Source organism: Tenrec ecaudatus, chromosome X (assembly GCF_050624435.1).
Source record: "Tenrec ecaudatus isolate mTenEca1 chromosome X, mTenEca1.hap1, whole genome shotgun sequence".
NCBI classification, from domain to species: Eukaryota; Metazoa; Chordata; class Mammalia; order Afrosoricida; family Tenrecidae; genus Tenrec; species Tenrec ecaudatus.
The window spans coordinates 1,531,288-1,674,568 of record NC_134548.1 but is presented as its reverse complement, the minus strand read 5'-3'; the positions used below and the strand labels follow the sequence as shown (position 1 = coordinate 1,674,568).

The following is a 143,281-nucleotide window of genomic DNA, read 5'->3' as shown; positions in this document are numbered from 1 at the left end:
AATAATACAGTGCACTGGATACAAAACAAACAAGGATACTTGCAGTTTGGTTCTCTGCCCTGCCTCGAAACGAAGCGTTCTTGGTGGTGCTAATATGTAAAACACATTTGCCAGGTTAGCACTTTTCCCCTGTATAAATTAGTAACCTAGCTTACATTAACCACGCTGCAAAACCATCATCAGCATTTGTGGTCAATTTTTCCACCCACATAAACTAAAGAAAATAGCTGCCATGGGCCTCAATTGCTTCCAAAAAGTAACCATGGTTTTTTTGTTTGTGTTTGCTCCTTTACTTGGGTCAGGGCGGCACAGTGCAGAGGAGCCCTGGAGGGTTCGTCCATTTGTGTTGGGCTGCTCACTGCAACGTCAGCAGTTTGGAACCACCAGCTGCGCAGACAGAAAGAAGCATCTTTCAATTCCCTTAAAGCGTTACAATCTCAGAAACCCACAAGGGCATTCTACCTTGTCCTGTAGGGTCACTGGGAATGGAATTGACTTGCTGGCAGGAGCTCCTGCAGATTTTTTGTTGTTGTATAGTGCAAAGTCACAATGATGGAGTATCTGACAGCCCTATCCTTATAGGCCACAAGTCATAAGCAGACACTGAAGTACATAATAATTCCTGGACGTGGGGCTTCTATTTAAGGTGAGTCCTACTGGCAGCAGAAAGTAATGTCTATTAATTTTACAGCATTCACTGGGATGTGCCTGCTTCCTGTACCTGAATATAGCCTTCAAAGAACAAGAGGCCTTATCATGCTTAATTACTTGCATAAAGCAAACAAAACCCAGCCATTTGACAAGATCCTGCCAGGGTAGGTAGGCACCAAGGTTGCCCATCCCTCTCTTCCAGGGATTCTCTTTATCCAAATATGTCAGGTTTAAATGTTTACTCTCAGCCAGGCTGGGTCCACCACCATCTCTTGGTCTGTTTGTGTAACTAGTCTGGAACTGTGGTGTAGATCAGGGCGCCACATGTTAAGAAGAAAACATACAGGACAAACAAAAAGAGAACCTTCTATTTCTGAGAAAGGCTTCCAGTTGTCTGTAGGACTAATCTTCATTCAATCTACTGACTTAGGCATCTGAAAATCCTATTGCGCGTGAACTATGACACCAACAGGGTTCTTGCGATGTGTGTGCACGAAAACATTATAGATGTATGTTATATGTCTATGCACACAGATACATACACATATACATGTGCATTATCGTGAATAAAATTCCCTCAGCACATTCTTTTATTTTTTGTGGTCATGCAGGTTTTGAGTTTCTTAAGACTTCTTATATATATGTACATGTGTGTATGTTAGTAGCCACTGAGTCAGTTCTGGCCCATAGCGACCCCTCTGTACTACAGAATGAAACAATGCCTGGTCCTGCACCATTCTCACAGTCGTTCCTAGGCTCGAGCCCATTGTTGCAATCACTGCATCAATCTAGCTCCTTGAGGACCTTCCTCTTTTTTGCTGTCCTTTTGCTTGACCAAATGATGACGTCCTTCTCGAGGGATTAGTCTCTCCTGACAACATATCCAAATTAAGCATGACGTCTCACTATCTTTGCTTCTAAGGAGCACTCTGGCCAACTTCTCCCAAGACAGATTTTTGTCCTTTTAGCAGACCATGATACTTTTAATATTCTTCTCCAACAACACGGTGCAAACATATCAATTCTTCTTAAGTCTTCCTTATTCAGTGTCCAACTTTTACATGTATATGAGGCAATCAAAAATACCATGGGTGGAGTCAGGAGCACCTTATCCTAAAAGTAGCGTCCTTGATTTTCAATCCTCTAAAGAGGCCCTGAGCAAAGGATTTCCCACTTTTTAAAGCATTTTTGTACATGTATACTCACAACCACCTACTTCCTACCGCTGCCAACGTTGAGGGTCTAGTAGCAGTAAACACACCTAACACCCAGATCAGTGTAAATGTCATTCTCCAAAAAAATGAATCAGCGTTTCCTGAAGTAAAGTCCATTTTGAGAAGTCAGACTAAAAAAAAGACAAGACGGGCCTCGGGCACTGGCAGAAAGTACAATGGGGACATGAGAAATGAAATGAATCTACTTTAAGGACGCTCCTACTGACCACATTAAAAGCAATGGGAGTCAGAAAAGGAATACAAATTAGCGTAAACAGTTCTTTGTGGTGGACAGCCAACGAATTATACACGACCAGGAATTTCAGTTAAACCCTGTGAAGTTTATTACGTATTAGAATTGTCCCCTGCAGGAACTGAAGCCCTGCACCCTCTGTTCACTGGCAATGAGGTAGATCCTCCACCTCCCAACTGCTTGCTTTCACTGTAAGGAGCAGGCTGCAGACAGAGAGCCAGTAACATCACTCAGGGAGATACGCAGTGCAGGGTTTATGCCCCCATATTTGTTCTCCCCCTCACGTGGTCGCCCCATAGCAGGAGTTCAACAGTCTCATACGCCTTGACACTGTAGGACCAGGTGAGTGGGTGGTGGAGTGGGGGACGAGCGGTGAGAAAGACTACATGTGTGACAACACGGATGAACACTTTGCGATATGCACCAAAAACATGATCACTGTTGTTGTAGTACCACGTTAGAGATGATTTAGTCTCTCTGGAAGTCTTACTTTTAATGCATCCGAAGGGTACACTACACACATTACCCACGGTCATCACTTCAATTCCAAATCACAGTGAACACACAGGATGAACTTTTGGTCCTCGGGATTCCTGAAACCTTGCTCTGTAAAAGCAGGTGGCTTCGTGTATCTTCTGCAGAGTGGCTGGTGGGTTTGAATCAGCAACCTCAGGGTTTGTAGTTTAACCCACAGCACTTCCAGGGCTCCTTCTGTCTACTAAGACAATCATGTGACTAACTGACATCAGGTTAAGAACCACACATAACTTTTCTGACTGACATATAAATTCAACCAAGAGATTTAAGAATGGGGCACATTTGTCATCTGGGATGGTTATAAACATTTCAATATATAAATAAAGGGGTAACAAGTTGAGGGGTGGTGGGAAAACCTAAGCCTTGCAAATTTCAAATCAATGAATCCAGAAGGAATGATCAGAACAGGGAGGGGAAAAAACCCCATTTTTCAAAAAGCACAATCATAGTGAGTAATCACGAGAGAAAGCTGAATTAGTTGGCCTACGTTTGACGAAAAACAAGATAAGTTGCACATTGCCAAAGTACTGACCTGTGAAAGTGTTTGCAAATGAAAACGGTAAAATACAATGGGATTGAATGGAAGGTAATGTGTCACAAGGTGGAAACAAAACTCTGAGAGCCACTAAAAGATGATCGCATTTAATTGCACGCAAATGACATCCACAGAAACACATTTCCCCAAGCCTGCTCCCTGTAGTTTTCTTTGCATTAGCCATGAAATTAAGAAATGTAAAGTGTAACTTGGAATGAGAAATGAATAAACTCTGAAGAGGAAAACCTGCCTTTACAACGAAACTGTCATTTCTTCCAAAAGGGCAAAGACCCACTCCAAACTCATTGTCATTGGGTTGATTGTGACTCATAGTGATCCCATAGGACAGAGTAGAACTGCCCCTCTGGGATTCCCAGACTGTAGTTTGTTTGTTTTTTGTTTTTAGCCCCCTCACTCTCCCACCGACTGTAGCTCTTTATAGGAGTGGACAGCCTCGTCTTTCTCTCAAGGTGCAGCTTGTGGTTTCAAACTGATGATCCTATGGTTACCAGCCCAATGCATTATCATTACGCCAACAGGGCAAGGTGGATATAAAAACTCCTCTTTTGAGTTAGTCTTGGTTTCTTACTCACTGAGAAATGCTGTTATTTGATGGCAGACTTTGGAAAACTCGCTGTGTGGAATTATAGCATTAAGGATGGAATGTTCCATTTCTGACATCTGTCCACTAAGAATTCTTCCACTATTGGCAACCTCACCACTCTGTGTTTTTGTATGTTCAGGATGACCTGAGGAGCACTTACAGGCTCTGTCACATTCCTCACATTCATTAAGCCTTCCCCACTATGAATGATTTTTCTGGTTGGTTTCGGAATGAGGAACAGCAGAAAGATTGAGCACATTTCTTACACTCATAGGGTGTCTCTCCAGTGCGAGATCTTAAATGTCGACCGAAGACTGAGTTATCACTAAAGATTTTCCCACACCACTGACATTCATAAGGCTTTTCTCTATTGTGAGTTCGCATATGTGTGTGAGGGAGAAGGAACTGCTGAAAGCTTTCCCACACTCCTTACATTCATAAGATTTCTGCCTTCTGTGAGTTTGCCTGTGTCTAATGAGGTGGGAGGAACATCGAAATGTTTTCCCACATTCTTTACACTTAAAGGGCCTCTCGCCGCTATGAATTCTTTTGTGTTTAGTGACATCTGAGGCTTGCCGAAAGACTTTCCCACACTCTTCACATTCATAGGGTTTCTCCCCGCTGTGAGTTCGCATGTGCGTGGTGAGGGAGAAGGACCGACTAAAGGTTTTCCCACATTCCTTACATTCATGGGGCCTCTCTCCACTGTGAATCTGCATGTGCCTCGTGAGGTGGGAGGAGCACCTAAAGCTCTTTTCACATTCCTTACATTCGTAAGGCCTCTCCCCACTGTGGATTCTTCTATGCGTAATGAGGTCTGACGCTTGCCTAAAAACTTTCCCACATTCCTTACATTCATATGGCATCTCCCCACTGTGAATTCTTAGATGGTTAATTAGGAATGAGGAACAGCGGAAAGTTTTCCCACACTCCTTACATTCGTAAGGTTTCTCTCCAGTATGCGTTCTCGCGTGTTTCGTGAGGGCTGAGGCGTGACTGAAGGCTTTCCCACACGCTTTACATTCGTACGGTTTTTCTCCACTGTGAGTCCGCATATGTGTTTTGAGGGAGAAGGACCGGTTAAAGGCCTTCCCACATTCCTTACACTGGTACGGTTTCTCTCCACTGTGAGTTCTTTTATGTTGATTGAGGGATGAGGCCTCACTAAAAGCCTTTTCACATTCCTTACATTCATAGGGCCTCTCTCCACTGTGAATTCTTCTGTGTGTCGTGAGGGACGACAAACAGCTGAAGGTTTTCTCACATATCTTACATTCGTAAGGCTTATCTCTGTTACGGATTTTTTTATGTGAAAGGAAGGATGGGGGACGATTCGGGGATTTACAATAGTCCTGACATCCGTACTTATAACCTCTCCCATGGGTCCATACCGGTGAGAAATTACAGAATTCTTTCCCACACTTGTTACACGCACAGGATTTCTCACCAGTGAGAGTGGTCGCAGGATGACGAAGGGCCGAGACACACAGGAAGTCCTGCCCACATCCCTCACACCTGTGAGCCTGTTTCCCATTCACGGTTCTCACTGGAGTGGTGGGTTGAGAGGAGCAATTCCAGGCTTCTCCGCATTCATTACACTGGCAGATACTGCATCCAGCGTGAGGTCCAATCTGCTGGTTCTCTAGCGCGTGATCCATGAAGATGTTTCCGTACTCACAGCATTCAAACAGATTGACTTCTAGAGGATTTCTTTGTAGAACTGTAAGGCTTGGAATCTCACTGAAGGTTTTCCCACAGTGGCCGCCTTCATTCACTTCACACATGTTCTCTATCGCATGATTCCTATTAAAGACAGGCAGCATGCTGTTGGAAAATAAACATGTTTACACATGGCCATCACAAAACACAATGAATCTTCATGGGCTTTCCCCTGACTCGTGAAAACCCCTAAACAGCAATGTATGGACAGACTAGTACCAGTGAGAGCTCTTCCAAAAGTTCACAGAGCATCAAGGAAGGAATTGGAACAAACTTACGAACCTTGGCTCCGGGAACAATAGGCTAACTGCAATAGGGAAGGGCAGACACACAGGTGAACCTGAAGTCGACAAATAAGTTAGAGGAAGAATAAAACTCCTGTGTGTGTAAAAAGACTTCACCAAGAGCGTAACCAGGGAGCCCACTGACTGGGAGAGGATTTTTAGCAATGACACAACATACGAAGGGCTTATTACTAAAATCTACAACGCCCTCCTGGTCTGCAGAAAGAAAACAGCACTGTGAGGAAGTGGGAAAAAGACCTCAACAGAAGTTTCACTGGGGAGGAGACCCCAATGGCCAATAAACATGAGAAAATGCCCCCGATCATTAGTCATCAGAAAAATGCAGATTAAAACAAGCATGAGCTACTGCTTAACACGCTTGAGGCTAGCCTAAATCAGAAAATCACAGAGCAACAAATGTTGGAGGGATCTGTTGAGATAGAAACTGTCCTCCACTGCTGGGGGTCATGTAGATATTTACAGCCTCTGTGGAAAGTGACATGGCAATATTTAAGGCGAATGTAAATTAAGCTACCTTAGGACTCAGGTATCCCTCTACTGAGCATATACCCAGAAAAGGTAAGAAATAGACCACAACCAGTCATCCGTGCTCCAAAGCTCATTGTGGTGCAATTCACAATAGCAAAGAATTGGAAACAACCTCAATTCCCACCAATAGACGAGTGGATTAGAAAACTCTGGCACATACACACAATGGAGTACTACGCATGGCTAAAAAGCACTGATGATCACAGGAAGCGAGTCCTCTCATGGGAAGAGTTGGAGGAAATTATGTTAAGCGAAGCTAGCCAGTCACAAAACGACAAGTACAACCCGAGTCCCCTGAGGTAGTACAATCAGCCCAATAAAGTAAAGAAGAAATGCCACTATCTCACACTACATGGGTTGAGGAACGGGCAGTCGGGGAGGGGACAGACCACACCCAAGGTTGTACATGTTATTCCAACAAAAAGAAGGGGAAAAGAGAAGGGGGAGGAAGAAAAAGCAGGGCGGAATAAAGAGGGAGATGATGGCATTGGGGGGAGCAGGGCACTAACCCACCCAGGGGGGGAGTATTAGTTATGTCTCCAAAGAATTGGGAATGTGCCTGCAGACCCCACCATGGCACAACAAACCTTAAGGGCAACGTAACTACACGGAGCAACGCATGAATGGAGTAGGCTCCAGGGCCAGCCCCCATCAGAGCCAAGCTGCCCCCCTCCCTGGGAGCATGTGCTACAGAAGACAACACTAAACCTACAGATTGGGGAGAGGGGCCGCATGCCATGGCCACATGGGAATAAACCAAGAAGGAAAGACAGCGAGAGCCTAGATCCCCATATTGACACAGCAAGACCTGGGAATGGCAGTCCGGAATGGAGCTGCTAAGACACAGGGGGGACTGGAGGGTCGACAACAGCTCGAGACACCATGTCCACTCGCTGAAGCATACCGTGACAGAGGATAATACTGGGGACACATGGCAGGGAGTGAGTCCGGTCTAAACCCCTCCCCCCAGTGGGGTGAAACAAGAAGAGAATCTAACAGATCAGCAATGAGGGCAAAGCAAAGCCACAAAGCCCCCAAGGAGTCCTAAAAATAGACTTCAGACTAGGAGGAGCAGTTCCCAGAATCCCCCAGGACCAATAGGTCAGTGTTGTGACCTAGATTTATGTATGCTTTGGGGGTATTTTTTTTAAACAATTTATTAGGGGCTTATACAACTCTTATCACAGTCCATACATATACATACATCAATTGTATAAAGCTCATCTGTACATTCTTTGCCCTAATCATTTTCTTTTTTTCTCCTCTTTTCTTTTTTTTACATTTTATTAGGGGCTCACACAACTCTTACCACAATCCATACATATACATACATCAATTGTATAAAGCTCATCCATACATTCCCTGTCCCAATCATTCTCAAAGCATTTGCTCTCCACTTAAGCCCTTTGCATCAGGTCCTCTTTTTTTTTCCCTTCCCTCCCCGCTCCCCACTCCCTCATGTGCCCTTTGTAATTTATACCTCGTTATTTTGTCATATCGCTTTGGGGGTATTTTTTGCTAGGTTTTTTTTCCTTCTCTTTTTTTAAAAATCATTTTATTGGGGGCTCGTACAGCTCTTATCACAATCCATACATACATCACTTGTGTCAAGCACATTTGTATATTTGTTGCCATCATCATTCTCAAAACATTTGCTTTCTACTTGAGTCCTTGGTATCAGCTCCTTTCCCCCCTCCCACCCTCATTCTCCCTCCCCTCATAAACCCTTGATAATTTATAAATTATTATTTTTCATGTCTTACGCTGACCAATGTCTCCTTTCACTCACTTTTCTGTTGTTCATCTCCCAGGTAGGTGGTTATATCTAGATCATTGTGAGCGGTTCCCCTTTCTCTCCAAACCTTTCCCTAACCCTCCTGGTATTGCTACTCTCATTATTGGTCCTGAGGGGCTTATCTGTCCTGGATTCCCTGTGTTTCCAGCTCTTATCTGTACCAGTGTACATGCTCTGGTCTAGCCGGATTTGTAAAGGAGAATTGGGGTCATGATAGTGGGGGGGGGGGGGAGATAAGCATTAAAGAACTAGAGGAAACTTGTATGTTGCAATGGTGCTAGACTGCACCCTAACTGGCTTGGCTCCTCCCTGAGACCCTCCTGTAAGGGATGTCCATTGCCTACAGATAGGCTTTGGATCTCCACTCCGCACTTCCCCTCATTCACAGTGATATGATCTTTTTGTTCTGTGATGTCTGATACCTGATCCCAATGCCACTGTATGATCACAGAGGCTGGTGTGCTTCTTCCATGTAGGCTTGTTGCTTCTCAGCTAGATAGGTACTTGTTTATCTTCAAGCCTTTAAAACCCCAGACACTATATCTTTTGATAGCCGGGCACCATCAGCTTTCTTCACCACATTTGCTTATGCACCCATTTTCTTCTCTTTTTATTTCCTTTTTGGTTTTTGTCCATTATTGTTGGTTTGTCTGTCTGTGTAAGATAGGCATGGGAAGCAAGCAAAGGACAAAGCAACAGGGCTGACAGTTCCAGAGGGACTTGGAGGGAAGGGGAGGCGGGGAAAGGAGCGGTGAGCGAACAATGCCATAGACAGGGGAACAACTAGGGAATTAAAAGCAACAATGAGGAGGATGTAGAGATCCCGGTGGTGTTGGAGCAACAGCAGTCTGAGAGGAATTGCTAAGCGGCAGAAGAAGGGCACACATGGTGGGACAGGAGGAGTCTAAAAGGAAAAGAGAAAGATCTAGGAAGCAAAGCTATGGAAAGAGGTATGAACATAGATGTGCACTTATGCAAATATATTAATTCATGAAAATAGAAGTTTTGGCTTATAAACACATATTTATATGACACTTTGTTCTAACAACCTGGCATTCTATGATGCTTACCGTCCCAACAAGATCACTGAAGACAAAATGGGTGCACAAGCAAATATGGTGAAGAAAGCTGATGGTGTCCAGGTACAAAAGATATAGCTTCTGGGGTCTTAAAGGCTTAAAATTAACAAGCACCATCTAGCAGAGAAGCAACAAGTCCATATAGAAGAAGCACACCAGCCTGTGTGATCATGAGGTATTGATGACATTGGGCAACAGACATCCAAAGACCAAAAACAAACAAACAAAACATATTGTTGAGAATGGGGGTTGGAGCAGAGACCCAAAACCCATCTGTAGAAAATAGGACAGCCCCTCACAGAAGGGTCACACAAAGGGATGAGTGTATCAAGATACAGTACTGCACCAATGAAACACAATATTCCTCATCCCCCATTATCATGACTGTAGTCCTGCCTTTCACTGTGGACTAGACCGGAGCATGTACACCGGTACAGATAAGAGCTCAGGACACACAGAATCCAGGGCAGATAATCCCTCAGGAACAGGAATGGGAGTAGAGATACCAGAAGAGTAGGGAGAAGAGGGGAGGAAGGGGGAACCGATCGCAATGATCAACACACACACACACACACACCAGAGGGACTATCAACAGGAACCATGGGGAAGGGAGACAGCAGCCAGTGTAAGATATGAAAACAATAATAATTTACAATTTATCCAGGGGTCGTGAGGGTGGAAGAGGGAAAAAGGAAAGCCAACACCAAGGGCTCAAATAGAAAGTAAATGTTTAGAAAATAATGATGACAACCTACCAATAAATATGCTGGATACAATTGATGTAAACATTGTTATAAGAACTGTAAAAAGCCCCCAATAAAATGATCTTTTAAAAAAGAAAAAGTTCATGGGAAAATGGAATAAAGATATCATGAAATTTTTCCACAAATGTCTTGAAATTCTCTCATATGTCAGTTATATGAAGGCTTTGAAACAGTTTGTACAAGTCTAGCAATTGCCAAGATGGGACCAGTCAGAAAAAAAAATCAGTATTCCACTACAGTGAATGAGCGTCACTTCAAAGTCCGGCCAAGAGTTCAACTTCCCATGTGGATCCTAAAACTTTCAGTATCCTGATGCAGGAGACTGGATGATTAGCAAGACTGTGAAGAGCAATACTCATTCACAATGGATTAAAAATGTAATGATAAATAAATACAAAGAAGTAAGTAAGTAAACAGAAACAAAGTGGCCCAGTGAGTTGGATGTCTTTGAGTGGAGCAGGTAACTGTTTCCAATATAAAATCACTCAGGTAACAGATCTGGCTGTTCTGTGCCTCCCATCCTTTCTTAGTTTACCATGACAATAGGTTTGAGGTCCTGGCACACACACATGTAAATCAACATACACACATGTGTTTTATAGTCAGGACATCTCAAGACTCACCTCCAATGTGTCTCCTGGGTTCGATGGGGATCTTTATCGCCATGTGCTTCAGAGATGTCTCGTACCACGGGGGACAAGGTGTTGTTCTTCATGAACTGCACCATGATATGCTCACTGGATAATTCGTCTCCATCAGTGGGGTTTCCAGAGTCTGACCCAGAAGTTCAAGTTGAGGTTCATAAGGTGAAACACAAACATCGGCGTTATAAAGACAAAGAGGCTTCAGTGAACCAAGAAGCACTCTGATATCTTTTGCCGTGTCCCTGCTTCGCGGCGTTGGTCAGAAACCATTTACTAGGTACAGATAAGAGCTCAGGACACACAGAATCCAGGGCAGATAATCCCTCAGGAACAGGAATGGGAGTAGAGATACCAGAAGGGTAGGGAGAAGAGGGGAGGAAGGGGGAACTGATCGCAATGATCAAACCACACACACACACACACACCAGAGGGACTATCAACAGAAACCGTGAGGAAGGGAGACAGCAGCCAGTGTAAGATATGAAAACAATAATAATTTATAATTTATCCAGGGGTCGTGAGGGTGGAAGAGGGAAAAAGGAGAGCCAACACCAAGGGCTCAAATAGAAAGTAAACGTTTAGAAAATAATAATTGAGGATTGAGATCGACGGTGACAAAGATAGGCACGCTTAATAGAATTAAGTTTAAAAATACTTGATAGCTGTGGTTGAAGCGTCCAGTAAACCCCCTCTGGCCACAGACCAGGACTATGAAAAGCCGTGTTATCACACAGAATGCACTGGAAAATGGACTAATGCAGATGCAGGTGGGTTAAAGTTCAATGCCTTATCTTTGGGACTCCCTGTTGAGCCAAATCTGTTCCAGTTTTTAATATTTTATGCTTTCTTTTCTATTGAGATTTTTGTTTTACTTTTTATTGTACAGTTGTTTTTTTTGGGGGGGTTATTCTGTTTTGTATGTTCTTTCTGCCTATGAAATCCTGGAAAAGTGAATCTATACAGAAAGGAACTGGGTCAATAGTTTCTTACGGGGAATTGGGGGGACATGAGGTAACAAGTAAAAGACATAAGAAAATATTCTAAAACTGATCATGGTGTAAAATTAATCATGTAACTTCTTTTTAATACGAAAGAACTACTGCATTGTACATTATGTAAATTATATGCAAAAAAATAAAAAGGATACGGGGACAATACACATGTATTGAAAGAAAAAAGGAGGGCTTGTGAAACACAGAGGTGAGAGGTTCATAAAACCAGGGAAGGAAGCTCAGGCACCTGTGAAATTGCGTCCTCAACTCAAGAAGAGACTTTTTGCTAACTGACTGATTCAAATGTAACCCCCTGCACGAAATGCTGGTCTTGTGGGGAAAAAAAAAGTCTAGCTTTCCAGGTGCTGCTGTACACAGTGGCCCTGGATGAGCTCCATCTCCTGTGTGCCTGATGTTTACCGTGCTTCTCTGGGAAAACAAGCGACACAGCAGACATGGTGCTCAGAGAGAAGTAACACAAACTGAGGAAAACAGTAGAAAACCATACACATTTCCCTGGACGCTGGGTTAATACTTTGCTTTTATGGGGCTCCATAGATGAAGAGGTCTGAGTTTATGTCAGCAAAATAAATGGTCAAATTTGTGATCAACACTGAAACTCCCTACAGGGTCCAAAAAATTCTCAGGGCACCAAGGTGACTTCCGAAGCCACCGTGTATGCATTTACAACAACACAGAGCCAGTGAGCTTTTCACTGTGAGTTATGAAAGTTCGCTTTAATACAAAGAACTCTATTTTCGTGGGAAATTCAGGGATAGGAGTTCCACCTCTCAGCCCAAGGACAAGACTCAAAGTCAGTGAGCTGCTGTGTGGAAAATGAATTCGCTCTATAAACATCACAACAGAACGTGGCTTTATAACACATGCGATTCTTACCGACGGAGGCCACATTTTTCAAGGTCTCCATCATCACGTCCCTGTAGAGTTTCCGCTGAGCCAGATCCAGCAGAGCCCACTCCTCCCGGCTGAACACCACGGCCACGTCCTCAACATCCACGGAGTCCTGAAACAGTCCACACGTTCTGAATCAGCAAGGAGGCTGCTATGTAAAAGTACAAAGGGTGAGGAGGGTGGTCCTGGAAACCTGAGAAGTTGTGGGCGTTTGACATAAGGTCTGTGTTCTAGGGGGTCTAGTCTGGGGTACCGCCACCAGCCCCATCCTGTCCATGAGGACATACACTTTCTCAAGGAATATGCCCTGTCTCACAGACCAGACACATTGTAACAATCTCTCCACCGCTTAACAGACTTCTGACACATTGTAACAATCTCTCCACCACTTACTAGACTTCCAACACATAGTAACAATCTCTCCACCACTTGAGACTTCTGACACATTGTAACAACCTCTCCACCTCTTACTAGACTTCCAACACATTGTAACAACCTCTCCACCACTTAACAGACTTCTGACACATTGTAACAACCTCTCCACCACTTAACAGACTTCTGACACATTGTAACAACCTCTCCACCTCTTACTAGACTTCCAACACATTGAAACCATCTCTCCACCACTTAACAGACTTTGGACACACTCTAATAATCTCTCCACCGCTTGTAAGCGATAGCAGTCTTATTCTTCTCTCCTTAGGGACAAAGAGATGTAGAACATAAGCAGAAATGAGAGAGACATTTGCCTTCCAGCGATCACTGTGATTACTTGTGAACAGTGCACACCTCCTTCAGCACGATGCACCGGATCATTTAACAAAACACAAAGCAGAGGGTGAAGGCAAGGTTAACCACACGGGGAGGACAAGAAAGAATGCCAGTTTTTCCTTTGGCTCCAACCCCCAGGCCCTCTGCCATGGGAGAACCATGGGACTGTGCACACAAGCTGCCAACCCATGGCCCCCAGGGGTCAGATTTTCTTCAACTCTAGAATATCAAGAGAAGGGAGGCTCTACTAGCAGAAATGAAGAATTATAATTTTTTTACATGTCAGTCACTATTATAGATTTAATTGTGTCTCCTCAAAATGTGTGTCAATTTGGCTTGGCCTGGGCGCTTCCATTTTATGTAATTATCCCTAAGCCTTAAATCCTCATCTCTCTGATGTTAAAGAGGGAGAATCAGAGGCAGTTACGGCAGCAGGGTACAATCTACAAGATTAGGCTGTACCTTCAGCCAATCTCCTTTGTAACATAAAACATTAAGGGCACGAGCAAAGATTCAGAGAGATCTTGTCCCCACAAAGAAATATGAGCTGAGAGTGAAGCAGGTGCTTAGAAATTAGGGCCCCTGCCTTGAAAGGACTGCTAAGCCCAGGAAAAAGATTTATGACAAGGACCTTGAGAGCTGGCACCCTGAATTATGACTGTTAGCATCCTGAGGTGTGAAAAAATAATTTCTGTTTGCTAAAGCCATGCACTTGTGGTACTCTAAATAAAGTGTACTGCTAAAGAATGACGTCCATGGTGTCTTTAAAAATAAATTAAAACTCCGCTGCCCTGACATCCTCTCTGCCCCTTTCAGAGAGATAGGCAAAGATAACAGAAGTTGAAAGGCAGTCTGAGGGACTGGCCCCAATCCCAACTACGTGGATATCTCCCCCTTCCCACAGAAGAATTCACTCCAGAGGACAATAATGACACTGCAGCTCAGTGAGAGGGGCATGTCTGATCAAAGCACAAGGGAGCAAATGAAGGGGGAGGGAGAGAGAGTGGAGCACATCCTGGCCCACCAAGCCCTGAGGACGATATTCCCGCTCAGAGCACCCAATGCACAGAGAGGCCCAAAGGACCAGCCCCACGACACACGACGTCCCTCACTGACCCATAGCGCTACGGGGTACAGCACTAGAGACACAGTGAGGGGATTGCACCTGATCTGACCCCACCACACTGGGGCATAACACTAAGAGTGTGCAACAGCAAGGGGAACAGAGCAACAAATTCCCCAGGGAACACCAAAATTAGACTTTGGGGCCAGGGCATGGGACCCCATCAGACTCAACAGGAAAACAGTCCTAAAGGCCCACAAACAGACCTTGAACTATTTACAGGCTTTTCTTTCTTGGCGTTAGTTTTTTTGGGTTGTTGTTTTATTTCCTTTTGTTGCTTTGTTTTGCATTGTCTTGTTTTCTGTGCAAATTATTATCTCTGCAGGTCTATCTAGATAAGATAGACGGGCTACACAATCTGGAGGCAAAAACAACAGGACAGACCATTCTGGGGGGACATGAGAGAGGGGAAGGCGGGGAAAAGGAAGTGAGTGTTAACAAATCCAGAGACAAGGGAACAAGTGATCCAAATCGAAGGCAAGGAGGGTGTAGGAGACCTGGTATGGCTCGATCAAGGGCAATGTAATTGAGAGGAATTACTGAAACCCAAATGAAGGCTGAACATGACAGTAGGACAAGAGGAAAGTAAAAGGAAACAGAGGAAAAAACTAGGAGGCAAAGGGCATTTATAGACGTCTAAATACAGGCATGTACATGTAAAAATATTGATATATGATGATGGTGGAAAAGATCTATGTGCATATATTTATAGGTTTAGTATTAAGGTAGCGGATGGACAATAGAGCTCAAGTGCTCCGTCAATGGAAGAACACCTTGTTCTATTAAACTGCCATTCCATGATGCTCCCCTTCCCAACACGATCACTGAAAACAAAGCGGGTGCATAAGCAAATATGATAAAGAAAGTTGATGGTGCCTGGCTATCAAAAAATATAGTGTCTGGGGTCTTAAAGACTTGAAGATAAATAAGCGGCCATCTAGCTCAGAAGCAACAAAGCCCACATGGAAGAAGCACAACAGCCTCTGTGATCACGAGATGTGGACGGGATCAGGTATCAGGCATCAAAGAACAAAAAATCCCATCATTGTGAATGAGATGGTGTGTGGAGAGGAGACCCAAAGCCCACCTGTAGGCAACTGGACATCCCCTTACAGAAGGGCCTCGGGGAGGAGACGAGCCAGTCTGGGTGCATATAGCACCAATGAAATATATAACTTTCCTCTAGTTCTTTAATGCTTCCCATAACCCACCCCCACTATAATGATCCCAATTCTACCTTACACATCCGGCTAGACCAGAGCATGTACACTGTACAGATAAGAGCTGGAAACACAGGGAATCCAGGACAGATAAGCCCCTCATGACCAATAATGAATGTAGCAATACCAGGAGGGGAAGGGAAGGGTGGGGGAGAAAGGGGAAACCGATCACAAGGATCTACATATAACCCTCTCCCTGGGGGATGGACAACAGAAAAGTGGGTGAAGAGAGACATCGGACAGTGTAAGACGTTGACAAAATAATAATACCATATATACTCGAGTAGAAGCCGAGGTTCCTAACTTTACCACAAACATCTGGGGGGCTTTCTCAGCATAAAATGCTGAAAAAAATGTGACTGGTACTCAAGTATATATGGTAATTTATAAATTATCAAGGGTTCATGAGGAAAGAGGGTGAGGGAGGAAGGGGGAAAATGAGGAGCTGATACCAAGGGCTCAAGTAGAAAGAAAACGTTTTGAGAATGATGATGGCAACCAATGTACAAATGTGCTTGATACAATGGATGGATGGATGGTTTGTGATAAGGTATGTACGAGCCCCCAGTAAAATGATTTTAAAAAAGGAAAAAAGAAATGGGGAGCTAATAATAATGATTACAAGAAAGGATAAAGTGTTCTAAAATTGATGGCTGCACAACTCTTTAATATGTTAAACTACTGAACTGTACAATATGTGAATATGTAGATAGAGCTATTAAAATGTCAACAACAACAACAAAAGCAGTTGAAAAGAGCTAATTGAGACAGGAAACATGAGAATCCATAGCTTCTCCACATCAGCATTTCTAAGGCCCGGTGTATGCCCATTACGAGGGAATGCCCCTCAACAAAGCTAACGACAAGCACCCTCACACGAAGACAGTAACCGCGTGTAGTGGATGCAAACGTTAGGAAAAGCAACAAAATTATTATGACACAAGATACTAATTACACTGCGTTAGCCTGGGTGGACTAGAGAAACAAATTCATAGACACGCAGATGTGTCTAAGAAAGAGCTTTATAGACAAGAGCAACTGAATATTGAGAAAACATCCCAGCCCCGTCCAGATCAAGTCCATAAGTCCGATATTAGCCTGTACGTCTGATACCAATCTATAAAGTTCTCTTCAGACTCACGCAACACATGCAATAATGCCAAGTACAGGAAGGTCACAAGCTGGTGGGTGGAAATTCTTGTGGCTCCAGTGGTGGTAGAAGCATCTCAGTGCTGGCGTGGGTCTCCATGGCTCCAGCTCCAGGGCTCTAGTGTAACTCCATGTCTCTTCTCAACAGGAATATCTCGCAGGGCATGATCATGTGTACCGCCTCCAGGGAGCTTTTAAATGCCTTAGCACCTCCAAATGAGGTCATCAAGTTGTGACCTGAATGACAGGCTAAACTCCACCCCTTCACTCATTTCAAATTGACAACAGATTATGTAAGGACCACATACACCAAAGGGGCAGAATGCAGACTGTGGGTGATCGTGAAATCACAGGGGCCCTCAGCAGCATCCTACCTCCATGGCGCAGGTCTGTTTTCTTTACCCTTCACCCCATTCATCAACTATAAGGTTTCCTACGTCTGTCAGGAACACCCCATTTTAGAAGTGAAAAGAAACATGTACCATTTGTAAAATGGCACATACAAAGCACATGTCCCACATTCAAGCTCACTCCCACCGTCGAGTTGACTCTGACTCACAGTGACCCTACAGGACACGGAAGAACTGCCCGTGTGGGTTACTGAGACAGTAACTCGTAAGCAGAGTAGACGGCCTCATCTTTCACCTGCGCAGTGGCTAGCAGGTTTGAACTGCTGACATCAATCTAAGCAGCCCAGTGCGTAGCTCGCTGCACCTTAAGTGCCCCCATAAGTCCCAAGGCACAACATACGGAAGAATACACTTACCTAGGAAAAGCAGATAAAAAATAGTAACACCCTGTGGTCGTTACATGATCTGTTGTCAATGTGAGACTATTCAGAGTGAGGGGTGGAGTTTAGCCCGTCAATCAGATCACAGCTTGGTGACCTCATTTGGAGGTGAAGGGAGATAAATAGTTCCCTAGAGGCCAGACCCACACTCTCTGCTTTGTCTTCCTGCTGACAAGCCATGTGGAGTTTTGCTGATGACAGCCAGAGCCCTGGAGCTGGAGGAGCCACATGGAGACCCACACCAGCGCTGAGATGCTTCCACCGCCACTGGATCCACAAGACTTTCCACCCCCTGGCCTGTGATCCTCCTGCATTCGGCGTCATTGCACATGTTACATGAACCTGAAGAGGAATTTACAGATTGGTATTGGACATATGGGCTGATATCAGACGTACTGCCTTGATCTGGACTGGGCTGGGATGCTTTCTTAATCTACAATTACTCTTTGATATAACGTCCTCTATTACACACATATCAGTCTCCCTGCATTTGTTTCTCTAGTCTACCCGGACTCACACAATCTAGGAACACACAAAAAGGCCAGTGGGGATAAAACAATACTGGAAAAGGCTCTCACAATATAGAGAGTGGACGGAAGACACAGCAAGCACGGCCAGGCAGCGACAGAAGGCGCACACACACATCAATGCGTGGGGCAGTGATCATGGCATGGAATCTCTGAGTGGCACAAAAGGTTGAGCTCTCTGCTGCTAGCAGAAAGGTAGAGCCCACCTGTCAGCACCTAGGAAGAAAGGCCTGGAGGTCTACTTCCAAATAACTGGTCACTGCCAACCCCAGAGAGTGCATTCCGATTTGAAACACATTGGGTGGGCAGGTTGCCCTAACTCAGGATATGATCCGTGCAAGCCGTTTTAGGGAGTTTTCACATGGACCCAACTGAAATGATGAATCCATTCTGCTTGGTCCCGTACGTCAGAAATCAAGTCCAGGTAGATAAGTTTTATGCATGAAAGAGTAAAATCATCATTCCATAAGTTGAAAGCGAGTGAACTGTGACATCACACTAGAGAAAACAATGTTAAGGCACAAGACTGACCAATCCGACGATGTCACAAAGGGCTACCCTTTATCCCAGAGCAGAGTGGGATGAAGAGACCACATAGCTACACACCAGCTGAAACATTCCCCAGGTGTGTCAGAATGCACATCTTCCCAAAGTCATCTAAACCTAACCGTGAGAAAATAGGCAAAGGCTCACCAGGAGGCAAGTCGCGTAAGGTAACGACGGAATGTACTGGGAGAGCATTTCCCCCTCCTGATGACGGCAAAACTCCACACCAGGCGAGCAGTGAACAACGGAAGCCGCGTGCGCCATTGCGGGAGAAAACGTTGAAGGGCAAACACATCCGTATTCCCTAGATCTGAACGTAGGTTCCGTCGGTCACCCGGCCATTTCCCCGCACAGGGGAGTTGGGTGGGAGCAAGCACACAGAGCCCAGGTGAGCAGGTGAGGGGCAATACGCACAAGAGCAAAAAACACACTGCTGTTGTTAGGCTCCAACCCATACACGCCGGAATGAAGCACTAGTCCTTGTGTGATCCTCGCCATCATGGCTACACCTGAGCCCACGGATGCAGCCCACGTGTCCATCCGTCTTACCGGAGGACAATACAAACCCTGTAAGTTTCACGGACAACGGCTAGATGGAACATGGCCCATTTGTACCACGGGGGAGTAACAGCATCTAAATACAGACGGGTACGATCTCAAGGCAGGAGCCAAAGAGATCAGGGTGGGACACACAGGGTGTCTACGGAAACTCACTCCATGTATTACCAGAGACGCGGATGAGCATTCCAGCGATCGAAGAGAAGCTTATGATGCAGATGAGATGGTTGATCGTACATAATTTAAAACACTACGGCCATAGATGGGTCCAAACAGTATTTAAGACACATGAAAAGTATCAGGTATCAAATATACATATCGATTATATAGTCGCATGTTTGCTTTTTAATTTACGTACTTTTCTTCAGGCCTTTTATACCTACTCTGGTAACACTTGGACAGGAATAACTTATAGTTACTAAAACAAGTTTGTTTGTTTTTCAACGTCATGGCCACAACGAAAGCGTCCGTTCACGGTGACACAGTCAAAACCGACAACAACAGAAATAAACCTAACGCAAGCTCTATGTGGTCTTACACCATTTGGTAGGAATTTAGACCTACGCTCTCTATGTACTGTTATTAGACTTTTTTTTAAAGGAAAGGAAATGTGGGATATAAAAAGGCTTCTCCCCAACTTTGTCTTCCCCAAAGATATGCCAAACCCGAGAGTCTGTTTGCCAGCACTTGGTGGGAGGTCAGATGCTTAGAGATGTTCTCTCTGAAGGCATTCAGCCATCAGACTACTGTCTGGTCCACCGTGGGTGGGGCTCACATCCTACTGATAAGGACAGTGATTGTTCCCATGGGGAGACGAGAAGGGGTCAAACCTGCTCAGTGACATCCACAGTCAGGCTGCCATCCTGCATCTAGGATCCGCCCATCTTGTCGCATGTGCGCCCCCAATCCCTCCACTTCCTATTGTGTGTACATCCCTAGACCACCCCCCTCCCATTGCTGTTATTACCCACAGTACAACCCCTTCCTGTGACCTATGTCTGTCCCTGTAATCAGGGGGCTTACACGCCCCCCCCAAAGATATATAAACTTTGGTTAGAAATAAATCACTCTCCCCTGCCATTTCCACCTTTCTTCCACATCCCCAGGTGGACCACCATGCAGGACTGAGGTGAGCATGCTGCCGTGAAATGTGTCTGACTCCTTCCTTTTACTGTCTCTCTTCTCTCTCTCACTCTGTAAGACTTTACTGTAATCTTTACACATTATTGCTGTCCACTTGCGCCTGCCGGGCCTGTGACGAGTCGGTAGGGGCTGGCTCCCCTGACAAGGGACGACCACCAGGAGAATTCCTTCATTTGAAACTGAGAACCAAGCCAACCACCATCGAGTCTATTCTGACTCTCAGCCACCCTCTCCCGGGTTCCCAATGCTCTAAATCTTTATTCATGGGAGTTAACATCTTCATCTTTCCCGAGAAGCCATTGGTGGGTGTGAACTACCGAACCTATGATTAACCGTCCAACAATAACCTGAGAATGTAAGTTTCATACCATCAACTGGGGGAAATAATCATTTCTTCGTGCTATTCAATTGCTTCTACATCAACGCTGGCAAGAGGCCCCAGACGACAAAGGTGGTTATTTTAAAGGTAGCTGGGGAAACAGCGATGAGCTGGATTGAGGGCTAGTGTAGAAACACATCTTCATAAACTATTTTGAAAGCTTCTACTGAGTTTGAACTTCAAAGGTGCTACCTGCCGTGAAACGTTGATTTCGACAAACGATATGTTGCTTCTAAAAATGATAGTCAAAAAGATATTGTAGCTGTTACATGTCACTGCTTAACGGTACCTCCTTATGGGTGTGGCCTTCTCATAAGGAGGGCCCTGAGAACCTCCCCCTCTCTCACTACCTTCAACTTCCTGCTGGCAAGCCACGCTGGGACATGCCAGAGCCCTGTGGTGTGGACACCACCATCGGATCCACAAGATTTTGCATCCACCAGCCTGCGATCTGCCTGCCTCGTTGCATGTGGCTGCGTGAGTCTGAAGAGGTGCTGATGGGCTCGTATCAGACTTATGGACTTGATCTGGACTGGGCTGAGCTGGTTGCTGGATATAAAGCGCTTTCGTTTCTTTCTAAACCTCTTTCACTGTTTCTAAAGCTCAAACAGGAGTGTCACTGGATTTGTGTCTCTAGTCAACCCAGCCTGACACAGACACCCAAGGTTTTTAGGATGGATTCGTGTTTGCGTGAAACCATTGAACATTTAACCAGTTAGGGCCCAACTGTCAAAAGAGGAGGGACATAGACGAGCAGATCTCAGGTCCCACAGCCAAAGCTGCTGCACCCGCAGAGTTAGTAAGGGGGTCTGCCATGCAGCACAGAGCACCGAGGCCCCGGCTGGGGAATGTTCAGGCCCCACGGTGCCAGCTCTGAGGTGATCCCAGGCATCCAAACCTCCCAAAGGCAGATAACTAAAAAAAAAACCCTCACTGCTATTGAGTTGGTTCTGACTCATAGCAACCCTGCAGAGCAGGATAGAACTGCCCGTGGGGGTTACAAACCTGTCAATCATCATGGGAACAGAAAGCCTCGTTCGTCCTCCCTCAGAGTGCCTGGTGGTTTCGAACGGCTGCCCTTGCGGCTTGCAGCCCAGTGAGTTACCGCTACGTCCCCAGGGATCCTTCAAAGGCACATCCTCATAGGAGGAAGGACGCAGTGACAGCAGAGCAGGGAGTACGGGGCTTCGTCCTGCTCGGCCACCTTGTCTCTTCATGGAGAGAGCGGACCCAGCGGGGCCCCAGGCGTCACACCAGCCTCTCCCGCGATGGGTTAGAAGGACCCAGTTCTGCACAGAACTCACCATCTCCTGGCTCTGCCGTCTGAAGCGACTGTTGTCCCCGCGGCCAAGAAGCCACGTCAGGGTTGGCAGCAGAAGGGGGGCACGGGGCAGGCCGGAGGCAGGTGGGCACGCTTGGTCCGCACACCAGCCAGAGCGCTTGGAATCCTCCTGACGAACGGCGATGGCAATCCCGGAAGCTGGACTTGGCTTTCCAGAGGCCCGGGCTGGACGAGCCCCGCTGCACCACACGACACCTGAAATGGAAAGAGGGCGGGAGCAGACTGTGCAGCAAGCAGGCAGGGACGGGTGTTTGCCTTCCTCCAGGCCTCGGACCCGGGACCGGGACCCCGGGACCCGGCACCCGAGACTGGACCCGCCGCGGACACAGGGCGACCGGCACCCGAGAGAGCGCGGCGGCCGCTCGCGGACGCACAGCGCCGCTTCCGGTTTGGCTGGCGTTGGGTGCGTCGGGATAAGGCTTCCGGGCGGAAGCGCAGAGCGCACTGATTGGGACCGTGCGGCTCAGGGGTTCCGCCTCGGGTCCCGCAGCTGGTGCACCCGCGCAAGTTCCGACTCGCCGCGACCTCTAGCACGGAGGCAGGACACCGGCCGTGCAGACTCTGCGCTGAAGGGGAAATCGTGTTGGGATCGTTTTGCAATTAGCATCTTCAAGGGACCAGGCGCGGGCTGACCTGACCTCTGGGACCGAGAACTGGCTAGATTTCTGAAAGGCGTGCGTGAACGGAAACGCCCGTTTAAGCAGTTAATTAAGGCCCTTGGAGGTGGGGAGGGCAGAGAAAGATATTTGCTTTTTTTTTAAGTTGAAAAAAATCTGGATGATGCTCGTGAGCTTTAAGGTGGTGCCCATCCCGGGTTTGGCTTCAGGCTCTTGGATGCACATCAGATATGTCTCCCTGGGAACAAGGGACAGACTGCACTGTCCCAGGCTGCTTGCTCTCTGCAAGGCCTGGAGACGGAGCTAGTCCGTTAAGATTTAAACAAACCTTGCAGGGCTGGATAGGACAGAGGCTGTACACTGGTACATATGAGGGTTGGAGATACAGGGAATCCAGGGTGGATGATACCTCCAGGACCAAGGGCGTGAGGGACGATGCTGGGAGAGTGGAGGGTGAGTGGGTTGGAAAGGGGGAACTGATTACAAGGAGCCACATGTGACCTCTTCCCTGGGAGAGGGACAGCAGAGAAGGGGGGAAGGGAGACCCCGAATAGGGCAAGATATGACAAAATAACGAGGTATAAATTACCAAGGGCATATGAGGGAGGGGGGAAAAGGGAGGGAGGGGGGGAAAAAAAGGAGGACCTGATGCAAGGGGCTTAGGTGAAGAGCAAATGCCTTGAGAGTGATTGGCACAGGGAGTGTATGGGTGTGCTTTGTACAATTGATGTATGTATATGTATGGATTGTGGTAAGAGTTGTTGGAGTCCCTAATAAAATGTAAAAGAAGAAAAAAAAAAAAGATTTAAACAAATCGACTTAACAAAGAACGGGCTCACTCCTCCAACGGGGGCAGTGGACAACGAGCAGAGAGGATTAAAGAGGGCACCTGGAAGGATTAAAAATATATATTATTATTGATCATTTTATTGGGAGCTCTTACAGAGAGTATCACAATCCATAATTCAGTGAGACCCAGCATAATTGAACAGTTGCTGCCAGCATCAGTTTCAAAACATTTTCTTTCTTCTTGAACTCTTTGATATCAGCTCCTGGTTGTCCCCTCCCTCCCCCACTGGACTCCCAAGCAACCCTCTTATTATGTTATATATTGTTATTATTATTAATATTATCATTTTGCCGTATCTTACACCACTCCCTGTATCCACTCACCTACAATTCTGTTGTTTCCCTCCAGTGGGGTGATACAGTCATCATTGCTGTCAGCTCCCCCTTCCCTCCCCTTCCCACACCCTCATGGAATCATTACTCCCTTTACTGTTTCTGGAGGGTTATCTCTTCTAGGCTTGCAGGCATGTAATGAACTTAATTATATAAATGAACGTACACAGGTCTAACAAGATTAATGAGGTAAATCAAAGACCACGCTAGTAAGGTAAGGTGACCAGATTTTAATATTGATAAAGCGGGACACCATTGATAAAACTCATATCCTGGCAAAATAGCCACATGGCAGCCAAAAACCGTATACCCTAGCTTGTCATGCATTCTTTCCAAAAATTGGGACTTTTTTAAAAACGCCGTGGAACAGGGGAAATTGTTAAAAATCGGGACTGTCCTGTCAAAAGCGGGACATCTGATCACCTTATTTAAGGCAAAGAAATATTAAAGAACTAGAGGTTAGTTACGTGTTTCCTCACTGCTATACCACACCCTGGATATGTAATCTCTTCCTTATATTAACGTTTTTTTATATAAAAATAATTTTATTGGGGGCTTTTACATATCTTATCACAATCCATTAAATTCATCCAGTGTGTCAAGCACATTTGCACATATGCCACCATCATCATGTTCAAAGCATTCTCTTCCCACTTGAGTGAGCCCCTGACACCAGCTCCCCATTTCTTCCCCTTCCCTCCCTTTATATTAACATTCTTTCCCAAGGATATAATTCAAACGCGCCCGTTCTTCTGTCTTCCTTACTCACTGGCCAGGTTCCACAAGCTTTTGAGGTGACTGCAAAGACCGTGGTTGAGTGAGGTGCATCTTCGTCTCAACGTAGCATCTTTGTTTGTAACCATTTTAAAGGGTTCTTTCCAACATAACGTCATAGCAGGAACAGACAGTAGCACACACATGGTCACCACAGAACTATTCACACGAGCAAGACGCGGCCACAACCTCAATGTCCGTCCGGTGGGAGAAGAACTAAGTAAATAATGATGCCCACATGAGATAATGCGCATCGCTGAAGAACAAAGATGAAACTGAAACGCTTGGTGGCATGGATGGATCTGAAGGCCATCACGCTGAGGGAAGTGAGTGCATCTTGACAGGATATATTGCATGTGACAACTGCTCTAAATTAAATAAATTAGGATAAAGGTTTTTCATACCACAAGAAACCGACTTTGATTGTTGCCGGGAGCAGGAAGAGTGGAGACCAAAGAGATACAATAGACGAGAGAGCGGACAAATGTTAGCGAAGGGAAAGATAATATTCTACAAGAGGGAGAAGAAATTAAAATAAGTGATTTGGAGGTTTAATAACTTATTTAAATTGTTGCATACAAAAATGATGATCTGAGACGAGCCAGTCAGGGTGCAGTGTAGCATCAATGGAACATATAACTCTCCTCTAGTTCCTAAATGAGGAAAAATGAGCTGATGCCAAGGGCTTAAGTGGAGAGCAAATGTTTTGAGAATGATGAGGGCAACGAATGTTCAAATGTGCTTTACACAACTGATGTGTGGATGTGTTGTGATAAGAGTGGCATGAGCCCCCAATAAAATTATTTTTTTTAATCCCAAATCACACACACACCCAAAAAAATGATGATCTGCCTTCCAGATTCATTAGCCCTCAAACCCAAACAGTGGTGTCTGAGTGGCTTAAGGAAAAAAGGAGGAAAGTGAAACTGTAAAGGAACTGGAGTCTTGTGACAAACAAGTTCACTTCAAGCAATAACACACACACACACACACACAAATGATGATCAGTGTCAGGCATGAAAAAATAATAATTTATAAATTATCTTGGGTTCATGGGGATGGAAGAGTGGGGGACAAAGGGGGGGAAATGAGCTGATACCAAGGGCTCAAGTAGAAAGAAAATATTTTGAGAATGATGATGGCAACAGATGTACAAATGTGCTTGACACAATGTTTGGATGCGTGGATTGTGATGAGAGTTGTACGAGCCCCCAATAAAATTATTTTTTTAATAAAATTACTTTTTTAGCTTGGGCATGCACAGTTGTTCATTGCCATTCTTATAAATTTTGTTGTTAATAAAAGATATCAAATTTAAAAAGAAGAAAAATTATGATCTAAAATGTAAGCCCTACCCAATTCATCATACAAAGGTTTTTAAAGGAAAATATGATAGTCACTCAATATATCTAGAGAATCATTTGCAATGCACTAATTATAAATGATATATATGTCATTTGAACATTAAAAAGCGGTTTTTTGCTGTTAATTTGCTTACTGTGTGCGTCATTTTATTTACACTTACAGTATTTATTATCTACAGTTTTATTGATGTGTAATTCACAGACCATAAATTACTATGGTTTAAACACATAATCATGTTTTAAAACCACATTAACTAAATATGGTTTATACTTGAGTTTATAATTAAAGTTTAAACCATATTAAGAAGTTATTCAATCATCACTTCAATTTCTTTTTATTGGGGGGATTTTTAAAATCGTTTTATTGGGGTTCATACAACTCATCACAATCCATACATATATCAATTGTACGAAGCACATGTGTACATTCGTTACCCTCATCATTCTCAAAACATTTGCTCTCCACTTAAGACCCTGGCATCAGCTCCTCATATTTCCCCTCCCTCCATCCCTCCCCCCTCCCCCATGAACCCTTGAAAATTTATAAATTATTATTTTGCCATGTCTTACACTGTCTGACGTCTCCCTTTACCCACTTTTCTGTTGTCCATCCCCCAGGGAGGAGGTTATATGTAGATCCTTGTAATTGGTTCCCCCTTTCTACCCCACCTTCTCTCTACCCTCCTGGTATCGCCACTCTCACCACTGGTCCTGAGGGGTTCATCTGTCCTAGATTCGCTGTGTTTCCAGTTCCTATCTGTACCAGTGTCCATCCTCTGGTCTAGTCAGATTTTTAAGGTAGAATTGGGATCATGATTGTGGGGGGAGGAAGCATTTAGGAACTAGAGGAAAGTTGTATGTTTCATTGTTGCTACACTGCACCCTGACTGGCTCGTCTCCTCCCTAGAACACTTTCTTTATTTGACATTTTATTTTCTATTGTCTTGATGTATATGGATTAGGATCCAAGAAAAATAAAATCCCTAAAGACTTCAAGATTTTCTACATTTATTATTGACACACCTGTGAGAATTTTTGTTTTATGTCAGTGTGTAATCAGTATGAGCCAAAGGCAGTATTTGAACCACAGGCACAGAGATGGACGTTTCGTCACATGATTTGAGGGAATTCAATGCAGGATATGTGAATAAAATAACTTGTAGAAAGCGAAGGTTTTCGTGCTTCCAAGAGGCTGGAAGGATCGGGAAAGAGAAAGTGTTTGCTTAAAGGACTTATATTATTGGTATTAGAATTATTTCCAAAAGGCAAGTGAGAAGGTTGTACAACATGAATAATGTAATCATTGTCACTTCGTAGTTTAACTTCTGATGTTTCTGCGTTTTAATTATGTTTCGGTTCTATTTATTCTGGATGCCAGGGAACTTAGTGTTGCCCCTATTTTTTTTTTCTGTAATGTTTAAAGCTTTTTCTTTTATATTTAGTGTCGCAGTCACAGAATCTACAGTCAACTTGAGCGAAGGGGTGGACCTAGCCTGTCAATCAGGTCATAGTCAATGAGGCCTCTGTGTGGGCGTGGCCTTCTCTTGAGGATTCTGGAAACTCCCTGGAGGCGGGACACAGACTCTCTGCTTGATAGAGCCCTGGACCTGGAGGAGCCACGTGGAGACCCACACCAGTGCTGAGATGCTTCCACCACCACTGGATCCACAACTTTCCACCCACTGGACTGTGATCTTCCTGCATTTGGCGTCATTGCATATGTTGCGTGAGTCTGAAGAGGAATTTATAGACTGGTATCGGAGCTATGGGCTGATATTGAACTTGATCTGGACTGGGCTGGGATGTTTCCTTTGGGGGGGGATGTTTTCTTAATATACAATTACTCTTTTATATAAAGCTCTTTCTTATACACGCAAGTGTCTATGAATTTGTTTCTCTAGTCTGGGTAGTCCAGGTTGCCAGACAACTACATCAGTTTTGGAAATCTACAGCCAGAATGCTCCTCAGGTGCCTCGTGTAGTTTGTAGACTAGTCCTTGGAAAGGATAAAGTAGCGGGACACTGGGAAAGGAGAAAACTCTCCGAAAACTCTCTCCATTTCTCAGAGCAGCGGTTCTCAACCTGTGGGCCGCAACCCCACCCCCACAGGGGTTGAATGACCCTTTCACAGGGGTTGCCCAATTCATAACACTAGCCAAATGACAGTGATGAAGTAGCAACAAAAACAATTTTATGGTTGGGGGGGTCACCACACCCTGAGGAACTCTAGGAAGAAGAGTTGTGGCATCAGGAAGGTTGAGAAGCACTATCTTAGAAGCCTCATTCCAAGTCATAAAAAGGAAAGGGTTCGAACACTGGCAGAAATCACATTCAAATCGTAAGTGGGACCTGTCAAAAACTGGAGAAGCCTACTTCAGGAGGCCTTCTGATGGTAAAATCTAGGGCAATTTATGCAAAAAAAGACAAAATATATATGCATTACATAAAACAGATAGTCCCCAGACCACAATGTTCAACCCATAGTTATGAATTAACCCTCGTAAAGCTTCTTATGAACGATGCCCCTCTCTGGGTTAATGGAAACTCCAATCTACAGCTAAGTGAGTCTCCACTCCACTCAAAGGGTCCCCCCCTCAGTAACCCGACCCTTAAAAACCTCCGGGATGACCATCCCGGGGCAGCAAGTCCCTACAGTTGTCCGATTATCTTGTGGCGCTGTAACAAAAACACAACTTGGATCACTTTAGTACACAGACATTTATTATTTCACAATAAAGGAGAGTCTATCATTCTATATCCAGGGTTCCACCAATAGATTTCTCCCCCTGACCATGCAGGGGAATTGTCTTTGTCCCAGCATGTGTGGGGACTAGCATTTCTTGGAGATCTCCACGTGTCTTGGCAAAACTAGTTAAAATCCAAGTTCAAGAACTACTCAAGGTAGTGTTACAACGCGCTCCTCCTGGGTCTAGGAGGTTCTCCACTCAGTTCTCCTCAGTCCAATGTTCAGGCTCCACTCGGGCTCTTGTTTCTTTGTGGGGATGAGAGCCCCACCTCTGCCTGCTTCTCTCTCCTATAAATTCTTATACGATAAAGGGTGACTCAGGTAAAGGCATGACTTGAGTCTTACTCCTAGGAAAGAGGGGAGACAATACATAACACACCTTAATCCTGCCTAATTAACAAATGAACAACTCACTACTGTTAAGACAGGTATAATCTAAGATTTAAAGTACATCACCAATAGAAAGATAATTACATCAGATTTACACAGTAAAGGACAACCACATAATATGAGGTCTCACGTCACAGCCAAGTCAGCACATATTTTTGCGGGACACAAGTCAACCCACAAGGACGTACAGACAAATTTGACTTAAGAGAAACTCAGGAACAGAACTTGTTCTTATTCCGGGGACTGTCTGTAGTAGTCTAAAGCATTTAATAAATAAAGGGTACAGAAAGGAAAGTTACTTCTAGCATAATCACAATTAATACACAAAGAAGAAATGACAGGTGCAGGAACTGTCACTTGGTACGTAGCACAGTATTGTCATCATAGTTAACACATATCAATAGATACTAAAGCTATTAGGTCAGAGTACCACGGAAAGCAAAATATTTACAGGCTCATGTACTGCTTTCTGAGCAACTTACTAATTACAAAACAGAAAGTACGCTTACAATAAGAAGGAATAGAAGCAAGTGTTACATATGAAACCGCACAAAGCACTATTACAACAAATACAGGGTGTGTACTTAATTATAGGCACACAGCATTAACACAAACATTTAAACACACACGCACACAAATATTTTTTTTTGTTTTTTTCACGCAAATATTTTTAAGCGTATTCCTTGGCAGCTGTATTTCAGTCGCCAAAGCCTTCAGGAAAGCTGAAATGTTTCTTGCACTTGTAACGAACACTTCGGAGGACAGTCTCACAGCTGTGATGAAACTGCCTTTCTCCCAAAGGTCACAGAGTTCCTCTAATGACCCCTTCTCTTAGCGAATGATGCGTTCTTACTGTGTGGTTTCTCTCCCTTACAGAAAGACCTCTGAAAATGTGCTGCTTGAAATTCCAGCAGCAAGGATGACCTATTCCACTTTCCACCTGGTGCGTCTCAAACACCAGTTCTTACAGGTGAAATGAGGTGTGCAGCCTCAGCCTTCTACAGGCCTGACAGCCATAAGGCCTCTCCACTGTGAGTCTGCATCTGCAGTGAGGATGTGTACCCGACGAAAGCCTTTCCCACATTCCCAAGGCTTCCTAACACTGTCTCAGTCCTCTGTGCAGTAAAGATCGAAGGATGGCTAGAGCCTTTCCCACAACCCTTACACGTAGAAGGCCTCTGTTCACCCAGTTCTTACGTCCTGTGGTGCCGGGAAACAACAGAAGGCTGTTCCAGGCTCCTGACTGACACGGTTTCCCTGCACTTGAGCTCCGTGTGCATAAACTGAAGAGATGCGGATAAACGGAAGGATGTTCCATGCTGCTGAAATTGACAAGGGCGTACGCAGCTGTGAATTCTTGTGGGGCTAATTTCGAGATGAGGCACGACTGGAGGCTCACCCACATTCTGTACAATCAGGAGGCCTTTCTCCAACTGTGGGTCTGTGTGTGTCTGGTAAGGTTGAAGGAACATGGCATAAAGGTTGTCATAAGGCCTCGGCCCGATGAGTTACTGTATGTTTAGTGAGGGCCGAGGCAGGAGTAGAGATTATCCCACATTCGTTACATGCATAAAGCTTGGGTCTATCTTGAGTTATTTCATGTGTGATAAGGGCTGGTGAATAACGAAAAAAATTCCCACATTGCCGACACCCCGACTTTTTGTGTATTGTGTGTGGCAGGCCCGAAGGAAGGTAACAACAGGGCGTTCAGTCTTTCCGCTCGGAGCGCGTCTCTCCGTGGTGCGACCGCAGATGGGCAGTGAGGTGGGCGAGATGAACGAAGGCTTTCCCACACTGCCTACACATGTACGGCCTGGCTCTTCTGTGAGTGCGTTTGTGTCTCGTGAGGGAGGAGGAGCAGCTGAACACTTTCCCGCAGTCCTGACACTGGTACGGCCTCTCTCCGCTGTGTGTCCGCCGGTGGGTGTTGAGGTTGGAGGGCTGTCTGAAGGTTTTCCCACAGTCCTCACACTCAAACGGCCTCTCTCCGCTGTGAGTGCGCTTGTGTGTCGTGAGGTGCGCGGCCTGAATGAAGGTTTTCCCGCACTCCTGACACTCGTACGGCCTCTCCCCGCTGTGGGTGCGTATGTGTGTGGTGAAGGAGGAGGAGAAGCTGAACGCTTTCCCGCACACTTTACATTCGTAAGGCTTCTCTGAGGTGTGGGTCCTGTGGTGCGAACTGAGGGCTGAGAAGTAATTAAAGGTTTTCCCACACTCTCTACACTCGTACGGCTCGTTTCTCTTATGCATTTTCTTACGCAAAACGGACAAAGGGCTGCAGGCTTTAGAGTATCTCTTGAACGCACACTGACGATCGTTGATGTGCGTCCAGAAGGAGGAGAAAGTACAGAAATCCTGTCCGCACTTGTTACAGATGAAGCACTTCTCCTCGGTGAGCGCCGTCACGGGGTTCCTGAGGGCCGAGATGCAGAGGAAATCCTTCTCCCACACCTTACGCTTATGTGACTTCTTCCTTCTAAGAGTTCTCCCAGCAGTGGCTGGGTGAGACTGACAACAGCCTCCTTCTCCCCCTTCCTGGTCTGGGCAGCTGTGCCGTCCACTGTGGGGTCTCGTGGGATGACTGCGGGACGAGGGACCCCCAAAGTCTCTTCCAGACTCTCGGCCGTCAACATCGGCAGGATCTCGTGTTTCACTGAGATGCGGGATCCAGCTCGGGGTTTTCCAATCCTGATTCCCTTCGCTGTTTTCCAGGAGGCTCTCCACTGTGGGACTTCTGTTGAAAATAAGCGGCAGGCGGTTGGACATGCGTTTGTTCTCATTTCACCAGCACCAAACACCGTGACGGTGCATGATGGTTACCCTCCTTTCCATCCTGCTTCACGGGTGACAGCACCTCACAATCACAATCACACCTCCACTGCACCATCCCTCCTTTCCATCCTGTTCACAGTGACAGTATCATCTCACAATCATACCACCACTACACTATCACCCGGTTTCTGAAACACCAGGCTTTTGGGTCACTGTGTACAATTAAACTATGCATCAATACTATTTATCTGGCTTCCAGGTTTGAAAACGTTCTATAATAAATACATAAAATAGTGTTAAGAATGAACTTAAAACCATGATGGAAAAACTCTACCATCTTACAATCCATTGTTCAACTTTCTTTCTTTATTTATTTTATTTCTTTATTTTTTGCCTTTGAACCTTCTGCAGCTCCTTTGTATTGGGAAAATTTGCCCAACACCTAATCTCACAACTGTGGTCATAATGCAAGTGTAGAAGTAAACCTGTACGTGCGCATTCACATAGCAGCGTCTATCAGGTCTCTGAGCACATTGTTCATGCTCTGGCAACTGACAATGTAACTTGCAGCTTGAAGAGCGTCCCAATCCCAATCTGCTGTTGGATTTCGACCTGATTGGGGAGCAAACAACTACGCCCCACAGTTTATAATGTGTCCGTCGTCAGTCTTGCCAGTAAGCCCGTCCCCTGCCGGGGTCTCTGAGGTTTCAGGACCTGAACTGGAGGACTGGATTACCGGGAGGACTGTGAAGAGCGACACACATTCCAAGTGGCCCAGTCTGGATCCGTTGTTGGGCGAGACATCGCTTGGTGTGTCCGTTTGTCTGAGCAACATCCGACAGGTAACAAGACCCGGCTCCTACTCCCTGACTAGCCTACACTCATCTGAACCATCACTGACCCGCGCTGAACGTGCTCAACATCCCAGTAAATATGATTGTGGGGCCCAAAAGTTCATGGAAAAACGGAATGAAGAGATGATGTAACATCTTTCCCACAAACTTCCTCAAGCTCCCTCCTAAGTGCGGGGCGTGACAGCTGAGGCCTTTCTCTTTGGAATCATTTTTAAAATTTATTTTACATTTTCATTCATTCATTCACTCAGTCACGGATCCTCCTGTGACGGTCACTCACCCGAAATACCGCCCTTGGTTTTGGTTCTCATCTGGATTGTCACTTGACTCCGAGCTTCCCACCAACATGGAGAACCAGGCGTTGTTCCTGGTGAGCTGCCCCATTCTCTTGTCACCAGGTAACTTCTCCTCGTCACTAACGTTCTGAGAGACTGACCCGGTCATTCAGAGTGAGGTTGAGGGAAACAGAAAGGAAAGGGACTGTGAAGGCCACGGGCTGCGGCGAACACAGAAACCCTTCCCCACGGCACGCAGTACCGGCAACTTGGCTTACGGTGAAAAAGAAAGTCCCTGGGCAATCCTTCCATGGAAATGAATGAAAGGGCCGGTTCCATCGACAGGGGCCATCCCCACTGTCCACGTCCATCGAGTCAAAACCAACCCACAGGGACCTAATAGGGCAGAGAACTCTCCCTTCGGAGGTTCAAGGTAAAAAATCAGAGGTTCTCAAACTACCTGGCCTACTACCCTCTTTCCAGAAAAAAATAAAGGACATTATTCACTGCCACTGTGGCAGTTGAAAGCTTTGTACCCCAGCCCATAATGCAGGGATAAAGTGGGGGGGATCTGCCTCTGCTGCACCCTGGATTGTTTCCGTTTCCCCCAGGGGGCAGGGCAGCCCACTCTGGGGAGCACTAAGTATGGACAGATGGACACAGCCTCACCTCTGTGCTGCTGAGCAGCTGGTGGGTTTGAACTGCTGACCGTGCATTCAGCAGTCCAAGGCTTACCCAACAGAGCCCCAGGGGCTTCTTGAAGGGACAGTGCGGAGAGCTAAGTGGAAAGGTGCTGTACACCATATGTGCGTCACACAACTCCCTAGTGAGTGCTATCTCCGGACTCTTAAGGGTGGAGATGAAAAGAGACACAGGAAGAGGGTCCCCATGAAAGCAGCTGCTAGAAGATTATTAAAATCCTCTTGACAAAAACACGACCAGGTTCATCTGTGACGTGGTATCTTCAACACCAAAGTGATTTCCTGAACGTGGCTGATGCAAACCACTGTAACGCTTTCCCTCCAAGAATGCCCTGAAAACCGAACTGCTTTCCTGGTGCTTCTTGACACAAAGCGCATGAGGGGGTCCTTTCTCCAAGAGCCCAAAAGTCGGGGTGTCAGCAATGTGGGCTTCTCTGAGAAAACAAACGGGGACATCTGGCCCAGCGCTCGCGGAGAAATGTCCATCACACAGGGAAAACAGTAAAGAACAGGGAACTATTTCTTTGACATGGAACCTACACTTGGCTCTCCGGGGTGAAGATGGGCAAATGGGAGTTTACCTGCCACCAAATAACCATGAAAAACTCACCACAGGGAAACGTTCTACCAGGTCCCCAAACACAAGCTTCTTACTGCCCTACAGTGACGTGGAAGCCATTGCTTACACTTTCAACGTGTTAAAAACCTGTGTTTTATCAAAAGAGGTAGGAAAACTCCCAGGACTGCGTTTTCATGGAAAAACCAGGATGTGTGAGCGCCACATCTTTCTTATTAAAAATGTTTTCTCGTCTAGGAACTGAATAGAGTCCGGGTGCCTCCTGAAAGGGGAGTGGGGGGGAGTGGTTTCTTGAAGAGAATCTGAGGGTGAAAAACCAAAAAAAGAAATGACAGCTCATTCTGAACTCAATTATTTTTCAATGGAACATTCAAGAAGATGTGTGTGTCATGGATATTGACTTAAGATAACTTGTCACTGATCAGGTTGTATCTCAAAAAGGGACTCCCCCAATTATGTATTTTACATATTAAGGCAGCGCTCAAAGTAAAAATTACCAGACCTAATTATGAGTGATCAGGTCAAATTCATTGTGGAGAAGCTCAATAAAGATCCTTTTAGAAAGAGCTATAATTTAATCACATTTGACTCCCTGGAGCCAATGCAGCTATTACAAGTTCTCAATGATGTCCTGGCTGAGATTGACCCAAAGCAAGTTGTTGGTATCAGAGAGGAGATGCCAGAACAGACAGCCAAACGGATGTTGAGCCTTCTTGGTATCCTTAAATACAAGCCTCCAGGAAATGCTACAGACATGAGTACCTTCCGTCAGGGTGATTGGAAGTAAACCTGTCATCTACGCAGTGCTCCACTGGCTTCTTCAGAGGACTAATGAACTAAAGAAAAGAGCACATTTAGCCCGTTTTTTAATAAAACTTGAAGTACCAAGTGAGTTTCTTCAGGATGAAACTGTGGCTGATACCAATAAACAGTATGAAGAATTGATGGAAGCCTTTAAAATTTTGCATAAAGAATGTGAGCAACTTAAGACTTCTGGCTTTTCTACGGCAGAAATAAGAAAGGATATCGGTGCCATGGAGGAAGAAAAATATCAGCTCATTAAGAGAGTGGAACGCTTGAAGAAAAGGGTGGAGACAGTTCAGAATCACCAACGGATGCTTAAAATAGCCAGGGAACTTCGAGTTGAAAAATAGAGAGAGAAGAGTTCCTTGCACAGCAGAAGCAGGAACAAAAGAACCAGCTCTTTCATGCAGTGCAGCGATTGCAAAGAGTGCAAAACCAGCTCAAAAGCATGCGCCACGCAGCAGCAGATGCAAAGCCTGAAAGTTTAATGAAGAGGCTAGAGGAGGAGATAAAGTTTAATTCATACATTGTAACTGAAAAATTTCCCAAAGAACTAGAGAACAAGAAAAAAGAATTGCATTTTTTACAAAAAGTGGTTTCAGAGCCTGCTATGGGCCATTCTGATCTTCTTGAACTTGAATCTAAGATGAATGAAATAAACACAGAAATTAGCCAGCTGATTGAAAAGAAAATGATGAGGAATGAGCCAATTGAAGGCAAACTGTCCCTGTACAGGCAGCAGGCATCCATCATTTCTCGTAAAAAAGAGGCCAAAGCTGAAGAGCTTCAGGAGGCAAAGGAGAAGTTATCCATCCTCGAGAGAGGTGTCCTTGAAGACCAACCAGACCCGGGAGTTCGATGGCACTGAAGTCCTCAAGGGTGATGAGTTCAAGCGGTATGTCAGTAAACTTCGAAGCAAGAGTACAGTTTTCAAAAAGAAGCACCAGATAATAGCTGAATTCAAGGCAGAATTTGGCCTCTTACAGAGGACAGAAGAACTTCTTAAACAACAACATGAAAATATTCAACGTCAACTGCAAACGACTTAGGAGAAAAGGGGGATATCTGGATACAGTTACACCCAAGAAGAGCTAGAGAGAGTGTCTGCACTGAAGAGTGAAGTGGACGAGATGGAAGGACGGACACTGGACGACATGTCTGAAATGGTGAAAAAACTAAATTCACTGGTGGCTGAGAAGAAGTCTGCTCTAGCCCCAGTTATAAAAGAACTACGACAGTTGCGTCAGAAATGCCAAGAACTAACCCAGGAGTGCGATGGAAAGAAATCCCAGTATGATAGTTGTGCAGCAGGCCTGGAAAGCAACCGGTCCAAATTAGAACAGGAAGTCAGAGTACTCTGTGAGGAATGTCTTCAGGAAGAAAGTAAATGCCATTACACAAATGGTGTGATTAAGAACCTTGGAGTACAACTTCGCCGTGCTACTGACGAGATGAAGGCTTATGTCTCATCTGATCAACGAGAAAAGAAAGGCAATCAGGGAACAGTTTACCAAACACACTGCTGAACAGGAGAACCTTGGAAAGAAGCTCCGGGAAAAACAAAAAACTGTACGAGAAAGTCATGGTCCAAATAGGAAACAAGCAAAAATGTGGCGTGATTCTGAACAACTGATGGAATGTAAGAAACAGTGCTTTCTGAAACAGCAAAGCCAGACGTCCAGTGGTCAGGTAATTCAGGAGGGAGGCGAGGATCGACTGAAACTCTGAACGCCTGTGTCCCCTACATTGAGTTTTAATTAATGTCAGTAGTGATCAACACAACCCTATGATGCATTTCCCTGAAAGCAATTTATACCTTTTCCTTTCAGATTAGCCATCCCCTATTAAGTTTTCTTGGAACATAAAGTTACGGTAGATTTAAAGTTATAAAGTTTTTTAACATATAAATGCGACTTTTACTGCTCTGTTTAATTGAGACACCAGTGGTGTCTTCTCAGTTTCATGAGACAGGAAACTAAGTTTACTATCTATAAATGTAAACATATGTCCATTAAGAAGCATGTAGGTTTTAAAACACTAATAACTCAATGGCTTAATGTTTCTCTTAATCTTTTTTTTTTAACTTTAGAGGAATCTTTTAGGAACTAGTATCTCTTGTTTTGAAGAAACATTTATCTGAAGTTCAGCAATTCCTAGTTTCACTTCAGTTTCTTTTCCTTCTGTTAAATTCAAGAAAATTGCTTAAATATTCTAAGCAATGTGTTTGTACTATTCATGTAATTAAAAGGCAAATAAAACTTGTTGCATTAAAAAAAAGTTTTCTCATTCCACCATCCAAACACTTTTTTGGGGGGTGGGGGGTGGGTGTTGATGAGGAAAACTCTCTCCTTCCCTCCAGGATGACACTGTTTTAAAACATGCACATTCTTACCCACGGAGGCCAGGTTCCTCAAGGTCTCCATCATCACTTCCCGGTACAGCTTCTTCTGGGCAACGTCCAGCAGAGCCCACTCCTCCTGGGTAAAGACCACGGCCACGTCCTTGGCAAACAGTGAGTCCTAAAATATCACACACGTTCGAGATCAGCGAGGTCCCATGTCTCCCTCAGTCAACAAGAAGGAAGGCCAAGCAAATAAGCATAGGGAGCTGAGAGTCAGCAGGGACCTCACACGAGGGTCTGCGTTCTAGCCGGGTCCACTGCAGGGGACGCCATCCAGACACGTTCACCTCCCCACTGATGGAAGCCTGTCCCAGAGCCGCAGCCCCTGAACTCATCAGTCCCTGAGAACCACAACAGAAGAGGGCCGTGAGGCTTGCGCTCAGGAAGACTCCGACGCAGCATTAGAGAACCATCTCCTTGTGCTTCGCTCCACGACTGGGAAGGGAAAAGGAGCCGTTCTGGAAACTCCCAAGAAAGTTCGGCTCTCCCTCATAAGACCTGCCCTCGGAGACCCTATTTCACCAGAGTCGAGCTGACCAGCAAGGTGCTCTGGTGGGGTAGTGGGTGTGGTCGTTACATACTCTGGTGTCCATTTGAGGATTAAGAGTATACGGGTGGAGGCCATGCAGGAAATAGCCAATGAGGCGTCTGTGTGGGCATGGCCTAATCCTGAGGATTCTGGGAAATCCTGGTTTTCCTCCTTGGAGATGGGAGACACTCTCTGCTCACTCCCTGACAGATGCTCTACTGACAAGACACGTGGTGCTAAGATGATGGAGCCCGAGCCCTGGGAGCTGAAGGAACCACGTGGAGACCCACGCCAACGCTGAGATGCTTCCACCACCACTGGATCCACAAGACTTCCCACCCACTGGCCTGTGATCCTCCTGCATTCGACATCATTGCATGTGTGTCTTGAGTCTGGAGAGGACTTTATTGATTGGTATCAGACATATGGGCTAATATTGGACTTAGGTACTTGATCTGGACTGAACTGAGATGTTTTTTCAACATTCAATTTCTCTTGTATATAAAACTCTTTTTCATACACATGTGTGTGTCTCCCAGGATTTGTTTCTCTGGTCCACCGGGACTAATGCAGAGGGTAACGCAAAGGGCTGCTAACCAGAAGGTCGGCTATTCAAACCCACCAGCTGCTCTGCAGGCAGAAGAAGAGGCTGCGTGCTCCCATGAAGATACACGCCGTTGGACACCTGGGGGGGGTGGTTTTCTCTGCTTTACAGGGTCTCCAAGCACCAATCCACTCGACTGGCGTGGCTTTCCTTTCATGTGAACCGGCCTGGAGGGGTGGGACACCCACGCACAATCAGTCTGCTCTAGGGTTCAGTTCTCACCACAGTGAGTGAGGGGTGAGCTGGAGAAAGCCCCAGACACAGGCCCCCCAGACAACCGGGACGTCATCCTGTCCACTTCCCGGTTCCCCTCTGGTCCACACTGGACACATCCACGGGGCTCGCCCACGGGCACGGGGTGCCACAGAAAGACGGGCCGTCTCAGAGCTGATTCAACCCGTCCCCGGGAAGCAGACGAGGCTGCTGAGAAGGGAACTGAGAAGCGTCACCCACAACTAAAGGTGGAGAGGAAGCGTGACGCCACTCCCAGAAGGGGGCACACGGAATCCCACACGAGGCTTATGAAAGCCAGGACCGGAGGAAAAGACAGAAAGCTGGAAAGGAATCAACTGAACCCACGAGCCCCTCCTCAGGAGAAAGCCGGAGCAGTCGGTGTGCACACGCAACAGCCCTGGAAGCCGGCGGACACTGCGAACCGGAAGTGGTCCAACAGCTCAGAGATGACGACGCGAGTGAGAGCAAGCATCCAGCCCTGTGACCAGCCCGCGAGTGCTGCCGGGCTGTGTCACCATCGCCCTCCACGAGGGGAATGCACGATGCAGGACGAAAGGGCAGGAGATCCCAGGATCCCCGCGCGCAGGCACCTCTGTGAATGCTGAAGCAACGCTCTGAGCTATGACCTGGGCTAAAGGTCTGGTGGCTCCCTCACCAGGGTCGCCCAGAAAGGTCTCTCTCTCTTGGGAGCTCTTAGGAGCCAGAGGCCTGAGTGTGTCCTGAGGGCTGAGTCCTATGGGCGAAGCTTAATAAAACGCAAATGACTGTGCGTGGAAGAGGCCTGGGGAGGACGGGGGTAGAAATTCAACTCGGGGGTGCACATAAAATAGCATTTTCAGACAATGTAAGTTCCAGAACAAGGGATCTTATCACCGGATAGAGAGAAACATCACAAGATGAAAGCATCATATTGCTTCGACACAGAACCGCCTCCCAGGAGGGCGGACAGCAGCAAACTGGGTGAAGGGAGACAGCGGTCTGTTTAAGACGTAACAAATTTAATAAAAGGAAAATTAATAATGTATAAATCATCAAGGGACCGTGAGGGAGGGAGGGTGGGGGAAATGAGCGGATACCAAGGGCTCAAGTACAAAGAAAATGTTTTGAGAAGGATGATGGCAACCCATGGACAAACGTGCTGGACACGATGGACGTACGTATAGCTTGTGATAAGAGCTGTAAGAGCCCCCAACAAAATGATTTTAAAAGGGTCACATTGCTAAGATGACACATGCATGTGCCTAACAACAGACGGCCAAACGGTGAGGCAAACACCTGTACAGACGCAGAGAGTAAAATAAGGAAATCGACCGTGGTTGGAGACGTCGACACTTCTCAGTTAGGAACAGGCGGGAGACAAATCAACCCAATTGATAACAGGTCCTCGGCAGAGCCAACAGCATACTGAAGCACAGTCATCTTATGAGACTGCCCGTCCGGGAACCTTAAGGCTCCTTCTGAAGGAACGGGAACCAAGACAGTGAGGCACTGACCAAACCCAGACAAGCAAACAGAAGGGAAGCTTTCCTATCAGACCAGACAGAATCAACTGACCTTTGACTACGGCCCAACGGCAAGTCAATGTCCACAGGGCAGCTGACTCACAACATCATGCTGCAGGACTGACACATCCCAGAGAGGTGGACGGAGATCTCACACTTTTCACAAACCTTAATTCCCAGAGGGCCAAGCCGTCCACGTCAATGCAGGAGGACAAAGCTCTAAGACAACACCATGATGCATTGCCGGTGGTCGTGGGTTGTGCCGGGCTGTGAATCCTGTACTGTCTCCTCTAGCCAGTCTCCACCTCCACGAAAGGGCCTTTCCCTGCACGAGTCTGCTGTGAAGGTGGGGGGGATACTGATAGGATTCACCTGTAACTGCCAACAAGACTCCCTGGACTGGCATCCATCTGTGTGTAAAGTGAGGGAGGGGAGAGGGGAGAGAGGGAGGGAGGAGGAGGGGAGAGAGGGAGGGAGGGAGGTGGGAGGGAGGAGGGGAGAGGGAGGGAGGAGGAGGAGACAGAGGGAGGAGGAGGAGGGAGGAAGAGGAGGAGACAGAGGGAGGAGGACGAGGGTTCTCATTGCCAGCAAGAGCCAAGAGTGGAGTTCGCTCGGCCTCTGGACCCTGAGATCCCAGCACAGTGAACTGGACTCAGATGACAGCTGGACGATCAGAGGATCAGCGGCAGAACCAGGAGCCAGAGCACGGAACAGACTGATGGACTTCCAGCCCATGGAGTGAGTTAAAAAGACGGGGTTTTTGTGCAGGAGACTGGTGTGCAGACAGGATGCCTCTGGGCACTTAATTGGGGGGCAGTTAGAATCGCTGACCCACAGAAGCGGAGCTCAGTGCCTCTGAGCTGAGGCTTACTGGACAGAGGTGCCTCTGGACACTTCCTGCAGGGAGCTGGGTTTGCTCACACACAACTCTCTAAATCCCTAATAAACCCTTTAATCATGAAGGTGTCTGTGCGTTCCTCGATAGCCCTTGCCATGGGCATTAGAAACTAGAGATCACATTTAAGGCAACACAGGTCGTGTGACTGTCTAGAAACACTGAAAGCAGGGGGTGGGGAAGGGGTGGAGAGTGGATATGTGATGGGCAGGGTGGTTGACACGAACGCCCTGGTGAGGGAGACATGTCATGTGAACGACCAAACAACAAACCCACTGGCCTCGAGTCGGCCCTGACTCACAGGGAACCCCCGTTGGCCAAGGCAAAGTGGACTCTGTGGGCGTCCCAGGCTGCACATCTTCACAGGACAAGAAAGCCTCATCCTTCCCCCGAGCCCCCAGCTCGTTTTTGAAGTAGCATTAAACAATCGAGAGCTGAGACCTGCTTGCACAAAGACGACACCCCAGAAGCAGCGAGCCCACAGTTCTGCTCTGTACTGCCCGGGGCCACCGCTAGTCAGGACGGACTCAACCCAAAAGCAGGCTGGCTTCTCTTGTTCAAAACATACAAAGAATTCTTAAAATTCAACAAGCAAAAAACAAAAAACTTGAAGACCAGACAAACAGCTGCAGGAAAAGATGCTCGGCGTCAGGTCCTGAAGTCGCTGCCGATTACAGAATGGCATCGTTACAAACTCCCGAACCACTAAACAACCAAACTCAACCACACTCTCACAGCCCAGAGCCGATTAGGATTCAAGGCAAGATACAGGACTGGGCAGAACCGCCCCAGGGGGTTCTGAGACTGCCATCGTTAGAGGAGTGGACGCCTCGTCTCTCTCCTGGGAAGCCCAGCGCATAGGCCCTGTTACCCTGCAGGGATTCCGGTCACTAACGAGGGGATGCCCACTGATCAACCAAGTGGGCAGGTTCTGTACACTGAACATACTCAGCGTGTGACCAGTGATGGCATTCCCTGGAACTTGCTCCTGAGGGCTGAAAGCGATATCCACACAAAGGCACGCAAATCTTCCTATCAGCTTTATTCAAGTCTGCCCCCAGCACGAGGTCCTTCCCCGTGACGTGACGTGTGTGTGTGTGTGTGTGTGTGTGCGTGGTGCATCTAGAGGCTGAGCGACGGCTCAGCAGCGCCGAGAAACCAGCGTCTGAACGTCATGAAAAGACCCGGCGAGACACGAAGTTGCTAAGTGACAGCCGTCACCTACAGCTGGGGGAGGGGGCACCACCAGGATGGTGACGACACAACTCATTTAAAAGTGACTTAACCACGGGGGGGGGGGGGGGGGGGGGGGGGGGGAGGAGAGAAAGCTCCAAAAACTGACTGGTGAGGATCGTCCAGCTCTCCTTGGTATGACGAGGTGCTGAGTTGTATGATAGTGACATTAATGGGGGCAATAAAACTGTCAAAAAAGAGCTACAGATGGCAGCGTGTATAACCAGGTGTCCTCAAACTGCGGCCCGCCAGGGATTTATCCGGCCTGCCAGAATTTGTTCATAGTATTTTTTATTTAAACTATAGTCCGGCCCTCCAAAGGGTCTGAGGGACAGTGAACTGGCCCCGTTAAAAAAAGTTTGAGGAAAAAAACAAAAGTCTGAGGACCCCTGCTCCAGATCAGCACAAAACCACTGGCTGCAGACTTCAGGATCGAGCGGGACGGGTGAGCCCTTGGGATGTAAGGGGGCGTTTTAAACTCTCTCCCCCTCACTTCCTCCAGTCAGCTCTGACTCAGTGGGCCCCAGGGGAGGGGACAACTGCCCCTGTGCATTCTATAACTCATTTTAATCATTTCTTCGGGAGTTCTTACAGAGACTGTAGCATCTCAAAGTTCAATTGCATCAAGCAGGATTATACAACCGCTGCCTCAATGTTCAAAACATTCTCCTCCCCGCTGAATTTCTTGATATCAGCTCCCCCATAACCACCCCCCACCCCCAACGACCCTGATATAGTTACTGTTTGGGCTGCGTATTACGTCGTCCACAAACAACTCTGCTGTTCAGTCCCCTTGAGCGGGGTTACACGGTTCTCGATGCCGTCAGCTCCCCCTTCCCCCTCTAGACCTCCTTCAGGAGGAGAAAGCCCGGTCTTTCTACCACGGAGACCTGGTGCTTTCCAGCTGCGGGTCACGACACAAGGCAGGACCACGGGGCCAGGGCTGCTGTGTGGCCAAGGGGCTGGGGCGCACTGGGATCTTCCGTACGTGATAAGAGTGGACACGGGAGACTGTGTGTTAGCCACGTCCGATCGAGTCCTCACACACAGAGCGCCCTGATGCACACAGGTTTCTGCCAGTGACGCCAGATCCACCCTGGCGATCGCTGTCATGCAAGCAGCCCCCAAGCACTGCGACCGGGAAAGCCGAGTTCCTGGGCAGGAGGAAGTGGGGTCAGATGCGAACAATGTCCGTTCCACACAGTCCCTCTACACTCGAACTGCTCAACCATAGAAAATCTGCTTATTAGAAAGACAGACAAGCTAAAAGTCACAGAAGCTAAACAAATCTCAATGCGCCTAAAACCTGTCAAAAGTCAGAGAACTCACTGAACTCCAGGGCTGGTGGCTCCGCAGTCAGCAAGAGCACCTTCCACCAGGCGCACACAGGAGGGGGATAAGCAGCCCCGGGAAGAAACGTCGCTACTAGACAATGGAATGTCTCCATGAACTTCGGAAGTCAACCAGAAAGTACTGTGACTGGGGTTCAAGGTCACACGTGCACCGGTGTTCTCCACACTAAACACCCTGACGCATGTCTCTGCCACCAGTCCTGGGGCAGACGCGTCCTCTCGATCGCTTATCGGTCCTGGCTTGTGAAGGAACCTCCTGAACAAAACTCCGCTCCAAACAGTGGCTCCTCAGTGAAGGGCGAGGCCGGTGAAATTCAAGAATCGCATCTGCCCAAAGGGTGGTGGTGGCTGGTTTCTGGGACCCGAAAGGGGTTAATTTAAGTCTGGCAGAGTTTCTCAAAGAGCACAGGGCAGTTGTGGGGGTTACGGAGATGTGGTGACAAACTGGAGGGACGAGCTTTGCAGCCAGGAGGGTTGTCATGGAGACAGAGTGGCTGCTCACAACTTTAGGGCCGTCAGAGCTGAACCGTGCAGATTCTGCTGGGAAACAGCCTCCATCCGACCCCACAACCCTGGTCTTAGGCCTGCGGACCCCTTTCTCTTTCCCAACTTCAAGGACATTCAGGACATGAGTTTGAGTCCCGTTAGGCTGCCCAGACTGCTGCTTCAGGGGGATGTACCTGAACCCCCCAGATTTCTGTGGGAAAGGATTAGACCGAGGAACTATTATGTCCACAGAGGATCTGGTGGGAAACCAGTAGTTTTGATTTTCACAAATCTGATCCAATAAAGCTTTCTAGCAATAGTTTTTGACTTACCCTTATTTTTACGTATTTACGTGGGATTCTCTAAGAGCCTTGTCCACATGTAAGCTTTACATTCAGTCAGTTAAAATAAGCATCTATGTGAGAAGCTTACACAATAGGGCTTCGAAAAGCAGAAAAGTCCCATCAGGTTAAATTCTATTTTTCCCAGGAATGATGGAGATACAAACTTTTAAAATTCTCAATAGGAATCATCTATAAATTGTCTTCCAGTGAAAACTACAGTCTCAAGAACTTAAATACACACATTTCACGTGTTGAACTTCTCTGCCAAAATCAAGCCCTTTCCCTTGAGAGGCTAATTCAAGATGATGGAGAACAGGCACAGTGATGGGGATGAAAGGGCAGCTCTAGTCATAGGTGGGAGCCCCAGACTTAGCCTGGGAGTCATGCTCTGCTCACACTTGAAAGCATCAGAGCTGAAGCATTCTGTCCTGGAGGAGAATCAATCAATCAATCATCAATCCATCAACGAAAGGGACTGGACACTTCACGCAGATGAGGCTGGACTTACTTTGCAACGTCACACCTTTCGTGACATCAGGGGACCACAGACCACCCGGGACTCAGAAACAGACAAGGCCCTCCCGCTGTGAGCGGTCACATGCTGTGAGATGGAGCTGAAGCTGCACAACTGCCCTTCAGAGAGCCTCCAGCGCCGGACAAGCTCAGCTACGTGCTGAGAGAAGGGGCAGGGACGGCTCTGGGGGAGTGGGTCTCAGCCTCCACACCCACAGCTGCTCCACCCTCGGGCCCTGGACAGGGGACTCTGACATTCAACACAGAGCACTGAGACCCAGGGGGGATGTCCTTGCCCCACGGGGCCACTCTGAGCCACAAGGGAACGGCTGACCTTGGGATCCAACTCTTGACCAGCCAGACGTGACAAGAGAAGGGCCCACTATCAGTGGAGCAGGGCCCCAGAACGCCGCCCAGGTCTTAGACCCGTGGTCTCCTCGGCCACCATCTTCATTCACGGAGAAGCCACAGCTCCAGCACACACCTGGTCCCCCAACCACTCACTCCCAGCTTCATGCCAGGTTCTTCACACGACTTACCATTTCTTTCCGCGGCGGCTGCAAGTCTCAGGGAACGGTGTCTCTAAGGCCGAGAAGCCACTCGGGAAGAGCGCTGGGTCTGGAAGCAGAGAGCACCGGGCAGTGCGGGAGCAGATGAAGGCTTGGTGCACACACCGGGCGTCCCTGCGGTGACCCTTCCCTGCGGTGAGACACTGGCCAGGTGAAGACCCCGGGGCTCCAGGTGCCGGGGCTGGACTAGCTCTCCCTGCAGACACCAGAGATCTGCAAAGGGAAACGGAGGACAGGAAGCAGTGTCCAGAGAGATGGCGTGTGGCCTCCTTCCAGGCGCAGGGCAGTGATCCACACGGAGCACGTCTGCCCTGGAAGGAGACCAGCCCCACCTGCAGAGCACAGCCCTGCCTTCTCCACACAGCTGCGGGGCCTCCTCTTCCAGGCACCGAGGTCAGACGTGGAGGGGTTTGTTTAGGAGCAAGCTCAGCCAGGCTGGGAGGCTGGAAGCTACTTCCTCAGGGAGCACACGGCCCGTGCCGGCATTCTGGGACCCCCACATCCCCCCGTCCCTGGAAGAACAGCACCGCACTCACTGCTCTGTGACAGGAACACGGGGGTTTCCAGCAAGGCCCCGTTGTGTCCCTAACCCCTCATGGTTGACTCGCCAATTTTTAATGACGTAATTGAAGTCCCTCCGCTGTGCTCTCCCGTTTCATTTCTGTCACAGGACTGCAAGATGTCATCCGTCCTCCCGTTCATTTTATAACGAACATTTCATTCGTTCCTTGACCCCCCCTTTGTTCTCAGTGACATGACCGGTCCCTAAGCTTTGGGGAAATCTGGGAGGATTCCTGAACACTTAGTATTTCAACCTGATAACGAATCAATTGACAAAAAGATCAGAAAATGATGAAGCTTCCCCCAGGGCCGACCCCCTCCTCTGTTCCCTGTTCTTCCCACGCTGCCCCCCCTCCATTGACTCTGGGGGGACCTGTACGCCCCCGTCTCCCCCGGAAGCCTTAGTCTCGCATTTCTTCTCGTCTCTAAAGGCCTGCTCCCTGTTGATTCACTCCTGAATCTTATTTGCAGCAAACATCAGGTAGCTTGTTCCCTGCGTAGAATCTCAAGCCCAAAGCAAAATGTCTGAGCCCCAAATGCACCCTCTTAGCAGATTCCTGGTTGATTCAAATGCACCCTCTTAGCAGATTCCTGGTTGATTCAAATGCACCCTCTTAGCAGATTCCTGGTTGATTCAAATGCACCCTCTTAGCAGATTCCTGGTTGATTCAAATGCACCCTCTTAGCAGATTCCTGGTTGATTCAAATGCACCCTCTTAGCAGATTCCTGGTTGATTCAAATGCACCCTCTTAGCAGATTCCTGGTTGATTCAAATGCACCCTCTTAGCAGATTCCTGGTTGATTCAAATGCACCCTCTTAGCAGATTCCTGGTTGATTCAAATGCACCCTCTTAGCAGATTCCTGGTTGATTCAAATGCACCCTCTTAGCAGATTCCTGGTTGATTCAAATGCACCCTCTTAGCAGATTCCTGGTTGATTCAAATGCACCCTCTTAGCAGATTCCTGGTTGATTCAAATGCACACTCTTAGCAGATTCCTGGTTGATTCAAATGCACCCTCTTAGCAGATTCCTGGTTGATTCAAATCCTCACTCTTAGCAGATTCCGGGTTGACTCAAATGCACCCTCTTAGCAGATCCTGCTTTGCCCGCTCCGATAAACAGCTCCGAGACGCAGCGCGGGTCCCGGGAGCCCGCAGCGCAGGGAGTGGACGTCCTCTCAGGGCCCCTCTCACCCCTGCACCCCGAGCTCGCCTTAGCGTCCTCATCCAGCCCCAGCCTCCCGGGCGGCGTCGCTCAGCCTGCCGCGCGCATTCAGAGCAAGCTCGGCCCGACGCCGTCCATCCGGGGCCGGTTCCCAAGCCCGCGCGCAGCAGCCGCGGCCTCACGTCCGTCGGCGGCGCCCTCCGGCTGCAGAGGCCGCGACGTCAGCCCGGCTCCCAGCGACCTGCCGCGACCGCCTCCCCCACGGCGCGTACACCGACCCCCCATTTCTTTCTCTCAGCTGCGATTCCCAAGGGCGGGCTGACCCTGGGCTCCCCCCGCTCGGGACGGACGGACGCCTTCCCTCAGCGCCAGGACCGTGCACCCCCCGCCCCCCATCAACCGCAGCGGATGGAAACTGACGCCCCTCATCGCCTCCCTCAGGCAGGTTACGTCATCGCACCCCGCCCGTTGCCATGGAAACAGGCGCCCCTCCCCCGCCGGCTCCGCACTGCGGGCGGCCAGGTCTGCGCATAATAAACGGGGCGCGGGGCCCCCCCCCACACGGACACACACACACACACCCCGCAGGCCCCGACCCTGCTCCCGTCAGCTCCCCGCGGGGGACAACGACCTGCAGCCGCTCCTCAGCGTCCGGGCGGCGCGGCGGCTGAGGGGCCCGGGCCGGGCGCGCAGGCGGGCGGCCGCGGGTCGAGGAAGAACGGGGTCCGAGAGCGAGGACGAGCGAGGGCAGCGACTCAGAGCCGATCCAGGGACCTGCGGACGCGGAGAAACGTCCGCTCCAACGCCAGCCAGCAAATGCAGCTGCGTAGCAAGGCGACACCCCCGCTTCCGGCTTCTAGAACGTCGGGGGGCCGCAGCGGAAGGCTTCCGGCGGGAAACACAGCGGCTTCCGTCTCTCGCGGGCACACGGCGCCCCCTGGTGGGCGGACCCGGCCACGGCTGCCGGCCTTCCCGCGACGGGGAAGGGGCTGCATTGTGTGCCATGCGGGCTGACGCTCGGGCAACGTCTCCATGCGGGAACGCGCCATCACGTCCTTTAGGGAAACCTGTCTTTTGCGTCTGTTTCGGCACCTTTGGAACTGTTCGCGGCGCCCGTGCACAAGCGGAACCTCTGGCACGCACTAGACACGGAAGCGTTTCCCTGATGCACCAGTCGGTAGAGAAGCCGGAAGCAGGAAGAGGCCATGTCGTCAGACAGCCGAATTCCCGGGGTTTCTAGTCGTTTCCCAGCGCTGTGTGCGCGCCGAGGGCCAGCGTCGGAGCTGCGTGTGTCCGTGCGGTGACAACATCCCCGCCCTTCTGCTTCCCCACCCCCCGCGAGCCATCATTTTGTACAAAAACTCAGGTCACAATTCAAATGCCACCTCCTGATAGCGTGCCCCACCCCCCCCACCGCCCCCATTTTTTTTCAGAATGACGTCCATCTATTTTGTCCTGATACGGACCTGCGTGGAGCCAGGACAGGCGGATCGAGGGGCTTCTCCCACTTGGAATTCACAGTACGACTGACTGGCTTGCAGGACACAGAAAACGGATGGCCTGCCTGCGGGGTGGGGAGGAAGGCAGTTTTCACTCCCTCCCTGCTGTTTGGGTCGCTGAAGGTGAGTGCACTTGACCTGTGGTGTCCACCAGCAAAAGCCAAGCCAAGCTAGCTGCCCTGGTCAAAGCTGGCTCAGGGGGACCCAAGACTACGTGGTGTGCCTCATCTTTCTCCTGGGGAGTAGCTGGCTGTGTGAGTCTGGGTACTTTAGAGAAACAAATCCACAGAAACGCATGTATAAGAGAGTTTTATATCAAGGTTAACTGTGCATCACATCAAGAAAACATCCCAACCCAGTGCTGCCCAAGCCCACAAGTCCAACAAAGTCCAACACCAATCCACAAAGTCCTCCTCCATCTCACAAAACACACACATTGACGCCGACTGCAGGAGGAAAGCCGAGTCAGTGAGTGTGTAAGCATCTCAGTGCTGGCAGGGTCTCCACACGGCTGCTCCAGCTCCCAGGGCTGCATCGAGGTAGGTGCATGTGGCTTCTCCTGGGGGATGTCTTGCAGGAAGTCAGCCTTGCCAGCAGAAGCAGGCAGCTGCACCCTGGTCCGACTATCAGAAAGCAAGAGACCCAAGAACTAGAAAGGCGAGGCTCACCCAGCCCTTTATCCCTCCTCCCTTCACTTAGCCCCACGTGTGTTTATTGGCCAGGTTGGCACAATAAACTAACACGAATGGCTAACCTTGTGGCCAGCAGCCTCTCATGCCAACACCTGCCACCAGGGCTCCCTCCAGTAGCCAGATGTCAACGTTTTGCCCAAAGTTCATTTTAAAAGAAAAACGTCACAGAGAAAAAACGTCTAGTTTCTTAGTTGCAGCAATCATCTATCCAAAACTCACTACAGTCTAATCAGTTCCAACCCACAATGACCCCAAGTTAACAAGAGCAGAACTGCCCGCCTATGAATTTCTGAGGTGGTGCATCCTGAAGGGAGCAGGCTGCCTCATCTCCCTCCCTGGGGTCAACTGGTAGGCTTGATGCATGATGTTTTCCATTTGCAACTCAGTCCTTAAGCCACCGTGCTAAAAGCATTCACATGTTGCTAGCGGCGGCCGTGTTGGCCTTTGCAGGAACAACATGTCTTTCTTAGAACATTCTCTCGGACGTCCCTGCTGAAGAGTATATAAAACCGGTGATGGCCTGTGTGTCACTAATGATCAGCTTCAGAGGCCAGCAGGAACAAGAAAACACAGGGTGTCTGCCCCAATTGATGTACAATCTAGCATACATAAGAGACTGGCCTGAATAAATCATGAAAACCCAGGCACATGTGTAACAGAAAGGCGTAAGCTGGCAGTCACGGGAGAATGATTGGAAAAGGGCATTGTGTATGTGACCTGCCAGAGGATGGGTTTTCTTTGCGTGTGTGGTTGTTTGGGGCTGGTAACGTGGTGTGATTGAAGGATGAGAGTGTAACTCTGAAAATGAATGTATGGATCCTGGAGGCAGCAGAGAACCCCACATCCCTTGCTGGACATCAGAGATGATTGAAGCAGAGGAAATGGCATGTGGGCCTTTACATTCGTGAGGCAGACTGGAGGTGGCAGTGTCTATAACCGTGCTGACTTCTGTGGGCTCTTTCAAGGTCAGTGAACAGCCACTGGGACGCATCTGTCCTGGAAGTAGATTCTGGATGCACCAACCATGTTTGAAGGATACCAGGCAGTGTCGTACATGAGCCGGACAAGGACAACTGAGACGTGAGATTGAAAGAAATAGAAAAGTTTATTAGCAAAAAAAGAAGAAGATGAAGAACCTGTGCAGGGGCCAGAGACCTGAAAAGAAAAAAATGGATCGCCGGTCCCCCTTGCTTAGAGACTTGGGTTTTTATAAGGTTTTATTAAACTGCTGAGCTGTGCAAGCAAGCTGGTACAGAAGCAGAACTTGTGGTTAAGCAGCACAACTGAGCAAGCAGACTTTGCAGTTGCACAAGTTCCTGGTACAAGATAGTCTTTTGCTGGTTTTTAGGAACAAGGGCTCTTTGGTTTTGTTTGTTTGTTTGTTTTTGCTATAAGGCCTGAGGTTGCACTTAGGACTGGTGCAGAATGATTGCTTAATATAAAATGACTTTATTTAGCCTACCTATTACAGCAGAAGCTTTTTATGAAGATGTTAAGGAAGACTGAGGAGGCCTGGAACTGGATCAGGAAGCTAGCACAGAGATCTCATCAATAAAAACCTTTTCTAAAACCCCAATCCAAACTCGCTGCCTTCGAGTCAATGCCGATTCACAGTGACCCTGCAGGACAGCTCTCCCCTATCGGGTCGCCAGGATGAACTCCATGCAGTGAGTTTGAGTTGGATTCGCATGGTGAAAGGAAGAGGCATGTATATAAGGGAGATGGTGGTTGAAGATCATTCAAGAGAACACTGGCATGGAAACCAAGAGTTAAAAGAGCAGGAGTGTGTTAGTCCGGTCAACTAGAGAAACAAACCAGGGAGCCTCGTGTGTGTGTGTAACAGAGAACTTTTGATCAAAGAGCAGGTGTACATTAAGAAAACATCCCAGCCCAGTCCAGATCAAGTCCATAAGTCTGATATTAGCCCATATGTCCAATACTAGTCCATAAATTCCTGTTTAGACTCACACAGCCATGCAATGAGGCTGAGTACAGGAAGATCACAGGTCAGTGGGTGGAAAGTGTGGATCCAGTGGCGGTGGAAATATCTCAGCGCTGGCAGGGGTCTCCCCGTGGCTCCTCCAGCTCCAGGGCTCTAGCGTAGCTCCATGTGTCTTGTCAGCAGGAAGATGAAACAGAGAGTCTGTGTGTATCTGGCCTCCAGTGAGCTGGTTATCTCCGTGTTGCCTCCAAATGAGGTCATCAAGCTGTGCCTGATTGGCAGGCTAAACTCCACCCCATTTGCAAGTTGACACCAGATGATGTTGCCGCCAAGTGACTTTGTGAACAGAGGTGAGGGGTGGCAAGTTAGAAGTAAACAGATTGGTTTTCTGATGGATTTATTATAGATTTGAAAGATAGTGTTTACAAAAATCCTTCCCAATGTGCCCCAAGGATTTCTTCTTCGTAAGTAACTTCCTCTTTTAATTCGCTTTATGGTGCGTCAGGTGGTGCACTGCTTCCCCCACAGTTCAGACACGCGTCCCTCCACCTTGTTCATTGCCATCACCTGCAGGCACTGTCCTGTCTCCCCCAGGGGGGGCGGGTGTCTCCTGTCTCCCCTCCTGCTATCTTAACCCTCTGTCATTTGTCCTTGGATACAGGGTGCTTTTTTGGCCTGAGACAGGGTGTGTGTGTGGGGGGTGGGGTGGGGATTCAGTTGCAGACCTGAAGGATGAGTAAGGGATTTTATGGTTCTCCTGCTCTGGGATAAGTGATTCCGCCATCTCTGGCTGTTAGAGAGAAGAGGCCCGGGGAAGTACGTGCAGAATGAATGCAGGGGTGTGCCCAGGACGCTGCAGCGTGTTCATCCTGTGTGCATCGGCCCTCGGTGCAGAACATTGTCCCACGCCTGGGAGAAAGCCACACACACCCCTCTCCTCCTCTTGCGTCTATCCCAGGTCTCAAATGTGCTGCAGGGAGAACTAGCCCACACCTGTGCATCCGAAATCACAAGGCAGGGTCCCAGCCGCCCAGACGAGCGTGTGGACCAACCTTCTTCAGCTCCTGCCTGCCCTCTGCTCCACTTACACTCCTCACTCTTTCTGAAGCATCTTCGGGGCTGACAGGCGCCAGTGCCTAGAACCTCCAGAAGGTGGCACAAGGAAGCAGTGAGCTCCGTGGAGAGCTGGGATATGCTTACTGTCAGGGGGTGAGATTGGATAAGAAAGGTTGGGGTGCACCTCCGTGCTGTGAGACTGTGATTCCTCCCTGGAAAGGTGTTTGTGATAGTTACATAATCTGGTGTCAGCTTGCACAGGGATGGAGTATAGCCTGCCAATCAGGTCACGGCTTGATGACCTCATTGGGAGGTGCCACGGTGATCAATAGCTCACTTGATGTGGGACACTCCGTCCCTGCAATGCATTCCAGAGGACAAGACACATGGAGCTCAGCTGGAGCCCTGAAGCTGGAGGAGCCACGTGGAGACTCCTGCCAGCGCTGAGATGCTTCTCTGCCACACTGGATCACAAGACTTTCCCACTGGCCTGTGATCTTCCTGCATTTTGTGTCATTCCATGTGTTGCATGAGTTGGAAGAGGAATTTATAGATTGGTATTGGACATATGGGCTAATATCGGACTTACGGACTTGATCTGGACTGGGCTGGGATGTTTTCTCAATATTCAATGGCTCTTGTCTATAAACCTCTTTCTTATCTACATATGAGCATCTATGAATTTGTTTCTCTAGTCAACGTAGACTAACACAATGGGGTAGCTATGTCATCTCATGTCAACTTGATATATAAAAGTGTAGGGATAGAGTCTAGCTTGTCAATAAAGGTCACAGGCCGGACGGTGACTCCTGATGGGCACGGCCTTCCCATCAGGATGGTCCTGGGAATCTTCCCCTTCTCCCTTCACCTTCCTGCTGGCAAGTCATGCTGAGGCCTGCCAGAGCCTGTGACGCTTACACCACCATTGGACACACGTGACTTTGAAGCTGCCAGCCTGTGATCTTCTTGCATCCTGCATCATTGCATGTGGCTGCGTGAGTCTGGAGAGGGACTTATGGACTGGTATTGGACTTGTGGACTTGATCTGGAGTGGGATGTCTGCTTGATATGTAATTACTTCTTGATATAAATCTCTCTCTTATACAACTCTGAGTGTTTCTGGGTTTTTCTAGTCAGCCCAGCCCAACACAAAGGGGAAGTTGGCAGAGGAGGCCACAGGACTGAATCCTAGGCGGCATACAGAAGCCCTGCTCCACTGCCATTGGCCCTTCCTGTACACAGGTGACGTTTCAAGACCTCAGTACCTGGAGTCACCTGGTCTGTGTGTCTTCCAGGACTGGCGCTGTGGGCTACCTTGGTGCCCTGTGTGGACTGACAAGGTCTCCTAAGCGGAGCAAAACCAAACTCGCTGCCATCCAGTCAGTTCACACTCGCAGTGATCTATAAGGGGCAATGGTGGCCTAGTGGTTATTAATTATGCTGCCTGCCCCAAAGTGATCAGTTCAAAACCACCACCCACTCCAAGGGGGGAAAGTTGAGGCTTTATAGTCCTGAGAAGAGTTAGAAGCTTGGAAACTCACAGGGGCCAGTTCTGTCCTGTTCCATACGGTCACAGTGAGTTGGCATTGATGCCATAGCAGTGAGTTGGGTTGATTTCGACATGAAAAAAATTCCAAATTTCCAAACACAACATCCTTTGTTTTCTCCTAGCAGATGGACCTCTCCTGATCTCTTAGAGCTCATGACAATGAGACCACTCTGGGCCATGAATTTCCATTGTTCATGCAGGCCCGTGGCAATAGGAAACCGTACTGTCTCTCGGTGCTTCCTGTGGGCTTGTTTTTGCTTTATTGTAGTGTTATCATGAATCTTACAGCACCAAGTGTCATTATTTGATCCGAGTGAGAGCCCGTCTTTTTTCTGCTTCATTTTCTCGCTGTTCCAGGCCACAGACGGTGAGAGACTGTGGCTGCGGTCCACTGCGGTTGAACTGTGAAGAGGGTTGTCTTAGTCTGGGTGGACTAGAGACACAAATTCATAGACACTCATGTGTACAAGAAAGAAATCCATATCCAAGAATCATTGTGTATTGAGAAAACGTCCCAGCCCAGTCCAGATTAAGTCCATAAGTCTAATATTAACCCATATGTCCAATGCCAGTCCATAAATTCCTCTTCACACACATGCAACACATGGAATGCAGGAAGACCAAATGCAGGAAGATCACAGGTCATGCGCACTGGGAAAGTGAATGTAGTTGGAGAAGGAACAGGCTGGTGGCTAAACCTAAAATAGATCTTCCTGGAACAAGGAAGATCCGTGTGTGTGCAGAGCCTGCGATTCTCAGTTGCTCAGGGATTCTACCCTCACGTTTATAGTCTTGTAATCATTGGAATACACGATACCTCTCTGACCCAGATCGTGTGGGATGCTTTAGGGCTCAGTTGTCATCGAGGATGTGGTCTGTAGCCAGGAGGAGCCGGCTTTGCTGAACCTTGCTCAGAAGAAACTCTGCAGGGACGAGGTAATGATAGAGACCTTGAGGAACCTGGCTTCCATAGATAAGAAATCATTTAAATAAATCTAATCCCCTCAGGGCAAACTCACTGCCATCTCCCTGCTCTAAAAATCCATTTACTATGTTGATATTAAATTGATAAGAACAGATGCCACACTGGATCTTAGCCAAAAGGCCGAGAAGCGATCAGGCTCAGTTCTCACAGACCTTTCTAACAGACTGCTGAAGTGCTGCAAGAGGGCGGTGTGCAGAAGCCTTCCTTTGCCCACAGCACCACCTTTTGTGCAAATAATTTCATTTTTCGTTTCATATTGTGGATCTCAATTGGAATTACGAGGTCAAACTCTGCAGTCATGAAGATTAACACTTGGTCCAATGTCCTAAGAGACACTGTCAGGGACCAGCCTCCACAACCCAGTGGGTCCTGGGGGGTGGGGGGATGTCATTGAAGTGTAAATTAAAGAAACAACAAAGACATGCAAGGGCTCACCTCTCCCATGGCGACTGGAACCAGAGTGAGGGCTGAATGCATTCTCTCACAGTTTATATAATCTCAGCACTCAATCCCTGTCACACGCATACGTAACAGGAATGGGCTGTATTAAAGGCAAACTACTAACAGGAAGGGGACGAGCTAGGGGTAGACACGCTATAGGGAGGAGAGGTACTAGCGGCACCCATGTCATAGGAAGGTGCACACGTAACACGATGGGTGGGCTCTAGAGCCAAGATGGCAGCCTAACCTTGACCTTCTCTGAGCTGGTTTGACCTTAAGTGTCCCTGAGCATTTCTCTGGTCGAACAATCTATGATCAATCTATCAGAAGGGAGTGGGCCCTACTTAGGGTTTTCTCAGGGGAGCCAGCCCTTAACAAATCATCACAAGCCCGGCAGGTGCAATTGTGCAGCGATAATAAGTAAAGATCATAGTAAAGTCATAGAGAATAAGAGAGAAGAGAGAGTGGCATAAAGGAGTCAGATTGATCTCATGGTCGCATGCTCACCTCAGCTCCTCTTGGTGGTACAGGGTCAGAGAGAGAGATTTATTTCTAACCACGGCTTATATGTCTTTGGGGGCATACATGCCCCCTAATTACAGGTAAAGACATCCATCACAGGAAGGGGTTGTACTATAGGTAATACAGTAATGGGAAGGGGGGTCATCTAGGCGTGTACACACAAAAGGAAGTGGAGGGATTGGGGGCGCACATGCGACAAGATGGGCGGATCCTAGATGCAGGATGGCAGCCTAACTGGATGTCATTGAGCAGGTTTGACCCCTTCTCGTCTCCCCATGGGAACAATCAGTGTCCTTATCAGTAGGATGTGAGCCTCACCCATGGTGGACCAGACAGTAGTCTGATGGCTGAATGCCTTCAGGGAGATTATCTCTAAGCATCTGACCTCCCACCAAGTGCTGGCAAACAGACTCTCTGGATTTGGCATATCTTTGGGGGAGACAAAGCTGGGGGGGGGAGTATTTTTACATCCCACAGGGTTTAGATGATCTGATTGCTTTTGGTGGCAAATAACCTCAAAGTAGTTAACCCTTGGGAGTGTAATAGCAACCATGCGCTTTCAAACAGCACCTTAAAAGTGGCGTTATTACCGGGGGATATTGTGGGGAACAACTTTCACTTACGACAGGGAGGGAGTGTCTACCACCCAAGTAGCGCCCGCTCCCTTCGGATATGGAGAATGGATTGTTTCCCTGAAGGAGAGTTCAAAGACACTTAAGGTCAAGCCCGCTCAGGGCGGACCAAGGTTAGGTTGCCATCTTGACTCTAGAGCCTGCCCATCTTGTTACGTATGTGCCTACCTGTCACACGTGTGGCCCTAGCGCCTCCCCTTCCTATTGCGTGTATTCCCCCTAGCTCATCTCCCTCCTGTAGGCATATGCCTATTGTCCGATCCCTCCCTGTTGCATATGTGCTTACCCTGACCTGAATGCCTGAGATGAAATCAAGCGGTGAGATTACATTACTTGCCCTCTGCTCAGACCTTGCTTTATCTTGTCCGATGCCTCTTTCATTTACCCTTCGATTACACAACTGTCCTTTAGATCTGTTCTGTGGTGGGGAAGCTGGTCCCCCACATTTCCAGCAAACAGTCGAGTAAAGAGTGTGGTCCTATCTGCCCTCTTGTTGGCCGAATAAGAAAAACTACCATGAGGGAGAGGTCAGACAAGCATCCACTCTCCATCTTCATGACTCTTTTCTCTAGTACCCAACTCCCAAGGGACCATCTTGTGTTAGGCAGATTGAGTAGAGAAATACATTCGCTAACGCTCATATAGGTGTAAAAAAGGAGCTTTATATAACAGGAAAGCGTCCCAGCCCCGTCCAACTCAAGTCGATAGGTGCCTCTTCAGACTTACGCAGCTGTGCGCAATGCTGCAGGCTGCAGGAAGAACACAGGCCGGTGGGTACACGGTCACGTGCATCCAAAGGTGCAGTTCATCCCAGGCTCTGGCAGGAGCCAGAGTCGGACAGCAGGAAGGTGAAGGCAGAGAGAGAGAGCGAGGTTCCCAGGTCTCTCTTTATGAGAAGGCTGCGCCCACAAGGAGGCACCATCAGGCTGTAGCCTGATTGACAGGCTAAACTCCACGCCTACACTTTTCTATTTCTCAGATACTGCTGTGGTTCTTACTTGGGCCACACTCCAACGGACAACAGATGTAGTGGCTACAGAATGTGTACACTGTTTATGCCTGCAATTGCTGAACGACTGAACCTGCTGAAAACCTTGACATCTAGCGATATATATAACACGTATGTGTTAGTGACACATATAACACGTATGTGTTCCTATATATAAGCCTTGTTGTAACATCCTGTGTTCCGAGAATGTTAACAGTACATCGTTTTTATAACTGTGTTAGATACTCAGAAAACTTACCTTTTTGAAAAGCTGTGTCATTCATCATCTCTGAGAGATGATATAACTTACGAGCTACGAGACAAGCCAAGGCAAAAGCCATTCACGTTCACTGCGTTTGATGCTGTGAAATGGACACAAATTTATTTCCAATAAAGTGTTGCTTCTTTGTTAACAGAAGTCAAACAGTAGAAACTTTCATGAACACAATGAAGGCTATCCATGTGGGAAAACATGCAGCCGTGTGGCAAACTTGATTGTGCAACAAAGAAATCTTCCAGCCATAAATCTCTTCGACTCCTTTCAGCGTGGGAAAGCCTGTCTGGATCATTCATTACCTAACCATTGCTGTGAACTTCACACTGGATTCAAGGCCTCTCAGGTTAAAGAAAGTGGGGACAATGGCCGGTGTTCCTTTCAATTTACTGTTAGGTTTCTGGAACGAGTTATAGCTTGATTCATGGCTTCACACACAAAGAATTCAGACAGAAGTATGATAAGTGAGTTTTCATGAAGGAAAGGAAAAGGTTTTTCAGGTTCTACAGTCTCAAAAGGGTACACGCTGTCTGGAAAGCGTGCCAGGCCGGGCAGAAGGTGCGCTGGGGTGCGGAGCAGGCCCTGAGGGGCATTCAGGCTTGTAATCACTCTCCTTACAGCACGCCCCGCTGAGCGAGGGCAGAGCAAATGAGACCGGCGCTTGGCCAAGAGGGCGAGGACTGAAGAGCAGTGCTTTCAGCCTTGACTCTACCCGGCCCCCTGGCCAGGGGAGGTGTGGTTGTAGGTACTGGATGGCCTCCTCGGCTGAGTTCAGGCCCACCTGTGTGATGTACCTAAGGTGGGTGTGTCCAAGGTGTTGGTTTTGCCTGGGCCGGGGTGGGGGTCTTGTGTCTGAGCATGCTCAGTTCTGGGTTTCTCCCACAGGTGTTTTAATTGGGTGCATGATTTCTTTCCAACCTCATCTATGGGGGCCTTCGCAGGCATGGGAGGGCCAGCACCCTAAATCTCGCTACCTAACATAACCACTCCTGAGAGCAGTTTTAATGGGAAAATAACCATAAATACGTCATGTGAAAAGGGCTTGAATTCTGTCTGAACCCTTAAGAATCCTGTGACATCGCTCACAGGGGAAACAGTATGAATGTCAGGAATGTGGGAAAGGTTTCTGTAGTTGGTCATTACTTTGGATTACACCTGTGAGAGGTCATAAGTGGGAATGTAAAACTTTTTTTAAATCATTTTATTGGGGGCACATACAACTCCTATCACAATACACACATACATCAATTGTGTAAAGCACATTTGTACATTCGTTGCCCTCATCATTCTCAAAACACTTGCTCTCCACTTAAGCCCCTGGCATCAGGGTCTCATTCTCCCCGCCGCCCCCCCCATGAACTCTTGATAATTTATAAATTATTATTTTGTCATGTCTTACACTGTCCGACGCCTCCCTTCACCCTTTCTGTTGTCCGTCCCCCAGGGAGGAGGTTTTATGTAGATCCTTATAATCGGTTCCCCCTTTCCACACACACCCTCCCTCCACGCGAATGTAAAACTTACATTCTTCACCCCTCCTTTCATTACATGAAAGGTTTTATAAGTCTGATAAACTTTATGAATGTAAGGAATGTGGGAGAGTATTTAGTCAGCATTCACAACTCACTAGATGTGGCAGTTACATAATCTGTCCATTTACAAAGGGGTGGAGTCTAGCCTGTCAATCAGGTCATAGCTCAATGACCTCAGTTGGAGGTGCAACAGAGATAAATAGCTCACTGGAGGGCAGACACACTCTTTCTGTGAGACATTCCTGCTGATAAGCCACATGGAGCCACCCTTGACGGAGCCAGAGCCCTGGAGCTGGAGGAGCCCCATGGAAACCCACACCAGTGCTGAGATGTTTCCACCACCACTGGAGCAACAACACTCTCCACCCTCTGGCCTGTGACCTTGCCCTGTTTGGCGTCATTGCATGTGTGAGTCTGAAGAAGGTTTTGAAGACCGGTTTCAGACATATGGGCTGATATCAGACTTGTGGACTTGATCTGGACTAGGCTGGGATGTTTCCTTAATAAACAATTACTCTTTATATACAGTTCTTTCTTATTCACATATGTGTCTATGAATTTGTTTCTCTAGTCCACCCAGACTAACACACTACACATATAAAAACTCAGGATGGAGAAAAACCTCATGAATGTAAGGAATGTGGACACTGTTGGGGGTTCAAATAAATGGCAGCCACTATACTGTCTTGCTAATTTACAAGAATCTTTATTTGGTTACAGCCGGACTGCTAAAATCTAAAAGCGATTCTTTGATTGCAGTCCCAAGTCCACATTCAGTCCATCTTTTAAAAACAAAAAACTCATTTTCCACAGAAAGCTAAATTAGTGTTGTCATTCTTTGGGGTTAGGGAGCATTACAGGGCATAGCATTGATTATAACATTCTGGTAACATCAAGAAGACCAGGCATGCATTTCCAAGGTACATTCCTGATCATAAAAGAAACAATACCAAAAACCAATGGTTCTCAAACTTCCTAATGCTGTGACCCTTTACTTTAATGCAGTTCCTCATGGTGTGGTGACCCCCAACCATAAAATTATTTTTGTTGCTACTTCATAACTGTAATTTTGCTACTGTTATGAATTGGGTGACCCCTGTGAGAGGGTCGTTCGACCCCCAAAGGGGGGTCCACAACCTACAGGTTGAGAACCACTGAATTATAACATCCTGAATTATAACATCAAGATTAACTATAACATCAAGATTAAGAGGACCTGATGCAAGGGGCTTAAGTGGAGAGCAAATGCTTTGAGAATGATTGGGGCAGGGAATGTATGGATATGCTTTATACAATTGATGTATGTATATGTATGGATTGTGGTAAGAGTTGTATGAGTCCCTAATAAAATGTAAAAAAAGAAAAGAGAAAAAAATGATTAGGGCAGAGACTGTACAGATGTGCTTTATACAATTGATGTATGTATATGTATGAACTGTGATAAGAATTGTATGAGCCCCTAATAAATTGTTAAAATTAAAAAAAAACATCAAGATTAACTATAACATCAAGATTAACTATAACATTAAGATTAATTATAACAACCGCTGAATTATAACATCAAGATTAACTACACCTTCAGATTACAGCATCAAAAGGAACTATATTAAAACAAACGAGATCTTGAAGACGACCGGTAGTTGAAACTAATTGTAGTGTCCAGACCTGGGACCAAGGGAGTCCATGCAAAAATCAATCACCAGTGGACTTTCCCAACAGGGGAGGGAGAACAAGCAGGTCAACTAGCTGTCAACTTCCTGAGTTTGGAGGAAAGGGCAAGTTACTTAGCAGCTTACAAAAATGGAGTTTCTCTTGCTTGTCTGCCTCCGACAGTTCTGTAGAGAAGCCTCAGACCTCACTGTACGTGGAAGAATCCAGAGTGGAGGCAGACCCTTTCAATGTAAGGAATGTGGCAAAACTTTAATTCGTCCCTATTGCCTATCTGAACACTTAAGACTCCACAGCGGAGAGCAAGCTCGTGACTGTAAGGAACGTGGGAAAGGCTTTAGATGTTTCTCAGACCTTACTAAACATGGAACTCCCAGTGGGGAGGGGCCCTTTGAATGTAAGCAATGGGGGGAAGTCTTTCTCTCGAGGTTCAAACCTCATGCACAGGAGACTGCAGAGTGGAGAGAGACTTTACGCGTCTAAGAAGTGACCTCACCCCTTACCACACATATAAAAAATCATCGTACAGAGATTATTCTTGGTCAAAAGTTGCACGTTTTGTCCTTACTGCTTTAAGTGTACACAAGGAATTTCTGAAAATTCGTGATCCGAGAACCAAGTTTCTCCATAATCATAATACCAACCCAATTCAGGGTTCACTAGACCGACTTTGTGGGTTAGGAAAAAAAGTGACAGCTTCATTTATCTGCAGCCCCGTCTTCGTAAGCGTTTACGTTCTCATTCCAAACTAAACTGTACCTTTATTAAAGTCTTCATACTCTTTTATGTAAGAGTGTAAGCAAGACAACTGAGGAAACGGACCTTCCTCATTTCAATGCTTTCATTGATGGTTTTACATAGGAATAAAATGCGCTAATCTTGTGTTTGGTTTTAACACATTTCTGCTAGGTAGCTGGATCAGGGACAAGGGGGGGGGAAGGGGTTGTCCCTCCCATGCCTGCAAAGGCCCCCATCAAGGAGATTGGGAAGAACACAGGCCACCATTAGACACCAATGAAGTCCCTAACTGAGCATGCTCAAATTCAGGCCCCCTGAGCCACATGGGAGGTATCTGGTCAGTACAAACTAGGCCCAGGCCCAGAACATCGCCCAGGTGGGGCTTAGCACAGCCAATGGGTCAGCCAGTACCTTCAACCACCCCTCGGTCCCTGCGATCCCTCCCCCAGTTCGCTGTGGGTGCACTGTCCCAGGAGGCTGCTCCTGACTAACTGTAAGCAGCTTGTGTGAGCTCAACACCCTTTCCCGAAACAGCGTGTACTCTTTCGAGACTGAACCTGAAACGTCTGCCGTCCTTCATAAAAAACCCACTGGATGACAGACGAGCTTCGGCGTGAACTCTTTCTCCTGTGAAGCCAAGACCCGAGGTGTCACCCGCCCGAAAAAACTGCCATCTCCTCCCATTCTTCCCCACTATCAAACTCACTCTCACTGGTTCATCCCAGGAAATAGTTTGATTCCGTGAAAACAATGGTTTGCAAAAAGCACACAAATAAACAAAAACACTGGTTTGCACCATACTTTGGCCTAAGAATAACGATACCTTTTATAATTGTAACCTATATTCATTACTTCTGAGTGATTTACGGTTTCCGTGAGGATCATGGATGGCTTCTTCCCTGAGTTACTAGAATTCTGCAAGGCATTCCGCAAGCCTTCTCTCCTTTTTTCACCGCTCCCGTCCCTCCCTGAAATGTGTCAAACACTAATCATCTAGTTTATAAAATGTTATAGGAAGAACAAGTGAGAGCGAACTTAAGACAATTCATCGAAACATTCCATGACCTTAAAATTCCCTTTTGTCTTTGAACTTTCCTTAGCGCCCTCGGGTTGAGGAGACTCGCAGAACACATCATCCGACAGCTATGGTTGTAGTGATAAAAAACAGAAACAAAACGTGTGCATATACACCGCTGTATCTACCAGGGGCTGTTATTGTTTTTAACTCATTGGTAAGGGCTCAAAAATCGTCATCATGATTGAGGGCAGCATCCAGTTTGGACAGCAACTAAATCTGCAAACTAGGATTTTTACCTGTAGATTCGATTAGATTATTGGGAGGGCCGTGCAGGGACCCACATTCCAAGTGCTTGATGCCCCAGAGGGGCCCGCGCGACGCTGTCTGTCTGTCTTTCTGTCTGTGTCGGGGAGCTGCGGCCTTGAGATTTGGGGCTGAGGCTGGAACTTACCCTGGAACCTACGAAGGCGGGAAGTGCACAGAGCGGCCCGATCCTGCACCTGTCACCTCTGCGTCCCCCACGGGGACGCTGTGCCTGGGGACGCGCAGCTCCACCGCTGCTCCCCGGGCTCCGGGGGGCGCCGGACCCGGGAGAAGACACCCCGGAGCCTAGGCCGGGAGCGCGAGGCGCGGGCGGCGCTTCCGACCCAGACGGGGACCGCGTCCACGGCGTACGCACGCCAACAGGGACGCCCGCCAACCCGGCTGCCGAACGCGGACGTGCACTTCCGCTTCCGGTGTCTAGGCTGGTTGGTGTTCCACTGTAGCATGTCCGTGTGGAACGCGCGACGGTGGGGTTCAATGGTTCCGCCTGGGCGTGTGCGCGCAGGGAAATTCTCAATGTGGGAAATTGTTATGCGGAAGCAAAGGATTGATTTCTATATATTTTTTAAATGAAGACGTTTTCTCCAGGGGCTTCCGAGCCCATCCGCGCGGAAAAGAAAACCTGGACGTTAAGGGAAGTGCGGACAGCCGCGGGCCTAGCGCGAGGGGGGCCCAAATCAGCGCCCTCTTTGTTCCCGCCCGGAAATCGTCGCGTGCGGAGCCCACCGTCCCGGAGCCGGAAGTGGGGCGTGCAGGCTGGTCACGCAGTGGGGTTTGCAGCCTCCCGCGCGAGTGGACGTTCCTCGGCGTCCACGGTGGGCCCAGCGCCCCGCCCGGTGGCCCGTGGGCACCGGCACCCTGCGGTTTCCCGGCCTGGGCGCTGCGCGGACGCGAGGAGCCGGGCTGCAGCTGCGAGTCTCGGTGCGGTCACGGGTGGCGCCCGGCCCGGGGGAGCCCGGCGGGGGGGCCCGTGCAGGGGCTGGGTCTGCACGTCCAGCGAGAGCCAATGGCGTCGAAGCCGGTGGTGTTGATCCCCGGGGGCTGGGCGCCCAACTGGGGGCTGCAAGCACCGTGCCTCCTGTACGGACGGGCGTGCACTGGGGGGGCTTTTCTGCAGGGAGGGGGAAGGTTGCAATGACGTCACCTACCCCTGGACCAGGCCCGGCACGGGGACGGTGATGGAAGCGACGATTCAGATCAGTAGTTCCAATGAGCTGCGGTTACTTGGGGGAGGGGGGGCAGGGGGTGCACAGCGGGGCCCGCAGAGCGGGGTGCACGGTCCTGGCGCTCGGGGAAGGCGTGCGTCCGTCCCGAGCGGGGGGAGCCCACGGTCAGCCCGCCCTTGGGGATCGCAGCTCAGACAATGAAATGGGGGTTTGGTGTGCTCGCCTTGGGGGAGGCGGTCGTGGCAGGTCGCTGGGAGTCGGGCTGACGTCGCTGCCCCTCTGCGGCCCCTCTGCAAAGAGGGTGCATTTGAATCAACCAGGAATCTGCTAAGAGTGTTCATTTTAATCAACCAGGAATCTGCTAAGAGGGTGCATTTGAATCAACCAGGAATCTGCTAAGAGGGTGCATTTGAATCAACCAGGAATCTGCTAAGAGTGTGCATTTGGGGCTCAGACATTTTGCTTTGGGCTTCAGATTCTACGCAGGGAACAAGCTACCTGATGTTTGCTGCAAATAAGATTCAGGTGTGAATCAACAGGGAGCACGCCTTTAGAGACAAGAAGAAATGCGAGACTAAGGCTTCCGGGGGAGACGGAGGCGTACAGGTCCCCCCAGAGTCAATGGAGGGGGGCAGCGTGGGAAGAACAGGGAACAGAGGAGGGGGTCGGCCCTCGGGGAAGCTTCATCATTTTCTGATCTATTTGTCAATTGATTCGTTATCAGGTTGAAATACTAAGTGTTCAGGAATCCTCCCAGATTTCCCCAAAGCTTAGGGACCGGTCATGTCACTGAGAACAAAGGGGGGGGTCAAGGAACGAATGAAATGTTCGTTATAAAATGAACGGGAGGACGGATGACATCTTGCAGTCCTCTGACAGAAATGAAACGGGAGAGCACAGCGGAGGGACTTCAATTACGTCATTAAAAATTGGCGAGTCAACCATGAAGAGTTAGGGACACAACGGGGCCTTCCTGGAAACCCCCGTGTTCCTGTCACAGAGCAGTGAGTGCGGTGCGGTTCTTCCAGGGACGGGGATGTGGGGGTCCCAGAATGCCTGCACGGGCCCTGTACTCCCTGAGGAAGTAGCTTCCAGCCTCCCAGCCTGGCTGAGCCTGCTCCTAAACAAATCCCTCCACGTCTGATCTCGGTGCCTGAAGAGGAGGCCCCGCAGCTGTGTGGAGAAGGCAGGGCTGTGCTCTGCAGGTGGGGCTGGTCTCCTTCCAGGGCAGACGTGCTCCGTGTGGATCACTGCCCTGCGCCTGGAAGGAGGCCACACGCCATCTCTCTGGACACTGCTTCCTGTCCTCCGTTTCCCTTTGCAGATCTCTGGTGTCTGCAGGGAGAGCTAGTCCAGCCCCGGCACCTGGAGCCCCGGGGTCTTCACCTGGCCAGTGTCTCACCCCAGGGAAGGGTCACCGCAGGGACGCCCGGTGTGTGCACCAAGCCTTCATCTGCTCCCGCACTGCCCGGTGCTCTCTGCTTCCAGACCCAGCGCTCTTCCCGAGTGGCTTCTCGGCCTTAGAGACACCGTTCCCTGAGACTTGCAGCAGCTGCGGAAAGAAATGGTAAGTCATGTGAAGAACCTGGCATGAAGCTGGGAGTGAGTGGTTGGGGGACCAGGTGTGTGCTGGGGCTGTGGCTTCTCCGTGAATGAAGATGGTGGCCGAGGAGACCACGGGTCTAAGACCTGGGCGGCGTTCTGGGGCCCTGCTCCACTGATGTTGGGCCCTTCTCTTGTCACGTCTGGCTGGTCACGAGTTGGATGCCAAGGTCAGCCGTTCCCATGTGACTCAGAGCGGCCCCGTGGGGCAAGGACACCCCCACCCTGGGTCTCAGTGCTCTGTGTTGAATGTCAGAGTCCCCTGTCCAGGGCCCGAGGGCGGAGCAGCTGTGGGTGTGGAGGCTGAGACCCGCTCCCCCAGAGCCGTCCCTGCCCCTTCTCTCAGCACGTAGCTGAGCTTGTCCGGCGCTGGAGGCTCTCTGAAGGGCAGTTGTGCAGCTTCAGCTCCATCTCACAGCATGTGACCGCTCACAGGGGGTGGCCCTTGTCTGTTTCTGAGTCCCGGGTGGTCTGTGGTCCCCTGATGTCACGAAAGGTGTGACGTTGCAAAGTAAGTCCAGCCTCATCTGCGTGAAGTGTCCAGTCCCTTTCGTTGATGGATGGATGGATTGATTCTCCTCCAGGACAGAATGCTTCAGCTCTGATGCTTTCAAGTGTGAGCAGAGCATGACTCCCAGGCTAAGTCTGGGGCTCCCACCTATGACTAGAGCTGCCATTCCATCCCCATCACTGTGCCTATTCTCCATCATCTCGAATTAGCCTCTCAAGGGAAAGGGCTTGATTTTGGCAGAGAAGTTCAACACGTGAAATGTGTGTATTTATGTTCTTGAGACTGTCGTTTCCACTGGAAGACAATTTATAGATGATTCCTATTGAGAATTTTTACACAGTTGTGTAAAAATTGCCCGTACGATTCCTAGAAAAATGCAATGGAAAGATCATGGAATTCTTCCACTTTTAGAAGCCCCCCCCCCCTCCTTGTATCAACTTCTCAAATTGAGAGGTTTGTTTCTTTTAACTGACCTGAAAGTGACTCTAGGGCTTATTGAAATCTTGAGAAGGTCCATAGAGATTCCTGCGTCTGTGTAAATGAGGACAAGCGGAAATTAGTGTTGGAACAGACATGAAATCATCAAAGCTGTTATTTTTCAACGTTGCCCTCCGTCTACGTCGATGACCTTTCCATCTCGCTAATCCTTTAGGAAATCTGTCGTGTTCGATTTCTATTTCCTTAAGACAGCAGTTTGGGCTTCCAAGGGGTTTCAAATTCCACATTTCCTTTTATTGTATTTATTCATTTATTTTCACCTTCCCTTCAAACATCCTTTTAGTTTGGGGAAGAGAAAGTCTGAAGTGGTGTGAGGAACAAAAAGTCCCTGGGGGACGACATAATTTGGAAATAAGTTAATGTTTCTGCGATCTGAAGCAGCCCTGGGTGTGTGCGTTGTGCGCGCCGGATGGAAGGAAGGTGCTCTTGCTGACTGCGGAGCCACCAGCCCTGGACTTCAGTGAGTTCTCCGACTTTTGCAGTGACAGGTTTTAGGCGCATTGAGATTTGTTTAGCTTCTGTGACTTTTAGCTTGTCTGTGTTTCTAATAAGCAGATTTTCTATGGTTGAGCAGTTCGAGTGTAGAGGGACTGTGGAACGGACATTGTTCGCATCTGACCCCACTTCCTCCTGCCCAGGAACTCGGCTTTCCCGGTCGCAGTGCTTGGGGGCTGCTTGCAGGACAGTGATCGCCAGGGTGGATCCGGCGTCACTGACAGAAACCTGTGTGCATCAGGGCGCTCTGTGTGTGAGGACTCGATAGGACGTGGCTAACACACAGTCTCCCGTGTCCACTCTTATCACGTACGGAAGATCCCAGTGCGCCCCCAGCCCCTTGGCCACACAGCAGCCCTGGCCCCGTGGTCCTGCCTTGGCTGCCAGTAGGAGGCCAGCAGTTGGAAACCCCCAGCGTGTCCTGGGTAGAATGGCCTCTCTTTCCTCTCCCGTAATGAGCTGCAGTCTTGGAGACCCGCAGGGGGCGGTTGCCCCTGCTGGTTGGGGTCTCTGTGGGACAGAAGCTGATTCGAGGGCAGGGGGTTCGTTGTTTTGGTGGTTTAACATCTTGGCGGTGGTTTGGGGAGTTGGCCATTTTAATCCACGTGTCCTGCTGTCATTGCCGTTTCTCCAAGATCCGTGGGTGGTCTCCTCTCACGCACCTCATTTTCCAGTTGATTTTCGGCTCCCTTACTGTGGGATTTTAAGAATTCTTTGTATGTTTTGAACAAGAGAAGCCAGCCTGCTTTTGGGTTGAGTCCGTCCTGACTAGCGGTGGCCCCGGGCAGTACAGAGCGGAACTGTGGGCTCGCTGCTTCTGGGGTGTCGTCTTTGTGCAAGCAGGTCTCAGCTCCTTATTTTAATGGTAGTTGGTGGGCTCGGGGGAAGGACGAGGCTGTCTTGTCCTGTGAAGATGTGCAGCCTGGGACGCCCACAGAGTTCACTTTGCCTTGTCCAACGGGGGGTTCCCTGTGAGTCAGGGCCGACTCGGGGCCAGTGATTTTGTTGTTGTTGGTTTGGTTTGGTCGCTCAAACGACACGTCTTTACATTAGCATTCAGGTCCACGCCGTTTACCTCACGAGGGCGCTCCGTGTTGACCGCCGATCCTGCATGTTACCGACGCATTTGATTAAGCTGGTCTGCTGGCGTTCGGCTTGTCTGTTCGTTTTCCCCACAGTGTGTTTGACGTAGCACGGGTGTGTAAGCCGTTTGGGGGGACTAAGAACGGAGGGAACCGTTTTTAATTTGAATGGAGTCCAATTTATCCACCCACCCCCTGCTTTCAGTGTTTCCAAACAGTCACACGACCTGTGTTGCCTTAATTGTGATCTCTAGTTTCTAATGCCCATGGCAAGGGGTACAGAGGAACGCACAGACACCTTCATGATTGAAGGGTTTATGGAGGATGTTAGAGAGTTGTGTGTGAGCAAACCCAGCTCCCTGCAAGAAGTGTCCAGAGGCACCTCTGTCCAGTAAGCCTCAGCTCAGACGCACTGAGCTCCGCTTCTGTGGGTCAGCGATTCTAACTGCCCCCAATTAAGTGCCCAGAGGCACCCGGTCTGCCCGTGTCTGATCAGGTAGACTCTTGTTTCGTTGAATGACTGTGTGTGTGTGTGTCTGTCTGTCTCACTGTCCCGATTACTGTATCTTCAGAGCTAGTCGTGAAAGCGCTGGAGGGTCAGTCTCTGAACTTTATTGTTTTTGGTATTATGTTGGCTCTTCTGAAATTCTGCTGTTTCTACTGCTTTCTATGATCCTGTTGTTTCCAAGAACCCGGTGTAAACTGTGGACCAGAGGGACACCTGGTATTCTAAAGTTACATCTCAGTCTCCCGGGAGCCTGTGTCTGGGGGTTTCTCTGATGCCCCCCCTCACTCGCTGTGGTGAGAGCCGAACCCTAGATTGGACTGAAACTGGGTGCCCCCCACTCCAGGTCGGTTCACATCAAAGTAAAGACACGGAGTCAAGTGGATGGGGATGCTTAGGGACCCTATAAAACACAGCTTCCCAAGTTACCCAGCAGTGTAAACCATTGTTTGTATAAAGATCCTTTAATTGGGGGCTCACACACCTCTTATCCAGGTATCAACTGTGTCATTTGTACATATGTTGCCATTGTCCTTCTCCAAACCTTTTCTTTCTATTTGAGTCCTTGGAATCGGCTCCTCTTTTTTCTCTCCCTCACCCCTCCCGCCCGCATGACCCCTTGGTAAATTATAAATTATTTTCATATCTTGCACCTATTGCTGTCTCCATTTCCCCCCACAGTTTCTCTTGTTTGCCCCCCTGAGGGAAGGGGGTGCTATGTGTCTATCACTGCGATCAGTACCCCCTTCCCTGCATACCTCCCCCCAACCACTTCCTCTGCCCTCCTGGTATTGCTCCTCCCATTTCTGTACCTGAGGGGTTTATCTGACCTGGATTTCATGTATCATGAGCTCTTATCTGACCAGTGCACATGATCCGGTCTAGCCAGAACTGAAAGGCAGGACTGGGGTCATGATAGTGGGGTGTGTGTGTGTGAGGAAGTGTCAGAGAACCAGAGGAACATTGTGTGCTTCATCGGTGCTGTACTGCACCCTGGTTGACTCATCCCTTCCTTGTGACCCATCTGTGAAGGGATGTCCCATTGTCTACAGATGGATTTTGGGTCTCTGCTCCCACCCCCCCTCGTTCTCAACAACACGTTGTTTTTGTTGTTTGGGTTTTCTGATGCCTGTTACCTGATCCCATTGACATCTCATGATCTCACAGGCTGACGTGCTTCTTCCATGTGGCCTTGTTGCTTCCCTGCTAGATGGCTGCTTGTTCAACTTCAAGCCCTTAAAACCCAGACACTGTATCATTTGATAGCCGGGCACCATCAGCTTTCCTCACCACATTTGCATACGGACCATTTTGACTTCAGTGGTCATGTTGGGAGGGTGAGCATCACAGAATGCCAGGTTGTTAGAACAAGGTGTTCTTCTGTTAAGGCAGGGCTTGAGCAGAGGCCCAAAGGCTGTCTACTTCCTCACTGTATTGCCATGTCAATACATGTACGTAGGCCAATACCTCTATGTTTATGAATTGAGATATTTACATATGTACACCTATGTTTATACCTCTATCCATACCTTTGCTTCCTAGGTCTCTCCTCTGTTTCCTTTACCTTCCTCCTGCTCCACCATCATGCTCGCCCTTCATCTGCCTCTTAGTGATTTCTCTTCGCTCGGTTGCTGTTGCTTTAACATCCCCGGGATCCCTACATCCCCCCCTTGTGGTTGATTTTAATTCCCTAGTTGTTCCCCTGTCTATGGTGTTGTGAGCTCCCTGCTCCCTTCCCCTGCTTGCTCCTCCCCCCAAGTCCCTCCAGAACCATCGGCCCTGCTGCTCTCTCCTCAAGCCTGCTTCCCATGCCTGTCTCACAGCTAGGGAGGCAAAGCAACAATTACGGAGACAAGACAAAAGAATGAATAAAAAGAGAAAAACAACTAGCAAAATAAAATCTGGAAAGGCACACATAATCCTGGTCTGTCCTCTGACCTTTGTGACTAACTCCCCACTGATCCTGGGGGTTCTGGGAACTGCCCCTCCTAACCTGACGCCTTATGGGTTCTCCTCAGGGGTTTATGGCTTGGCTTTGCTCCCCTTGCTGATCTGTTCTGTTCCGTTCTTGATTGACCCCACTGTGGCGGGCAGTCAGACCAGACTCACTCCCTGCCGTGTGTCCCCAGTTTTGTCCTCTGTCTCGGTGTGCTCCAGCAAGGGGACACCATGTCGAGATCTGTTGTCAGCCCTACATCCTCTCTGCCTTAGCAGCTCCGTGCAGGGACGTCGTCCTCAGAGCTTGGTGTGCCAGCATGGGTCTAGTCCCCCTCTCTCTTTTTCTTTCTTGGTTTGCTTCTGTGCGGTCATGGCAGGCCAGCCCTTCTCCCCAACATGTAGGTCCAGTGCTGTCTTCTGCAGCACATATTTCCAGGGAGGTGGTCAGTTTGGCTCTGACTGGGGCCGGCCCTGTAGCCCTGTCTGTCCATGAGTTGCTCCATGTGGTTACGTTGCCCTCAAGGTTTGGCACTCTGTGGTGGGGGGGGGGTCTGCGCACGCACGCCCATGTCGGGGGAGACATACACAGTACCCTCCCCCTTGGCGGATTAGTGCCCTGCTCTGTCAGGGCATCGTCTCCCCCCCTTTCTCGCTCCCCCACCCCTTCCCCCTCTGTGTGTTGGAATGGCATGTACAGCCCTGGGCTTGGTCTGCCCCCTCCCTGCCCAGTTGCCTGAACCTCAGCCCGTAGATTGTGAGATGGCGGCTGTGTTTCTGTACCCGTGTGCTGACTATCGTCACCCCCCAGGCCTTATGTCGTGCTTCTCGTCTTGTGATCGGCTGACGTCGCTAAACATCATCTCCTCCTCCTCCTCTTCCCATGAGACGCTGTGCTTCATGTGCTTCTGAGCGACGCCTGGTACGCCGTTGTGTGTGTCTGCCAGTTTTCTAATCCGCTCGTTGGGCATTTAGGTGGCTTCCAAGTCTTTGTGGCTGTGAGTTGTGCTGCAGTAAACACTGGAGCGCAGATGACTGGTCAAGGATGATTTCTTACCTCCCCTGGGTAATGATAGCTGGGTCATAAGGTAATTATTTCCATTTGCTGTAAACAGAGCCAGGTTATTTTCTCAGAGGCCGTGTGTATCTCCACGACCACCAGCAGTGGAGGGGAGTTCCTGTCTCGCCACATCCCCTCCGACAGTTCTTGCTCTGATGTTGGCTGTCCATGAGGTGGTGCCTTGTGCTTGTTTTAATTTGCGTTTCTCGGATGGCTGATGACTGGGAGCATTTTCTCATATGTTTATTGACCATTCAGGTCTCCTCCCTACGGAAACTTTTTTTCAGGTCTTTGGCCCACTTCCTCGGGGGGTTATCTGTTTTCTTCTTTTTGCAGACAAGGAGGGTATTGTAGATTTTAGCAATAAGCCTTTTTTCTGTTGTATCACTGCTAAAAATCCTCTCCCAGGCTGTGGGTTCTCTTGGTGAAGTCTTTCAAAGCACACAGGTGTTTTTTTTTAAATCATTTTATTAGGGGCTCATACAACTCCTATCACAATGCACACACACATCAATTGTGTAAAGCACATTTGTACATTCGTTGCCTCATCATTCTCAAAACATTTGCTCTCCACCCAAGCCCCTGGCATCAGGTCCTCATTTTTTTCCCTCCCTCCCCACTCCCCCTCCCTCATGAGCGCTTGATAATTTATAAATTATTATTTTGTCATATCTTACACTGTCCCATGTCTTCCTTCACCCATTTTTCTGTTGTCTGTCCCCCAGGGAGGAGGTCACAGGTAGATCCTTGAAATCAGTTCACACTTTCCAACCCACCCTCTCTATGCCCTCCCAATATCACCAATGTTCCTGAAGGGATCATCCGCCCTGTATCCCCTGTGTTTCCAGTTCCCATCTGTACCAGTGTACGTCCTCTGGTCTAGTCAGACTTGCAAGGTAGGATTCTTTTCCATTGGTCTGAGTCTCTGTCATTATTCCAGTACCACGCTGCTTTGACCTCTGCGGCTGTGTAGGTGTGAAAGTCAGCTAAGGGGAGCCCTCCGACCTTGTCCTTCTTCTCATGGAGTTCTCTGCCAATTCGGGGCTTCTTCCCTCTCCATGTGAAGTTGGTGGTCAGTTTTTCCAGTTCTTTGAAGAAGGTTGCTTTTATTTCAATCTGGAGAGCATCAGAACTAGATCGACACCTTTGCTATATGGAGTCTCTTCCATTTGTGGGGATCAGTTTTGGTTTTATATAGTCGGGTTCTGTAGTTTTCCTTGTTTAACTCTTTAATTTTTTTGTTAGATATATACTTAGATATTTCTATTTGTTCTTGGCTATTGGCACTGCTGTTTGGTCTGGCCTGACTTATATAGCAAACCAGTAGACTTCTGTCTGTTGATCTTGTACCCGGCCACTCTTCCATATTCCTTTGTCGCTGCCAGTACTCCTGTGTGGAGCTTTCAATGCACAGAATCATGTCATCTCCAAATAGCGATAGTCTCACTTCCTTTAATGTCCTTCCACTGCCTTATGTTGTTAGCGAGGACCTCCAGTCTGGTGTTGAATAGAAGTGGGGGCAAGGGCATCCTTGCCCGCTCCCCCTTTTTCAGTTGGATTACTTTCTTCTTTTCTCGTGGTAGTTAGTTCTGACTCTCCATGTGAAATTGTTGGCTTTTCCTGGTTTGTTGTGTTAAAATCCTAAGCTGTGATCTGGGAATTAGAGTTCTTCCTGTGTTGTTAGGTTGATGTTATGCTAATGGACCATGTTTCTGGTGATTTACATTCAGCGTTACACAAAGGAACGCAGCCTGGAATTGAAAGTGTTTTAAAATGTTTTTCTTTTTATAATGGGTTGGAAATTTTTTTTCTTTTTATACTGGATTTTAAAAGAAAAAAAATATTTCTTTTGTGGGGTGCCCTGGTATCATGTCCCCCAGGGAAGGGGGACTAAATTAGCCAAGTAGGTTTGGGGCTAACTAGATCTGAATTCTCCCCCGGCTGCACTCCTGTGTCACCCCCGGCTCTCTCCTGCACAGCTCTGCAGACAGTACGAGTAAATATCCCAGGGTCTCTTTAATTGTGGCAAGTTAGTGTCTTAATTATCTATTGTTGCCCACGCTGGCAGGCGTGGAGCTGGGGAGAGTGGGTAAGGGGATGGCTGATGTTGTCACTCCGTTCCTGGCTGGGGAGGGATGATGCAAAGCCCCGGAATGCAGGAGTGGGATGGACAGCAGAGAGGGGAACTCTGGTGTGAGGGCTTTGGCCTAGTTCTGGGAGCCTCTCTGCGAGCCTCGGATTATGACCACCTTTAGGCAGCAGTGTGGGGAAATTACTGCATGCTGTGGGTCTGGGATCTTGTCCACTGGAAGGGGTGGTGGACACCATCCCACTGGACCTGGTGAGGGATTAGTGGAGCACTCTGATGGTAGACATGGTGAATTTAGAGCATTTCAGCGAGTTCTCGTATCACTCCGTGGAGGAAAATCTAACTGGGAGGTCTGGATCAGACCTGGTACACTAAATCTGTTTTCAGACCCAGACTCCCAATGTTGGCCTCTTAATTTTCTGACCTACCGAGAGGAGCATCGGGTGGGCGATTTTACTTGGACGATATCTTGACTCTCCTCCAGTGTAGATCTTTATGGGAACAAGCAGTCTTATCTTTTTTTTCCTGCAGAGAAGCTGGTGGGTTTGAAGAGCTGACCTTGTGGTTAGCTGTGGTTTGAGGTGGGGCCAGCCCAAGTAGCACAGTTGTACGGTTGAGATATATAAATATTACATTAAAGCCATCGAGCGCATGAGAGATAACAGAGTCAAGTAATGGAGTCAGACACGTTTCGTGGCAGCAGTGCTCACCTCAGCCCCGCTTGGTGGTCCACATGGAGAGAAGGGGAGGGGGAGGAGGACTAGGGAACAAGGAAGGGAGAGGAGAGGGGCAACCGACAAGAAGCCAAGGGAGGAGCCGAGAGGGAGGGAGAGCTCTTTCTCTTGCTAACCCAGGTCTGTATACTTTTGAGGACGTGCAAGCCCACTAATTGCAGGTAAAGACATACCTCACAGGAAGGGGTTGCATACAGGTTATACAGCAATGACGGGGGAAATCTAGGAATTTACATGCAATAGGAAGAGGAGGGATTGGGGTTTACATGTGACAACATGGGTGGATCCTAGGTTTAGGATGGCAGCTCAACTTTGACCTGTTCTCTGGGTCTCCATGGGAACCATTATCAGTAGGGTGTAACCCCACCTACAGGAACCAAATAGGTGACTGCAGGCCTGTCCATTGTCCTCAACAGCAGGGAGTGGGGGCACTGCAGTCTGGCAACTGATCACCCTCAGGGAGGATGCCTGTGAGCATCTGACCTCCCTCCACAGTTAGCACCCTTTTGCTCAATCCACTGTGCCACCACAGCGCCTTGCTGGTCAGCTCAAGTCTGGTGAAATTGGGTCTCCGAGGGCAGGTCTTATGAGGGAGAGCCGAACTTTCTTGGGAGTTTCCAGAACGGCTCCTTTTCCCTTCCCAGTCGTGGAGCGAAGCACAAGGAGATGGTTCTCTAATGCTGCGTCGGAGTCTTCCTGAGCGCAAGCCTCACGGCCCTCTTCTGTTGTGGTTCTCAGGGACTGATGAGTTCAGGGGCTGCGGCTCTGGGACAGGCTTCCATCAGTGGGGAGGTGAACGTGTCTGGATGGCGTCCCCTGCAGTGGACCCGGCTAGAACGCAGACCCTCGTGTGAGGTCCCTGCTGACTCTCAGCTCCCGACGGTTATTTGCTTGGCCTTCCTTCTTGTTGACTGAGGGAGACATGGGACCTCGCTGATCTCGAATGTGTGTGATATTTTAGGACTCACTGTTTGCTGAGGACGTGGCCGTGGTCTTTACCCAGGAGGAGTGGGCGCTGCTGGATGTTGCCCAGAAGAAGCTGTACCGGGAAGTGATGATGGAGACCTTGAGGAACCTGGCCTCCGTGGGTAAGAATGCGCATGTTTTAAAACAGCGTCATCCTGGAGGGAAGGAGAGAGTTTTCTTTATCAGGGTTGCCCCTCATTGTATGGAATGAAGAGTGGGGATGGATTTTTAAATAAGCAAGATCTGCTCTCTGGGGCTGTGGAGTCATGAAGAATAAAGCTTCCTATATCCAAGCGAACTCTCTCCTTTGATGAGAAACACTTCTCTTCAAGTTCGCTAAGTGTGAGCATTGGCTTCGGGTCACCTTAGGGCACTAGGAAATTTGTGTTTGGGGATCTCATGGAGAGTTTTCTTGGGATAGGTTTAATAAACTCACACTTACCCATCTTTAAGACCCCAGAAAGCAAAGTTTCGGCTCAGTTTCAGAAAAATACAATTTAATTGTTCTTTGCTGTGTTCCCCGCGTGATGTACATTTCTCCCTGAGCACCCTGACAGCTCCAGGAGGGCCTGAAAAGCAGATGCCCACGCTTTAACCTCGATTACGGGAGTACCATACAAAAGTTTTCAGCTGCCCGATTGACATTGAGTGGTTTTTTTTTTCTGGGAAGAGGACAGTACGGCAAGTTGTTTAAGAACCTCTGGTTTATATATAACCTTGAAAACCCCAAAAGAGAATTTTACTCTTAATTTGAAATTGAGTCGATGGCAGTGGACAGTAGGAGTTGTGCTACACCTATTAATGTAGCCATAACTTTCAATCCTCATGGAAGTATTTTCCAGTAACTTCCTTCTTCACCATCACCAAACTGGTGACATACTGTAATAAGGCTGTGTCTTTGCTCAAGTTCTCCCAGACATCAAGTTGGTGCCAACTCATGAGGGACCTTGTAATACAGACTAGAACTGCCCCCGTCAGTTTCTGTGGCTGTAACTCTTTTATATGGAGCTTTAAAACCTCAACTGTCTCCTGTAGAGCTGCTCCTGGTTTTGAACTGCTGACTTTGAGTTAGCAGCCCGAGCTGTAATCACGGCACCACTAGGGCTCCTGCAAAACCAGTCCTCTTTCTTTCCTTCCGTTTCCCGTCCTTCTTGTGTCGTGTTGTCAACCTCACCTGGAATGGCTGAGTCAGTCTCGCAGAACCTGAGTGATGAAAAGCTTCCCCGTGAGCATAAGACGGTGAGGTTCACGAGGAGCAACACCAGGTCCTCCGTCTCAGCGGAGCGCTCCCCATCACCTGACAACAGAGACCAGCATCACAGCCAAGGGAGATTCTTGGGGTGAGTGTCCTTCAAATAAGAAAAAAACACAGAGAATTCAAGGTGAAACTCAAGGTCTCATGACATTAAAACCCACATACTTATGAGGGAGCTGGAAGAAGTTTGTGGAAAAATTCTCTTAATTCGATTTTCCCGTAAACTTTTGCTTCCAGTCACGTTTATTTACATGTGCTGGGGCTTTGAACGTGTTCAGGACGGTTCAGTAATTGTTCAAGTAAATGACTGTAGCTTCCTCACTGATTAGTAGCCGGATATAGTCACTTCTCGGCTTTTGATCACAGGGAGACGCACTCAGCGATGTCCCACTCCCATGTGGATACCGTCTGCTGCCTGGAGGGTGTGCCACTCTTCAGAGTCCACCCAGCAAGCTCCTCTTTCAGATCAAGGTCAAATTAAGTTCCTGGGACTTCAAAAGCCCACGCAGGAGACTGGTTTATCGGCACAATTGTGAAGATTGGGACATTGAAATCCATGGCACAGGGCTGTTTGCTTCCCAATTCAGTCAAAATCTAAGCGTTAGCAGATACAGGCTCTATTCAAAATATGTTTCCCTAATTTATGTTGGCAATTGGCACACCAATGAGTTCAAAGCCCAGCTATATATACTGACTACTATGTTTAGGCACACATAGTTTTATGCTTGCATATTAATATATAATCATAGTGGTTGGATTTTGTGTTCAGAGAACTTCCAAATATAAGGGACCTACAGAAATTTCAAAGGAAGAATGGCATGGTAAGAAAATAGAAACTTTACACACACACACACAAAAGAAAATAGACAATTTCCTTGAATTGTTTCAGGTTCACTCTTAGCGTGTTTTGTTTACTTTCCTTATAGCATTTTTTAAAAACTGTAAACCACATAAGTAGTGTTTGATGCAGAGTTGAGTAGTGCACGGTTATCCGAAAGCCTTGTGTTTTAAAAAGCCAGGCATGGTGCAGTGGTATGATTGTGAGATGCTGTCACTGTGAACAGGATGCCAAAGAGGGTAATCACCATGCACAGTCACGGTGTTTGGTGCTGGTGAAATGAGAACAAACGCATGTCCAACCGCCTGCCGCTTATTTTCAACAGAAGTCCCACAGTGGAGAGCCTCCTGGAAAACAGCGAAGGGAATCAGGATTGGAAAACCCTGAGCTGGATCCCGCATCTCAGTGAAACACAAAGAAATGTTCCAGAAGGAAAACCCTTTGACCACCGTGAGTCTGGAAGAGACTTCGCGGATCCATCATCCTGCAGTCGCCCTACTAGACCCCACAGTGGATGGAACACCTGCAGAGATCAGGAATGTGGAGAAGCCGGCCGTTATCACGCTCACATGACCACTCTCAAAGGGAAAAAATCGCATAAATGGGAGAAGGATTTCCTCTGCATCTCGGCCCTCAGGAACCCCGTGACGGCGCTCACCGAGGAGAAGTGCTTCATCTGTAATGAGTGCGGACAGGATTTCTGTACTTTCTCCTCTTTCTGGACGCACATGAGGGATCATAAGCATAATTGTAAAAGATACTCTAAAACCCGTACTCCTTTGTCCTTCATTTTGCGTAAAAAAATGCATAAGAGAGATAAGCCGTATGAGTGTAGAGAATGTGGGAAAACCTTTACTTATTTCTCGGCGCTCACTACACATCACAGGATCCACACGTCAGAGAAACCGTACGAATGCAAGGAATGCGGGAAAGCGTTCACGTTCTCCTCCTCCCTCACCACACACATACGCACCCACAGCGGGGAGAGGCCGTACGAGTGTCAGGAATGCGGGAAAACCTTCATTCAGGCCGCGCACCTCACGACACACAAGCGCACTCACAGCGGAGAGAGGCCGTACGAGTGTAAGGAATGTGGGAAAACCTTCAGGCAGCCCTCCAACCTCACCACGCATAAGCGGACCCACAGCGGAGAGAGGCCGTACGAATGTCAGGAATGTGGGAAAGTGTTCAGTTACTCCTCCTCCCTCACTACGCATAAAAGGACTCACAGCGGGGGGAGGCCTTACGTGTGTAAGCAGTGTGGGAAAGCCTTTGGTCAGGCCGCACACCTCACTTCCCATTTAAAATCTCATAACAGAAGCAAGCTTTATGAGTGTAAAGATTGTGGCAAGGCCTTTGGCTTTTACTCTGCCCTTACAGTGCACAGAAGAACCCACATTAGAGAGCGGTCTTATGAGTGTAAGCAGTGTGGGAAAATTTTTAGTTATTATTCAGCGCTCATTACACATAAAAGAACTCACAGTAAAGACAGGCCCTCCGAGTGTCAAGAATGTGGGAAAATCTTCAGTCAGGCCTCAGCCCTCACTAAACATACAATAACTCACAGTGGGGAGAGGCCCTATGAATGCAGGGAATGTGGGAAAACCTTTCGGCGTTCTTCAAACCTTACCAGACACGTAAAAACCCACAGTGGAGAAAGGCCTTATGAATGCACAGAATGTGGGAGAGCCTTCAGTCGTGCCTCGTCTCTGACTCAGCACAAAAGAACTCACAGTGGAGTCAGTCCTTACGAGTGTAAGCAGTGTGGGAAATTCTTCAGTTCATCTTCGGCCCTCACTATGCATAAGAGAACGCACAGTGGAGAGAAACCCTTTAAGTGTAAGGAGTGTGGAACAGCCTTCCGTTGTTTCTCAGGCCTCACTAGGCACATGCGGACTCACAGCGGGGAGAGGCCTTATAAGTGTACGGATTGTGGGAAAGGCTTTAGCCGCCCTTCAGTCCTCACCACGCACATAAGGACTCACAGTGGGGAGAGGCCTTACAAATGTGAGCAATGCGGGAAAGGCTTCAGTCAGGTTTATTCCCTCACGACACATATGCGAACTCACAGCGGAGAGAGGCCTTACGAATGTCAGGACTGTGGGAAAGGTTTCAGTCAGACTTCAAAGCTCACGATACATAGAAGAATTCACAGCGGAGAGAGGCCGTACGGATGTAAGGCCTGTGGCAAGACTTTTAGACAAGCTGCACACCTCACTTCACATATACGAACGCACAGTGGAGAAACGCCCAGTCAGAAGTGGGACATTGTGCCCTTACTGATATAATTGCAAATAGAACATTTCTGAAAATCTTCTATGAGGGGAGGGAGAAAGATCCACAAACCAGTATCATCAAACAACCAGGTTCATTAGAATCAATGCTATGACCTTTGAAGAAATGACAGTTTCACTCTATCTGTGAAACGGTCCTTAGGTATTTGTTGAGTCTAAGATAAACTTTAGCTTTCTTGAAACCTTTGGCTAATAAAACAAAGCAGCCGGGAAGCGTGCTTACAAATATTTTATGTGTTTAGATGTTGTTGTTATTGCTATTTACATATAGTTAAATAGACATCTTGTATTTGATGTGATGGTGCTTTGTTTGATTTCATATTTAACACACTTCTTATTGTAAACTTGTTCTTTTTGTAAGTAGTAAGTTCATTGTAGAGCATTAATGAGCCTGTAAATATTTTGGTTCTTATACTTTGACTTAATAATTTTAAGGTCTTCTCAAGTATTAACTATGATGATGTTACTGTTTACCAAGTGATATGTCTGTCCTTCTTTGCTTACTCATTGTGACTATGCTAAGCATAACTATTCCTCGTTACCCTTTAATTATTAAGTTTTTTTATAATACTACAGACAATTCTTGAATTAAGAACAAATGCTGTTCCTAAGTTTTTCTTTTAATCAGATCTGTTTGTATTTCCCTGTTATGTCTGGTTCCCACAAAACTATGTGTCATCTTGGCTGTGATGTGATACTAGTATTACGTGGTTGTCCTCTAGCTTGTAATCTGATGTAATTACCCTCCATTTTGTGATATATTGTAAATTGTTATATTGGGTTATATGAGTATTGATATATTGTAACACCCATGTTAACAGTAGTGCGTTGTTCGTTTTGTTAATTAGGCAGGATTAAGATGGGTTATACATGATCCCCTCTTTCCTAGGGGTAAGACAAATCATGCCCTTACCTGAGTCACCCTTTATCTTACAAGAATGAATAGGGAGAGAAGCAGGCAGAGATGGGGCCCTCATTCCTGCCAAGAAAGAAGACCCCGAATGAAGCCTGAGAATTGGACTGAGGAGAACTGAGCGGAGACCCTCCCAGACCCAGGAGGAGCGCGTTGTAACACTACCTTGAGAGGTCTTTGTTGAGTGGTTATTTTTTTTTTAAACTTTTTTTTTGACAAATCTCCTTAATTTTTAATGATCAGAGATTACAAGTGTATAATAATCCTTTAAATTCTCATATATATATATATATATATATATATACATTATCTTCGCACAAGGAACAATTTCACATGACTCATTAAACTAGAGTCCAGGGACAGTGAATGAAAGCGCTTCCCTCTGGTCTTATCATGGGCTACTGAGCTCAGGTGAGCATAAAAATGGGTTGATTTCCCAAGAGAAATGCACCTATCCTCAATTTAAAACCCTTTTCTTTACTTTCAGATGAAACATAATGGTTAATATCTTCACCTTTACTCGTTTCTCTTATTTTTACATTTTATTAGGGGCTCATACAACTCTTAATCACAATCCATACATATACATACATCAATTGTATAAAGCACATCTGTACATTCTTTGCCCTAATCATTTTCAAAGCATTTGCTCTCCACTTAAGCCCTTTGCATCAGGTCCTCTTTTTTTTTCCCCTCCCTCCCTGTTGAGTGGTTCTGATCCTGAATGTTAACCCATTTTGAAAAGACACATGGAGTCTCCAAGGAATGCTGGGCCCACACAAGCTGAGACAAAGGCCCTTCCCCGGCACTGTCAGGGATAGGAATCTCTTAAAGGTGGAACCCTGAATACAGAGTGATAAATTCCTAAACTAATAAATTGTGTTTACTAAAGCCATGCCATTGCGGTGTTTCTGTTCTGATGGCATTCGATAATCAGACAGCGGTAGCAGCTGGCTACGCCATGTCGTCAGACCAGAGTTTATTAGGGGTCGGGTTACTGAGGGGGGAACCCTTGGAGGCAGCAGTGAGTGGAGTGAAGACTCACTAACCTTTAGATTTGAGTCTCCATTACCCCGGAGGGTAGCATAATTCATAGTAAGCTCTTTGAGGGTTTAGTTCATAGCTATGGAGTTGAACATAAGTTGAACATAGTGGGCCTGGAAGTATCTATATGATAATCCCTCTTATGTATGTTTCTTTTTTGCTCAAATTTCCCAGATTTTGTTAGTCCTTTAAATGGGCACCTCTGTTTTTGACACGTCTCTAGTAAAATTTGAACGTCTCTGCCAGTGTTCAAGATGGACTTTTTCCTTTCTAAGCTGGAATTAGACTTTTCTCCAAGAAACCATTCTTCTTTTATTAGAAAATGGTACTGAGGAATAGACCTCTGAGTATTAGGATTGCATGTTACCTCTGAATCCTCAGAGTGTAAAGAGCTCAGAAATACGAGGGGTCTTCAAATGAAGTGTGTGGGGAAAATGCAATTAATAAGTATTGGTGATTTTTTCACGAACATTCTGAGATCATCCTGTGTATGAGAGTATGCACATACCTATACATACTTGTCATTATGTCTACTTACATATTCATAGAAAAATGGAATTAAAAGAAGAGTGAAACATTTTAAAAGCCACCTCAGACAGATCTTTCTGATTCCAGTCCATCACAGGTTTTATTTTTAGCTTTCTCTTGTGGTAGTATCATTGGCTTTAGTGATCTACAAAACATTATTTGAAAAATCTTACAATATATGTACGTGATTCAGATTGCTAGCTTCCTGCGTGTTCCATTGAAGTCTGATTTATGTAATCAGTGGCCTGGTGCTGACCTCTTCAGACATACTTTAGCTTCCGTGCAAGACTGGCCAAGAGACTCAGAGAAGCTGGAGGTTTCAGAGAGCTGCTGGGCTGACAAGAAACCTCTCTCCACTGGTTGCTGGCTATCACTTCCAAGTCAGTCATGTCCCTGCTTGATTCTTGCCCCCATGAAATGAGCCTGAAGGGATGGGTGCTGTAGCAGAGTGTGGTGGAAACAGACGGTGCTTGGTTATCAGAACGAACAGCCTTTGTGGTCCTAGGTGCCTTTCTTAGAACAAGCAGTCAGCTAAGTGAGGTGTCAGCAAAGGCCACACAGGAGGAGCGCAGCAGCCCAGGTGATTCAAGGAGATCCAAGATCACAGGAGGGGATTGTACTACAATATACATTCTGAGCACCAGTTTGTGGAAGGCTAAGGATCCAATGAAAGTCCCAAAGCCATCTGTAGAGTCCTCACTCCGATGAGGCCTTCGATGTCTTAACTCTCTCTGACCATTGACCAGGCATAAGAATAGCCTTGCTCTCAGAGGGCATTGCAAAACGGATGACTGCAGTGATTGTTAGGTTAAAACTGAGCACATTGTCATTTGTCTTCCCATTGGACCCATTTTGAAGTGCTCACAGTTTTGATTAACTTATTTCTGTTAGAGGTTTTCCTGTCATTTGTCAGCATTAACGTTTTCGTGTGATTTTCTTTATGTGAAGACCAGGTTGTTAAATTCGTAGAGACAGTTAGTAGATTAATAGTTCCTTAGGGTTATGGCGGGAGAGGTTGAGGGTAATAGAAGAACTAATAAGGGTACATGAATGAAGAAACTAATACAATTGATTGTGGTATTGATTGCACAACTCATTTGAATATACTTGAGCCATTAAATTGTATGGTAAATGAGTTACATGCCAGTAAATTTTTTTAAAAATCCATGTAGCATGTCCACAGAACCTGGAATCTCTGCACTGGGACGTCCAGACCTTGTTCCATGAATCTTTTAATTTATATTTAATTATTTTATTCTTTGTTTACTGGGATATGTCTAGGCCATTGTGGGGGATCACTTTTTCATAGTTTCTCATAAGCTGTTGAACCAGAAAGAGGCTTGAAAGTCTGGAGCTGGTAACCCCGATCCTGAGGCTAGTATTCTAACGGCATTCGGTGTAACCCCCAGCCTTTTAGCCGGAAGTTCAGAAAGTAACAATCATTAAGGCTTCAAACCTTATGACTGGTGTATGTCTCATGGCCAGTCTGAAGGAGAGTGTCCTAACTTGTAAGATCTGCCCTGGCCGCAGATGGTCCCAGACGGGAAATCCGACCTCATTGGCTTGTGTTTGAACTAAAGATCAGAATCCAGTTTCCTTGTGACACAATCTACTTGACCTAGATAGGAAGTAGTTGAAACCATGATACCTGTATTTGGTCCTGACACGGGTGTCTCAACTACTGTGTTACACGGTTGGTGGAATTTTAGTATGGGAGCGTTGGAAAGGGGGTTGCAACTGTTAGTGCACTTGATGTCCGTATATCGTAGGAAGTCCATAACTGATTCTTAATGACCGAGTAAATAAATGAATGAATACATTTGGAGAAATCCAGGCAGGGACCTCCTCAATTTCCTACTTCTCCCTTCCAAACTGAACTCCCACACCCACCCAGGGCTTGACATCCCTGTGTCTCAGTGAAAGGGCTGCCCCTTTCCATCAGCTCTAGAGACGCCCCCTTCTTTCCTGATCCACCACACCACACGGGCTCTCGCTCCAGCAACTTCAGGATCTCCTGTTTACTGTTTGCCAAACGTATCAAATTTCTCCAGCTTCATCGAACCATCTCGCAGCTGTTTCAGCTCTTTTGAGAGCCTCCGTCCATCTGCTTCTGAGAAAAGGCGTGGCGTCACCCATGGTCTTGCCTTCAGCCAATGGAATCTGACAGGACCAGCAGAGATCTCTCTTAAGAGACTGAGATGGAGTTACTCAATTAATATGGTCCTTCTAGCCAAAGCCCTCCTTTCTTGTGGTGCAAATTCCATCCTCTATACCTGTGGATATAATACCATTTTTCAGAAAGTAACCAAGTATGGCCACGTGGCAGCATTAAGCCAGGATTTTTATTGAATCTAGTTAACTACAAGATGTGACTCAAGCCAACACTCTGTTTCCTTGGTGGTTAGGCCCGCAGAAAGGAAAGACCACGTCTCCGTCAAAGCCATCCTTGTGATCTCCCATTCCAGCCTTAATGTGTGTCAAAAACTGGTGCTGCGTCACCGGGGAGGATCACCAATCAGATGGCAGGTGACCCTGGAACACTGCTGAAAAACAGGTTCAGATTGGGACCAACCAGCTCCCACAAACACATGAGCCATTTCCTTAACTGCTCCTGGGTTCTGTAAGACATCGCAGCAAATTGCAAAACCCTAGGATGTGAGGGGAGGAGATAAACAAGGCTTTCTACTCCTGCAAACAGTTACCATCTCAGAAACCCACAGGGACAGAGCTCTGCCCTGTCCTGTGGGGTTGCCATGAGTCAGCATTGACTCAATAGCAGTGAGAGAGAGAGAGAGAGAGGAGACTTGAGAAACTAAAAATAAAAAAATAAAAAGACTTGAGGGACTATCGCGAGGGGAGGAATGGGGGAGATAGCAGGGACATTGTAGTGGGGAAGTTAGTCATTTGGGACATCTTCACTTCACCTAACTGGAGCCAGTCTTACATTAACATATCAAAAAGAAATTATTTTTGACTAGGCCTGAGCCCCCAACTGTCTATCCTCATTGCCATGACCTTGGGAGAGTAATATGTCATCATCATACTCAGTTTCACACTTCACTCTGCCAGGAACATGTTGACTTTTAACCTCGACCTCTGAGGAGATCTTTTTCCAGATTGGCATCCATGTATCCACCCCACCTGTCTAAAAGGCTCCTCCCTCTCTGTCTGTTTTTTGTTTGTTTGTTTGATGTCAGGTCGGGTAACCCTTCTAGTAGCACCCCAGCTGACTGCTCAGTCTACTACCTTGTTCATCTTGTCTGGGACCTAGCATTCCATGAGTTATGCTGTGCCTCTGTACAAATAGAGCTTCACTTCTTGGGATCGAGCTCACACTCTGCTTTGTCTCCCTTTGTTTCTGCTTCTCTTGGTCTCTGTCTGTCTGCTTGTCTCATGCATCTCTCTAAGAAGACACACTCAAACAGCTAAAACAAAGGGTAGATGGGAAGGCATTCCTGTGACACCGGGTCCTTACTGTGTGATTATAAAAAATAAAAACACAGAGCTGTCTTTTCATGAATATTCTCAAAACTCACTCAGCACCATGAAGTCGATCCTGAGTCATAGATATCCCATGTAAGACAGGCGAGGACTGCCTCTGTTGGCTTTCAAGAGGGTAACTGTGTAGAGGAGTAGAAAGCCTCCTCTTTGGGACTCCAAACTGCTCACCCCAGCATCCCAGTTTGAACTTGCTTTTTATTCTTCTTGCTTGGCTGAGCACACCACAGCTATTCCTTGAAGGTGGACAGAGACGGAATGCCCTGCCTGCTGCAGTCATGCCTTCTGCTGCCACCACCAGGGCCATTAAGATTGGAATAAACCAACAAAGTCCCCAGGGAATCCCAAAAATAGACTTCAGACTTGGAGGGCAGGGCTTGGCACCTCATCAGACTCAATTGGAAAACATATATAAAGGTCAGCAGACATACCTGGAACTATTTATGGGCTACAGTCGCCCCCCTTCCCTCCTTTTTTTCATGTCTATCTATCTGATAGGCAAGATAAACAATCCCGAAGCGAAAACAACAGGACCGAAGGTTTCAGGGTGACTGGGGAGAAGGGGAGGTGAGAGGAAGGGAGGAGGGAACCGACAAACCCAGGGTCAAGGGAATCATAAGTGATCTAAAATCGATGGTGAGGAGGGGGTAGAATGTCTGGTGGGGTTTGATCAAATGCAGTGTAGCCAAGAGGAATTACGGAGAGCCAAATGAAGGTCAAGCATGATAGTGGATAGGAGGAAAGTAAAAGGAAATAGGAGAAAGAACTAGGAGGCAAAAGACATTTATAGAGTTATAACTATAGGCGTGGATATATGTAAATATGTTAATATATATACTAGGGATATAGGTCTATGTACGTATATGTTTAGCATCAAGGTACCAGAGAGACATTGGGATTCAAGCCCTCTCTCAATGCAAGAATATTTTATTCTAATAACCTGGAATTCTGTGATGCTCACCTTCCCGACATGATCACTGAAGTCAAAATGGGTGCATAAGCAAATGTGATGAAGAAAGCTGATGGTGCCTGGCTATCAGAAGATACACCTTCTGGGATCTTAAAGGCTTGAAGTTAAGCAAAGTGTCCATTTAGCTGAAAAGCAACAACGTCCACATAGAAGAAGCATACCAACAGGTGTGATCACTAGGTGTTGATGGGATCAGGTATCAGATATCAGAAGACCCAAAACAATCATATCCGTGTGAGTGAGGGGGGAGTGCACAGTGGAGACACAAAGCCCACCTGTAGGCAATTGGACATCCCCCCACAGAAGGGCCACAAGGAAGAGATGAGGCAGCCGAGTGCAGTACAGCACCCACCAAACACAGCATTTCTCTAGTCCTTTGATGCTCCTCCCCCCACCAACCCCACTATCATGACCCCAGTTCTACCTTACAAATCCAGCTAGACCAGAACATGTACACTGCTACAGATAAGAACTCTCGACACATTGAATCCAAGACAGATAAACTCCTCAGGAACAATAATGGGAGTAGCGATACCATGAGGGTGGGGAGAAGGGGGAGAAAGGGGGAACTGATAGGAATGATCAATGTTTAGCACCCCCCCCCCCACCAGGGGGATGAACAACAGAAACATGGGTTAAAGGAGACAGTTGACAGTGTAAGATATGAAAATAATAATAAGTTATAATTTATCAAGGGTTCATGTGGATGGGGGAGGTAGGGGAAAATGAGCTAATACCTAGGGCTGAAGTAGAAAAAAATGTTTTCAAAGGGATGATGGCAACATATGTACAAATGTACTTGACACAATGGATGTATAGATTGTTATAAGAACCCCCAATAAAATTATTTTTAAAAATTGGAATCATTGGTGGACATAGACTGGAAGACCCAGGGATTTTAGATGGACAAACTAAAAAATATGTGGGTACTCCGTTTGGCAAGCCACTTGATTCCTTAACTTTGGAAAACAGAAAACATTGGTTGTAACCTTGGGGGCACAGGCAGCAGCACAGGGTCAAGCCTTCCAAAGTCAACTTCCAGGCAAATGTCTGGGCTCTGAAGGAGAAGGATTGTACACATGTCACAGTGACCTGAGGGAGGAGATACAGCCCAGGGACATCATCATCACCAATCCGTGCATAGAGAGGACCTCCACGAGGTCTTAGACCTTCTATGATGGGAGCTAATTCCATGCCATATTCCAAAAGCAAGATGAGAAATCCCCAGGGAAACTTCCAAGAAACCAGGACTCCGATGTCTCCACTTGAAGGGGACCATGGTCACAATGGTGGGGGCCCAGTTTAGCTCCCAAACTGGATCCTTCAAGTTCTGTACCCGGGGGTGAGGCTGCAGGGGTGAATGGTTATCAACCTGACCTACTGTCCCAGCAGTGATTCTTGCTAAAGAGGCTGGAATTTGCTATCCAAGTATCGCCATGGTAACGGATGAACGCTCACTGGAAGGACTGAGCAGGCTATTTCCGCAGGTCTTAAAGGCCCTGAAGAAAATGCTACAAGGACAAAAGTTTATTCCTGACTGCCAGACCTCAGGTAGGGTCCCTAGAACGGTCTGAAACAACTCCATACACTGAAGAATGCAGCCCAGTTTTTAGTTTTATTGCAGAGACATGGAAGTGACTTTTTTATTTCCGTGTGAAAGAGGCTTGTTCATGGATACACAGAACGCTGGAGTTCTCTTTAAGAAGGTGATTCTTCATCGGGACTGATCATGGGCATCAGAAGACACTTAACAAACAAACCAACAAAAACATTGTTGAGGACGAGGGGGGTTGGAGCAGAGACCCAAAGCCCATCTGTAGGCAATGGGACAACCCCCCACAGAGGGGCCACAGGGACGGGATGAGTCAACCAGGGTGCAGTAAAGCATCAATGAAACACACAGACACTGATGGTTGGGAAATTCCCTAGACCTACATTTATCCTGGGGCCATTGGACCACCCTCCCTGGAAGTTTCAGGTGTCCTGTGTACCATTCCTGAGTCGGGACATCCCTGATGGTTATGCTTAAAAGGGATATTTTCACAAGGGAAGTATGTTCCCAGTTACATGTGGATTTCTTTTTTTGGGGGGGGGGGAATTCTACATTTATTTAAAAGACCCACAGAACACAAGCGGCTTCCACTGGTCGGCCAGCACATGGTGATGGTCCCACTGTCCTCCATACGCTCGGGACCGGCGGTCTTCTGCCATTCCCAATGTCCCCAGACAAGTCTCCTGCACTGCTGCTGGTGCCGGGCAGAGACTGAGATGTGCCCTGCAACCACCTCCAGTGCTTTTCCCGGAACCTGTTTCCTGCGGGAAGTCTGGTCTCTGTACTTGAGAGCCCCGCCTGGATCTGGATGTGGAGGGGCAGCCGGGGTCCTGCACAAAGCCAGCTACCTCATGTGTGCTTTTGGCACCGGTTCCACTGCCAGGCCGGCAAGGAGTGAGTGGCACCGACTGGAGGGTGGAGGCTGGGTTGGCTGAGCCCGATTGGCATGGCAATGACTCATCCTACAGAGGCTTATTTGAAAAAGTGACACACGATACAGCAAAGCTCAATTTCCAGGGGCAGGTCAGAGGACCCCGCCACCTGCCCTGCAAGAGCCTGTCACTCTGGAAAGTGCCAACCAGATGGAGATCGCTCACATGCTGCCTGCTGGGTGGCAGGAGAAGGCAGGCAGAGATCCCACCACTAAGTATCCAGGTGTGGGACCCCCTGAGGGGGAAGTCTGGGCATCCTCAGATCCAAAAACCCCTGTCCCCCTCCAGCCCACTCCCCAGGGCCAGGAATGCTGGCTAAGAGGATCCTAGTTCAAGCGGACAGGGCAGGCCTCCAATACCACCCCAGGAGCACAGACCAGCGCACATCCCCTGAAAGCAGAGGCCCCCACAAGGCACCTGGGGGTGGGGTCGCTGCTCCCAGGCCCAGGCAGCGCTAAGGCATGGCACAGCCCCCTCACCCCCTCCGGCTGCACCTGTCTGTGCAGAGCAAGAGCTGCACAGTTTATGAAGTTTCCCTGAATGGTTGTGTGAATGTCAAAAAAAAACTTGGTTTGCCCAGCAATACAAAAGAGGACAGAGACCCACGCAGTAAAAACATTTGGGGAGTGTGTGTGGCTAGGAGCCAACAGGGCACCCATCTGTCCTGAGTCCAGCTCGCACCCAGCATGAACTGCCAGGGCCCTGAGGCCTCGGAAAGTGACCGGATTGGGGGCTCAGGATAGGAGTGGCTGAGGGGCCCCTGCCAGGCCAGAGACACTCCCCGAATGGCTCTCCAGGAAGCAACCAGGAAAAGAGCCAGGAAGCAACCAGGAAAGGAGCCAAAGGCAGGGCAGTGCCCACCCGCCCCCAGTTGCACAGACACCAGTCCACTGGGAGGGCACAGGGCGGGAGCCAGGCTCTGTCACAATGATGTCTAGACGGCTCTGCAGCCGGACAAGCCCAAGTGACACCAGCCTGCACAGCCGTGAACAAAACCACTGCCCACAGACCCACCACTTCACACCAGATGTGCAGCCGGACCTTGGGTAGGCTGGCGCTCACTGCAGGATGAAGCCCGGGGGGTAGGGCGGGAGTCTCTGCCCCTTTAGCACCAGCTCCTGGAGCTTCTCCATCTTCACTCTGCTCATGTGCGCCCGTGTCCATCGGGTCAGATAGACATCAATGAAGGAGTCCAGGGGCACCTCTGCGTCCAGAAATTTCTCTGCCATGTTCTCCGTGTCTTCCTCAATCTTGGCCCCTTCGGCTTGAAGAAGTGCCAGGAGAGTCTCTAAGGAAGCACTGTTGGACTGTCTGTCTAGTTTGATCTTCTTTATCTGATAGGCTTCAAACAGCAGCTGCAACTCCTGGCATTTCTGGCACAGGCTGGCTCTCAGTGAGTCCAGCTGGGGCTGCTACAGCAGGTTCCCTTCCACCAGGCTCCGGTTGCTAGTGAGAGTCATCTCCTTGCTGAGCTGCAGGTTCTGCGTCTCCTCCATCTTCTGGACCATGTCCGCCAGCTGCCCCTCATCCTCCAGCAGCTCGTTGAGCTGCATCAGCGACAGCCCTGCGAAGCGGGCCTCGGTCCCGGCGCCCGCCATCCCCGCGCCTCGGCTGTCGGGCCGCTCCAGCCCACATGTGGATTTCTATCACACTAAATCTTAAATTATGTTGTATTTCTAGTATTCGTTTTCCCTGTATCAATGGTAGACCCATGTTTCCACACGTTTTCTTTTAAACAACGCTGTATATGTAAGGAATGTTCATTGACCTTCATAGAAACAAGTTGAAGGCTGCCCAGGGCTGGGGAATGAAGAGGTGGCCAGCATCTGAAGGCCAACAGGTGTATGCAGTAAAGGTGCTGCCTGGTCAGAAGGCCACCCAGGTGTGGATAGAGAGGAGGTGAATGGGATTAGAAAGGAAATAGAGTCCAAAGGGGATTGATGGTTAACAGTGAGATGTGGCAGGGGAGAAAGTCAAATGGCTCTTTCACAGGGGTCTCCCGATGCATAACAGTAGCAAAATGACAGTGATGAAGTAGCAACGAAAATGATTTTATGATTGGGGAATTCACCACCACATAAGGAACTGTATTAAAGGGTCGTAGCACTAGGAAGGTTGAGAACCACTGGCTTAAGGAAAAGTGACATTCTGTTTGGAGTGATGAAAATGCTTTGACAATCGACAGTGGAGATGGTTGCAGACATTATGAATGTAATCATTGCTCACCAAATTGTATATTTCAAACCAATTTAAATAGCAATTTATACATAAATATATCTAAAACATTAACATCTAAAATAGAGTAGTATGATATATTGAAATATATTAATATATGTAACCGTTAGGTTTATTATGCCGACGTGAGCAATAGGAACAGGTGGGATTCATCAGGTCACAGTTTGATTGGAGGGCAAAGAGACCAATGGCTCTGCAAGGCCTGCTTCTTTCTCTCTTGCTTTCTGGTGATCGGACCAGCCTGCGGCTGCTTTACCTAACTCTCTGTCTCAACTTGTGAGCTACACTACCTCTGGGACAGCCAACATGTGGACCATGTTGCTCGAGTTTGAGGTTCCTTTGAGACCTGCTTCACCACACTGCTGGTGCGCACACTGCTTGAGCTTGAGGCTGGTGTATCCTGTCATCTTGCACTGCTTGAGTCCAATATCCCATCCGGGCGGGCTTTGCTAAGCTCCCAAGCTACTGCTGATTGTGGACCCTACTCTGCTGCTTTCTGTCTGTGGGCAGACTCTGCCTGCCTTGCCCAAGGACTCTGCTGTCTGCTTCCTTGACCTTGGATCCAGCAGCCCACGGGGGTTGAAGGACTTCCAGTATATTTACTGTTCCACAGAAGTGAGTTGAACTGAACCCTCTGTGCTGCTGTGTGGACTAATTAGCTGTTATATCCCTTCTCGCTGTATAAACCTATCCTCAGATATAATCATAAGTGTCCTGCTTTTGTTTCTCTAGATAACCCCGCCTAACACAATATGTAAATTTAATATATCAAGTATTAAGGTATATTAAACGGATAAGAACAGATAGATGCTACACTTGATCTTAGCCAAAAGGCCGAGAAATGGTGAGTATAAAATATATTAATATATATCACCATCATTTAAAAAGTAGCAAGCAAAAAAAATTTTTTTTTAATTTTTTAAGTAGCAAGCAACTCTTTTCAGTGCAGCCAACACACAATACTAAGTTATTTAAATGAGACTTAAAGCTTCAGAAAACCTTCCATGCAATCCAGGACAGATGAACCCCTGAGGACCAGTGGTGAGAATGGCAATACTGGGAGGGTGGAGGGAGGGCGGGGTAGAAAGGGGAACCAATCACAATGATCTATGTAAAATCCCCTTCCTGGGGAATGGACAACAGAAAAGTGGGTGGCGGGAGATGTTGGACAGTGTAAGACATGAAAAAATAATAATGTATAAATTATCAAGGGTTCATGAGGGAGGGGGAAATGAGGAGCTGATACCGAGGGCTCAAGTAGAAAGCAAATGTTTTGAGAATGACGATGGCAACAAATGTGCAAATGTGCTGACACAATGGGTGGATGGATGGATTGTGATAAGAGCTGTACAAGCCCCCAATAAAATGATTTTTAAGAAAAAATAAAGAAAACCTTCCATGCTTAAAAAAAAGAAAAGTCAACAAGTGTTGTCATTCTGACAAAAGGTCACCCCCACACCCTCCACCCCATGCCCACATTCACATACTCCTAAGGTACAGGGCTGCATGGTGCTCACTTCTGCTGTGGGGTCAATTTCCCCTCGGATTCTCCAATCCAACATGAACACGTGTGCTCTCACAACACTGACGTCACAGGGGGACATGAGGCTTGCCTCCGAGGAAGAGAGGACCCCTACATCCTGGAAAAGAGACCGTGGGACAGCTTGATCTCGGCACATGTCCACAGCACACAACGTGGACAGGCAGAGGTGTCAGGTGGAGGGAGGGAGACTCCCAGGTTCTCAGGGTCTTGTTTGGGCCAGCCCATCACCAGAGCATGCCAGAAAGGACATCTGCCCCTGCAGCCACTGCTCTGAGTCTCTGCAGCTAGAAGAACCCCTCTCAGATTGGAGGCTATGCAAGAGAAAGGTCCCAGCTTCCTTCTCTGTACATTCAGTGCTTAGTGTGAGCCAAAGTAAGCTATCTATTGAGCTGAAAACCAAAAGATCATCGGTTCAAACCAAGCAGTTGCTCGTTGGAAAAAAAGATACGGCTGTCTGCTCCTGCAATAATATATTCTCAGGAACGCAAAGGGGCACGTCGACTCTGTCCTACAGGGTGCTCAGAATCAGTGCGGACGGCAGTGGGTTTTGATCTGAGAGTTTCAGAGTGGTTGCCCTCCTAAGTCCCAAGTCTCTAATAAGTATCTGTTGGTCTTGGTTCTCCATCCATGACCGACTTCACCCTGTGGCCGTAGGACAATGCTTTCTATTCCTACAAGAGACTAGCTCCTGAAAGAGCAGTGGTGTGTGGGGATCAGGACCTGGAGCCAGGCAGATCAAGGCAGAGCCATAGACCATGAGGCCATGCCTGCAGGCAGAACCATCCTTGGTAGAGCCTGAGGTCCCCTGAGGAAACTGAGTCACCGTTTGAGCTCTGACAGTGGGGAGGATGCCCCAGGAGTGAGCTGGACAACCCAGGAACGGTGGGTGCAGAGGACCCAGGAGAGTCTCCGGATGTCATCCACATTGCACAGGGACCTGCAGGTGTTTTCTCAACTGCCCAGGCCCCGACCTGCCCGGGGACATGGGTGAGCCACTGCAACACAGGTGTGTGTTTGGGGGTGAGTGTCCTACAGAGTTCATACTGGCCACAGGGGAGTGGTGGCATCTCTTCATCATGATGCCTGACGGCCTTTGTTGGGTAAAGTGGACGCAGGGATATTCATGCCAAGGTCATTCTGGACATCCCCTCCTCCCCATCTCTGAGATGCACCCCCAGCTGCCACCATCCAGGTCCACAGTCTGAGCTAGTCAGAAGTGGAGTGGAACAAGTCCTCTCATTTATCTAGCAGTGATACCCAAACGCTTGCCCTGGACCAAGTCGGTGATGGATCTGGGTGTGAGGCAAAAATCAACCCAGGGGGACCAAAGCGTGCAAAGCCAGAGGTCAGGTAAAGCCACACTATTTACTCGGGTGTTTTCTGGGAAAATAAGGGAAGTCTGAAAATAGAAAGGTTGCAAGCCACTTGCTTTGAGCTATTAAAATTTGATCTTTAAATGGGTTTAGGCCATGCCTTCAAAGAAAGCTGTGTATGGAAAGATATGTCCCACCCAGTACTTTGGATTACTCAGGAACCAGTAGTCTTTGTCATGCACTGGAAAAAATCTGGAACCATGAAGAAAACCCTTCTCTGGGATGGAACATTAAAGGGAGTCAGTGGGCAGGCTGAGATGTTTGCTAGGTAACCACCTGGATCTACTTGTTGAGTGGAAGTGGGAGAAATGCCGCAATAAAGAGACAGTTGAGTTTGGTTACTGACACCTGTGGTCTTGGTTTACAGGATAAAAGAGAAGGTGAGAACGGGCTGACTGATCTAAAGTTCATGACCTAGCACGAGGGGGCTAGGCTTGTTGAAGATTGGTGAGAGCTCATGGTCTAAAGGCAAGGCAACCAATGGGCACCCTGTGGAGGCCAAGTGAGGCAGCCCACATTGAGTTGACCAGAACCTGACCAGCCGGAGATTTTTGAGCCTATGAAGTAGTGCATATTGTTGCTGACTTCATGGATGACCTGTCCGGATTTGACTTTGTTTATGGATGCAGACTTCACAAAGTTCCAACTGGAATGAAGACTCTGCATGTGGGCAGTATGTAAATTGGATACCCAAAATTTGGAGATAAAGGCATGAAATGGTTGGCTTACAAACTTTCATAGGTGGGGGGAGAGGGGAGAAATTCACAGGATTATAGGGTTAAGGTTTAGGTGTTACTTAATTGCAATTTTGAGGCTAAAGAATGATGTAAAGATGCCAAGTTGGCAAGGGGTGAATTGAGTTAGTTTATTGTGCCACAATAAACACGTGGGGTTAATTGAAGGGCGGAGGGATACATGGTTTGGTGAGCCTCACCTTTCGAGTTCTTGGGTCTCTTGCTTTGTGATGGTCGGACCAGGGTGCAGCTGCCTTAGCCAGTTCCTGCTCCAGCTGGCAAGAGTCACCTCAGGCAAGACATCCCTGAGAAGCCACATGGACCTACCCCAATGCAGTCCTGGATACTAGAGCAGGCGTGTGGAGACCCCTGCCAGCACTGAGATGCTTACACGCTCACCGATTTGGCTTTCCTCCTGCAGTTGACATCATTCTGTGTTTTGGGAGATGGAGGAAGACTTTGTAGATTGGTGTTGGACATATGGGTTAATGAGTTAATGTTGGACTTGTGGGCTTGGGCAGCACTGGGTTGGAAATTTTTCTTGATGTGCAGTTGACCTTTGTATAAAAGACTCTCTTATACATGAGTTTCTGTGGATTTGTTTCTCTAAAGTCCCCAGACTAACACATTGGGTCTTAAAGGCTTGAATTAAACAAGCGGCCATCTAGCTCAGAAGCAACAAATCTCACATGGAAGCACACCAGCCGGTGTGACCATGAGGTGTCGAAGGGATCAGGTACCAGGCATCTAAGACCCAGAACAAAATCATACCCAATGTGAATGATGGTGAAAGGAGTGGCGACCCAATGCCCATCTGTGGACAATTGGACATCCCCTAACAGGGTTCACAGGAAGAGAGGAGCCAGTCAGGGTACAGTGTGGGTATAGTATAGCACCGGTGAAACACACAATTTTCCTCTAGCTCTTTGGTACTCCTTCACCCAAGATCATGACCTCAATTCTATATTACAAATCAGATTAGACAAGAACATGCAAAGTGCTACAGATAACAGCCCAAAACACAAGGAATCAAAGATAGATAAACTCCCAAGGGCCAAAAATGAGTAGAGCTACCACAAGGATTAGGGGGTAGTGGGGGAGAAAGGGGTAATCAATCACAAGTATCCACCCATAACTCCCTCCCAGGGGGATGAACAATGGAAAAGTGGATGAGAGGCGACAGAGGATCATCTAAGGCATGAAAATAATAAGCTATAACTTATCAAGGGTGGGGTAGGGTGGGGGGAAGAAATGGGGAGCTGATATCAGGAACTCAAGTGGGAGGAGAATGCTTTGAAAATGATGATGGTGACATATGTGGAAATGTGCTTGACACCCAGAATGAATGTATGGATTGTGGTAAAAGATGTAAGAGTCCCCTATAAAAGAGAAAAAAGAGGGGTGATATCAGCAGACATCAGAGTACCCACAAGCTGCAGATGCCTGCAGATGAGTGGGAGAGACGGAAGAACACCCACACTGCGCCCGGAGAAATTTTAAGTGGGACCCTCACTTGAGTATAAGCTGAAGGGGAGGGGGCGGTGGTTTCAGCATAAAATATGTGCTGGAAAACGGCTCATACACAAGTATACACAGTATATCTCAATCTGAAAGAACTGAAGAAAAACTCAAGGCACAAGCTGCATCATTGAAAGATTCTATGGGGAAAATATTGAACTTTGCAGAAAGCATCAGAAGATGGAATGAAGGAATACCGAGGGTGACTGAACTAAAGGCTTGAACAGATATGGAAGGAAGAAGTCGTAAGATGCCCCGAAGGCAATAGCCCAAAACAAGCCTCCAGGAACTGACAGGGTACCAGTAAGGTGATAAAACACCCAAAGCACTCATTAACCTGCCAAGATATCAGGATGCAAGCTCCCTGGACAACTGACTGGAAGACGGCCATACTTATGCCCATTCCAAAAAGAGGTGACCACAGAATGCACCAATTATCAAATGATGTCATAATCTCACACGAAAGCCAATTTTTACTGATCGTAATTCAACCATGGTTGAACTGCCTGAAATCCGAACTGATCAGAAGAGGATGTCACCTGTGAGCTATCACTGATGGCATGAGGCATTTCTTGGATGCAACCACTGAACACCAGAAAGATGCCTACCTCTATTTTATTGACTATGTACACACATTCAATGGTGTGGATCCTAACAAACTATGGATCAGTTTGAGAGGAATGAGAACTCTAAAACACGTCTTTGTGTTCCTGCAGAACCTGTACACGAATCAAAAGGCAGTTGTTGGCAGGGGTCAAGGTGGGAGGAGATATGGGAAGGGGGTGGGAATATAAGAAAGGAGTGAGGGTAAGAAAATGACAATATACATATACAGGGATGGGAGACAATGAGATACTGCCCGTGATTTAATGTGATGGGATGTGCCACTACCCAGAATGCCTTTCTTCACTTGTCTTAGATCCCACATAAAAGCTTGCTAACCTTAGAGGCAGGAGGGGGGAAGACAAAAAAGCTTGCTAACCTTGCAGTGAGCAGCCCAATGAATGAGCAGCCCAATGAATGACCCCTATGCCACCATGGAACCCGTGGGGGCTGTGCACTGGGCTGCTAACTGCAAGGTCAGCAGTTTAAAGGTACCAGTTATACCATGCAGGGAAAGATGATGCTTCTACTCCCATAAAGGGCTACAGCCTTGGAAACCACTGAGGGAAGTAAAACCTTGTCTTGTAGTATTACCATGAGTGAGAGTCGACTCTGTGGCAGTAAGTTTGGGATACAAATATATACACATACCAAAGTATATACATGTACATACACCAAAATATAGTGTGTACTCTTAGAAAAACTTTAACGAGAAAAAAAGCATCACATTTTTAAACACCACCCATACCTCTACCCCCAGCCCAGACTCATCACCAATCAGTTCTAAACACTGTTCTGGGTGGCTACAAAAAAAGAAAAAAATGGAGACAAATTTGGATGATCTTGTGACATACACGTTGGTTTCAAAGAAACAATTATATGACTTTCAGAAATGTATTAACTTACTTTAAAATCAAAACCACTGAACTGTTCACTCTACAGGCACAGTAGGAATGCCCACAGGATTGTAAATGCACTCATGACAACTGCATCACCTTTATTCCTGAAGTGCCTGGTGGGTATAAAATGCTCACTTTTCCACTAGCACCCCAATGTCTAATTCCAAAAACCATCCTGCTGCCAAAGAAACAATGTGAGCCGGTGGGTTTCTGAGACTGAACATTTTATGGGAGTAGAAAGGCCAGTCTTTTTCCAGCAGAGCACCTGGTGGTAACCACCCACCGACCATTCCGATTGCAGCCCAGCAAGTGACCAGGGGCGCATTTATTTTCATGAGACACGATTCAATAACTCTGCATGCGTTTCAGTAATCTTTCTTATGCACAAAACAGTCACTAGAATCAAACTGTATTCAGTTCATTCCCACATCAGGGAGAATCTGACTTACTGATAGACTGAGAAGGATCTGTTCATAATATGGGGACTGCTTGCAAGGTTCTCATAAGTACCTGAACGCCAATTAGTACACATCAGTAAAAACAACTGAAGAGAAAGTTCCATTGGTAATTTGAAAATTCCATTTGGAATATCTCACTAATTATGTGGTGAATAATTATCAGCGGACACTAAAATCGGTAAGATGAGCTATGAAGAAAACCAAACATCTGCAAATCTCAAAATGTCACGATAAATACACTATTGATAAGGGGAAAATAGTAACATGGAAAGACATTAGAAACAAACCCTCTTGAAAGAAACACAAGGAGAATATCGATAATTATAGTGAAATTTAATTATAGTAAAAACAAAAGGAAGGAAATTAATATAGAATGAGAGTCCTCGTTTGGTGAAGGCAACTTACACATTCTTTGTAATAGCTACAGAAACTAAGAAATAGCTAGCTTATAACTAACCCCCTAAATACACAAGATCATGTTTTTTCTTTGAATAGATTTGTATTAAATTTTCTTGGCATCAATATTGCTTACTAGGAAACATTGTTCTTTAATAAAACAGTTGGTGAGTTACACTTTTAAATTTTAGAACGAAAACATTGTATTTTTAAAATCTACACAGTAAATTCCTAAACGTGATGTATATCAGGCCTTATAGTCCTAACACCGCTCTACTGTTAAGTTCTGACACAATTCTCCCACATTACTTAGGGCTTCTCCTTCCTGTGAATTTTCCTGTGTTTTCTGAGGTTAGAGGACTGCCTGAGACTTTGCCGCAGTCATCACATTTGTAAGGCATTTCGCCACTGTGCATTCTCAGATGACACTTTAGCATTGAGGAAGAAATGAACACTTTCCCACACGGTTGACATTCATAAGGCTTCTCCCCACTATGGGTTCTTAGATGGACAGTGAGAGCTGAAGACTGAGCAAAGCCTTTGCCACATTGTTTACACTCAAAAGGCTTTTCTCCAATGAGTTCTTTTGTGCATAATGAAAGCAGTGGAATCCCGAAAAGCGTTCCCACATTCTTTACACTCATAAGGCCTTTCCCCACTTTGAGTTCTCTTATGTGTAGTTAGGTGTGTGGCCTGTCTAAAGGCCTTCCCACAAACACTGCATTTATATGGTTTCTCTCCACTGTGGGTTCTTATGTGTGATTTGAGCACAGGTTGAGAAACAAAGGCCTTCCCACATTCCTTGCATTTGTAAGGCTTCTCCCCACTGTGAATCCGCAAATGTGTGGTAAGAGGTTTTCCCACACTCTTTACATTCATAAAGTCTTCCTCCACTATGAGTTTTTCTGTGTGTCCTGAGAGTTGAGGATTGTGTGAAGGCTCTCCCACATTCCTCACACTGATAAGGCCGGACTCCACTGTGAGTTTGCATGTGTGTAGTCAGAGATGCGGAACAAGTAAAAGCTTTCCCACATTCTCTACATTTAAAAGGTTTCTGCCCACTGTGAATTCATTGATGAATAGTTAGGACTGAAGAAAAACGAAAGTGCTTCCCACACTGGTTACATTCAAAAGGTTTCTCTTCACTGTGAGTTCTTCTATGTGAATTGAGGTGTGGAGAACCTTTAAAGGTTTTTCCACATTCCTGACACTGATAGGGTCGATCTGCTCTGTGAGTTTTCCTATGTGAAATAATAGCTGAAGAGTCTTTAAAAGTTTTCCCACATTCCTTACATTCATAAGGCTTCTCATCACCGTGAGAACTTAAGTGGCGACAGAGAGATGAGGAATAGTGAAAAGTTTCCCACATTGTTTACATTCAAAAGGTTTCTCTGCACTGTGAGTTCTTTTATGGTTAATGAGTGTTGAATATAGACTAAACCCTTTCCCGCACTGCTTACATTGATAAGGTTTCTCTCCGCTGTGAGTTTTTTGATGAAAAACAAGGTGTGATGAAATACGAAAGGCTTTCCCACATTCTTTACATTCATAAGGTTTCTCTCCGCTGTGAATTCTTTTATGCACATTCAGAGTTGAGGATTGACTAAACCCTTTCCCGCACTGCTTACATTTATACGGTTTCTCTCCACTGTGTGTCGTTCTATGAGAAGCAATATGTGATGATGCACGAAAAGCTTTCCCACATTCTCTACATTCATAAGGCCTTTCTTCACTGGGGGTTTTCAAATGTTTACTGAGGGCTGAGGAACTTTTGAAGCCTTTCCTACAGTCTTTACATTCATAAGGCCTTTCTTCACTGTGAGTTTTTAAATGTTCACTGTGGGTTGAAGAACTTTTGAAAGCTGCACCACATTCTCCACATTCATAAGGACTTTCTTCACTGTGAGTTTTTAAATGTTCACTGAGGGTGGAAGTACGTTCGAAACCTTTCCCACATTCTTGACACTGATAAAGCCTTTCTGCACTGTGGGATTTTAAATGTGCACTGAGGGCTGAGGAATATCTGAAAGCTTTCCCACAGTGCTTACATTCAAGAGTTTTCTCTGCACTATGAGTTCTTGAGTGTCTGGTGAGGGCTGCGGGAACCCTAAAGACTTTTCCACGTTCTTTACAACCATGCCGTTCCACACCAGTGAGTTCCGTCACAGGAGTTTCATGGGCAGAGAGACAAGGGGCATCCTTCTCCCGATCCTGACATGTAAGAGAGTTCTTTCCTTTAGGAGCACTCACAGGAGTGCTTAAGTGACAAAGGCACCTGCAGGATTCTTGACATTCCTTACACAGACTGGTGGTACATTCAGTGTGACACAGGATGTGCTGGCTATAAGATGCCTGATCCACGAACACTTTTCCACAAGTAGAACATTCAAAATGATTGAGTTGGAGGGCGTTTCTTTGTGGCACATTAAGAAATGGAAGCTGACCAAAGGGTTTCACACAAGGAAAGACTCCATTCACTTCAGCATCGCTCTTTACATTATGGATCCTGTTAAAAACAGGTAGCATACAGTTAGAAATGCACAAGTCAGCCATTTCCGAAGACCAGACACTGTGTCTGTGTATGGTATTGATGCCAACTCATATCATGTTTAGTGGGTTAAATTATCTGCCAGAAATGTTACCACTTCAATCACTGAATTGAGATTGAGGGTAATGTGTTTCAAATACTCATTATGTTAAACTTATGAAAAGGTTTTACTGTAAAAACTCCATAAATACTTCATGTGTGATCTTTTATTTCAGGATTCTCAATCCCTAGGATATCTTAGCAGATATTGTATTACTACCAGGAATGATAGGGCTGGACACATTCCAAGTGGAAATATCTGTCACCACCTTTGGACAGGACAGCACTGAATCTTTCCTGCTTGGGTCAGTATCTGGTTGAAATAGAACATGGACACGATCCTCATTTAGGCTGGTAAGCATTAGTAATTGTTGACTCAGTAGAAGCTGATTTGAAGCCAAGGTACACAAGGGGACTTCCAAAAGTTCATTGAAATATTCCATAGCTTCTAATTTTTCTGTGAACTTTTCAAAGCCTAATCAGAAATTGTTTTTCTTGACACCGGATGATTGTTCCCCTATGCACTGTCTAACCTTGCGTGAAAGATACCTCAAATGCTTCCCCTGGTATCTCTGCTGATCTTTACTGCCATGTGCCTCCAATATTTCCGCTAACAATGGGGACCAGGCACTAATGTTTCTGAATGTTGACAGAATATGTTCACTGGATAACTTTTCTCCATCTTTATGTCTTCCAGAACCTGATCCAGTAATACAGGTTGAGATTCTCAATAAACAGGAAAAAAACAAGAAGTATGCAACAACAAAAAAAACCTGACAACAACCGCAAACTCAGACAAAGATGGAAATAGCCACATTTTTACATTTTTCACTACATCAGGAAGGCTAAAAATAATTTATGAGGAAATATTTCCACAAAGATTGAGAGTGATGGGGACATAAAGAGCTGCAATTCCATAGGACGGCAATGTCTACCATATACACGCAACTCTTGAAGGGGAGACGGGGTATCAGGACGCAGAGAGGAGAGGTCTGCTCATCAATGCAGTGTGCTCAGCCACTGGTGGGGCTTTGTCCTAACAACACATGCTGATCTGTAAAGTGCTGGACGCATGACCACTTCCCACCCTGCAATGCCGTCATCCAAAGATTCCCTCCTTTCTTGGTGCTCCCTCTGCAGTCTCCCGGGATACAGCTGATCTCCATGGTCCTCTCTACTCCAGGAAAATGAGCAGCTATAGCTGGGATTGGACTTGTCACCAATGTATGTTCTACAGGATTGCAGTCCACAACAATGGACATTTCTCCATAACAAATACTTTGCTCTTTCGTCTCCCAAGATGGGCAGCTGTGTATTTACTTGCAGCAAAATATTCAAACAAATTTGTAGTAGATACAGTAAATGCTACAACTGTGTTTCAGATAAAACGGTGATCCTGTCCCCCATGGGGTACCAGAAGGATACACAAGGGCTGCAAATGCAGACACCAATACTGCATCCTTCAAGAAGGGTTAAAGTACCAGAGTTGTCCATTTTTTGGGAAAAAAATACGTTTATTGGGGGCCCTTACTTCTCTTATCACAATCCATACATTCATCCAGTGTCAAGCACATTTGCTGCCATCATTTTCAAGGCATTCTTTCCACAAGCCACGGAAATCAGCTCATTTCTGCTCTCTCCCTCACAAGCCCTTGATAAGTTATACATTATTATTTCCTTATCTTACATCATCCTCCATCACTCCTAACCCACTTTACTGTTATTTGTCCCGCTGGGTGTGGGTTCTCGATCAATCCTTGTGATGAATTCCTAGTTTCTCCCCCTACCCTCACCTAATCCTCCTGGTATCTCTACTCTCCTTGTTGGCCCTGAGAGGTTTGTCTACACTCGATTCCCTGTGTTGTAAGCTCACTGTAGCACTGTGTATGCTTTGGTCTAATACGATTTGTAAGGAAGAATTGAGGTCGTGATAGTGGGGGGAAGTAAGCTACAAAGAACTAGAGGAAAGTTATGTGTTTCATTGGTGCTATACTGCACCCTGACTGGCTCATCTCTTCTCTGTGACCCATCTGTGAGAGGATGTTCAATTGTTTAATGATAGGAATTGGGTCTCCACTCCAGGGCCCTCACCATTCACATTGGGTATGATTTGTTCTGGGTCTTAGATGTCTGATACCTGACTCCATCACAACACCTCATGATCTCACAGGATGGTGTGCTTCTTCCATGTGAGCTTAGCGGCATCTCAGCTAGACGGCGCTTATTTATCTTCAAGCCTTGAAGACCCCACATATCTCTGGATAGCCGGGCTCCATCAGCTTTCTTCACCACATTTGCTTAAGCACCCATTTTGTCTTCAGTGAACGTGTGGGGAAGGTGAGCATCATAGAATGCCGTGTTGTTACAACAAAGTGTTCGTGTGTTGAGGGAGTACTTGAGTCGAGGCCCAATGTCCATCTGCAACCTTAATTCTTAACAAAGAGATAAGAGTACAAAGTCTATAGTATCACTTTTCATTGCCAGCGGGAGAAATGAACGCATACTTAATACAAAAAACTTTAGACTCGTGAGGAAACCAAGATAATATGAGCTCCATCAGCAAGGGTGATGGCCTTTTAATTTTTAAATGCATTTCCATTCCGCAGCCCAAGTATACTGGAACAATTGGAACCAATAAAACATTTTATTTACTGAGGTGGGGCAAAAAGTTCATCATTCTTACCCACTGACGCTAGATAGTGCAAACTTTGCAACATCACATCTCGGTAGATTTTCTTCTGAGAAGGATCAAGCAGAGCCCACTCTTCCTGGCTGAAGACCACAAGCACATCCTCAATGTCCACTGGGTCCTACAATGACCACACACTCAACATAAGCAAGGTATCACATATCCCAATATTTACAAGAATAAACAGTGAAGCTGATAGCTGAGGGAAACTGAGGATTCATAGAAACATTAACACAAACATTTGAAACGTAGTAAGCATCATGCAATGCTGTCTGGAATGCAAAAAAAAAAAAAAACATCAGCTGTGGAAAAGTTTGGCAGTTGCTAAAAAGAAAGTTTGACAAAATAACTATGATGACCCAGTAATCTCTAGGCAAAAAACACAAAAGAATTCAAAGCAAAATATCATGAACAACCACTGAGAAGAGCAATATGGTACTATCTCTAAACACTTAGAACAGAACCGCCATGGACCAGCTGTACCTCTATACTGGGAATTTACTCTAACAAGAACACATCAGCACTCCCATGTTCATCACAGCACTGTTTACAGCAGCAAGAAGCTGGAAACAGCCCAGATGGTCATCAACAGATGAATGGATGCAGCTATCTGTACAAATATGCAATGGAATACTATATATGATTGAAAAAGGATGAAAAAGTGGAACACTTCATACCACAGATAGACCCGGAAAACATTATTCTAAGTCAGTCAATCACAAAAGCATATATATTGATGGATTGTGATAAGAGTTGTATGAGGCCCCAATAAGATGATTGGGGAAAAAGGGCTATTTATTGTATTAGACCACTCCTGTAAGGATAAAATCTGAGGGCAACTATTTGCATACCAAAAGGAACAGAAGTTGCAGATTCCTCAGACTGAGAGGAACAAGATGGGAAGATAAAGCAATGGATCAGAAGGCTGACTGACACCTACTGCCTCTGGTAAAGGAAGCATGAACCCTGGCTAGCATCAGACTTATGGACTCCAGGTGGCATGGGCTGGGATGCTTTCGCAACATAAGATTATTTCTTGATATAAGGCTCTGCTGTATGCATACATGAGTGAGCACTGGTTGTTTCCCGAGGCAAGCCAGACCAATACAGCCTCCTGTGATCACACAGTACCTATGCACCCTGGGCAAGTGTGATTTACTCTCAGTGCCTAAGGCTAGTAGCCAGGACAATATCACCTGCCATGACTCATCACTTCAACAGGTTAAACAAGGAAAAAGCATATGAACACAGGCAGAGAGATTATTGAACAAAACACAACACCCGTTCAAAATAAAAATCTTTAGCAAAGTGGGCGCTGAGAGAAATAGCTTCTTAATGAAAAGGAACGTCTGACCGCACCCTACACCGATGTCACGACCATGAACAAGAAACCAGGATCTTTCTGGCTGACATGGGAAACAAGGCATGGTGTCCAAGCTCACCACTGGACCCATCTTACGAGAAGTCCGGGGTCATGAAAAAAAAAAAACCACCACCAAAAAGGAAAGTCAACTGACTTTCATGAAAAAATTATAGTCCGCATAGAACACTCCCAACAACCAATAAAACAGTGATGAAATCAACAATCCATCGAATCACAGTTACTGGATAAAACATTAATATACAGTTCAATTGCGCTCTTGTGCGTAGGTAAAAAGAAATTGCAATTTGAAACTCAAATTACATGGGTAACAAAATGAAATGCTCTAATCTAAAAAATCATCAAATCAACGTAAGAAAACGGGAGGCCTGATGAATACCTTGAAAGCCCCAAATAACAGAAAATCCAATAGTTAAGATGTCACTCGTTTTCTAACCTGATCTACACAATCAATGCAGTTCCAATCGAATACCAAACGAGTCAACACGCTTTGTAGAACTTTGCATGGGAAGAGACAAGGGAGGACAAGGAACACGATACTGAAGGAGTAAGTCTGAGGCCTGTTGCTGACCAGTGTCCCCTGAGAGCTGCAGCGGCAGTGAATGAGACAGCGGAGCATCTCAATAACATGCAAGAAAGAACCAAAAACCAAGTCATCTAGTCTGTCAGAAAGGACCAAAGAATGTCCCAGGCAGAAAAAATCGTCTTTCCAATACATGGTGCTTAGACAGCTTTACATCAACTAACAAAACAAAGAAAAGGAAACGCATACAGAGGTTTTACAGCTTTTGCAAACAGTAACTCTAGCCAAACGTCAGTGCACAGCAAGGAAACTCCCACAAGACAGCAGATGAGAACACTGAGGTGACCTGGAGTTCCAAACTCATGACCATCACAGGGACTTTGACGCACGGCAACCTCGTGTGACACACAACCGACTCTGGGGGTCTCCAAGGCTGTAGACCTTTACAGGAGCAGAAAAGGCCATCTTTGCTGCAGCCCCAGGGGAGCTATTATGTCAATAAAACACTACAAGCACAATCCATGAGGAAACGAGCAGCTAGAAATTGTTAAAATTAAAGACAAGTCTCCTGCACATTGTCTACAACAAAGCGGCTCTAGAACAACAACAACGCCTGTTCTGCAATAGGGCCTGTGAAGAGAACAAAAACACTAAGAGCAAAACCTGTCTAAAGCACCCAGGACAGCAGACCTGCAGTGGAGATGGAAAGAGGCTGGTGAGGCTAACGGCTGAGACTTCACATGCTGATGCTAAGCTTTGCAGTCAGTTTGGCTCCATGGGACTGTGCCCGAGGATAATGGCCTGGTGCTGGAACTCCTGTAAAGATTCCAGCCGAGAAAAAGCCCTCTGCACAGGTCAGCCTCTTCAGGATGCGGGAGGTGTCTTAGTAGAGGTCTGGGTTGAGCTGGGCTCCAAATTTGAGGTCAGTATTTGGAAAGCCCAGCCACTCCACGGGAGAAAGATCAGGCTTTCAGCACCCAAAAGGTTGTACAACCTCGGGGACCCAAAGGGGCCCTTTTACTCTATCCTACAGGGTCACTATGATTCAGACTGACTTGATGGCAGCAAATAACATGGGGTTTTCTTAGTTGGGACACAATGGACAGGCTATTTAAGCTTTCAGGCTTTTTAACCCCAAATATACGAAAAACTATCCAATCTCGCTGATCCGACTCAAACCTCAACTTGACAACGAGCAGAGAGATGTGAACGCAAAGGTGACCGGCAGGGACGTGAGAAACGATTCAGCATCACATTTAATTAAGAAGTTGCAAGTTACAACAATGAGATCCCGTTACTCGTGCAGTTGAGAAAGCTTCAGCTCCAAACCAATCACAACCTCAGGAGGAGCACCCACGGGACACTTCAAGTCACGGCTACTGGGACACGAGATGGTTTTCCTGTGCTGTCGGCCTCTTAAAGACCTGAACACATTCTTAGCTAACTCACTGCCATCGAGTCCATGCGACTATAGGACAGGGTAGAATTGCCGCTCTGGGTCCTGAGGTTGTACATCTTCCTCAGAGCAGCTGGTGGTTTCTAAAGCTGACTTTGGGATTAGCAGCCAAATGAGTAACCATAACACCAACAGGGCCCCAGGGATCACCCCCTTTGTGATTTACCACACTGAGCTGAAGACAGATGTACACACAGAAAACTGTAAACAAATGCCAGATTCACTCGAGAAGCCCCAAAAATGGAGGGGTCTCCAAGAAGCCCCTCACAAGATTAATGACTAAGGAAACTGTGTATCCACACACGGGAGTAATACTCTTAACAAAGAGAAACCAACAATCCAAATCCAGGTAAACATATTACAGAATCTTTATTCAATGCTAAGAAAAAGGAAGCCACAGGGGAAAAGGTCCAGGCCACAAGGTTCCAATGATCAGCTTTTGGAAAAGGAACAAGACGACGGAAGACAAGTAGTTTTCAGCATTTGGATAAGAAGGGATGGTATTGGGGTGAGGGGTGGAATAGGCATAGCGATTTGGGGGGAGCTGTGAAACTATTCTCAATGATGCGATGAGGAATCCATGAGGTTTGGCATTTGTCACATCCTAAGAAGTGTGCAACACGGAGAAGCTGCTTGGATTTACATGATAGCTGTATGCTGACCACAGCTGTGGTCCTTAACACAATTTCATGTCAACGTGAAGATCTATGAAAGTGCAGGGACAACCTGATGCCAGGGGCTTGGGTGGAGAGCAAATGTTTGGGGAATGATGAGGGCAACGGACGTACAAATGAGCTTTACACAGTTGATGTATGTATGGTGATAGGAGTTGTGAGTCCCTAACAAATGATTTTTTTTAAAAAAGAAAGTAAGTCAGGGGCAGGGTTCAGCCTGTGAATCAGATCACAGACTTTGGTAGTTAATTTGGTGTCATAATCTGGTACATAATCGGGCATCAATTTGGAACTTGAGAGGATTAAAAGTGAAGGCATTGAACTTGAGAGGATTAAAAGTGAAGGCGTGGAGCCTAGTCTGTCAATCGGTTGATAGAAAATGAAGCCTGTGTGGGCATGGACTTTCCCTGAGATTCTGGGAACACTGGGATTTCCTGCAAGGGGAAGGAAGACACTGTCACTATCTGCTCACTCACTTGAAGACTCTGTACAGAGAAGGCTCACTTCCTGTGAGACATCCCTTATGAGGAGCCACATGGACTTACCTTGATGCAGCCCTGGGTGCTGGAGAGGCCACCTGGAGGCCGCTGCCAACACTGAGAAGCTTACAATGCCACTGGATGCACAGGACTTCTCATCCATTGGCTTGTGATGGTCCTGCACTTGGTGTCATTGCATGAATCTGAAGAGGACTTTAGAGATTGGTATCGGACAAACGGACTTGATCTGCACTGGGTTGGGATGCTTTCTAATGTATAATATCCTTTATATGAAACTGTCTCTTATACACGAGTGTCTATGAATTTCTTTCTCAAATCTACCCAGATTTGCACACAGTCTGATGGAGTCTCTTGTGGGTGTGAACTTCCAAGAAGGAGGGTCCTAAAAACGTGCTCCACACTCTGCCTTTGCCTTCCAGCTCGCTGACCATGAAGCTTCCAAACGTCTGCGAGGACTACCGCCACGTACCCACTGTCCTCTGACCTCCTGCATTCTGCATCATGTGGCTGTGTGACTCTGAAGAAGGCCTTGGGACTGGTATAAGACTTACAGACTTGAGTTGGCCTGGGCTGCGATGTTTTCTTGGTATGTTATTACTTATTGCGATAAAGCCCTTTCTTACACATAAGTGAGTATCACTCTATTTGTTTCTCTAGTCAACCGAGACTAACACAATCACATATCAAAAACGATCAATTATACCACATTTATCAGGCTTATGCAAGACACGTTGAAACCTGAAAGGGGAGGAGGAAAGAGGAACAAGTAAGGGGTCATGGGAACTCTGCAGGATCCATTTCATTCTCTAATCAACTAATCTCAGACACCTCTTTGAAAGAAAATCATGAGTGGAAAACAAAAATGAATGACACACTATCAGAGAAGCTAAAATGTGTAAGACAGTCCTTATGTAATGGTGATATATTCTTGACAATTCAAAGGATTCCCCGACTCTACAGGTAGGGAGATGAGCAAAACAGGAATCAGCAATACATTAAATCCCTCACTCATGAAAGGTGGAGAAGAACAATGGAGACACCAGCAACACAGCGGGGTGCAGAGCGGTGGCCGGGCTGAGAGTGAACGCAGCAGCACTCATAGGGATCCTCAGACTGAACTTCACCAAACAGACGCAACAGAGATGAGACTTGAGGCTGCAAAGGGCTGATCCAGAGGATCTCTGAGGAGTGATTTCCCAGACAGAGGAAACAGGCAGAGAACAAACCTCAAGGTGGGAAGGCGTCTTGTGTATTTCAGGAAGAGCCAAACACTGGGCGTCACTGGAACAGACCAAGATGTGGGAGAGCAAGGGGAGAGGAACCTGACGGGTGATTTGTGGTCAGAGGAAAGATATTCTCAGGAACGGGTTGGTACTGAAGAGAGTCTGACTTCTTTCTCATCAGGGTGCAGAGCAAGGTCATCTTTCTGAATACAAGAGGAAACTGATCACACAGCTGTACAAGAATTGAGGTGCACAAAAGAGACAGGAGGAAACCTTGAGTTATGGACAAAACCAGGTTAGAAATGATGAGTTTAACCTGTGCCAGTGTCTAAGAAACGTTCAGAAACACAGATCCACCACAAACACTTGGGCCCACACACCACATTTCCACATAAAGGAAAGACTAGTAGCACTTAACAGCGCACACTGCAGAGTCGAGCATAGAAGATCAAAGCACACATGACTTAAACGGTTAAAACGTTGGCAGGAGATTCCCCCCCTTGGATGCGTGCTAGAAATAATCTGGTTTCCAACATTTTCTGTTTTTGGGGTTGGTATTTTTGTTTGCTCTTTGTTTGTACACAGGAGGTGGTGTTTGGTGACTGGGGTCACCCTCGTGAAGTTGTGTTATATGTTATTTCGTTTTTTGGTATATGAAGCTCGAAATGCATGAACTTAGATAGGAAATGGAAGGTTTGAGGGAGGAGGGGATACATTGTTGGTGACGAGATGAAGTGGAGATGTCAAGGAGCCCATGTAGAAAAGGAATCTTTGGAAACTGATTGCGGAGCAAACGTACAATTCTGCTCACATGATGGAACTATGGACCGACATAGGTATTAATTCCCAATAATACAATATTTTTTAAAGTAAAGAAATACACAAAACAGCCCAAAAGATTGGCACAGGTACCCCAGCACTCACCGTATCTTGGCTGCAGTTTTGAGGTGTAAGGGTGTGTGGTCTAGACAGTCAACAAAGCCCTTCAGGAGGAGGAATGGAGCGGGATAAAGAGCACAGGGCAGGCTGGAGTCCGATGAGGAATGTTCCGGCCACACACAGGTCAGAGCACTTGAAGTCCTGCCTTGACACTGGTGGATGTGCAAGATGAACACCCAGGTCCCCAGCTGCCTGGGTCTCCTGCACCAGAGGGAGAGCTGAAATGGAAGCAGCACAGGGAGGAGACAGAGGTGAGTAAGCACCAGGCAGCAACAAGAGTTTGGTTTCTCCCAGCACTGCTCCTCTCTGGGGACAAGTGCATTGAAGGCCGAACAATAACCAGAATTCATGGGTCCAGGAACCAAGGGGTGGAAGCTGGAGTGGCACCACTCACTATTACTCCTAGTGATCCCCTTGCAGCATTTTTGCTTCCTGTCCCAGCAACCCTGTGTTCCTCAGGCCTGGAGGTCCTGGTCCCGAAGAAAGGAACTCTCCCACCTGGAAACACAGCATGGATTCCACTGAACTGGCAGCTGAGAATGCCCCCTGGGCACTTTGGACTTCTCATGCCTTTGGATCAACAGGTCAGGAAGGGTGTCACCGTACTAAGTGGTGTGATTGATCCTGATTACCAAGGAGAAATTGGACTGGTACTACATAATGGAGGTAAAGAAGAATATGTCTGGAATCCAGGAGATCCCATAGGCTGACTCTTAGTGTTACCATGCCCTGTGATTAAAGTAAATGGTAAGTTGCAGCAACCCAATCCTGACAGGGCTTATAATGACCCAGACCCCTCAGGAATGGTCTGGGTCACCCCACCAGGCAAAAAATCACAGCCAGCTGAGGTGCTTGCTGAGGGCAAAGGTAACACAGAATGGGTAGCAGTAGAAGGTAGTTCTACCTATCAATTACGACCACGTGATCAATTGCAAAAGCAAGGCTTGTAATTGTCAATGTATTTTCTTTGTATGTGATTATTGCGCATATTTCCTTTGTTCAAGTATGTTATATCAAATATAATTTGACTGCGTTTTCATCTATATGTATGATAGATGATTGATGATAAGTATAAGTGTGATTTCATTAATATGTGGAAATTATATAAGTATGTATGGGTAAAGAATTGTGTATAGGTGCCAGGCTGGCAAGGGGTGGATTGCTATACTTGATTGTGCCAGCCTGGCCGATAAACACAAGTAGGATTAACTGAAGGGCAGAGGGATAAATGGCTTGCTTGTTCTGTGCCTCAGTTTAAAGGGGTGCACTACCTGTGGGGTGCCTAGCATGTGGACTGTGTAAATCCTACTTTCTTCATTTCCAATTCCCCAATCTAAACCTCATCCATCTCCCAGGACTTCCTACATGACTTTTTGACGTTATAAAATAATCATTAGAAATGCTGAGTTTTTCCAGTGGAGAGGTCTGAGGGGCTGGTCCCAATCCCAACTTCTAAGTGGACACCTGTCCCTTCCCCCACAAGAATTTATTTGAAGGATGGCACTGAATCTACAGCTCCGGGAGAGGGACATGTCTGATAGGAGCACCGGGGAGCTGGTGAAGGGGGAGGAGGAGGGAGGAGCACATTCTGGCCCACCAGGCCTAGAGGACGATGATCCCCAGAAGAGCAGCCAGTCCACAGAGAGCACCCCAGCACCAGGAGACACAGCAAACAAAGCGGTGCCACCTTCAGGTCGCGGACTGTACCCGAGACCACGCCCTTGACGACGGAAGTCACACCTGATTTTGAGTCCAGGCCGTGAACACCTGAGATAAGCGTCCAGTCAGTTAACGCTCCTAGTTGACTCCTTGTCTGGAAGCCGCCCACGATCCCTACCTCACACTGCACTTCCGTGCGTTACAGCAGGCGCCGTGCGGACCTGCTCCAACTGCTGCCCCTCCGACCGGCGGAGGCGGCCTTCCTGAGGGGGCTCCGCGTGACGGGCCGAGGGGGGAGGGGAGGCCACGTGACGGAGCGCGCGCCACTCTGAGGACCGAACACGACGTTAAAAGAGAAAGAAAAGCAAGGGCCCCGCGTGGGGACTGCGGGGCGCGCACGGGGACGGGGCGCAGGCCGTCAGCCCGGGGTCCGGACGCTGCACGTGTCTCCACACGCGGGGCGCCGGCAGAGACGCCGAGACCGCGCGGAGACGGGCGACCCCCGCCCGGCGGGCTGCGGACGGGCGCGCAGGGGGCGCTGGGGACCCGGGAGGACGCGGAGGGCGCCCTCGGGCCGCGGCAGGGGCTGCGGGACCCCGGACGGGGCGCTGGGACGCCGGGAAAACTCACCTCAGACGCGCGCGGAGAAGCGCGACCAAGCGCGGCGGCCTCGCAAGGAAGAGCACTTCCGCTTCCGGTCTCGCGGTGCCCCCGGCTTGAACTTCCGGCCGGGAACACGCCCCGTTTCATTCCTAACCGAGCTGTTCCTCGGTTCCCCTGGGTTTAGATGCAACCACGTGATCCAATTCAGACTCACACGGAGCCCAACTCCCTGCCCCCAAGGCGATGCCGACTGGACTTGACTCCGCGCGACCTTGAGGAGCAGGCAACCCTCCCTGGGAGATTTCGGAAACTTCATTCTGCACAGGAGCAGGAGCCCCGTCTACCTTCCCCTGTGGGGCTGCGACTCCAGCTGCTGACCCTGCAGAAGCCTGGATCTCTTCAATGCATGGAAGAGCTCTTATGCTAATTAGAGAAGTCAGAGACCCCTTTGTAAGGAATTCTGGGGCGCGAAACAGATCCAGAGATCCAATCGGCAAAGTTTAGAAAGCAGGCTTTTTTGAGAGGCTTGCGGGGGGGATTCAGCAACTCGGGATTGAGCTATTGAAACTGCGTCTTGAGGAATTTAGGCTGTGTTTTTATACCCCTGGTAGCAGGCACAGCTGGGAAGGATCAAAGCTGGGGAGGATCAGTGCACACCGAGATTCAGGAGTTCGTTAATTTTATCTATATTTCCAGGATGGGCAGAGAGGGGTGTGCTTCTCTTCATAAAACATTCTGGCTTTTGGATGAGCCTGCATGGTGTTTGGGGTGGAACAGGGGAGGGGAAGGTCAGTGAGAGGAAGGTCAATGAGAGGTGAATTCTAAGAGCCAAGCTGAAGGCACGGGATTTAAAATGGAGTCCCTTTTGCCAAGACCAGGCACCCTTGGGGAGCAGTTGCTGTCTGCAGAAGTGGAAATTTGAGAAAAATTAACACGTGTGTTAGAGAAATGATTTCTTTACTCCTCAAATAATAGTTCCCCCATCTTGAGAAATGTTGACGCCTCTGGTTTGCCTTATAGTTTATAGTCTGTCACCTTTTGCATCTCAGGTGTCATGACCTATGAGCAGGACAGACTGTGCTAACTCAGTTTGATCTCTCCAGGTTCTGATGACTCATCCCGAGGGAGATTGAGATGACTCATCTAGAGGGAGACTAGGTCTATCTATTAAGGTTTAAAGCAAATACGGAGGATAACTACAAATCTGGAGCTACACAAAGTTACAAAAAAAGACAGGAAATGTTCTAGGTTAAAAAGGCATCTAGCAGGATTCATGTATTTAATCATCTTTGCCAATATCATAATTAAAAATATCAATTACTCTTCACTATTTCTTATTCATTGTCTGGTTTTTGAAGCCATAGGAGGCAATTGAAAACATCATGGCTTCAGTGATGAAAGCATGAAGCACTTGGCCGCATGGGAAGAACGGGAAGAAGTTATGCTATGTAAACTAAGCCAAGCAAAAAAGGACAATTACAACATGACTCCACTGAGGCAAGCTTTCAAAATGGGGCATAGCAGAAAACTTATTATATACATACACTTCTGGGTTGAGGTACAGGTACTATGGCAGGGGCCAAACTCAATCAAGGGATACATATGAAAGTCAACTGAATCGGAAGGGGAAAGAAAGAGAAAGGGGGGAAAAGACATGGATAGGTGGGTAGCACTAACCCACCCAGGGAGAGGGTGTTGTTGTTTATATTTCCACAGGAGAGGAGGATAGAGAGCCTAGGGTTCAATGTAGTGCACCAAGACCTGAATACAACCTAAAGACATGTAGCTGGGAACCAACAGAGAGGTCCGTGAGTCTGGCCCCAATCCCAACGATGTGGACCCCTCTCCCTCCCAGAAGAATGCACTTCGGAGGACAGCACTGATGCTACAGCTTGTGGAGAGGGGCACGTCTGATCAGAGCATACAGGAGCAAAGGAAGAGGGGAGGAGCATCACAGGATCAACATAAAACCCCCTCCCAGGGGGACAAACAAGAGAAGTGGGTGAAGGGAGACAACAAAGTGATATGAAAATAATAATTTGTAATTTATCAATGGTTCATGTAGAGGGAGGGTGGGGGGAGGAGGGCAAAATAAGGAGCTGATAGCAAGAGCTCAAGTAGAAAGAAAATGCTTTGAAAATGATGGTGGCAACATATGTACACATGTGCTTGACACAATGGATGGATGTAGGGATTGTGGTAAGAGCCCCCAATAAAAGTATTTTTTACAAGAAAACATCATGGCTTCATTTAGGTGTATTTAATCCTCAACGTGATTCTCAATTTCTGTTTCCATTGATCTCTTGGTTTTTTGCTTTCCAGCAGGTGAAGGAACATCCAGGCCTTGTACAGCTCACTGCATCACCATTACTGTCTACAGTGACACCCTGCAAAGAGAACCAGGTACAGCGATCACATGTAACAAACCTCACTGCAATGGAGTCGATTGCTATAGGACAGTGTGGGACTGTCCCAGTGGGTCTCCAAGACTGTCACTCTTTACAAGAGTAGAACGCTTTTGTCTTTCTCTAGGGTCTTGAACTGCTGCCCTTGAGGTTAGCAGCCCAACATGTAACCACCACACCACCAAGAAGTTAAAGGAATATTTGACCACTATGGACCTTAAATGATCTTATGAATATCTGAGTGAGCCTCGGCAGAAAAGAAGATTCCCTACTGCTGTTGTACAGCGTCTGGGGAATAGGACTGCAACTTTGACATCTTCAGAAAGCTGGACGGTATGATCTTCACCGGTGCTTCATTCAAGTTGTCTTCCTTTTGCAAGGTTGCATCCGTGAACATTGCAGGTTAATGTGATTATGTTTTTTATACTTCCAGGTATGTCTGTTGACCTGTGTGAGTGTTTTCCTGTGGAGCCAAATGAGGTGCCCTGCCCTGACCCAAAGACTGTTTTGGGTGTTCCTCGGGGACTTTGTTGCTTTGCTCTTCCTGCTGCTCCACTGTACACCCGGATTGTTTTTCCCTGGTGTGGTTGGGTTGGGTTGGGCACAACTCCCACACCGTGTCTCCAGTGTTGTCCCTCATAGCGATTTGGATCATTGAGCGATAATGTGTCTCCTGGTGGGGCCAGTTCTATGGTCCTCTCTGTGCATAGGCCGCTCTGAGGAAGAATATTGTCCTCCAGGCTTGGTGGGCCAGGCTGTGTTCCACTCTCTCTCCTTCCCTCTTCATTTGCTGCTGATCAGAGGTGCCGCTCTCCCTGATCTACAGCTTCAGTGCTGTCCTCTGTAGTGCATTCTTCTGTGGTGGAGGGTGGGGGCACATAGCAGGGTATTAATGAGACGTCCTTCAGTCCTGATGCTACATTCTTGATGCTATATTCCAGCATTTTGAATGATTTCCTCAGCAAACAAATTCGGTAAGTATACAGAGAACGGATACAACTTGACAAACTCTTCCTGATATGAAACCGTGCAGTAACCAGTTGTTCATTTCAAATATTGCCTTTATTATTTTCTATGTACAGGTTCACATCAGTCAGATTTAGTGTTCTAGAATCCCATTCTTCATCATTTTAGCCATGATTTCTTATAAGCACTCGGTCTAATACCTTTGTTTCTTCTGTAGGACACAGGATAATTTCTTTCTGATATCTTCTATTGCAAATCAAGATCCTATAGACATCAGCAATAAGAGGTCTCATTCTGTGTTCTCCTGGATTCAGTTGTGTTTCCCCGATATACATGTAAACTGGGCAGGGCCATGAATCTTGGTGGTTTTAACAATTATTCCATGAGGTAATTTGGCAGTTATGTAATTTACATGTAAACTACACAGGGGCCATGCCTAAAATGAACTGGAACATTTTTAAAGCTATGTACTTAATTTTTAAAAAACAAAACCACCTTACCCTTCAAAGTATTCTCCATGACACATAATACATTTGTCAAATATGATTCCATTCTTGTAAACATTTGTCAAACTCATCTGTCCTGATGGCTGTCAGCACCTCACTCATTTTCTTCACCTTGTCTATGTGGTCAAAACACTGTCCTTTCAAGTCCCTCTTCATTTGTAGAAAGAAAATGAAGTTGCACACAGCGACGTCAGACTTCTAAGGTCTGTGGGGCAAGAGGCATGCTGGGTTTTGCCAAAAACTGGCACACCGAGATGGCTGCCAGAGCAGGTGCATTGTCGTGGTGGCAAAACCCATCCCCCATCTGCCACAAATCAGGTCTCTTTGTTGCACACTCTTATGCTATCTTTTTTCAGTTTGATTAACAGTCTGACCTGGTGGGACAAACTCCTCCAAATTCACTATGAGTCAACGTTTTCATCTGTTCCAGAACGAGGCTTGACACCAATCAACATTTCACCTTTTCTGAAATGGGAAAACCATTCATACACTCGCGTTTCTCACATAACACTGTCCTTGTAAGCTGTGTTCAACTTCACAACAGCATCTGCAGCACTTTTCCCAGTGGACAAAATTACATGGCCCCACGGTGTTCTCTTAAATCGTCCATCACAAAGGACAACGTTCTAGTGAAATTGCTTTGATGAAAAAAATTCACTGTGACCAGAGATCATTCCCAGGAAATGCCACTGCATACACTGACTCACGGCGTGTTACCCCATGCTCGCCTCTGTGGGACAAATGAGCACTGGAAAATCTACACTGTGCCCAGCACAATTCCAGTTTTCCCAGGGTACCTCCTCATATAAAGAACATGTAGATACACATATATATTTAGATATACATATATCACCATCATTTTAAAAGCATAAGGCAGCTATTTCAGGTGCATCCAACACGGTGCACCCAACACACAATATAGAGTTAAGTAAATGAAAGATTTAATGTCTCAGAAAACTTTCTATCCTGGGAGGGAGGGAGGAATCATCAAGAATTCCCTTTCTGACAGAAGGCCGGCCACACATCCCCACATTCCCATACCCTAAGGTACGGGGGATCCATGATGTTCACTTCTGTTGTGGGGTCGAGTTCCCATGGATTCCCTACTCCCATGCGCGCAAGGGCGCTCTCTCACACACACTGACTTCTCAGAGGGACATGGATTTTGGATGAAAGGAAGAGAGACACAGAGTAGCCCCAGCCACTGTAGCACCATCTTGTTGACTGCTGAATGACCTGACTGCTTCCATCCCATCTCAGAATGTCCTAAGAATGATTGGTTTTAGAATGTACTCTTGTGCTTTCGAGATCAGCACATTACAATGAATAATATTGTGACTTTTGAGGTGGTCACCAGGATATTACTATTTTCATTTTATTTACAGGATGTTATTATCAATGCTGTACCTTGGGTGGTAGTTACATAATCTGTTGTCAATTTGAGACTTAAGGGCGAAGGGGTGGAGTTTAGCCTGCCAATCACATTGCAGCTTGATGACCTCATTTGGAGGCACTAAGAAGATGAATACCTAACAACAGGTGGGACACAGGCTGACTCCCTTCAAGACATTCCTGACAGCAAGCCACATGAAGCTATGTATCCTTTCTGTATCCCACACAATGCATCACTTATAAACTTTTGGATGGGGCAACGGTCAGAATTATGTTATGGTGTCAAACTTCTGGGCTGACAGAAGGAAACCTTTCGGTTTGGGTCATGTTTCTGATTACCTTGAGTATAAATTAACTTCATTGAGCTTGTTAAATTAAGAGAAAATAAAATCTTATGCTTGACAGTCTGACTTAAGACAATATTTGTACACAGTCTAGGAAATCTAGTTAACAACCTTAGTCAAATGGACACACCAAGCACTAAACTAGACACTGAAGAAATTGAAGAATTTCCATCTGAGTTTGCTCAAATTTGCCATCAAGATATATTCATCATTATGGGCGATTGGAATAGGAAAATTGGGGAAAAGGTCAATGGCTCAGTAGTTGGACAAACAAGGCCTTGGTGATAGAAATGAAGCTGGAGAATGCATGAGGGAAATTTGCAAGACCAAGAAATGTCTCCAATGCAAATATGCTTTTGTCAACAACAAACACGACTATACATGCAGAATTCTCCATATGGAATACAGGAATCAAGCAGAGGATGGGAAGATGACAGGCAAGCTCAATGCCACCAGAACACGATCAGAGAAATCTCACCATCCATTGTTCCTCTGGAAGTTGAAAGAAATGAAAGCACGTCCACATGAACCAGAATGTGACCTTGAATAAATCCCATGGACATTTCAAGAACATCTCAGAAACATGAGAATTATTGAACACAAATGAAATAAAACTGAGCCAGCTTTGGGAGGAACTAAAGAACAGGAACCATGAAGAAAGCAGAAGATCACTAAGAACATCGGGGAGATGCTGCACAACAACTCTATATTAATAAAAATAAATAAAGTTGAATTAAAAAAAGACAAGAAAAGAACAGAATACAAAAGTGGATGTGACAAGAGACCCACACTTGTTCTTGAAAGTTGAGCAACTAAAGAAAACAGGGAGCAAATGAAGGGGGAGGAAGAGAGAGTGGAGCACATCCTGGCCCACCAGGCTTTGAGGAAGATACTCCTGCTCAGAGCAGTCAATGTGCACAGAGGACCATATGGCCGGTCCACTGTCAGACAGGACATCCCTCACGGACCTATAGCCCTAGAGGAGGCAAGACTGGAGACACAGTGGGCATTCCACTCGATCAGATCCACCACACCTAGGCCAAACACTACGAGGGCGCAACAGAACAGCCAGGGGAGCAGAGCAACCAAGTCCCCAGTGAATACCAAAAATAGACTTTGGGGCAGGATTTGGCGCCACAAAAGATTCAACTGGAAAACACTCCTAAAAGCCAAAAAACACTCCTTGAACTAACTACAGGTTTTTCTGTCTTCTGTTTGGTTTGGTTTTTTTGTCTTTGGCCTTTTGTTGTTTTTTTTATTTTGTTGCTTGGTTTTGCTCTCTCTTGTTTTTGTGCATGTTATTATCTCCACAGGGATGTCTAAAATAGGCTGGATGAACAATCTTGAGGAGGAAACAATGGGACTGACAGTTCCGGAAGGACATGGGAGAGGGAGAGGTGGGCAGCGGTGTTAACAAACCCAAGTGATCTAAACAAGTGATCTAAACCGGTGGTGAAGTGGGTGTAGGCGGCCTTGGAGGGTATGATCAAAGGTAATGTAAATTCTGGGTTGAGAGGAATTACTGCAACCCAAACAAAGGCTGAACATGATAGTGGAACAAGAGGAAAGTCAGAGGAAATAGAGAAAAGAGCTGGGAGGCAAAGGGCATTTACAGAAGTCTAAGTAAAGGTGTGTACATATGTAAATGTATTTTTATATGGGATAGGGTCCCTCAATGCAAGAATATTTGATTCTATTAAACTGACATTCCATGATGCTCATCTTCCAGACACAATTGCTGAAGACAAAGCGAGTGCATAAGCAAATGTTGGGAAGAAAGCTGATGATGCCCGGCTATCAAGAGATATAGCATCTGGGGTCTTAAAGGCTTGAATGAAAACAAGGGACCATCTAGCTCAGAAGCAAAAAAAGTCCACGTGGAACAAGTACACCAGCCTGTGTGCTCACAAGGTGTCGAAGGGATCAGTTATCCGGTATCATCAGAAAAATTATATCATCGTGAATGAGGGGAGGTGTAGAGTGTTGACCCAAAGCCCATATATAGGCAACTGGATATCCCCTTCCAGAAGGGACATGGGGAGGAGACAAGCAAGTCAGGGTGTGATGCAGCAACAATGAAACATACAACTTTCCTCTAGTTCCTAAAGACTTCCTCTTCTCCCCTTACTATCATAACCCCAATTCAACCTTACAAATCTAGCTAGACAAGAGGATGCACACTGGTCCAGAAAGAAACTGGAAACACAGGGGATCCAAGGCAGATGATCCCTTCAGGACCAGTGGTGAGAGTGGTGATACAGGGAGGTTGGAGGGAGGGTGGGGTAGAAACGGGGAACCGGTTACACAGTGCAATTTATTACAAAATAATAATGCATAAATTATCAAGGGTTCATGACGGAGGGGGAAGTGGAGAGGAAGGGGAAATGAGGAGCTGATGTCATGGACTTAAGTGGAGAGCAAATGTTTTGAGAATGATGATGGCAACAAATGTAAAAATGTTCTTCACACAATATATGTAAGTATGGATTGTGATAAGAGTTGTACGAACTCCCAATAAAATGATTTTTTAAGGAAAATGAAAGAAGGGATGAAGAGAGATGAACACAAAATTTCAAAAGGAGACTTGAGAAGACAGAATATTGTTCTGTAATGTGCAGAAACCTCCAGTTAGAAAAGGAAACATGTACCCAGTCTATCTCAAGATGTGCTTATACCTCAGTATATACAAGATATACTTAAGAAAGAACTGAACAAAAATTCAAGCGACAAGTTGCAATATTCAAAGATACTATGGGCAAAATACTGAACAAAGCAGGAAGCATCAGACAAAAGCATCGGATTCAGCAATAAAGGACTCACATTAATGAATCCTACTCAGCAGGGAATAGGGATAGGATCTTGATGCAAACCCTGCCCATCAGAGCGTGGGAGAGGCAGCTCAGACACAACTCAGAACAGGAATCCTTAAACATCAGGAACACCTATCACCCAGCCTCACAGCAAGGAAGGGTACCTCACCAAACAGCAAATGCCCAGGCTTGATTCTCCCTTTGGGAAATTTGACTAACCAAGAAAAGGCTCAAGAGCCCCCACCGCAGTTTGTTAATACCAAAATGCAGGAGCCTCTGCTTGAAACAGTAGTAAAATCTTTATCAGGGAAATTTAACCTAACTATTCAAGGCATTCAAATGGATACTAAGAATATTAATCAAACTTGTGAAGAAAACTTAAGAGCTGTAATTAAACTCAAATGATTAAAACTGGCACTTAGGGGTCATAATGTAAAAGAACTATATGGCATTCATTAAGACGATCTAACCTAATTCTAATGGTGTTCAGATAGTTACTGGATTTATTGATCCAGATTGTGACGGAGACATTAGGGCAATGATTAAATCTGATGTACCTTAGTTTATGAAGAGGAAGATTGCTGAAGGGTTAGTTGTACAAGCCTCCAATGAAGTGATTATTAAACTTTTTTACAAAGAAAGAAGATTGCATAAACCAATCATTTTTGGTTCCTTTCATCACTAGAGTTAAAATTTATACCTCTCAGGCAAAAGCATCTGAGAAGTCTGACCACCGTATGAATCGGTCTGAGATTCGGTGTTCTGTTCTGGGAAAGCAAAAGCACCCCTACATGGAATTAAAAACTGAAGGTGGAAATGTTTTTAAATTCTGGATATTGGGTCAGTCCCTTAGAGCACCAGAGAGGGGCTAGGACCTCCCCACTAACTTCCCTGAAATCCAGCATGAAGGGAGTAAGAGAAGTTACCCAAGAAAGAATATCGCAAAACGGTAAAATCCTACACTACAAAAGGCCTACAAGGCAGGACCACTTAATTAAGCCTGGAGTCACATCTGTAAACTTATAGGGAAAAGATCTGTTTTATGTTAGTTCCAAAATGGCTTAACAAGTGTTTTGAAAAAGCTTTCAGATTGTCCCGAGTATGTTAAAACTCGGCAGTTTCATCTGCTGTCGGTTTTTTGTAAGCTCCCTCTACAGCAGCGGTTCTCAGCCTTCCTAGTGCTGAGACCCTTTAATACAGTTCCTCGTAATGTGGTGACCCCCTATGTGGGTGTACCCACCTGTAGACACAAGAGGAGTGGGGATTCGATTCCTAAAGCCATCGGAAATAGGGACTTAGGCAACCCCTGTGAATGGGTCATTCAAACCTCAGGTTGAGAACCACTGTTCTACAGCTAATGAGCTATATTGAATCTCTGAGAGCAAGGAGCTGAAATTTCCATAATCGTGAAGTCTATTGGAGGGGGGGATGGGCTGATTCCAAGGATTCAAGTAAAACTAAAATGTTTCGAAATTGATGATGGCAGCATGTACAAATTGTTCAAAGCAAAGGAGATGAAAAGAAATTCTATGCATGACAAATTTCTTTGACTCTTTTTCACGAATTATATTTTCTCCTTCCTGAAAGCTTCTAAAAAAATTCAGGCAGATAAACACATTTCACGTCTATAGAAAAAAGCTGATCCTGAGATGTCCCAGGAAGGTGCAATTCGCATTTGGGATCCAGGTCCACTAATCACCTGAAGGAAGTGGTATCCCCTTATGTTGTTGCAGAAGAAAGCTGACAGACTCCCATTAGCAGGATGCAACTATGAGTACAGAAAGATCAACGACAAGGAAAAAATGATGAACCCACCCAATCTTAACACAGATTATTTTTCCAGGTTGTTAAAAGCCTAAAGGGAGGGGCTATTTATGGTTTGACAGGTAAAGGAGGCAAGTGGGTTTCTCCATTGCCAGCGAGGCACAGATGAAATGAAGCTGATGTGGTGACCTGAGAGTTGAGAAAACAGCCCAGAGACCTCTGTCCTATGGCTAAAGTCATCCACAACATCGAAAGGACCTGATTCCTGAGAATGGCAAATTCCTGCCTGCTGAGACATTTCCACAATCGCTCATGCTGCCTGAGATGCTCTAGGATGCTTTAATAACTAAGAGTCTTATGCAAAAGTGACTGGACTAGGACAAGACTGTTCATTTGCTACAGAAACCAAGATTATGGATTTGCAACATCAATAAATGCAAAAATGTGATTGGAATGGAGCTGATTTCTGCGTAACTCCTGTCACACATGACATTGCATGATTGGGATTTGATTAGGAAACATTCGCAAGGGTTTAAGGGAAACAATTTGTTTGATGTTAACCAGCTAACAAAGTGTATTTTCTATACATTCTGACAGACTGCAAGTATCCCGTAGCTCTGAGGTGATTAAACAATTGGCGGATGGTAGAAAGCAAGGGTCCTCAAACTACAGCCCACATAGGGTCTGCCGAGGACATTTATTGGGCTCACTGGTTGTTTTTGCCCATTTGTTTTTTACTTCAAAATAAGAAATGGGCATTGTGCATAGGAATTTGCTCACAGTATTTTTTTTTAAACTATAGTCCGGCCCTCGAAAGGTCCTTGGTATAGTCAACAGGCTCCCAGTTTAAAAAGTTTGAGGATCCCCTGCTCTGATGCCTTAAAATCTAAGAATTAGGGCCAAATGCACTGGATGGAAGAGTGATGACTCGGGAGGCTCAGGCTCCCAAGGGCACGTGGGGCAAGGCTGTCATTCCAGAAGTAGGAAATCCTACTCCCGACTTTGATGTAAGAAAGATGTCAACTTCTATCTTGTTTTTTAGTCACTGTAATTTGAATCTTTGGTTGTTCATTCTTTTCAGCCTCGGCTGTTCTCCTGAGCTATTCCGTGGACTGCTAAAAAGGACAAACAGATCTGTCTTGGAAGAAGTAAGGCTAGAGTGCTACTTAGAGGCAAGGATGGCAAGACTTCGTCCTACACACTTTGGATATGTTGTCAGAAGAGATCAGTCCCTGGAAAAGTACATCATGTCTGGGAAAGTGAAGGTGCGGGTGAAAAGGAGGCAGGCCCTCGGTGAGCTGGGTGGACAAGTGGCTATGACCAGGGACTCAGGCATAGGAGCCAATGAGGAGGGGGCAGGACTGTGCAGTTTTGTGCTGTTATGCACAGGTTAAAGCCGACTCGAAGGCACCTAACAATAATCTGAGCTGAGAAGAGCTTAGAAATGATTGCCACATGGTACTGAACACCAGTACACCATCTATCACGCAACGTAATCAGTTCATAACTGCCTTCTAAAGGATCTCTCTCCTTATCACCAATAGAGGGAAGGGATGCACGTGCATGGGTTCAAAGGATTTTACATAGACTTTATTCTAGTCTGACTGTACTGTTCATTGCAGAAATTTTGATACTTGCAAGTCTCATTCGGCTTCTATAGGACCTAAGAGATATAAAAAGGGGCCGTGTTGCTTCTTTCACCCTATTACATTTTTAAACATAATACAGAAAGGGGAAATGTGAGAAACTAACACTGAGGGAAGTACAAGTTCTATATTCCTTAATTTAGAGGGAATCTGGGAAGCTGGTATTCCTCATAAGAAAACCTCCACTTTGATAAATTAGAAATCCAAGTACATTATCCTACTTTGTTAACAATCGCACAGGTTTTCCCCTATAATCAGTAACGTCCTGGTTGATGATTATCTCCCTATCGAAGCAGACATCGTTTTGCTTTACTTGCTGTGACACCCAACCCTGTATATGTACCCCCAATGTGGGTATTAGTTTTCCCCACCTTTGACCTCAGGGACCTTAATGTTGATAACACCTGCTTTGGGCTGATGTAACTACTGAACATGCATGTCCTAAAGCTACCTAAAAAGACCCAAGAGAATAAAGGCTCTCTCCCACTTCTCCCAGTTCTACGTGCTCCATCCAGAGGTGGTTTGGAGAGGACGCTACCATAGAAGGTATCTGACTCCTTCATTCTCCACCCTCTTTCCTATCCTTTATGATTTTAGTATAATCTTTCTTCTATATTAACACCGAACAAGGCTGTGGCCCTTCGGTTGTTGGAGAGTGGTTTCCTCTGACCCCAACAACATACGTATATGGTGGAAGGGAGGCATAATGTCCCTCATCTAATGTGATAGGCGGTGCAACTACCCAGAATGCTTTTCTTCGTATGTCTTAAATCCCACAAGGAATCCTTGTTGACCTTGCAGTGAGTAGCCACCAGGACACCTGTAGGCGCTGTGTGCTGGGCTGTTCACTGGAAGGTCAGCAGTTTAAAGCTACCAAAAGAGGAAAACTAAAACAGACCAATTTGGATGATTTGGTGACATACACGTTGGTTTCAAAGAAACAAATAAATGATGACTTTCAGAAACGTATCAAATTACTTTAAAACTGAAGTGTTCACTCTACAGGCACAGAAATGTCTACAGTACTGTAAAAGCTTGTAAATGCGCTCATGTGACAACTGCATCACCTTTTTTGGAAGCGCCCTTTGGAATGAAATGCTCGCTTTTACACTTGCACCCCGATGTCTAACTCCACGAACCATCCTGCTGCCGAAGAAACAATGTGAGCCCTTAGGTTTCTGAGACTGAACATTTTACGGGAGTAGAAAGGCCAGTCTTCAGCACAGCACCTGCTGGTTACCACCTGCCATCTATTCTGACAGCAGCAGAGCACGTGATCATGACATCACCAGGGGCCCCTTTATTTTCCTGAGATGATTCAATAACTCTGCGTGCATTTCGGTAATCTTTCTTATGCACACAACACTGTCATTAGAAACAACCTGTATTCAGTTCATTCCCACATAGGGGGGAATCTGACTTACTGATAGGCTGAGAAGGATCTGTCAAGCTTCTCATAAATACCTGAACGCCAATCAGTACACCATCTGGAAAAACAACTGAAGAGACAGTTCCATTTGTAATTTGAAAATTCTGTTTGGAATATCCCACTAATTATGTAGTGCTTATCAACGAACACCAAAATAGGTAAGGTCAGATATGAAGAAAAGCAGACATCTGCAAATCTCAAAATGTCATGAAGAAAACACTATTCATAAGGGGAAAAATAGTAACACGGAAAGTCATTAGAAACAAAACCCTCTTCAATGAAACAAAAGATTATATAAAATTATAGTAAAATTTAATTATAGTAAAAACAAAATCAAGCAAATTAGTAAAGAATGAGAGTCCTGTTTTGGTGAAGGCTAACGTGACACATTCTTTTTAAGAGTTACAGAAACTAAGACATATCTAGCTTATAACTAACCCACTAAATACTCAAGATCATTTGTCCTTTTCAATATTATTTATCTTAAAGGCACAAAATAGTTGTATTAAGTTTTCTTGGCATCAATATTCCTTACTAAGAAACACTGTTCTTTGATAAAAAACCTTAGTGAGTTACATTTTGAAAGTGTAGGGGCAAGAACGAAACATCATAGTTTTGAAATCTTCACAGTATATTCCTAAAGCTGATGTATATCAGGCTTTATATTCCTAAGACCTCTCTCCTGTAAGTTCTGACACAGCTCGTGGTGTCAGAACTTAAGGTTCTTCCAAATTACTTAAGGCTTCTCTTTCCTGTGAATTTTCATGTGTGTTTTGAGGTTAGAGGATTGCCTGAAGACTTTGCCAGTGTTCACATTTCTAAGGCATTTCCCCACTGTGCAATCTCAGATGGTTATTTAGCCTTGAGGAAGAAATGAACACTTTCCCACACTGCTGACATTCATAAGGCTTCTCTCCACTATGGGTTCTTAGATGGACAGTGAGAGCTGAAGGATGAGCAAAGCCTTTCCCACATTGTTTGCACTCAAAAGGCTTTATTCCACTGTGAGTTCTTTTGTGCCCAGTTAAAGCAGTGGAATCTTTAAAAGCGTTCCCACATTCTTTACATTCATAAGGCCTTTCTCCACTGTGAGTTCTCTTATGTGTAGTTAGGTGAGTGGCCTCTCTAAAGGCCTTCCCACAAACACCGCATTTATATGGTTTCTCTCCACTGTGGGTTCTTATGTGTGATTTGAGCACACTTTGAGAAACAAAGGCCTTCCCACATTCTGTGCATTTATAAGGCTTCTCCCCACTGTGAGAACGTATGTGGCGACGGAGAGAGAAGGAACAATTAAAGGCTTTCCCACATTGCTTACATTCATAAGGTTTCTCTGCACTGTGAGTTCTTTTATGGTTAGTGAGTGTTGAAGATAGACTAAACCCTTTTCCGCACTGCTTACATTTATATGGTTTCTCTCCACTGTGAATTTTTCGATGAGAAGCAAGGTGTGATGAAACGCGGAAAGCTTTCCCACATTCTTTACATTCATAAGGCCTTTCTTCACTGTGGGATTTTAAATGTGCACTGAGGGATGAAGAATATTTGAAAGCTTTCCCACATTCTCTGCATTCATAAGGCCTTTCTTCACTGTGGAATTTCAAATGCACACGGAGGGATGAAGAATATTTGAAAGCTTTCCCACATTCTCTGCATTCATAAAGCCTTTCTTCACTGTGGGATTTTAAATGCAGACTGAGGGTTGAGGTACACTTGAAAGCTTTCCCACATTCTCTACATTGATAAAGCCCTTCTTCACTCTCAGACTTTAATTGTGCACAGAGGGCTGAGGAATGTCTGAAAGCTTCCCCACACTGCTTACATTCAAGAGGTTTCTCTGCACTATGAGTTCCTGAGTGTCTGGTGAGGGCTGCGGGAACCCTAAAGACTTTTCCACGTTCTTTACAACCATGCCGTTCCACACCAGTGAGTTCCGTCAAGGGAGTTTCATGGGCAGAGAGACAAGGGGCATCCTTCTCCCGATCCTGACATGTAAGAGGGTTCTTTCTTTTAGGAGCACTCACAGGAGTGCTTAAGTGACAAAGACACCTGCAGGATTCTTGACATTCCGTACACGGACAGGTGGTACATTGAGTGTGACACTGGATTTGCTGGCTATAATATGCCTGATCCAAGAAAGCTTTTCCAAAAGTAGAGCTTTGAAAACAATTGGGTTGGGGGGCGTTTCTTTGTGGCACATCACGACATGGAAGCTGGCCAAAGGGTTTCTCACAAGGATGGCCTCCATTCACTGCAGCATCACTCTTTACTTTATGGATCCTGTTAAAAACAGGCAGCATATAGTTAGAAATGCATGTCAGCCATTTCCGAAGACCAGACACTGTGTCTGTGGTATGAAATTTATGCCAACTCATATCATGTTTAATGGGTTAAATTATCTGCCAGAAATGTTACCACTTCAGTCACTGAATTGAGACTGAGAGAAATGTCTTGAAATACTCGTTATGTTAAATTTATGAAAAGGTTTCACTGTAAAAACTCCCTGAATACTTCATGTCTGGTCTTTTCCTTCAGGATTCTCAATCCCTAGGAAATCTTAGCAGATATTGTATTACTACCAGGAATAATAGAGATTGACACATATTCCAAGTGGAAAAACCTGTCATCATCTTTAGACAGGACAGCACTGAATTTTTCCTGCTTTGGTCAAAATCTGGTTGATATGCAACATGTCCACGATTCTCACTTAGGCTGGTAAACATTAGTAATTGCTGATGCTATAGAAGCTGATAAGCCATGGTACACAAGGGGACTTCTGAAAGTTCATTGAAATATTCCATAGCTTCTATTTCCAATTTTCTGTGAACTTTTTAAAGCCTAATCAGAAATTGATTTTCTTGACACCTGATGATTTTTCCCCTATGCACTGTCTATCCTTGCGTGAAAGATACTCACCTCAAATGCCTCCTCTGGTATTTCTGCTGGTCTTTACTGCCATGTGTCCCCCATATTTCTGCTAACAACGGGGACCAGGCACTACTGTTTCTGAATGTGGCCAGAATATGTTCACTGGATAACTTTTCTCCATGATTAAGTCTTCCAGACCCTGATCCAGTAATACAGGTTGAGATTCTCAATAAACAGCCAAAAAAACCCCAACAAAACATGTGCGACAAAAAAAAAAAAAAAAAACTCACAATAGCAAACTCATACACAATGATAGACATGGCAACATTTTTACAATTTCATTACGCGAAGAAGGTTGAAAATAATTCATGAGGACATACTTCCACAAAGATTGAGTGATAGGGGCATAAAGAGCAGCAATTCCATAGAAAGGCAATGTCCACCATATACATGGAACTCTTGAAGGGTAGATGGGATCTCAGGACGCAGGGATGAGGGGTCTGCTCATCAAAGCAGTGTGCTTAGCCATTGGTGGGGCTTTGTCCTCCCACCACATGCTGATCTGTAAATGGCTCTACTCAAGACCACTTCCCACCCTGCAATGCCGTCATCCAAAGATTCCCTCCTTTCCTGGTGCTCCCTCTGCAGTATCCCTGGATAAAGCTGATCTCCATGGTCCTCTCTACTCCAGGAAAATGAGCAGCTATAGCTGGGATTGGACTTGTCACCAATGTATGTTCTACAGGATTGCAGTCCACAACAATGGACATTTCTCCATAACAAATACTTTGCTCTTTCGTCTCCCAAGATGGGCAGCTATTCATTTACTTACAGCAAAATATATATGCAAACTTGTAGCAGATACAGTAAATGTTACAACAGCGTTTCAAATAAAAGGGTGATCCTGTCCCCCATGGGGTACCAGAAGGATACACAAATGCTGTGAGGGGATGTTCAATTATTTAATGATAGGAATTGAGTCTCCACTCCAGGGCCCTCACCATTCACATGGGGTATGATTTTGTTCTGGGTCTTAGATGTCTGATACCTAACTCCATTACAACACCTCATGATCTCACAGGATCATGTGCTTCTTCCATGTGAGCTTAGCGGCATCTCAGCTAGACAGCCGCTTATTTATCTTCAAGCCTTGAAGACCCCAGATAACTCTGGATAGCCGGGCACCATCAGCTTTCTTCACCACATTTGCCTAAGCACCCACTTTGTCTTCAGTGAACGTGTGGGGAAGGTAAGCATCATAGAATGCCGTGTTGTTTGAACAAAGTGTTCGTGTGTTGAGGGAGTACTTGAGTCGAGGCCCAATGTCCATCTGCAACCTTAATTCTTAACAAAGAGATAAGAGTACAAAGTCTATAGTATCACTTTTCATTGCCAGCGGGAGAAATGAACGCATACTTAATACAAAAAACTTCAGACTCGTGAGGAAACCAAGATAATATGAGCTCCATCAGCAAGGGTGATGGCTTTTTAATATTTAAATGCATTTCCATTCCGCAGCCCAAGTATACTGGAACAATTGGAACCAATAAAACATTTTATTTACTGAGGTGGGGCAAAAAGTTCATCATTCTTACCCACTGACGCTAGATGTTGCAAAGTTTGCACCATCACATCTCGGTAGATTTTCTTCTGAGAAGGATCAAGCAGAGCCCACTCTTCCTGGCTGAAGACCACAAGCACATCCTCAATGTCCACTGGGTCCTACAATGACCACACACTCAACATAAGCAAGGTATCACATATCCCAATATTTACAAGAATAAACAGTGAAGCTGATAGCTGATGGAAACAGAGGATTCACAGAAACATTAACACAAACATCCGAAATAAATGCTGGTGCTCAGATTAGTACTTTCAGAAGAACTACACACACATTCTAGAGTTTTTTGGGCCTAATAAAATTTTTAATATGTATATATATAAACAGTTGGGTCGCAAGGCACCCTGAAGATATTTGAATGCCTTTAACCTATTTATTACATGATAGGACCTGAAACATGAAAATTCACGACCTTGAAGAGATATAGAGTTTTGTATAACTACTCAAACCTAATGTGCAGAAAGAAGATGGAACAGGACATACAAGACCCAAGTCACAATGTTAAAAGGGACTCATCGACTCATTTAATATATCATGAAGGAAAGAAATACAGATGACCAGTATTCTTGCGTGAGGTCCTAAGAGCTGAGAAATTTAGAAAGTGAATTATGCATACCAAGTCAAAGAAGTCAAGAAATTCAGGAAAACATGGCCTTGGTTAAAACAAAAAACTTAAATCTAGTGAAATGTTGACACTACACAAAATCTAACAGAAAACAGTAGAAGAACCCACGGGGTGGATTGGGGAGGAAGTCCTGTGGGTTCAGATTATTGGAGAGTTGACTACAAGGTCGGCAGTTCAAAACTATCAGATACAACAGGGAAGAAAGATGAAGCTTCCCATTCCTAATAAATCAGCAGCCTTGGAATCCCACAATGTACCTTAGGTGTGTATCCTAGTTACATAATCTTATGTCAACTGAAGGGGAAAACAAACAAACAAACAAAAAAGACAGAAGGGGTGGAATCCAGCCTGTCAATCAGGTCACAGGCTAATGCCTCCTGTGGGCGTGGCCTTCTCATGAGGATTCTGGGACCTTCCACTCTTTCTCCCTGGAGGCAGCCTAACACTTTCATTGATCAGACTCAAACCTCAACTTGAAAACGAGCAGAAAAATGTGAACGCAAAGGTGACCGTCAGGGACGTGAGAAACGATTCAGCACCACATTTCATTAAGAAGTTGCAAGTTACAACAATGAGATCCCGTTACTCGTGAGGTTGAGAAAGCTTCAGCTCCAAACCAATTACAACCTCAGGAGGAGCACCCACGGGACACTTCCAAGTCACGGCTACTGGGGACACGAGATGGTTTTCCTTTGCTGTCGGCCTCTTAAAGACCTGAACACATTCTTAGCTAACTCAATGCCATTGAGTCCATACGAATATAGGACAGGGTATAATTCCCGCTCTGGGTCCTGAGGTTGTACATCTTCCTCAGAGCAGCTGGTGGTTTCTAAAGCTGACTTTGGGATTAGCAGCCAAATGAGTAACCATAAGACCAACAGGGCCCCAGGGATCACACTCTTTGTGATTTACCACACTGAGCTGAAGACAGACGCACACACAGAAACCTGCAAACAAATACCACAGATTCACTCCTGAAGGCCAGAAAATTGGAGGGGTCTCCAAGAAGCCCTTCACAAGATTAATGACTAAGGAAACTGTGTATCCACACACGGGAGTAATACTCTTAACAAAGAGAAACCAAGGTCAAAATCCAACTAAACATATTACAGAATCTTTATTCAATGCTAAGAAAAAGGAAGCCACAAAGGTCCAGGACATAAGGTTCCAATGATCAGCTTTTTGGAAAAGTAACAAGACGACGGAAGACAAGTGGTCAGCATTCAGAAAAGAAGGGATGGTATTGGGGTGAGGGGTGGAATAGGCATAGCGATTTGGGGGGGCTGTGAAACTATTCTCAATGATGTGATAAGGAATCCATGAGGTTTGGCATTTGTCACATCCTAAGAAGTGTGCAACACGGAGAAGCTGCTGGATTTACATGATAGCTGTATGCTGACCACAGCTGTGGTCCTTAACACAATTTCATGTCAACGTGAAGATCTATGGAAGTGCAGGGACAACCTGATGCCAGGGGCTTGGGTGGAGAGCAAATGTTTGGGGAATGATGAGGGCAACGGACGTACAAATGAGCTTTACACAGTTGATGTATGTATGGTGATAGGAGTTGTGAATCCTTAACAAAATGATTTAAAAAAAGAAAGTGCAGGGGCAGGGTTCAGCCTGTGAATCAGATCACAGACTTTGGTAGTTAACTTGGTGTCATAATCTGGTACATAATCGGGCATCAATTTGGAACTTGAGAGGATTAAAAGTGAAGGCGTGGAGCCTAGTTTGTCAATCGGTTGATAGAAAATGAAGCCTGTGTGGGCATGGACTTTCCCTGAGATTCTGGGAACACTGGGATTTCCTGCACAGAGAAGGAAGACACTGTCACTATCTGCTCACTCACTTGGAAACTCTCTACAGAGAAGGCTAACTTCCTGTGAGACATCCCTGACGAGAAGACACATGGACTTACCTTGATGCAGCCCTTGGTGCTGGAGAGGCCACCTGGAGGCCGCTGCCAACACTGAGAAGCCTACAATGCCACTGGATGCACAGGACTTCTCATCCATTGGCTTGTGATGGTCCTGTACTTGGTGTCATTCCACGAATCTGAAGAGGACTTTAGAGATTGGTATCGGACAAACGGACTTGATCTGCACTGGGCTGGGATGCTTTCTTAATGTACAATTATCCTTCATATAAAAATGTCTCTTATACACATGAGTGTCTATGAATTTCGTTCTCTAGTCTACCCAGACTCACACACAGTCTGATGGAGTCTCTTGTGGGTGTGAACTTCCAAGAAGGAGGGTCCTGAGAACCTCCACCCCAACTCTGCCTTTGCCTCCCAGCTCGCTGACCCTGACGCTTCCAGAGGCCTGCGAGGACTACCTCCCCGTACCCACTGTCCTCTGACCTCCTGCATTCTGCATCATGTGGCTGTGTGACTCTGAAGAAGGCCTTGGGACTGGTATGAGACTTACAGACTTGAGTTGGCCTGGGCTGCGATGTTTTCTTGGTATGTTATTACTTACTGCGATAAACCCCTTTCTTACACATAAGTGAGTATCACTCTATTTGTTTCTCTAGTCAACCGAGACTAACACAATCACATATCAAAAATGATCAATTATGCCACATTTATCAGGCTAATGCAAGACACGTTGAAACCTGAAACAGGAGGAGTACAGAGGAACAAGTAAGGGGTCATGGACTCTGCAGGATCCATTCCATTCTCTAATCAACTAATCTCAGACACCTCTTTAAAAGAAAATTATGAGTGGAAAACAAAAATGAATGACACACTATCAGAGAAGCTAAAATGTGTAGGATAGTCCTTATGTAATGGTGATATATTCTTGACAATTCAAAGGATTCCCTGACTCTACAGGTAGGGACATGAGCAAAACAGGAATCAGCAATACATTAAATCCCTCACTCATGGAAGGTGGAGAAGAACAATGGAGACACCAGCAACACATCGGGGTGCAGAGCGGTGGCCAGGCCAAGAGTGAACACAGCAGCACTCACTGGACTCTTCAGACTGGACTTCACCAAACATGCACCAGAGATGAGACTTGAGGCTGCAAAGGGCTGATCCAGAGGATCTCTGAGGAGTGATTTCCCAGACAGAGGAAACAGGCAGAGAACAAACCTCAAGGTGGGAAGGTGTCTTGTGTGTTTCAGGAAGAGCCATAGGTTGGGTGTCACTGGAACAGACCTAGATGTGGGAGAGCAAGGGGAGAGGAACCTGACCGGTGATTTGTTGTCAGAGGACAGATATTCTCAGGAACCTGTTGGAACTGAAGAGAGTCTACCTTCTTTCTCATCGGGGTGCAGAGCAAGGTAACCTTTCTGAACACAAGAGGAAACTGATCACACAGCTGTACAAGAATTGATGTGGACAAGAGACAGCAGGAAACCTTGAGTTATGAAAAAACCAGGTTAGAAATAATGACAGTCCCACACCCATTCATGTTGTATTTTGGACTCCTCCTTCTCCAGCCTCATCACCTGCTATTCCACCCTAGCCTCACTCTGGCCTCACTCTCCCCTCCCTCCCCAAGCAGGGCCTCTGTATTGGCTATTCCCTTGCTCAGTGTATCTTACCCTCCCTCACTTTCTTCAGGCGATTGCTTAAATTTCACCCTCTCAGTAGCGAGGCCTTCTTCAGGAACGACACTTGCTGCAAGCCCCCTGTTCTCTACTGTCCTTTCCCCCACTGCATTTACACTATCTGATACATTACCTCGTTGATTCACGGCCATTTTTGTTCTCACTGGGCTGCAAGCTCCAGGAGGGCATATTTCTAGAGAAAGAACCCTGGTGGGGAAATGGTTGCACATTGGAAGGCTAACCACAAGGTCAGTAGTTGAAAACCACCAGGTGCTCGTCGGGAGAAAGGGGAGGTTTTCTATTCTAGCAGAATGACGTTCTCAGAAACCCATAGGGTGTAAGCAGTTCTACCGTGTCTTATAGATTCGGAATGACTAAATAGCAGTGAGTATGTATGGACCAGTTCAGTTCACTGCTGCATATCCAGCACTTGAACTTGAGTGAGGACATCATATGTCCTCAGCCCTTATTGATTAAATGAAGGCATGTAGGAATGGCATGCGCTGCTGATAAGTGTACAGATTTGTAAAGGGCAGTGTAAAGTATGCTGGTAAAACAGAACAGGTTACAGCCCTAAGGATCATGGGCAGCCTGAAGGCTGGGAGGGCCTTTGAACTGAGCCCTTCTGTAAACCTCCCATCAAGCCTGCAGGCCAGTCCATTCGTATCCAAATTTAGTCCACAGCTGGGTGCCCTGGTGGAGGAAGGGATATGAAGGTGTCCCTGTGGGGGAGTGGTTTAGATCACCTTCAAGTATGTTCTCAGGGGCTCTAATGCCTTGGAGCAAGTAAACAAATTTAGGAGTTTGTTAAATATGGTTTTGAATGCATGGATGTGCTTTATACAATTGATGTATGTATATGTATGGATTGTGATAAGAGTTGTATGAGCCCCTAATAAATTGTTTAAAAAAAAAGAAATAATGACAGTTTAACCTGTGCCAGTGTCTAAGAACGTTCAGAAACACAGATCCACTGAACACAGCTGGCACACACGCATTTGCACATAGAGCAAAGATTAGTAGCACTAAACAGCGCACACTGCAGTCGAGCATAGAAGATCAAAGGACACATTTGACTTGAACGGTTAAAACGTTGGCAGCAGATTCCCCCCCTTGGATGCGTGCTAGAAATGATCTGGTTTCCAACATTTTTTGTTTTATGGTTGGTATTTTTTGTTTGCTTTTTCTTTGTACACATGCGGTGTTTGGTCACTGGGGTCACCCTCGTGAAGTTGTGTTATATGTTATTTCGTTTTTTGATATATGAAGCTTGAAATGCATGAACATATATAGCAAATGGAAGGTTTGAGGGAGGAGGGGATACATTGTTGGTGACGAGGTGAAATGGAGATGTCAAGGAGTTCATGTAGAAAAGGAATGTTTGGAAACTGATTGCGGAGCAAACGTACAATTCTGCTCACATGATGGAACTATGGATCGACAGATATTAATTCCCAATAATACAATATTTTTTAAAGTAAAGAAATACACAAAACAGCCCAAAAGATTGTCACAGGTACCCCAGCACTCACCATATCTTGGCTGCAGTTTTGAGGTGTCAAGGGTGTGTGGTCTATACAGTCAACAAAGCCCTTCAGGAGGAGGAATGGAGCGAGATACAGAGCACAGGGCAGGCTGGAGTCCGATGAGGAATGTTCCGGCCACACACAGGTCAGAGCACTTGAAGTCCTGCCTTGACACTGGTGGATGTGCAAGATGAACACCCAGGTCCCCAGCTGCCTGGGCTGCACTGGGTCTCCTGCACCAGAGGGAGAGCTGAAATGGAAGCAGCACAGGGAGGACACAGAGGTGAGTAAGCACCAGGCAGCAACAAGAGTTTGGTTTCTCCCTGGTGCCAGCACTGCTCCACTCTAGGGACAAGTGCATTGAAGGCAGAACAGGCTCCGCACCCACAGTAAATCCTGCTTTCTTCATTTCCAATTCCCCAATCTAAACCTCATCCATCTCCCAGGACTTCCTACATGACTTTTGACGTTATAAAATAATCATCAGAAATGCTGAGTTTTTCCAGTGGAGAGGTCTGAGGGGCTGGTCCCTATCCCAACTTCTAAGTGGACACCTGTCCCTTCCCCCACAAGAATTTATTTGAAGGATGGCACTGAATGTACAGTTCCGGGAGAGGGACATTATCTGTTAGGAGCACCTGGGAGCAGGTAAAGGGGGAGGAGGAGGCAGTGGAGCACATTCTGGCCCACCAGGCCTTGAGGACGATGATCCCCAGAAGAGCAGGTAGTCCACAGAGAGCACCACATGGCCGGACCTACAGTGAAACAGGATGATCCCTCAATAACCCATAGCCCTACAGAAGACAACACCGGAGACATAGTGGGAACTGCACCCGATCTGATCCCGCCACAATGAGGCAAAACACTAAGGGGGTACAAGGGAACAGAGCGGCGAGCTCCCCAGGAAATGCTGAAAGTGGACTTTGGCATCAAGGGTTAGTTCCCCAACAGACTGGATGGTAAAATACTCCTAAAGGCCAACAAACAGTCCTTGAACTAACTACAATATATTCTTTCCTGTTATGTTTTGTTCACTTTTTTATCATTGGGTTGTTGTTCTGTGGCTGCATATTGTTGATTGGTGTTGCTCTTTCTTTTGTGTATGTTACCTCCACAGGTGTGTCTACCTGAGATAGGCTGGATGAATAATCTGGAGGAGAAAACAACAGGCCCGACAGTTCCAGGGGGACATGGGAGAGGGGTAGGTTGGTGGAAAGGTAGTGGTGTTAACAAACCCAGGGACAAGGGAACAACAAATGATCCAAATTGGTGGTGAGGAGGGTGTAGCACGCCTGGTAGGGTGTGATCAAGGGTAATGTAACCAAGAAGAATTACTGAAACCCAAATGAAGACTGAGCATGATAGTGGGACAAGAGGAAAGTCAAGGGAAATAGCGGCCATCTAGCTGAGAAGCAACAAATACCCCACGGAAGAAGCACACCAGTCTGTGTGATCACGAGCCTGTGTGATGACGAAGGGATCAGTTATCAGGCATCAAATCAGAAAAATTTCATTATGCATCGCTGAAGACAAGCGATGCATAAGCAAATGTGGCAAAGAAAGCTGATTGTGCCTGGCTATCAATAGATATAGTGTCTGGGGTATTAAAGGGTTGAATGAAAATAGGCGGCCATCTAGCTCAGAAGCAACAAAGCCCATATGGAAGAAGCACATCAGCCTGTGTAATCATGAGGTGTGGAAAGAATCAGGTATCAGCAGAACGCAAAAGCCTATGGTAGTGAATGAGCGGGGGAGTGTGGATAGGAGACACAAAGCCCATTTGTAGGCCACTGGACACCCCTTACAGAAGGGCATAGGGAAGGAGACAAGCCAGTAAGGGTGTGATGTAGCAACGATGAAAAATACAACTTTCCTCTAGTTCCTAAATGCTCCCCGCTCTCTGACTATCATGATCCCAATTCTACCTTACAAATCTGGCTAGACCAGAGGATGTACCCAGGTACAGATAGGAACTGGAAACAGGGAATGGAGGGCAGATGACCCCTTCAGGACCACTGGGAGGGTGTAGGGAGGGTGGGTTGGAAAGCGGGAACCAATTACAAGCAGCTACAAGTGACCTCCTTCCTGGGGAACGGACAACAGATATGTGGGTGAAAGGAGACGTCAGACAGGGCAAAAGATGAGAAAATAATAATTTATAAATTATCAAGAGCTGATGAGGGAGGGGGGGGGGGAAGAATAAATGAGGACTTGATGGCGGGGCTTTTCTTTTTTAAACATTTAGCTAGGGACTCACACAACTTTGCATCAGGTCCTCTTTTTTTCCCCCCTTCTTCCCCATTCTCCCTCCCTCATGAGACCTTGATAATTTATAAATTATTATTTGGTCCTATGATGCCAGAGGCTTAAGTGGAGAGCAAATGTTTTGAGAATGATGAGGGCAATGAATGTACAAATGGGTTTTTTTTGTTGTTTTTTTTTAATCTTTTTATTGGGGCTCATAAGGCTCTTATCACAATCTGTACATACATCAAACAAATGTTTTTATACCATTGATGTATGTATGGATTGTGGTAAGAGTTGTCTGAGGCCGTAATAAAACGATTAAAAAATAAATTTAAAAAAAGAAAAAAGTTGTACACAGTGTGATGTTTGCCCTTCAAGGAAGGGGGTACACTCCTCACCATCCTCAGTCTACCTGACCCGCAGGATGAATTCTTCCCTGGGTGCCTGGTCTGGGTCAGGAGCAGTCCTCACAAGTCCGGCGCCAGGAGACACAGCAAACAAAGCGGGGTCACCTTCAGGTCGCGGCCTGTACCCGAGACCACGCCCTTGACGGAAGTCACACCTGATTTTGAGTCCAGGCCGTGAACACCTGAGATAAGCGTCCAGTCAGTTAACGTTCCTAGTTGACTCCTTGTCTGGAAGCCGCCCACGATCCCTACCTCACACTGCACTTCCGTGCGTTACAGCAGGCGCCGTGCGGACCTGCTCCAACTGCTGCCCCTCCGACCGGCGGAGGCGGCCTTCCTGAGGGGGCTCCGCGTGACGGGCCGAGGGGGGAGGGGAGGCCACGTGACGGAGCGCGCGCCACTCTGAGGACCGAACACGACGTTAAAAGAGAAAGAAAAGCAAGGGCCCCGCGTGGGGACTGCGGGGCGCGCACGGGGACGGGGCGCAGGCCGTCCGCCCGGGGTCCGGACGCTGCACGTGTCTCCACACGCGGGGCGCCGGCAGAGACGCCGAGACCGCGCGGAGACGGGCGACCCCCGCCCGGCGGGCTGCGGACGGGCGCGCAGGGGGCGCTGGGGACCCGGGAGGACGCGGAGGGCGCCCTCGGGCCGCGGCAGGGGCTGCGGGACCCCGGACGGGGCGCTGGGACCCCGGGAAAACTCACCTCAGACGCGCGCGGAGAAGCGCGACCAAGCGCGCGGCCTTTCAGGGAAGAGCACTTCCGCTTCCGGTCTCGCGGTGCCCTTGCTTGAGCTTCCGGGCGGGAACGCGGTGCGTTTGATTCGTGACCGTGCGGTTCATCGGTTCCGCTGGCGTTTAGTTCCAGCCGCGAGATCCAAGTGGGCCTCACGAGGAGCAGAACTCCCTACCAGGAAGGGGAGGCGGTCTGGGAGCGACCTTGCGGAGCAGGCGGCATCCTCCCTGGGAGATTTCGGAGACGGTAACTCAGGACAGATGCACGAGCCCTGGCTGCCTCCCGCGGTGGGGCTGCGACTCCAGCTGCTGACCCTGCAGAAGCAGCTTGTCCCCACAGGGCATCTCCTAGGTCGACCCCGGCCGTCCTCCATCCCGGGTCGAGACAAGCCTGGATTTCCTTCCACACGTGTGTGAGGTAGATTTTGCAACGCACAGAAAGCAAGCAAAAGCAGAAACCAGTGTCAGAGGTTTAAATTCACAGCTCCCTGGTGAGGTTCTGGGGTCCTCAGGATGAAGGTGAGTTTTATAACCCAGGTCTGGGGGTGGAGGGTAATGGGAGCTGTAGATTTTCCATTGCAACTTTGCTACCTGCAGATCCTGGGCTGAGCAGCAGTGTTCTAAGTTCTCTGTCACAGCCCTCCTGCTGCACCTGGGCCTGGAGGGCCACCCAAGTGGAGGGGAGCCCTGACCTCGGGCAGCATCCCTGAAGTGCTTTCACAGGTCTGGGTGTCTCTTCATTCACCTGCCCTGCCATTCCCGCTTCTGCCTGACAGCAAGGAAGAGCTCAGAGGCTGATTGGAGAAATCAGAGACACATTGGGGAGCAGTCGTTCGTTGCAGAAGTGGACATTTGAGAAAAATCAACATGTGTGTTAGAGAAATGATTTCTTCTCAAATGATAGTTCCCCCATCTTGAGAAATGTTGACGTCTCTACCTTTCCTTATAGTTTATAACCTGTCACTGTTAGGAGCCATCCCAGCCATGCTGTCTAGCAAAGCTACAGCCGGGGGAAGATGCTGGAAGGGAAGAGCTTCCCAGGGAGGGTTTCCAACATTCCTCAAACATTTTACTGTTGTTAAATCCATTCTTGAGAATGCTGTGCATTGTCATGGTTAGCGCACCTGGAGCGGATGTGAAGGCAGTTTTGAGAAGTACGAATGGAACCAGATCTAAAACTTGCTTCAATATGATGGGGCTTTCCTTAACTGAGGCATTGGGGAGGCTTAGACAGAGATATCTTTGGGAATTCTGAGAAGGTTATGTGGGAATTGAGTGAGGAAGAAACCCCAAAGTTGAGATCAAAGCAGAAAATGAAACCCACTGAAAAAACCTGGATTCCATTCAGATTACATCGTGGGAGACTCTTTTGGCCTCCCTGATATAGAGGACCTTATAGACTGCCTCCCCCAACTGACGCCCCTTTTCCTCGGACAGGGGCTGACATAGGAGAGAGAATGGTTAACATTAAAAAAAAAACACGTAAAAGAGGAAACATTAAGTCGTTGGCAAAGAATCAGACGGTTTGGCTCCCCGTGGTGCCTCAGGAGTATAAAAGACAAAAGAGACATAGGTAGACAATGGAAGTTACCCTGGCAAAGCTTATAAAGGAAAATATTTGAAAAGCATTTAACTCTGCTTGTAGGTATTAGGCTCTGAAGTAGCACATGAGTTAGTTTCACTGTTAGTCAACCAGGAAAGAAACATTGTGAGCAAAAATAGGGCAGTGAGTAGGATATGAGTCTAACAAAATTTTCTGAACGCCTCAATCAAGAATAGTATGTGACGTACAAGACCAAGAAAGAAAGAACCAGGAAGAGGACAGAAAGTGATAGAAAAAAGTACAGACCTTATAATGGTCTTTTATCAGGTTTTAGTGGAAACAATACGGGTGACTTTGGAGTTAATCATAAGGCGTTTTTATATAGTGGTCTGCAAAACTTTTTATGGTATCGATAAAGCTGTTTGGAAGAACTCAGCAGGAATTGCTTCCACCGGAACATCTCTCCTGTCTGTCTCATCTGTGTTCGCGATTCCACACCTCCTTCAGGTGTGCAGTTCAACCCTCCTGGAGCTGGACTCCAGCATGTCACCTTTTGCATCTCAGGTGTCATGACCTGTGAGGAAAATATATAGACTGTGCTGACTCGGTTCGATCTCTCCAGGTTCAGATGACTCATCTAGAGTGAAATTGGGTCTCTATTAAGGTTTAAAGCAAATGGATTTAATAAGGAGAATAACAGTTCAAATATGGTGCTACACAGAGTTACAAAAAGACAGGAAATGTTCTAGGTTAAAAAGGCATCTAGCAGGATTCATGTATTTAATCATCTTTGTCAATATCATAATTAAAAATATCAATTACTCTTTAGTATTCCTTATTCATTGTGTGGCTTTTGAAGACAGAGGAGGTGATTGAAAGCATCATGGCTCCATTTAGGTGTATTTAATCCTCAATGTAATGATCTATTTCTGTTTTCAATGATCTTTGCTCTACAGCCAGGTATAGGGGATATCTGGGCCTTAAGTAGCTCCCAAAATAATCAATCCTAAGATTACATTTCATCAAAGAGAAACACAGCT

General features: G+C 46.8%; 6 protein-coding genes, 1 long non-coding RNA gene and 5 pseudogenes across 9 annotated transcripts; 3 read left to right on the top strand and 9 right to left on the bottom strand.

The window, feature by feature from the left end:
- Positions 1 to 3,825: 3,825 nt before the first annotated feature.
- On the bottom strand, positions 3,826 to 12,510 carry LOC142434970 (uncharacterized). Its single transcript, XM_075539552.1, is given in 3 exon segments — positions 3,826 to 4,183; positions 4,186 to 5,618; positions 10,608 to 12,510. Coding segments are annotated over 3 exon segments (1,740 nt in total). The 5' UTR covers positions 10,712 to 12,510; the 3' UTR covers positions 3,826 to 3,980.
- Positions 10,763 to 24,907, bottom strand: LOC142434744 (uncharacterized). Its single transcript, XM_075539365.1, has 4 exons — positions 24,892 to 24,907; positions 22,043 to 22,524; positions 12,518 to 12,644; positions 10,763 to 10,785 (listed from the first exon to the last, which is right to left on the bottom strand). Exons 1-4 carry the CDS (start codon positions 24,905 to 24,907, stop codon positions 10,772 to 10,774), a joined length of 639 nt encoding a protein of 212 aa, XP_075395480.1. The 3' UTR covers positions 10,763 to 10,771.
- Positions 24,908 to 28,721: 3,814 nt separating this feature from the next.
- On the bottom strand, positions 28,722 to 48,382 carry LOC142434973 (uncharacterized). Of its 2 annotated transcripts, XM_075539559.1 has the most exons (5): positions 48,157 to 48,382; positions 45,768 to 46,010; positions 37,528 to 37,654; positions 33,059 to 33,209; positions 28,722 to 31,886 (listed from the first exon to the last, which is right to left on the bottom strand). In XM_075539559.1, exons 2-5 carry the CDS (start codon positions 45,768 to 45,770, stop codon positions 30,860 to 30,862), a joined length of 1,308 nt encoding a protein of 435 aa, XP_075395674.1. In that variant the 5' UTR covers positions 45,771 to 46,010; positions 48,157 to 48,382; the 3' UTR covers positions 28,722 to 30,859. The 2 variants fall into 2 exon arrangements, with proteins under 2 accessions (XP_075395674.1, XP_075395675.1); XM_075539560.1 differs by lacking the exon at positions 48,157 to 48,382 and having other exon boundaries at positions 45,768 to 46,641.
- LOC142434972 (intraflagellar transport protein 81 homolog pseudogene) lies at positions 34,820 to 36,860 on the top strand (annotated as a pseudogene).
- Positions 48,383 to 55,158: 6,776 nt separating the features above from the next.
- On the bottom strand, positions 55,159 to 55,380 carry LOC142435154 (U2 spliceosomal RNA; annotated as a pseudogene).
- An 8,630-nt stretch (positions 55,381 to 64,010) lies between these two features.
- On the top strand, positions 64,011 to 82,223 carry LOC142434448 (uncharacterized). Its single transcript, XM_075539164.1, has 5 exons — positions 64,011 to 64,306; positions 65,876 to 66,118; positions 76,024 to 76,150; positions 77,221 to 77,368; positions 78,447 to 82,223. Exons 2-5 carry the CDS (start codon positions 66,116 to 66,118, stop codon positions 80,407 to 80,409), a joined length of 2,241 nt encoding a protein of 746 aa, XP_075395279.1. The 5' UTR covers positions 64,011 to 64,306; positions 65,876 to 66,115; the 3' UTR covers positions 80,410 to 82,223.
- Positions 72,868 to 113,940, bottom strand: LOC142434450 (uncharacterized). Its single transcript, XR_012781151.1, has 3 exons — positions 113,873 to 113,940; positions 111,569 to 111,801; positions 72,868 to 77,377 (listed from the first exon to the last, which is right to left on the bottom strand). It is a non-coding gene; the product is annotated as an uncharacterized LOC142434450 (long non-coding RNA).
- Positions 86,677 to 89,025, top strand: LOC142434657 (S-methyl-5'-thioadenosine phosphorylase-like; annotated as a pseudogene).
- Positions 90,911 to 91,450, bottom strand: LOC142434656 (vacuolar protein sorting-associated protein 37B pseudogene; annotated as a pseudogene).
- LOC142435158 (U2 spliceosomal RNA) lies at positions 92,794 to 92,933 on the bottom strand (annotated as a pseudogene).
- Positions 99,601 to 102,164, bottom strand: LOC142434655 (uncharacterized). Its single transcript, XM_075539340.1, has one exon. The coding sequence runs from the start codon at positions 102,162 to 102,164 to the stop codon at positions 100,935 to 100,937; it is 1,230 nt and encodes a 409-aa protein (XP_075395455.1). The 3' UTR covers positions 99,601 to 100,934.
- A 13,018-nt stretch (positions 113,941 to 126,958) lies between the features above and the next one.
- On the bottom strand, positions 126,959 to 140,749 carry LOC142434449 (uncharacterized). 2 transcript variants are annotated; one of them, XM_075539167.1, is made up of 5 exons: positions 140,670 to 140,749; positions 137,318 to 137,561; positions 131,571 to 131,697; positions 130,024 to 130,174; positions 126,959 to 129,387 (listed from the first exon to the last, which is right to left on the bottom strand). In XM_075539167.1, exons 2-5 carry the CDS (start codon positions 137,318 to 137,320, stop codon positions 127,926 to 127,928), a joined length of 1,743 nt encoding a protein of 580 aa, XP_075395282.1. In that variant the 5' UTR covers positions 137,321 to 137,561; positions 140,670 to 140,749; the 3' UTR covers positions 126,959 to 127,925. The 2 variants fall into 2 exon arrangements, with proteins under 2 accessions (XP_075395282.1, XP_075395280.1); XM_075539165.1 differs by lacking the exon at positions 140,670 to 140,749 and adding an exon at positions 139,971 to 140,663.
- Between the last annotated feature and the right edge of the window lie 2,532 nt (positions 140,750 to 143,281).

Bases quoted from the DNA above. Each gene is read 5' to 3' on its own strand.
- LOC142434744 (XM_075539365.1), bottom strand. The intron at 12,645-22,042 runs GTGAGTTCTGTG...GGACTGTTTCAG, and splicing joins GACGGCAGAGCCAGGAGATG to GACTCCGTGGATGTTGAGGA.
- LOC142434973 (XM_075539559.1), bottom strand. The intron at 33,210-37,527 runs GTAAGAATGTGC...TGACCGGGTCAG, and splicing joins GAGGAACCTGGCCTCCGTGG to TCTCTCAGAACGTTAGTGAC. The intron at 31,887-33,058 runs GTGAGTGACCGT...TATTTTCAACAG, and splicing joins AACCAAGGGCGGTATTTCGG to AAGTCCCACAGTGGAGAGCC.
- LOC142434448 (XM_075539164.1), top strand. The intron at 76,151-77,220 runs GTAAGAATGCGC...TGGCTGAGTCAG, and splicing joins GAGGAACCTGGCCTCCGTGG to TCTCGCAGAACCTGAGTGAT. The intron at 77,369-78,446 runs GTGAGTGTCCTT...TATTTTCAACAG, and splicing joins AGCCAAGGGAGATTCTTGGG to AAGTCCCACAGTGGAGAGCC.
- LOC142434655 (XM_075539340.1), bottom strand. From the start codon at position 102,164: ATGGCTGACTTGTGCATTTCTAACTGTATGCTACCTGTTTTTAACAGG.
- LOC142434449 (XM_075539167.1), bottom strand. The intron at 130,175-131,570 runs GTAAGAATGATG...TTACTGGATCAG, and splicing joins GCAACATCTAGCGTCAGTGG to GGTCTGGAAGACTTAATCAT. The intron at 129,388-130,023 runs GTGAGTATCTTT...TGTTTTTAACAG, and splicing joins TACCAGAGGAGGCATTTGAG to GATCCATAAAGTAAAGAGTG.